General features: G+C 45.6%; 2 protein-coding genes across 3 annotated transcripts in view; both read left to right on the top strand.

The window, feature by feature from the left end:
* Positions 1-5454, top strand: part of Mrln (myoregulin) — a 14630-nt gene extending 9176 nt beyond the window's left edge. Inside the window, exons 1-3 of one of the 2 annotated variants that reach the window (XM_037199894.1) lie at positions 2757-2852; positions 3745-3857; positions 5220-5454. In XM_037199894.1, the coding sequence (XP_037055789.1) occupies positions 5239-5379 (141 nt within the window). In that variant the 5' untranslated portion in view covers positions 2757-2852; positions 3745-3857; positions 5220-5238 and the 3' untranslated portion in view covers positions 5380-5454. Of the gene's footprint in view, positions 1-2756; positions 2853-3744; positions 3858-5219 lie in introns of those variants that run through there. The other variant, XM_028877207.2, reaches the window with a different exon arrangement.
* Positions 5455-31407: 25953 nt separating this feature from the next.
* On the top strand, positions 31408-75855 carry Slc16a9 (solute carrier family 16 member 9). Its single transcript, XM_028877253.2, has 6 exons — positions 31408-31496; positions 48653-48885; positions 59233-59376; positions 65956-66051; positions 72712-73623; positions 74231-75855. Exons 2-6 carry the CDS (start codon positions 48690-48692, stop codon positions 74407-74409), a joined length of 1527 nt encoding a protein of 508 aa, XP_028733086.1. The 5' UTR covers positions 31408-31496; positions 48653-48689; the 3' UTR covers positions 74410-75855.
* Positions 75856-144179: the final 68324 nt, after the last annotated feature.

Genomic DNA, 144179 nt, shown 5'->3' with positions numbered 1-144179 from the left:
GTCACAGACTGAATTCAAAGGAGAAAATGAGTTGAGGACCAGTATACATGTCTCTTTGCTTCTTGACTTCAGTTACAGTATGACCAGCTATTTCATGCTCCTGCCTTACCATGATGGACTGTATCCCCTCCAACCATGAGTTCTAATAAAACCCACTCCCTTATGTTGCTTCTTGTCATGTATGTTTGTCGTTTATTTATACTCTTTTGGGGAACCCACTACACAGCTCCCAAATAAATCACACACAGAGGCTTATTCTTAATTATGAATGCCTGGCCTTAGCTTGGCTTGTTTCTAGCCAGCTTTTCTTAACTTTAAATTATCCCATCTACCTTTTGCCTCTGGGCTTTTCCTGTTCTCTTACTTCTGTAAACCTTACTCTTGCTCTGTGGCTTGCTGTGTAGCTGGGTGACTGTCCCCTGGAGTCCTCCTCTGGCTACTTCTTTTTCCTCCCAGATTTCTCCTTTTATATATTCTCTCTGCCTGCCAGCCCCGCCTATCCCTTCTCCTGCCTTGCTATTGGCCGTTCAGTTCTTTATTAGACCAATCAGGTGTTTTAGACAGGCAAAGTAAGACAGCTTCACAGAGTTAAACAAATGCAACATAGACAAAGGTAACTAACGCACCTTAGAATAATCTTCTACAACATACGTTGTTGCGGCAAGGAGAACATTAACTCAGGATCCATTCCTTTCTTCATATTTACCCTTTCAGCCATTATTGACCACACACATACTCCTCAACTGGGCATGGTGCCCAAACTCTCTACCTTGGGTAAAAGTGCTGACACTGAGTGTTTGCTCTTGTGCCTTGCTTTGTGAGGTCCGATTTTGTCTTTGAAGGTTCATCCTAGTCTTGTCTATCACTGTAGTTTAATTGTCATTGTGGTATGACATTCCATTTCATGTCTATGCCACCCACCATTTATCTCTGCCACCCTAGTTGTAGGGAGCACAGAAAGCCCTGAGTGAGTGAAGTCCTGAGGGAATGCATACTGTCAACATGGGCATAGCCATGTCAAGGACCTGAGAGCCTCAGACCCATGAGGAAAATAGCAAAGCCTTCTCCCCTGGAGTGAGGCTTAGGGGACAATGGTATGTGCTCTGTGTGTGGATGGTGATAGTGTGTGCAGACTGTTTGCTGCAGCTTTCTCTCCCTGGATGTTTAGAGCATGAAGACTGGTCCCCTACAGAGTGCCCTTACTGCAATTTGTTAAACCTGTCCCCTTGATTCAGCTGTATACCATAACCCTGCTTCCTTGTCTGTCTGTATGCAGTAACCCCTCCTCCTTGTCTATCTGTCTGTAATGACCCCACCTCTCTTCTCCACTCCATATAGATACCCTGAGTTTCTGGAATGCTGTGGTTTCTCCAGCAAAGAACCCAGACCACCTGATCACAGCTTGTCTGTGTTTGTGTCCGTATCTGTTTTCTCTTCATTCCCTTACTGCCCAGTCAGGTCCAAGGCCCTAGAAGCCATGCATGGACGTGGCACTTGTCCATGGACTAGGCATTTGTATTGTCTCCAAGTTAAAGGTGCTATGAAGATCATGTGGATACATGCTTTTCTGAAGGAAGCCATGTGGTTCTCTCAAAGAGTAGGATGCATAAGAGTATAAACATGGTATGTACTCACTCATAAGTGGATACTAGATATAAAGCAAAGAACAATCAGACTGCAACCCACAGAAACAGTGCTATGGGATGTTCTGTATGTCCTGTGGGAGCCCGTTCTTGGGTTCCTCGTGGCTTTACCCAGAAGGTCCGCATAGAGGATGATTAGGACCATGGGCCTGAGTGCAGGTGTCTGAGATGGTCTGCACTTGGCTGTGCTGTGGGATGGTCTGTTTGTCAAGTTGCTCTGATTGGTCAATAAATAAAACACTGATTGGCCCATGGCTAGGCAGGAAGTATAGGCGGGACTAACAGAGAGGAGAAATAAAAGAACAAGAAGACAGAAAGAGTCACTGCCAGCTGCCACCCTGACAAGCAGCATGAAAAGATGCCGGTAAGCCACGAGCCACGTGGCAAGGTATAGATTTATAGAAATGGATTAACTTAAGCTATAAGAACATTTAGCAAGAAGCCTGCCATGGCCATACAGTTTGTAAGCAAAATAAGTCTCTGTGTTTTCTTGGTTGGGTCTGAGTGGCTGAGGGACTGGTGGATGACAAAGATTTGTCCTGACTGTGGGCAAGGCAGGAAAATTCTAGCTACAAACCAGGAAGGCTATATAGCAGGGGGAACCCTAGGATGACTGTGGCTTATAAAAAGTTTTGGTTTTACTCAATCACTAGGCAAGCCTCAGTGAAACATTTCACTATTAGGATAAGAATTTGTGCTGAATCAAGCTGATAATAGATAAATAAATAAATAAATAAATAAATAAATAAATAAATAAATAAATAAATAAATATTAAAAAAACAAAAATCCACTCAGGTTGTCATCCCCCCACCCCCACCCCCCAAAAAAGAGTATACAGGGTATTGTGACCACTGTAAAATATTTAAGCATCATCGTCTAAGTGGTGTTTCTATGACTTCATGTGTATATTAACCATCATTTTAATGGATATATTATGCTCTATCCATGGCTGAATAATAGTTTAGTTACCATCTTATTTTCCAATTTATCTTATATAATTAAAATAATTTAAAATTCACCTGTATGTATTTGCTTATAAAACACATTAAAAATGTTAAATATGTGATTTATTTCTCTTGACCTTGACCTATTTGCCGGATGTGGAATCGAGATGGAGATCCTGCACCCCAAGCTCTCAAACTTCCTGTCAGGCCCCCAAACTGGAAGATTCCAAGTCTGATTCTGACGGGCTGGGTTGCAATAAAAGGGTGGGTATGCTAAGAGCACTGTTTATAGGTGCTATATATTGAAACATGAATGAACTTTGGGTGTAGACTCAGAGCCCACACCCAACATATATCGTGTCTATAAAAAGATTCAAAATCTGAAGAGAAAGAAATATGAGAATTCACTGGTCCCAATAACTTTTGAAAAGAGGTAACTCAACCTGTACAGAGAAATAGCTTATTGGAGAGCTGGGATATGATGATTGGGGCAGGACCCCCCCCCCCCCCCCGCCGCAGTGAGCAATGTTGAGTACAGTGTCTTAATATTCAAGACATAAAGTATGCAAAGGATAATTAAATGGTTGAAGGTGCAGTGGCCATATTTTACAGCCATTTGTTTGTTTGTTATAAGTCCACCTTCCTATTTTTTACTTTGTAAAATTTATAATATTTAAAAATCAACCCTGTAATCTTGTAAGCTATGGTCTCTTACATGGAGATTGTATTTGTTCAACTATAACTTCAAGGGATTTATTTCCTTAGAAAGTGTGGTGGATGTTTGCCCTACAAGGGAAATCCTTCAGTTTGGCTTAATATTTCTATTAAGTTTTCAGTTTCTAAGCCACCCAATTCTGTCTTAAAATATAATTAAGATGTCCTCTTCTCCCGTCTTCAACATCCTCCCTGTCTTCTTCTTCTTGAGACAGGGTTTCTTTGTGTAGCTTTGAAGCCTGTCCTGGATCTTACTCTGTAGACCAGGCTGGCCTTGAACTCACAGAGTTCTGCCCCTGGGATTAAAGGCGTGCACTACCACCGCCTGGACTCCTCCCTGTGTTCTTTAACATCCTATAGCAATTTCCAATGCAGGCGACTGCGACTCTGTTTGCCGAACCACTTTGGAGTCCAATTAAACCTTCCATGTGCTTTGACACAGGAACCGAGGTTGCTAGGAGATCACCTGTGCCCGCAGCACCCTGGTCCAGCGAGAGCAGGAGAGGAGAGTTGGAGGGTAGAGCTGAGCTGCCTGCCACTACCCGAGGATCTCAGGTGAGAAACGAGTCTCTCTCGCCATCCCTCTGTCTCTCAAGCACCCACCTATTACTCTTTCTTTTCTGATTTTGGGAAGAATGGAAAGGCCTCCAAGGGAGCCCTGACTGAGGACACCCAGGCTGAAGGCTCAGGCTATGGGAGGGAGGGGAAGGTTCCTCACCAACCTGTGCGTCATTCTTGCCCCTCCCCCGCTTTGGCTGAAACACAGGCAAAAGAAATTGTTGCGTGAAGAAAAGACTCCAGGTGCTTACTGTTGCCAGTGACGGCTGCCTAACTCTGATAAGATGTTCCCTTCTGTGAGAATGCAGAATGGAGCCAGTTGTAACAGAAATCAATGAAGATTCCTCAAAGTGGGAGGAGATTTGAGCTCAGCATTCATCTGTCTCCTTAGTCCTCACCTTGCCCTTTTTAGTTTTGAGTGAAAAAGTGACCGATGACATGGCTGACCATGCAAATCTTGCCACTCGGTTAAGGTATTTGTGGTCATTTGAGAGGGTGTACAGAAGTCTCAGTTTAAGGCTTGGAAACGGGTTCATTTGCCTGCTTGTTTTCTGGAAAGGAAGTTAAGAATGGTGTTAACCTCTCCACTAGATGCTCAGTTAAAACGTTCCTGCAGTGTGGAAAACCAATCACATGTAAGCACTGGTTGAGATTCCAGCTATACAAAACAAAACGAAACAGGCACAAGTTTCTATAACCCGGAGATGTGGAGGGAAAGAAACATGATGGTATTCTACTCGGTGGCCAGAACACACGAGAGAGGTCTGGAGGAAAGTTCCCGAAATCAGAAAGGCCCTGTGCCATTCATTTTTGAAGGATGTTTCCACTATTTGCATCTCCCATCTGCTTCTCTCGTGGGAATCCCAGTTAGCGAGTTAGATAGCATAAAAAGAGAATGCTCATTATGGAAGTCTCGCGACCCATTCCTTGCAGAGAGAAAGGCAAGTTTGGCATCCAGAAGAACAACTCATGGCTGGGGCTGGAGAGATGATGGATGCAGGGGTGCTCTTTCAGGGGACCCCAGTTCAGTACTCAGAACTAAATCAAATGGTCCCCAACTGTCTATAACCCCAGCTACAGGGGATCCAAATCCCCTTCCGGCCCTGAAGGGACTGCACTCACGTGCACATACCTAAACACAGACATGCATAAATTTTGAAAAGTTAAATCTTAAATCTTACAACAATAACAAAAACCAGTGGCTATGACATAAAGTCTCCAAAGTGAGTAGGAGAAAAAATATTTTAGTTCACTGGTTGACTACAGATAGGTAGAGCATCCGCTGTAAGGCTTCACTAAAGAAATAAGGCATGTACATATGTACTGCAGGATGCTGATTGTCCTCTTTCTATTTTTTAGGGAGCAAGAAGACCCAAAAATGAGTGGTAAAAACTGGATATTAATTTCTACTACTTCACCCCAAAGCCTGGAAGATGAAATTCTGGGGCGACTTCTGAAAATTCTATTTGTTTTGTTTGTTGACTTAATGTCCATTATATATGTCGTTATAACTTCCTAAAAACCCGACTTTCTTTACTCCATGTGTACGTTTCCAACGAAATCCCAGTGAATAAAGATCTACATTTTAATGTGATGAGTGGCATTAAGCTGGTGACATCACCAATTTATTCTAGAAACTAGACTTTAGATTGAACACAATATAATGAGTTTCTTAGTTCTTTATGGTTTACAAATAAGATTCACATAAATTGAAGTGGGATTTCTTTTTGTGGAACTTTCACACTATTAAGAATAAAACAGTGTCTAGGAATGGTAGCACATACCTTTAATCCCAGCACTCGGGAGGGAAAGGCAGGTGGATCTCTGTGAGTTCAAGGCCAGCCTGGTCTACAGAGTGAGTTCCAGGACAACCAAGGCTATAGAGAGAGACCTTGTCTCACCTCCCCCCAAAAAAGGAATACAACATTAATTTTTTTTTTCTTTGAATGTCATTGTTACTTAGAGTAAAGCTGGTAGAGAAGTTGACTTTTTAAGGGTGTATACCATCTATTTAGGGGGTTGTGCATGTGTGGGGGCAATGAGTGAATCCATGCTTGTGCCTAGAGCCGGAGGATGGCTTTGGGTGTGCTCCTCTAGGGCTCCCCATCTTGTGTTTTGAGACAGTGTCTCTCATTGATCCTAGGAACTCACTGTTTTTGCTAGACTGACTACTCGGGGAGCTGTCCACAATCCTCCTGTCCTCCAGTGCTAGGGTCACAGACATGTCTTCCCTGACAGCCCTAGTATCTTAACTTAGGATCCATGCTTGCATGTCAAGCACATTGAGTTTGCCCATCAAGTCATCTTTCTGGGCCCTGTGTAATAGTTTAAATGAGAAATGTCCTCATAGGATATTTGAGTACCTGGTCCCCAATTGGTGGCGCTCCTTTCAGATGTTTCAAAGGGGTGTGTCTCAAATATTTATATTCTCCCCCCCCCCAACTTCTTATTCACTCTCTGCTTCGTGGTTGGAGTTAAAGATTCGATCACTTGAAATCTTCCTCTTGCTACCATGCCTGCCTGCTGCCATGCCTCCGCCACTCATGATGGCATAAGCCTTTGAACCATGAGCCAAGTAAACGCCCCCTTCTATAAGTTGCCTTGGTCATGGAGTTTTATCACAGCAACACAGAAGTAACACGTTGTCATGTTTTTAACACAGCAAGCTTACACCTAACATCCCAGAAGCATTACCTATCTAAAGCATGCAATGTAACAACAGACTAGGTTCATTAAAAAATGCAAACATGTGCCGGGCGGTGGTGGCACACGCCTTTAATCCCAGCACTCGGGAGGCAGAGGCAGGCGGATCTCTGTGAGTTCGAGGCCAGCCTGGGCTACCAAGTAAGTTCCAGGAAAGGCGCAAAGCTACACAGAGAAACCCTGTCTCAAAAAACAAAAACAAACAAACAAAAAAAAATGCAAACATGCACACTTACACATGCTTACAAACTAATAGGAACATGTTTTTTTCTTAACACTGTACAATTAAATAAGAAATATTCCCACCAACACATACATAAGAGCTAGGAACAGAAATGCTTGAGAGAAGCTGGGCAGTGGTGGAACACACCTTTAATCCCAGCACTCAGAAGGCAGAGGCAGGTGGATCTCTGTGAGTTCAAGGCCAACCTGGTCTACAGAGTTAGTTCTAGGCAGCCAAGGCTACACAAAGAAGCTCTGTCCTGAAAAACAGACAAGCAAATGCTTGAAAGAGAGTCTGAGTAAAGAGGAACTCACGGGAAAAGAAGATAAACAGACTAAAGTCTGTGTTAAACAGCTGCTGAATGGTGTTTACCGTAGGCTTACAATCACTCAAGGAAACAGGTGTATTCTGTCTATGTTGAGCCAATGAAGAAACTGTATCTCAGAGGATGTGTGCCAGCTTGAGGCCAAAGTGAGGATGTGGCAAAGCAAGGCCTTGATCCACAATATCATATTCCCTCCAAAGGTAAATAAAAGTACATGAATAGGATAAGCTTATTAAAACCAAATCTGTGCTTGCCCTTTTCTTTTCCCCCACTCTGGTCTGTTGCTGTATTTTATGTGTCATTGTCCTGATTTATTGTCTCATTGCCCATTTGAAAATCTTTCATCAAGAAAAAAAGTTAAATTTACCCTTTACCCACAGCCCACCTGTCAGTGTACTCTTTCTTTGTTTTCTTAATTTCTGAATTTTCTAACAGTTGGTATTAAAATATACCCTTTGGATTATTTGTTTAAAGGCCTTTGAAAAACAAAGGTCTGTCCTTTAGACCCTGGTTTTTGTTTTGTTTTGTTTTGTTATTAGACACACACAGGCTTCACAAAACTGTGATTTCTTCCAAGGGATGGCTGTCTTCTCAGATTTGGTCTAGTCTTTAATGCAAGGTTTCATAAGAGGCCTAACGAAGTGTGAAAGGAATTGGACCTTTGAGACATCTTCCCCAGCTGTCTCTTACCTAACCTTTCTGAGATGTTGGATATTTAACCAGGGAACCAAGAGAGACAAACTGGGCATGACATGAAAACTAACAAGGTCCTACTCTTTTTCAACACTGTATTTTCAGACTCCTTCATATGAGTGTTCCTCCTGTATACGAGGGATATTTCTGCATGTTAGGGTCCTCTTCTGAATACAAGGGCTGCCTCTGCATGTAAAGGGTCTCCTGCATACAAGGGCTGCTTCTGCACATAAAGTCTCTTGTATAATAGGGTTCCTGCATACGAGGGCTTCTGAATATGAGGGTCCTCTCTTGGAGAAGTAATGTGTTTCTCATCAACCACCTAACTGGGTTTTCTCAGAGCCCATAACAGGTCACTGACAGCTAGGTAAAGTTGCCCTGCATTCAAGCACTTGTTTCCTGTCCCTGGGATCACCTTTCTGCTATAGACTATTCATCAGAAACATGGTATTGCCGGGCGGTGGTGGCGCACGCCTTTAATCCCAGCACTCGGGAGGCAGAGCCAGGCGGATCTCTGTGAGTTCGAGGCCAGCCTGGGCTACCAAGTGAGTTCCAGGAAAGGCGCAAAACTACATAGAGAAACCCTGTCTCGAAAAACCAAAAAAAAAAAAAAAAAAAAAAAAAAAAAGAAACATGGTATCTAGAGCTGGGTGGTGCAGGTATGAGTCCTGACTTGACTTCTTAGAGTTCAATTACCCCATGTCTTAGCTTCCTTTCATCTGGGATAAGTGTCTGTGTCCCAGGTTTGTAGAGAAAATAAAGGGAGATAGATGTCAGGCTCTGAGAGTTTCTCAGCACAGGGCCTGGCATAAGGCAAAAGGGTTTCTTCAGAGGTTGTCGTTATTGTCTTCTAGTTACTAGAGTCTAGTGGGAAAGTGACGTATCTTCCTGCAAGCCTCAGTCACCTCGCCTACTCTCCCTCCTCCCTACATGCAGAACGACCTCCCAGTCATAGGTTGGCGCTGATGGGTTCCTTCCTCTGCCGTTTCTGAACCTAGCAGTTACAAGTAGGCGTCACCATGGGCCTTCAGAGAAGGAAAGAGATAGGAGAGGCACTCTTTCCCGGCAAGCAAGTAGATCATAACCTGTCAAATGGAAGCTTTGTCACTGTGCATGGGTCGCCTCCCCCCACGCTTCAAACATACTCCAATTCTTTCTGCCGGGTGTGGGGCCGGGCAGCCAGGTCGAAGGAGCAAGACACATGCTCGCTCTCGTGGACTTCATAGTCTAGTGGGGCAGCTGAGTGAGGACTCAACAGAGCAATGCCTGGGGACTGTTAGGACACGCGTGAGAACATCGTGGGGGATGGTTCAAGGACTCAGCAGCAGCTTCTGGAAGCTTGTGAGTTACATCTCACCCTGGAGCCTCCGAACCCCCTTGGATCCTGAACCTGCACTGTAAAAGGATCCTCAGTGGTCCGTGTGTGGCATGAGTGGTGTGTGTGTGTGTGTGTGTGTGTGTGTGTGTGTGTGTGTGTGTGTGTGTCTAGCAAGTAGTTTAAGAGTCATTCCAGCTGCTGGACAGTGGTGCTGCCTCTGGGCAGGAGGCTTAGTCACCCTGAGTCTCATGGTGCTCTCATGTTGGACAAGGAAGGAAGGGAGGGGCAGAGGAAGGAAGCGGGGAGGGAAAGAGGGAGGAAGAAGAGCCATTAGTAACATCTGCTTTGTATATCATGTCTATACAATGGATATTAAATGATGTATATCATGCATGTACCATAGGTATTAAACATTGTATAAATCATGCACATACCATGAATATTAAATGGACTAGGCTGCAACTTACGTGAAACCAAGCAACAGACTGTAGTCATTGATAAAGAGCTGGAGATTGCTCACTGGTTGAATCGCATCCTAGGCAAGCATCCATCGAGACAGGAGTTGGGATCCCTGGAACCCACATAAATGCCAGGTGGGTGTGGCACCTGTAATTACAGCCTTAGAAAGTGGAGACGGGATCCCTAGAGTGAGCTGGTTAGCCAGACTAGCCGTATCAGTGAGCTCTGGTTTTGACTGAGAGACCCTGCCTCAATGAATAGGGTGAAGAGAGGCTGAGGACGGTTACCGATATCAACCTCAGACCACCCCGTGTGTGATAACACATATACGCGTGTGCATGCACACTTGCAGACATGCATAGGTGCACACACACACGGAGAAATAGACAAAAAGAGAAAAGAATAGCTGTGTGAGGTCAGGTGCCTTCAGCTCCCATCGGCGGTACTGGGAAAGGGCTGTCTTCAGGAATTACACCAGTAGCTACAGCCTAGACATGGGTGTGTGCAATCTAGATTGGGTAACATGGTTTTTTGTTTGTTTGTTTGTTTTTCTGGTGTGGATTGCTATGGCATTTCATAGAACTGAATGTCTGCCCATGTGGTTGTAATCAAGCCTGGGTTGAAGTAGACACTGTTCCTTGACTTGCCACCAGTAAGTATTAACTACTGTGACCAAGCATAGTTATCATCGTGCTGTTCATTGCATAATCTCTTGGTACCGGTTCAAGTGGCCTCATGGCCCTTCTCAGTTCTGCTTCCCTGGAAGGAACTGTCTTGCACTGGAGAAGAGTTCAGACATGTGCCTGAAAGAAACTTACTTTCTCTTTTTTTTTCTTTTCTTTTTTTTTTTTTTTTTTTTGAGACAGAGTTTCAGTATGCAGCTCTGGCTATCCTGGGACTTGATGTATAGACCAGGCTGGCTTTGAACTCACAGAAATCCACCTGCCTCTGCCTCTGCCTCCCGAGTGCCACCATGCCTGGCTTGCAGAAGCTTTCTTACTTACCAATGTCCAGAACTGGAGTGCCCTGTGCTGTGTGTTTTTACATAGTTTATGAAGTTTAATATGTACAAATCAGCTGGCTTGTACATATTTCCATTTATACAGAGATTTATACAGAATTTCCATTTCTTTTTTTAATGATTTATTTATTTTTACTTTATTGGTATTGGTGCATTAACTGCATGTATGTCTACGTGAAGGTGTCAGGTCTTGGAGTTACAGACAGTTGTTAGCTGCCATGTGGGTGCTGGGAGTTGAACCCAGGTCCTCTGGAAGAGCAGTCAGTGCTCTTAACCGCTGAGCCATCTCTCCAGCCCCTGAATTTCCATTTTGTAAGTGAGAAAACACAAGTCCAAAGGAATTAAGTCAAGAGCTGAAGCTCCCACAGGGATCCTGTCTGTGACAGTGAAGCCAGAAGATGACAAAACCAGGACCCCAGCTGTGGACCACCTGCCCTAGGACCCCGTTCTAACCACTCACCAGGACCCCAGCTCCGGACCACCTGCCCTAGGACCCCGCTAACCAGGACCCCAGCTGTGGACCACCTGCCCTAGGACCCCGCTCTAACCACTCACCAGGGCCCCAGCTCCAGACGACCTACCCTAAGACCCTGCTCTAACCACTCACCAGGACCCCAGCCGCGGACCACCTGCCCTAGGACCCCGCTCTAACCACTCACCAGGACCCCAGCTCCGGACCACCTGCCCTAGAACCCTGCTCTAACCATTCACCAGGACCCCAGCTCCGGACCACTTCCCCTGAGCCACATTCCTAACCACCATTACTCTGCCCTACATCAAGCCGGAGAAGTTCATGACCTTGCTGGTTCCTCATTTGGAAGACAAGGGCTTGGAGTGCTAACGAAGTGTCTCAATCGTAACCTCCAGGACCCCATGAGTAAAATGCAGTCGTGTGAAAACGTGCAGTGCGCTGACTGCCTGTTTCAGCCTCTCCTGAAGCTGAGGGTTCCGTCCATGACAAAACGACATGCACATTCTGCAACCATGAAGCCCCACTGCTTGGTTAGTCAGAATGCAGTGAGGCCTTGTACATAGAAGCCTCAGTTCTGCACTGAGTATGGAAACCCAAATATCCATAAAATAATTTTCAAAATACTTTTATTCTTTGATAATTTCACACATGCATATAATGTATTTTTATTATATTCACCCTACTCCTCCACCTAACTCCTCCCAGATCCACCCCCGTCCCTTCCCATTTCCTTGTCTTCTTAATAGCCCCCGGTTTCAATTTCTGCTATTAATATATTTATGAATATGGGGACATCCATACTCATGAATATATTATGATCTACCAGGGGTCTCACACTTGAAGAAAACTGACTATTGAATAGCAGCTTCCTCCAAATTTAAACATTCCCTCCGTGGCCTGGGGAAGCTCATGAGACTGGAGAGGGAAACAAATGGTCACTTGTCTGGGAAAGCAGAGACTTGGAAGATCCCCGAAAACTTGCCCAGTCTATAAAAGGATTTTATCAGAAGAGGCTTTGGTCAGCCTGGCTGCCGAAAGGGATTTCTCAGACTGGAGCTGTGTGCACGCCATGCAGAAAGCACCAGGATGCAGCTTTGGGGAGTCTCCACTCATGTTAGGGTGGTCTTTTGGTGATGAAGCTGTCTTTGTATCATCCCTGCCCCTCAATCATACTCCTGTGACTAACCTCAATAAAAATGTATTCATTCACCAAGTTGGACTTCTTTTTTTTTAAACTTTAGCCCATCATGGCCTCCCTTTCTGGGGTGAGAAGAAGGGTGTGTGTGTGTGTGTGTGTGTGTGTGTGTGTGTGTGTGTGTGTGTGTGTGTTACATCTCCTTAAGAAGAGTTTCTCACATAAAACTCTTTCTCCCCCAGAAACCATAAACTATCTATAGCTTGTGAACCATTTCCTGACCAGGCTAGCGTGTTGACTGGCTTGATCTTGTGCAGGCAACCACAGCTGCCGTAGAGTTCATGAACACAGCAGTCCTCTAGTGTCCGTGAGACACTGTTTCACTCTGTACATCCCAGACTTCTGACTTTTACCATCTTTCTTTTCCCTTCTGTGATGGTCTCTGAGCCTTGGGGCGTGGGTGTGACACAGATGTCCCATTTGTGGCACGGCACTCCACTGACACTTTCTGGACATTGACCAGTTACAGGTTTCTGTGTTAATGACCATCCAGTGCTGAGAGACTTCTACGATGAGGTCTGAGAGTTTTTCTAAGCTATGGCTATAGACATAGGAACCTAGGTGTGTAGCTAGAGTTTTCCTGCCTGGCCCACAGTCAGGACAAATCTTTGTCACATGCCAGTCCCACAGCTGCTCAGACCCAACCAAGTAAACACAGAGACTTATTTTGCTTACAAACTCTATGGCCGTGGCAGGCTTCTTGCTAACTGTTCTTATAGCTTAAATTAATCCATTTCTATAAATCTATACCTTGCCACGTGGCTTGTGGCTTACCGGTACTTTACATCTTCCTTGTCCTGGTGGCTCCAGGCAGTGACTCCTTCCTTCCTGTTCTTTCTCTTCTCCTCTCTGTTAGTCCCGCGCCTATACTTCCTGCCTAGCCACGGCCAATCAGGTTTTATTTATTGACCAATCAGAGCAACTTGACATACAGACCATCCCCCAGCACAGCCAAGTGCAGACCATCTCAGATACCTGCACTCAGGCCCGTGGTCCTAATCATCCTCTATGCGGACCTGCTGGGTAAAGCCACGAGGAACCTGAGAACGGGCTCCCACAGGACATACAGAATATCCTATAGCATAGGTGCTCTGTCCATTTAACAGAATAACCATGGTGGGTTCACCTCTGGGAACTGTGAGCTCCCAATCATGGATTCTTGGCCAGATTTGCAGTACCAGCCATGTGTTTCCTCCTGTGGAGCAATCCTTAAATCCGGTCAGAAAGTGGTTGGTAATCCCCATAACCATGCCATTACCACACCCATGGGCCTATCTTGCCACACCACATTCATGCCACGACCGCCTCCAGGAACATATCTTGCCAAACTGGTCATTATCATCACTCACAGGGTGCACGGCTGGTAAGACTGTTTATGACCTCTCCACCACCAGAAGCCTGGGCAGCACCTTCCTGTATTATGAAAACTAGCCAACACAGAGGAAGCTTCCCAATCAGTAAAACCAACTTGATTTCTCCATGTCCTGTGGCCAAAGGGTATGGTCTTCAGCAATTGAGTCGTTCCACCAAGTTCTGGTGGGCACCTGTTATTAGTCAGGGTTCTCTAAGTATTCATATTTAGAGTATATATTTAGTATATTTTCTATACTATATTTATATACTTATAGACTTTATTAGACTTGCTTATAGGATACAGTCTGGTTAGTTCAATGGTGGCTATCTCATACTGGAGAGTCCAAGAATCTGATAGTTGTTCAGTCCACAAGGCTGGGTATGTCAACAGCACGGATCTGGTCTGGATACATAAAGGACCCATGGAAAGCTGCTGCTCTTCAGTCTGTGTTGGAAGCCCAAAGAAGTTGGTTGTAATACCAGCGAAGGAATATCTCAGCAATAGGATGAATGAACTTGCCAGTGAGAGAGCGCACCAGCAGGCACAAATCCAAGTTTCCTTCTTCTATATTTATGTCCTTTATCTGGGGCTGTCACCAGAAGGGGTCACCACCTAAAAGGGGAGTGGGGGGGTTGTCTTCCTGTTTCAAATAATATGACCAAGAAAATCCCTCTGTTCTTGCTCTAGTTGGCAGTCTAAACCTGGGAGAGTGGAGTCTAAAAGTGAGGCAGACTAAAGTCTCATGCAACAGCCAGCTTTACTGAGGGCACGGGACAGTTTATATTCTGAGGGTTAGGCAGGGTCACAGGAGTTTAGACTGTATACAGTCACAAGGGCAACCCGCGCTTAGAAACATTTTTGTGTGACAAAAGTAAGCAGCCATGTGTCATCTGAAGCAAACCTGCTCTTAGTTACTACACCTGGGAGAGGCGCTAAAGCACATTCCAAGAACAAACGCGAGTTAGGGAAAAACTGAGGTTACAAAATACATGTCCTGTTTACTTGGAGTTTTCTCACAAGCTCTCAGAAATCTCCTCACATGGCCTCATTCACGGACAATGTTGCGACCCTTCTGTAATGATTTGAAGGAGAAGTGTTCCCCCATAGGCATGAGTATTTGAAGAAGTGGTCCCAGTTGGTGTACCCTTTGAGGAGGTTTAGGAGATGTATCTTTGCTGGTTGGAAGCACATCACTGGAGTGGGCTTCGAGAGTTTAAAGACGTGTACCACTTTTACTTTGCTGTCTGCGCCCTGGTTCCAGTGAAGGATGTGAGCTCCCAGCTTCCTATATGGCCACTGTGCCTACACAGCCTATACAGCCAACACCTTAGATTTTTATTTCTCTGGAACCATGAGCCAAAATACACTCCTTCCATAGTCCTGGTGTTTTATCACAGCAACAGAAAGCAAACTGGTCAGCCCTCACAGGCATGCCCAGCAGCCTGCACTTCAGTTGATTCCAGATGCAGTCACTTTGACAAGCAAGGTTAGTCACCACAGCAGCAAGGACAGTGGCGATGGCTTGTATTGTTTTTGGGGGAACCCCTGACCAAAAACTCAAGGCGAAGCGTCATCTTACACCTGGCACAGGGCTTTTTATTTGTCAACCTGTGGCTTTGTACGGTAACATTATCCCACTCCAAGTAAACACACACACACACACACACACACACACACGAAGCTTATAAAAAAACAGGTTTCCATATAGCTTCTTCAAACATCCTTAGTATTAGATATCCCTCTCCCCATCCCTCCTCTGCCCTGCCCTCCCCTCCCACTCCTCTCCCCATCCCTCCTCTGCTCTCCCCTCCCATCCCTCTCCCTGTCCCCTCCTCTGCCCTCCCCTCTCCTCCCTCTCCCCCTCCGCTCCTCTGCCCTCCCCTCCACTCCTTCTCCCCCTCCCCTCCCCTGCCCTCCCCTGCCCTCCCTCTCCCCCTCCCCTCCTCTGCCCTCCCCTCCCTCTCCCCATCCCCTCCTTTGCCCTCCCCTCCCTCTCCCCATCCCCTTCTCTGCCCTACCCTCCTCACTTAAACCTTCATCCTCGTTATTTATCTTCCTCCCTTCTTGTCCCCAGCATTCTACTATCCTCTGTTCCTTCACATAAAATCATTTTTCATGTGAAAATTTAAATACAAGTCACTGAGAAGTCTCCAATTTTATTCTGAGCAGTTTGTTCCAAAGACTCCAAAGATGCCCGTCTGGAACAAAGAAGCCACTTCCTTGAACTTAGGAATGCTTCTGGGGGGCCAGCACTATGAAACACTCAGTAACAAGGATGGTAGATGGTCTAACATTTGAACACCCTCTTGAAGAATCTCTAAGAATAATAAACCACAGAACCATTGCAGGAAGTGTGGACAATCCCTAGCCCCAGAGGTGTGCTTGGGAGAAACCACTTCTGTTGAGGCTGGGGACCGGGTTTGAGGAAAGGGCGTCAGTGAGTGATGTTCGTGTGATGGCTCGTACCCCGGTTATTGTTCTGGGTTATTGTTTGTGAGGCTGTTTGATGATCTTACCAGGAGCTGGCCTACCTACTGAACAGACTGTGGGCAAGATGCCATGTGGGCCAGTCCAAAACCAGCTGCAAGCCCAGACTTATTTATAAACCACAGGACAGGCCCCAAGCATGCTCTGCTGTGTGACCTGGGACGGAGGTTAGGGGAGATTAATGTCAGCGCACTAGAGGTCCTTGGTAGCCAACTGGGTTTCCAGTGTAAGTCACTTGTTCTTCCAGCCAGGAGGCGGCTACCACTGGAGCTCATATGTGTCGTTCCCTAGACTCCTGTAAAGGGGAGCTCTCCACACACACAGATTCACTTTTGCAGCCATGTTTATGAAACTATTTTTCTACATGGACATTATTTGCTCAATACATACCATCACACACCAGTTGCCTATCCAGTGGTGTGGTAGATACAGGCACAGATTGAAGAACAAAGTAAAAAGTGTTCCTGTCCCCCCATGGAGCTGGCTTTCTCATAAAGCAGGCAGACAACAAACTGATGAGCACATGAAGATTCTGAGCTGTGTGAGAATAAAACAGTGTGATATAGTAAAAAAAAAAAATTACATTGGAGTAGAGGTTTGACTGACGAGGGGCTAGCTATATAGAGACTTGGAGGAAGAATGAAAACTCAGAGAGAATAGCTGGTCCAAAGGCCCTGGGGCATGCAGAACCCATCAAAACACAGAAAGCCTAGTAAACATGGGGAGTTAATGCTTCTGGGTTGAGAAAGACCAGCTTCATCACTGCTACCTGTCCCACAACCATGGTAGATGTCTCCGTGGCAGAAGATAGAACATGAAGCTATGTGGGTGCTGGCGCATGCCCTTTCTGTCGGCTGGCACCACAGATGTATGCCTTACATGAAATTGAAAATGTATATCCCAATGATCGTATGCCAGCACAACTCATTTGGGAATGTTTTCATCACCCCAAATAGGAACTTTGCCGCCTTTCTACCCCTCCCAACTGTTAAGCCATCTTCCCATAGGGCAGCCTTGGTCTGGGCATTCAATATAAATGCAATGATGTCGTTTGTACTCTTTTTTTTTTTCTACCTGGCTTCTTTCATTTAACATAACTTTTCAAAGTTCGTCATGCTATAGTATGCATCAGCATTTTCTCATGGCAGAATAGTACTAACTGTATGGATATACTATGTTTATTTATTTATTTATTTATTAGTCAGTGGACATTTGGATTATTCCAATTTTTGGCTATTATAAACAATGCTTCTGTGAACATTTGCATACAAGTCTTGGTGTAAGTTTTCACTTCTCTTGGCTATGTCCTCCAGAGGGCAATTAATGCCTCTTATGCAAACCCTACCCTTAGCCTTTGTTTTTAATGTAATACCGACTAAATAATTGATCTCCCTTCATTTTTAAAATAGTCATAATTAATGCAGTAGTTACTGATAATTTAGATCCCCTTCTAAAACTACAGTCCTTCTCTAGGCTTTGAGGATGATAGAGTTGGTGGTGACCATTATCACATTACCTCTATTGGTATTTCCTCTTTGAAGGAATGTGTTGAGAGCATATTCACAAAGCAATGCATCCACAGTCACATCTCATAAGCATACCATTTATAGAATTCGGTATTACAACATCTCAAATTTATAATTATTTTGGAGAAACTTCACTACATCTTTTTTTCTCAAATTGCTTTATATCTCCCATAAATTTTACATGGAAATGTTAAAGATATACATGCTAATGTTCACTAAAATTTACCCTTTAAAAATGTTTTATTGATTTGAGATTTCACACATGCATACAATACATTTTTTATATTTACCACTTATAGTTCCACAAACCTTCCCAGAACTCCCTCTCACTTTGTGCGTTTTTAAAATGACTCTCTGAGTCTGCCTTTGACCAGCTGAAGAGGTGTTGGACTTTTAAAAAGTGCCTGTTCCACATTTATAGTTTTTGAAATGCTTTCTCCTGGTCTTTATGGAAAAGGAGACATTTTTGGCACACTGATATATCTTAGGACTTCAATGTTAGATTGTGATAATGAATCCTGACTGCCAACTTGACTACATCAACTAAAAGGCAAGATTCGGGGCACCCCTTTGAAAAATTTTTCTTAATCAGATTATTTGAAGTGGAAAGACGCACTCTAAATCTGGGCCTGGCCCGTTGGCGGCATCAAAGAAGAAAACTGCTTTCTACCTGCTTGCCCTCAATCTCGCTGGTGAGTTCACCTCTCCTGTTGCTGTGGCATCACTGATACTAGATAACCCCAATCTCTCTGGGATTCCAACATAGACTGAAGACCTGCAGCGCTTCAGGGGTCCTCCAGGCCTTCAGCACTGGAGTGGGACAGCTGAGACCTCCAGCCTTGTGGAATGAGCAACAACTGGATTCTCAGTCTCTCCAGTGTGAGGTAGATACTGATGGACTACCTGGACCACATCCTGTAAGCCAGTCTTCATATATACATATACATATATATATATATATATATATATATATATATATATATATATATTCATATATAATGTAAATATAATATCAATTCTGTTCTTTTGGTGAACCCTGGCTAACACATAGAAAGATCATGAAAAAGGGTGAAGACTTTCATCCTATTAATTTACTTTGAATTTTTTTTTAACTTTCATTGGTTTGCTTTAAATCCAGCAATCATAGCTGCTTGCCAAGGTTTTTTTTCCTATGTTTTGAAGTCCTATAAATCCTTCATGTCACCTCCAAGTGTCTTAGGCTGGTGATCGGCTAAGGCATGCTAAGAGATTTTTTTTTATAAGTGATAATTAGATTTCATCACCTAATTTGGAGCATACGGAGATTGTATTATCTGTAAGTTTCGCTTTATTAAAGCAAAGGGGAATTATGAAATATTCATACATAAGTTAATACTTTTACGTGTATTTGTATGAAATATAAAGTATATTACTCTGTAATTTATAATATCCATGTTTGTTGAGTACTGTATTGTACAATGTTATAATACAATTACAGATCACATGTCTCTACATTATAAATCGTATATGAGTTTCATATGTAATATACTGAAAGGAGCTCATTTGATTAGTTGAAAGTTAGGAAAATGTTGTTCCAATGGCTCATTTTTCATAAACAGAACCTTTGAGTATTGAGGGTTAGGCATTTGGTATTCGCTAGCTATGAAGTTCTTCTCACAAATTACATTGGGGCTACGCTATGTCAAACTGATTACAGATTACAGTTGCCAGTGCTGTTAGGTGTTTATTTTTCTACCCCATAGTAATGTTCATTTCTTGATTTATTAACAGCATAGTGGAACACTGTTGGCTGAAGAATCAGTGAAAAATCCTCTTGACCTGCCAAAGAAAAGTTGAACAACGGGGTGACCCAAGAATCACAGCTAAGTCAGAACCCCGCTCTCTAGATCATCCAGCGGACTGTTGACAGAAGATACACAGAGCTGGAGGAGATATTGGCGAGATGTGGAATGAGGGTGAGGCCTGAGGAGTGATGCAGGTCGACTTAAACCACTAATTTTAAGGCATTTTTGTTGTTGCTGCTCCTGTTTTTCAAGACAGGGTTTCACTAGGGAGCGCTGGCTGGCCTCAAACTCACAGAGATTCACCTGAGTCTGCCCTCTCAGTGCTGGGATTATAGGTGTGTGCCACCACCGCTGGTTTTTAATGTCAAATTTAAGACTCTATTGGTCTTTGGGCTTTGTTGATTATCCTAGCTGGTTGCCATGGCAGCTTGTTAATACAGAAACTTCGTGAGTGAATTTTGACAACTAACGTCGATGGCGTACCTGGAAGGATTTCATATGCAACATCTGTTCAGAGTCACTGTAACAGATGTGCCGTCTGTTGCACGGCACAGGCGGATCCAAATGGAAGTTGTGGCGGAGTTCTGGGGTAGGTACACTCATGTGAGTATGTACTCGATGCGTGTCTCAGTATTAGTCTGTAACAAGTATCTTTTCTGTTATGATTTACCGGTTTCCGTGCTTACATTGTAAGTTGCGTGTTCAAGATGAAGAAACAGGACACAGAACACAGAAAACCCAACAGAGGTAACAAAGCTAAGAGGCAGTCTTGGCTTTAGCACCCGCACTTTCGTCTGTCCTCTACGCCCTCTGCCTCTTCACTCAACTTCTCGGGACTTCCATCTCTTCACCTGAAATAATTGGCAGGTTAAATCCTGCGTGGGGTGGGGGTAATGTGTGTGCTGATGGAGCGTGTCAATCGCCAAGTGGGCCTCTGCTTCTACACTTCGGACTGAACTCAGTACTCTCAAATAACTCAATCCAGAAACTCATTTAAAGCCAGGTACGATGCCACCCACCTGCCGTGTCCACACTTGGGAAGCTGGAGCAGGTGGATCAAGAGTGGAAGGATAACCTGGGCTACAAAAGGAGGCCCTAGGGGAAAAAGAAGAGTAAGTCAAGGGAAAAAAAAATATTCCAAGAATGAAAACACTCAGAAGCAGACTCCTCAATCCCCCAAGGATATCCGGAGGGCCAAGTTCAATGGGAAGAAAGGCCTCCAATTATCACTGTATGTGAGGTTTATGGTTCCTTCAGCCTCACTCTGGTGGGTACCAGAGTTTGAGTGATAGATCCAAACAATTCTCCTGTGGTGACAATACTCTGCGGATTTGGAAATGCAATTTTTTGTTTGTTTCTCCATGTAGTTTTGGTGCCTTTCCTGGAACTCACTCTGTAGACCAGGCTGGCCTCGAACTCACAGAGATCCGCCTGCCTCTGCCTCCTGAGTGCTGGAATTAAAGGCGTGTGCCATCAGCGCCTGGCACAATGGTTTTTAATATTAGTACACAATGATGGATTTATTTGGAGGTAAAAGGCGTTGGCATGCTTCTATCTGAGCCAGCTATATGTCTGGGTTTGATTGATGGTTGTTTGGTTATTATTGCCAAAAACGTCACCCCATCCCTTCTTAAGGCTCCTTTAGGCTGATCATCAACTCTTGATTTCTCGTGAAACATTACCATCTGCCTTGACAGGTACCACTCTTCATCTCGTGTGATTGATGAGTAACTGCTACTTTGTGTTTCCGGTGCCTCTGCTGGCTCATCTATGATCTAGTGTTTGAAGCCACAGATCAGGAAACTGAATCTTAGAAGAGAATCTGTACTGTTTCCAGCTTGGAAAGAAATCTCGGAGGTCTTTCTTGATCCAGTAATGCTGAAGCTCCGTAGGCTGTTTTGTGAGCTGTTGGAACAATGGGATGCTGTGGGTTTGTAGTTGTGAGATATACCTCCACATTTTCCCAAAAGTCCTTAGTGAAGTCTTATCTCTAAGGCCCAACTTGGTGAATCAATGAGTTTCTTGGAGTTTCTTACAAGAGTGTGGCATTGTGGAAAGTCCATGCAAGCAGGGTGACAGCTCATGGCTGGAACCCTGGAGCTCTGCACAACTTACTAGCAAGTCTGCAGGTTGGAAAGTCTTCTCCTCAGTAAGCCTTTCTACTATGTCACCTTGGAGAGGGGGTCTTGGGAATCTGGTGCCAGAGACTTCCAAGTTGTTTATTTTCTGGGTCTTAAAGCCCCCTTCCAGGATGGAATGCTTTCAATTCAATATCTGCCCTTCTCTGTTTCTATGTTCCTGGGAGGTGGGCTCCTGTGGACAGCAGTTCCTTGACGCCCTCAGTGCCAGGCTTCTGCTTGGGTTTGTCCATTGCTGGGCACTTTCAAAAGACTGGAGAGCAGAGCCACATCCACCTCGACACTTTAGCTATGAAATGACATCTCTTTCTGATTTCAACTCTTTGTATTGGTCCTCTGTATTAGTCAGGGTTCTCTAGCTGAACAGAACTTATAGGATGAATATACATGGGATTTGCTAGAATGGCTTATTGGCTGTGGTCCAGCTAGTCCAACAATGGCTGTCTACTAACAAAAGATCCAAGACTCCGGTAGTCATTCAGACCTTGAGGCTGGATGTCTCAGCTGGTCTTCAGTATATACCGGAATCCTGAAGAAGCAGGCTCTAATGCCAGTGTTGGAATGGACTTGCTTTCAAGAGCAACAGTAAGCAAGCAAAGAGCAAAATCTTCCTTCTTCCACGCCATTTATAGAGACAACAGAAGGTGTGGCCCATATTAGAGGTGGATCTTCCCACCTCAAAGATCCAGATTAGAAGTGGGACTTCCCACTTCAAATGATTTAAGAAAAAAAAAATCCATCACAGGTGTGCCTGTCATTTGGGTTTTAGTTAATTCTAAATGTAGTCAAGCTGACAACTGAGAACAGCCATTATATCCTCCTTATAGATGCTCCCAGGCACTGGGAACACTAGACCTGACCTTTGCCATTTTAGACCCATTAGCAGTTTTATAGCTCTTGGTTGCCCTTTTGAACCTTCTCAGACTTCTATAAATAGTTTTTTTTTTCTTTCAATCACTTGGTTGTCTGCAATAAAACTTGTTTTCTGCCAGGATCCTAACACTATGACTAGTATTTGGTTAATAATGTAAACTATTGTTACAATATTATATCATTAGTAGTATTAATATGAATATTGAAATAGTTCAAGAAGTAAAACAAATAAATATTATTAATAGTAAATACCATAATATGGCAAATATGCATATTGAGTTGAAGGCGGGGTCGTCAGCATCTCCCAATTAAGGCAGAGGCCACTTTATGTCTACAGATGGCTATTTTGCCTACATCTTGGGATAAGTTTCAAGTACTGTCCTGGCTAGTTGTAAGTCAACTTGACACAAGCTAGAGTCATTTTGGAAGAAGGAACCTCATTAAGAAAATGCCCCCACTAGGCTGGCCTGTGGACAAGGCTATACTGAATTTTCTTGACTGATGATTGATGAGGGAGAACCCAGTTCACGGTGGCCGGTGCCACCCCTGGGCTGGTGGTCCAAAGAGCTAAAAGAAGGCAGGTTGAGCAAGCCGTGAGAAGCAAGCAGCATTTCCCCACCACTTCTGCATCAGCTCCTGCATCCAGGTTCCTGCCCTGCTTGAGTTCCTGGCCTGGTTGTCTTAGATGATGAACTGTGATGTGGAAGTAGAAGTGAAATAAACCCTCTCCTCCCCGAGCTGCTGTTGGTCATGGTGTTTCATCGTAGCCATAGTAACACTGACTAAAACATGTGACAGAAAAGAGTAAGACCTTATATAGCACCGGGGTTAGGAGTTTAGTTCAGTAGGAGAGCACTTACCTAGAAAGAGCAAGGCCTCCAGCATTGAGAAAAAAAAATGTCACAAGAATTTCTGCAACGCGGTAGGTCTTAGGGATAAAGATGATAAAATATTTTGATGTTTGTTGTTGGGGGTAGATGTGTTGTTCACCCTTGGGTCTGGTTCTCTCTACAACAACTCAGTCATAGTTACAGTATAGTTTAACTTTACATCTCCCCTCTGAAGTATAATTTTTTTTTCTCTTTAACTTTTCATCTCATGAGCAGGTGGCCACCATCTCAATCATACCCAAGAAGTTACAATGGTTACACTTTTAGTAATCCCTAGGCCTTTACCTGCTGAAATCCCTGAGTCAAGTCTTTGAACCGGCCACAAATGTGGGATTATCTGGACCCTGCCTGTGTATAGAGTACAGGTCATGTTCATTCTCTCTCTCTTGCTAAAACTTAGCACTTTGGGCTGAGAAAGTACTTGGCGATCTATTAACTTGTTATATAAGGCATGGAAGTCTCATTCTGAGCGGGAGACACATTTGAAGAAATTGGCACTGTTGAGGAGAAAAATCCACTTCACTGGTCTTATGTTTATTTTTAAATAATATCCATCTACTCCACCAGTATTTTCCCAAGAAGAAATTGGATCCTATGGTACATTTGAGCCCAGCAACTTGTCTCTGGGAGATAGGCCCTTTGTTCCTAGTCTGTTATCTAACAAAACTGTACTGTAGGGTTATGTCAGCTGAATGTATGCACTCCATGTGGGAAATGACCTTGAACTACCCTAGATACTTGAAGGAATTTTATATTCCCTTCTTTGGTATACTTAGGAGAATCTATTGTTCTCCTAATGGTTCCTGGAATTTTATATTGACTTTTCCTGGGCAGACATGGGCAAACTTGGACTTGCCCCAGATAAGGCACCAATGACAGGCCCAAGGAACGGTTCTCTTCAAGTCTAGTTTGGTGACTCAGTGAGGATTTGGGCTTACTTACAGAGGATGCATAACCCCAACACAACTGCATCACTGAGAAGTCTAGTCCCAGTATGATGACTTCCCATGTCTGCATAGATGGACATCCCTTCAGCTAACCTACCCTCTGGGTATGCTAGCACTTCCCAAGACCCACAGGCAGCTGGGACAGAACCCTATGCAGCCAGGAAGGAGTGGATGGGATCACAAATGAGGGTCTGATGGTCTCCTCTAATGCCTCTTCTATGAGGAAACATCAGTGGGTCCAGTCCTGAGGGTCACTTGCCCATAAGCACAGCTTCTCTAAGTGGCTATGGCTATGCTTACAGGACAGTGTCTTACTACATGGGGTGAGGTGTGAATGTATGCAACACGTGAACATGGAGGTCACAGGATATAAGTACCACTAGCCCTTTGTTGTTGTTGTTGTTGTTGTTGTTGTTATTTTTGCCTCTTGTCTTCGACACTTTGATGCCCTTTGACTCTGAGAAGTTCGTTCAACTATATGGTGCCTGATTTTCTGTCTTGGTTATTTCTGTGTCTGTGTAACCAGAATACTAATAGAAATCATCACTCAAAGTGTCATCGAGACTTTAGTCCATTGCTGCAGGGCAGAGTGGCTCCATCTGTGGCAGGAGGAACATCAGATAGTGGCTGGTTCATACAGAACAGACAAGAAGAGAAGGCCGGGTGGGACGAGGGGCTAGTGTAACCTCAAGCCCTCCTCCATGGGGCTGGAGAGATGGCTCAGTGGTGAAGAGCATGTGCTGCTCTTGCAGAGACCCCTAGTTCAGTTCCCAGAACCCATGCTCAAACCATCTGTAACTCCAGCTCCAGGACAGTTGATGTCCCTCTCTGGCCAATGTGGCACCTGCGCACACATGTTCATGCCTGCATGCACACGCGAGCACACTCACTCACACACACATACATAAAAATAAAATGTATTTTTTAAAAGAAACACCTAGAATAGATGGAATTTTCCATTTACACCACTGATCAGTTCTGTCCTGCCAGTGGTTCCCCACATAACCACACAGAGACTTATTATTAATTATAAATGCTCAGTTGATAGCTTAGGCTTGTTACTAACTAGCTTTAACAACCCATTACAACTTAAATTAACCCATATTTCTTATCTACCCTCTGCCATGTGGTGGTGCCTTCTTTTAGCATGGCATGTTTATCTCCTAATTCCTCTGCATGTCTCTGGAGTGCGACTCCTCAGACTCCTCCCTTCTTCTTCCCAGTGTCCTCCTTGTCTGGCTCTCCCACCCAATCTCTTTCTGCCCAGCTATTAGGCCAGTTAGCTCTTTATTAACCAATGAGAGTAATACATATTCACAGTGTACAAAGATTGTTCCGCAGTCACCTAGTGACTCCCTTCTCCTACCAAGACTCTATTTCCTAAAAGCCTCAAAGCCTTCTAAATAGTACCACAAGACCGGGGCCTGTTGGGGCCATTCCAGGTCCAAACCTTAATAGTTCCCCTTTTGTATAAAATGAATAAAAGTAAACAGAATTTGCTTTAGAGGATTAAATACTTAGAATAGAACTTGGCAGAGCACAGCCACCAAGGAATGCCAATCACCCATTGCAACAAGACAGTTACTAAGTTTGACTGTTCATTCATTTACTTGCTCACAAGATCATGCCTTCCTTTGTTCACACAACTAATGATCTCTAAGCACATTTCTGCTCTGTTCCAGCCACTGTGCGGTTGGGAACAGTGATGGACAGACTGCTTCATATTTGCTGTGAGAAGCATATCATTTTGCTGTGTAAAGAGATGATAAGCACATTTACGTGGGGACTAAGTGTGAGCTCTGTGGATCCTGGGTGTGGAACTGCATTGTTGTGTGCTTTGGACTAAAGCCTTTGAGGAGTGGGTTGTTTTGACTGGCTTTGAAACCATTCGCTGCAAGTCCAAGGGATCTGAGACAGAAAATGCACATTCCTGTATACAAGAGCAATGTACAACATTGTTCCTGACTTCAACTTTTATTATTATTATTTTTTGCTTTTTTATTATTTTATTTTACAATACTATTCAGTTCTACATAACAGCCACAGATTCCCTTGTTCTCCCCCTTCCTGCCCCCTTCCCCTTCCCCCCAGCCCACCCCCCATTCTCACCTCCTCCAGAGCAAGGCCTCCCCTGAGGACTGAGATGGACCTGATAGACTCAGTCCAGGCAGGTCCAGTCCCCTCCTCCCAGACTGAGCCAAGCGTCCCTGCATAAGTCCCAGGTTTCAAACAGCTAACTCATGCAATGAGCCCAGGACCTGGTACCACTGCCTAGATGCCTCCCAAACGTGGCACATATACACAATAGAACACTACTCAGCAGAGAAAAACAATGACATCATGAGGTTTGCAGACAAATGGATGGATCTAGAAAAAATCATCCTGAGCGAGGTAACCCAGACTCAGAAAGGCAAATATGGTATGTATTCACTCATAGGAGGATACTAGATGTGGAACAAGGATGACTGGACTGCTACTCACATCACCAGTGAGGCTACCTGGAAAACAGGACCCCAAGAAAGACACAAGGATCGCCCAATGATGGAGACATGGCTGAGATCTACATAATCAACTTTCATGATAACGGGGAGTGGAAGTGCAGAGTTTTCTCGTTCTCTGTACTCAAGCTACCATATGGAAACCCCAGCTCAACTCCCACTTAGTGTGACTGGGGCCAGTGATTTAGCCTCTTTTTAACTCATTTTCATTATCAGCAAAACATACTTGAGTTTCTTGGGAAGCTGCAGAGGAGTTGTATGAAGAGTGTTGGTCTCAGATGAGTTGGTTCAAATGAACTGTGGGTCCTCGGTGTTTTCAATCAGGGTTTAGGTCAGTCTCACATCATTTTTCCCCCTGAGGCTGTGGAAGGAATGTTGATCTGCTTCATCACAGACCCACAGAAGATTCAACCAGCCACAACCCCTCGAGACCCCCATTTCATCATCCGTAAGTAGAGATAGCAATGCTAGACCATAGGAGATTACCCTGAGGGTAAACGAGATGGCAGCCTTCTGGGCAGTCAACTGCCTTTCAAATTTATTTCTCTTCCCTCATTCCTTAAGCTTCAAAACCATTTGTGCAGATAGTATAAAAGATCAAGGCAGAAAAGGATGAAATATAAATCTGGAGAAATGAGTAAAATATGATGTAATGAATTCTCAAAGTTGCTTGTAACATTAAAAATTATTTTGGGGACCGGAGGGAAGGTTCAGCAGTTCAGAGCACTGGCTACTCTTCCAGGGGAACTGGGTTCCATTTCCAGCACCAACATGGCAGCTCACAACCATCAGTAAGCCCCTGGGGATCTGATGCCCTCTTCTGGCCTCCTCGGGCATCAGACATGCAAGTGGTACACAGACATACATGTAGGCAAAATATCCATACACGTAAAATAAAAATAAATAAATCTAAAAAATCCTTTATTTTTAGCCGGGCGGGCGGTGGTGGCACACGCCTTTAATCCCACCACTCGGGAGGCAGAGCCAGGCGGATCTCTGTGAGTTCGAGGCCAGCCTGGACTACCAAGTGAGTTCCAGGAAAAGGCACAAAGCTACACAGAGAAACCCTGTCTCGAAAAACAAAACAAACAAACAAAAAAAAATCCTTTATTTTTATATGCACAAGAGAGAATGACTTACCCACTTTCATTATTTCCTGTTGTTAATTGGCATACGAGAGAATGAAATGGAATTTACTAAATGATCCTATAGCTCTCTCAGGAACCCGAACAAAACCCCAAATTGGGTTTTCTTTAGTTATTCTTGTTTTAAAGTGCAGGGTCTTTGCACCTGTGCTGCCGTTCATAAACAGTGGAGAAACATGTCTCAAGAAATCCGGGCTCTCTTCCTAAGTTAGGAAGGAGACCTTTGCCAGCAGGGTGAGTGGAGGACCAGGGTGACTCCCGTGCTGGCCCGATGTATCCTCCCAACCCACAGACACTTTCTGTCCTTTTGGTTTCTGCTGTTTCACTGAGATGAGAACCAAGAAGGAGAAATGTCAGGCTAATGTCCCCATCCGATTCTCTCAATGACTGATTAGCATAATAGCTCAAAAGTGGGGCACCCGAGAATATTCATCAAGGTCTTCCTAAATGTTTGATCGTGTTAGGAACACTAGGCAAAGAGCAAACTCTTTAGTTTGGGGCATCACCCGTATACTGGAATGCCTTTAAAAACTGGACTTCAGCCGGGCAGTGGTGGCGCATGCTTTTAATCCCAGCACTCGGGGAGGCAGAGCCAGGTGGATCTCTGTGAGTTCGAGGCCAGTCTGGTCTACAGAGTGAGTTCCAGGACAGGCACCAAAACTACACAGAGAAACCCTGTCTGGAAAACAAAAACAAAAACAAAAAACAAGGGCTGGAGAGATGGCTTAGAGGTTAAGAGCACTGGCTGTTCTTCCAGAGGTCCTGAGTTCGATTCCCAGCAACCACATGGTGGCTCACAGCCATCTATAATGAGATCTGGTGCCCTCTTCTGGCCTGCAGTCATACATGCTGTATACATAATAAAAATAAGTAAATCTTTAAAAATAAATAAATGAAAAAAAAACTTTATTTAAAAAAAAAAACAAAAACAAAAAACAAAACAAAAAACAAACAAACAAAAAAAAAACCCTCGACTTCAAATTTCTTCTCTTGCCAAGGCAGGTTCTTTCTATTTATTTATTTATTTATTTATTTTTTAATTTTGGCAGGCTCTTTTAAATCCAGCTTCTTTACTGCCATTTTTCTTCCCTCTGACTGGTCAAAATTACATTGCCCTCTCTGCCAAGAGCTCCAGTTTTGTCTGCAGGCCCTGGCTCTTGGCGTCCCCAGGAGGGAAAACACAGAGGTATGAAGAGATGGTTTTCGTTTTCCCCTTCCTCCGGTCTCTCTGTGCTTCCAGACCCAGCGTGGTGGGGGAGGGACTCCTTGGGCTTCTCTGGGTCAAGTTCTATTTGTAGACACAAGGCAGGGGTGGCCTGGATCGCTGGTTTCTCTCGCTCGTCTCAATGTTCCGCCACAGTGGGACTGAACAGTTCAGAACCTCAAGGGACAGGGACAACTGTCACATTGCATCCCTTTCCTTCCAGAGCTGGCCTCCAAGCTCGGAAGCTGCCTTCTAGCCACCTCAGTCACTGACCAAGCCAGGCCTTGCAATTGTTTGAGACTAGCCCCTGGGGTCCAGCTTCCCTCTGCAGCAGGACCCTTGCCTTTATCTAAGGACCCTCTCTCAGTCTGCATGGACAGGTATGGACCGGCCTGAATAGACACAAGAGCGCCCCCCCTCCCCCCACTTATTCCTATCAGAAACATTTGCTGCTGGGGGGGAACAGGCTGGGCCTCAGCTATTCACACGCCTGAGGATGCAAATCTTTCTTCCTAGCAGGGTTTCCCAAAGGCAGTTTCACAGATGGTGTGTGATCCACAGTTGAGATCACTCTGATGGTTAAGGTCTGTGTAAATCAACGAACACTTTCTAAAATATCTTTTATTGAAGCATGGAGGGAACAATTTCATAGGTTAGCAGTCAGCTGTAAATACAGCGAGTAAACAGAAGCCATCCCAAATGAGACCACAGTAGGGAGTGAATACCAAGCCTCCACGTTCTTCACAAGTACATTTTTATGATGTTGACAGCCTGGTCTCCATTCTTTTTCCTCCCAGACTTTTTTTTTTTTTTTTTTTTTTTTGTACTCCCTCCCTCCCATTGTGACTATTTTGTTGTTGTTGTTTAAATTGGTAGTGTCTATTTTTAGACAAGGTCTTCATAGCCCAGGCTGGCCTAGAACTCACTGTGCAGTTCAGATCTGCCTTTTCAATTGGGTGTGGGTGCGAGTCACCACAGTGGGCTCTTGTTACTATGAGGTATTTTCCCTATTTTTCTCTCATGTAGAGATAAGCATCGTGTGTGTGTGTGTGTGTGTGTGTGTGTGTGTGTGTGTGTGTGTGTGTGTGTGTTATTTATAATTGGGTGCTGGGGATGGCAAGCTCTCTCTACAGGCTCAGGCGTAATATTTTTCAGGGGACTTCCCCATAACCTGAATAGAAAGGGGCGTGGGGGAGAAGGGCTGTAGCCTACCATCTTCTCATGGTGGTGGGTGTGGTTAGGTTCCGTACCTTTTCTGAATTCTCAACCCTCGCACACTCCTTGATGCAGGCAAGATTCTGAGAATCTCATTCTGATATGATAGATAAGGAAATAAGCTGGAAAAGGCTGGGCAGCTTAACCGCAGCCAACTTAGCTGACGGTAGTCCTTGTCTAAGTTAGAACGCAGGCATTGCTGGGTATAATGGGAATTCACAAGCTGTTAGACTTCGTCCTCTTCAAGAACTCAACGGACAAAATGTGCATGGGGCAGAGAACAAGTACAGACCACGGTGCAGGCACATCCCCCGAGCGAATGGTGTCCGCACATTCGTTAGCCACTGGAACCCCGGGATTGTCTGCAGTGGGCTTCTGTGACAGCGTGGAGGGCAGTGCTCGGTAGGTCCGGTGCGAGCTGTCTTGCACCCCAAGCTAGGGTTAGTTTGGTACAACTGCGGGACACCTGACCATCCTCACACAGCTTCTCCCTCCCTCTTCGTCCAGCCGGACGCCCTCATTTCCCGCGGAGTTGTCACAAAGGGAAGCCCTTGGCATCTTTACTCTCCATTGCCAAGGAGCACCGACTTGACAAAGTTTTAGGACGCGTTCCTCTGGGATAGCTGCCCAAGAATATAGCTTCGGCCAGGAGGCTCTCAAGTGGCCCCGGGAAGCCAGGGAGATCAAGCGACCCTTGCATTCATGTTCAGACCCGGCCTCGCCGCAAATGCACACGGTGCTGGGCGGGGACACACCGGGAGCCTTGTGGGGACCAAGAGGACTCGGGTCCGGCCCTCCCTCCTCCTAGCGGGGCCTGAAGCCACCGGAGTAGACGCAGCGCCCCTACAGCCAGCTTTTCCGCCTCCATCTCCTCCTCCTCCTCCACCTCCTCTTCCTTCCCCCAGCGGGCGTGCAGTCTCAACCGGTTCAGACTGGCCAGGGTGCCTCAGCAAAGAAGATCGGCGAGTGGGACCACCCCGGGAGTGACTTCCCGGGGTGGGGGCGGGAAGGTGGAGCCGGCGGGGAGGGCTGCACTCCATGTGTCCCCGGGGCAGAGGGCGGCGGCGGTGAAGTGCGCCCAGCGGGACCGGTCGCCCAGCGCACGGCCGGGATCAGCAGCCGCGGCCCAAGCTGTGTCCGCGGCCCCAGACGAGCCCGGGACTCAGGTAAAGGCCCCAGAAGCCGGGAAGGTCCAGGTCGGAGAGACCGGTCCCTCAGCAAACTGCAGCGAGAGAAGGCGGCGCTGTCACCCGCGGGCGCACAGCTGGTGGTCGGCTTCTGGTCCGGCTGTCTGCCCAGGACTGAGAGTGCCCTGTGAGCTCCGCAGCGCGCTCTGCACCCCCATTTTAAAAAAGAATGCTTGCCTTTGCATAACACTTCCAGGAATCCAAGGGCTGCATTTTGCATGGAGTAAGGGGAGCAAGGGAGATGAGATCCGGGAAGTAGGCGGGTGCCCCCTGATGAGTCTCCCGGGATACCTTCTGCCGGTGCCGGTGGCAGATCAGAAAGAGGCGTGCAACCCAGGTGGGTTCTTACTTCCCAGAAGGCCGTTCCAGGAAAAGTAGGCTCAGGTGCTGGGGTGAATCCGGGTTGGGGCTAGAGGTGCGTCTAACTACAAGGACAGCCGCGCAGGGTGCGGGCGGGTCCTGCCGGGTTCCAGGCAGTGCAGCGCCCGGGCTGCGCTCCAGAGTGGGAGAGCCCAGCTGCCAGGCAGCTCCTTGGCCACCTGGAAGCTCAGAGGAGCAAAACTTGGAAGGATTTTGGTGCGCATGCTTCAGCTCTGGTTCGCCTAGGTAACCTACTTTGGTTTTAGCAGGGCACGGAGGCTTTGGAGAGGGCGGCAAGCTAGCCATTGAACTTGACCCACCAAGTCGGGATAAAACCTCGTTCTTGGTATGTCAGGTGTATGCAGCCCAAACAATTCGGAAAGTTTAGGCAGCGTTTACACTACATATATTATTTACATATTATTACTTATGTTGATATCTTAATAACCTCATTGGACCCATCTCATGGGCTACAGTTCAGTTGGGATATCTAGACTTCTTGAATAGCCTAGATTGTCGTGTTCACCTAGAGCGGAGCAGAAACAGCTTAGATATTCTCAGGCTTTAACTCAGGTTTGAGTTAAAGAGGATGTAGAGGAAAGAGCGTGTTCATACTGGTTACAGCCTCCATTAAACCATACCCTCCCTGAACAAGCAAATAGAAATTAGACAATAAAATCGTTTCACCTGCCAACTGGCAAAATCTTGTATCAGCACCACTGATGCCCCAAGAACAGACTTCTTGGATAAGTGGAGAGGCAGGCACCCTTCGTCTCCAAGGAAGACTTTTATGGAAAAGTCAAGGGTGTGTGATAAGGTGATATGGAATGGCAAGCATCCTTCACATCTCTAAGGAAGACGGGAAGGGCAAGGAGTGCGACAAAATGGTGGAGAAGGACGCGAGGAACTCTTGCCTGGCTTCTTAATGTTTTCCTGGCGGCTCTGCAACACTAGCTAGCTATGATGGCGGGCACGGGCTGGTGTCTGAATGTCAGAAAAGGTGTAATTAGCTTCAGGTAGACCTGGCCACTGTCTAAACCAGTGGTTCTCAACCTTCCTAATGCTGCGACCCCTTTAATCCAGTTCCTCGTGCCTTGGTGACCCCCAATCATAAAATAATTTTCATTGCTACTTCATAACGGCCATTTTGCTATTGTTACGAATCATAACGTAAACATCGGATATACAGGGTATCTGATATGCGCCCCCTGTGAAAGGGTCTTTCAACTCCCCCTCCAGGGGGTCTCGACCCACAGGTTGAGAACTCCTGGAGCAGACCGAGAAGCTGCCGATTAGACAGATGAGGTCAGATTTCCCCATTATATTTCCTCCCCTGTTTTGAACCCTTCATTTTCTTGTGGTCCTTTTTCTACATTAAGATTTCCCCCCAAATTTTACTGATAGATTACAGTTGTGTGGGCCAAGGTGACAGGAATCAGTGTCTTGCTTGAGGGATTGTGGCCCTCGGGACAGGAATCATCTAGCGTTAAGTATCTTCAGTTGTAATTAAAAATTGTCAAAGAAGAAGAACATGAATTCTAAGCCAGCTAGTGTTTATGTTTAGTTTTTTTTTTTTGTACATACCAAATGGTTCTTTGAGGATGAAAGGGTTAAACTATAATTTATTATTGAGTCAAAAAAAAAAAAAAAAAAAAAAAAAAAAGGCGTGCTCTCTGTTGAGTTTAGTAGGAAAGACAGCATGCTCCTATGAATGTAAGATGCCGTGGAGGGAGGAGTCCAAAGGCAGCCGTACCATAGTGTACTATTAGCGAGTAACAAGAAAAGAGGGCTTTGCCGGGCGGTGGTGGCGCACGCCTTTAATCCCAGCACTCGGGAGGCAGAGCCAGGCGGATCTCTGTGAGTTCGAGGCCAGCCTGGGCTACCAAGTGAGTTCCAGGAAAGGCGCAAAGCTACACAGAGAAACCCTGTCTCGGAAAAAAAAAAAAGAGGGCTTCATCCAGGGTTATGGATGGAAGAGTTCTGTGGTGGGTGCAGGGTCTTAATTGAGAATGGAATGGAAAAGGATCTCCCTGATGGGAAGGAGTCCTCCTCAACCAGAGCTTATCACAGAGAGAGCCGAGTCTGGTGTGTTCAGAGGAGATATAGCCACTGGGAGTCGCTGGACCCTGGAATTTACACTAGATGATGCTGGGAGGCGAGATGGTGCGGAAACGCCATACCTGATGCTAAGACATCGAAGTGTGGCTGAATATTGCCTTTATGATGTGCCCCAACAATCTGGGTGTCCTTGACTACGTTTGTGGCTTTCCGTTTGGTTTTGTGAACTACCTCTAACTAGATAATTGATTAAAATCTCAGCGTTGGCTTCCCATTCACATTACTGGGAGGAAACAAAAAACAAACAAACAAAAAACCATAGCCGGGCGGTGGTGGTGCACGCCTTTAATCCCAGCACTTGGGAGGCAGAGCCAGGTGGATCTCTGTGAGTTAGGCCAGCCTGGACTACCAAGTGAGTTCCAGGAAAGGCGCAAAGCTACACAGAGAAACCCTGTCTCGAAAAACCAAAAAAAAAAAAAAAAACCAACTAGTGTGGTCGGCTCCAATAACTATTCACATCCAGTTGTGATTTTTCTATAGACCTGTGTTTTATGACTTTATGATGTAGCTGTGCTCAGCCTGAACATAGCTTTCCCTTCCTGAGCCAGCAGAGTCACAGCATTTTCTGTCCCGTCTTACTTGTTTGTAATTCTGGTAGCCATTAATGCTTGTTAAACCTGCAGTCAAGAGAGTCACACGACTCTGCATTGTTTTGATTTTAGACCGAGAATTTTGATAAGTTCGACTAAGAAAACAGTTGTCTTGGGGCTGGAGAGATGGCTCAGTAGTTAAGAGCGCGTACTGCTCTTGGGGAGGACCTACACTCTGTTCCCATCCCCCACGTCAGGTGACTCACAATTGCCTCTAACTCGAGCTCCAAGGGGATAGAGAGAAGTCTCTGACCTCCACTGGCACCAGCAGTCATGTATGCGGACACACACATACACACAATTAAAAATAATAAATCACGTTTAAAAAGAAGAGAAATTAGTCGATCCAACATTTTAACCCAAGCCTGTCCTTTGAGATATTGCTTTGCGTTGTGAGATTATTCATAAATGTTGACTCTTATTAATACTGTGAAGTGCTGAGCCTCCTTCCCGCAGACCTCACCCCCATTGTTCTGATTGATGTGTTCAGTTATGGGGCGTATTTCAGTGTCTTTATTCACCTTAAAGCTGTTACACTGAGGTAGGAGTGGTGACTCACACCCCTCATACCAGCATTCAGGGTGAGGAGGCAGGAGGATTGGACATGGAGACCAGCCTGTCTATACAGTAACAATCTCCCGTAAACAACCCAGCAAACCCTATCACGTGATGTGCCTTCAAAGAATTTCTGAAGTTTGAGCAGCAGTGGGATATGGAATAAGAAAGATGTTAGCAGACTCTGACAGTCTCACATATGAAGATGAGCGCAGCCAACGTCTGTGAGGGACTATTGATCTCCAGAGCGCTCATTATTCCCCCAGATCTCCCAGTTTCTCTCTCTTAGGTTATCTGTGCTATTCGGCCATTGTGGTGGGGAAAAAAATTACTATAGAACAGTAGATAGTCTTCCGAGTCATTCAGTTACTTCAAAAATACAGTAGAGGACAGTTTAAGTAGCTAGCGCAGTGTTGAGCTTTCAAAAGTACTATATTCCAAAGAGAAAACAATCATCATGCCTGTTAACCCCATCAGCAGATACTTTGAGGCCTTGTATGACTTAGCTTTTCTCACCACTGTGACAGCCTCTTGGTGGACTGGTGAAAGGGAGGAGGCCTTATTCTGGTACACAATTTGGGGTCATATCGAATGGAGTCTTCATCGATCAGATTGGATCCTGAATAATCACGTGGAAGTTGTATAAAACTATGAAACAGAAGGACACATCAGCAACTTTAGTGACATCATCATGGATACCTTCACCAGGACACTCCCGGCCCGAGCTTTCGGCTAGACTGTAAGGAATGGCCGTAGCAGGATCCCAGCAGCCAGAGCCCATGTGAGGGCAGGACACAGAGAGGCGATGTTGCCGATCTGTGTCTAGGTAAGAGCTGGGCGTGGTAGCTGTGTGTTTGTATAGGCTTGATGCTGTTACACCTTTTGACTCCAGATACTTGACGCATCCTGTTTGCCGTCTTCTCCGAGGTTGGACAGGACTTAGAATAGACGGCTACTCATTGGCTTGGTGAGTAAAGTCAGTGGCCGGTGAGACAGGCACGGAGTGAACAGAGAAGCCAGGGACTGTGCCCAGGACACCAGAGAAAGCAAGGTGAGACAATAAGTTCCCTGAGCCTTCATCTAGACTCCGGGACTTACTAGAGAGTCGACGAAACTGGAGAGATGTTCGTCCAACAAAAGTGACCTCACTGAGCACAACCAATCTTGGGACCAGATTTGGCCTCAGCATGGACAATGTGTGTGATTCAGTGAGTGGCCTTAGCCTGAATTGACTCGGCCAGCCTCTTCCTTCCTGGCTAGAATGTGTCACTCTGCTCCTTTGGTGGTGATCTGTGGCAAGTGTTAGGCTGCTGTCCTGGCTTCCTCTCTTGTGGCTGCCCACGAGCAACTTAGGGAGGAAAATGGTTTATTTGGCTTTCATTTTCAGGTTCCAGTCCATCACTGGGGGAAGTTAAGGCAGAGCTCAAGCAGGAATCTGAAGCAGAAACCATGGAGGAATGAAGCTTGCTGGCAGGAGCTTTCTTACTTGGCCCAGAACCACCTTCCCAAGGAGTAGTGGCCTGGACTAGCCTACAACAATCATTCACCAAGAAAATGTCCCCACAAAGGACATCCCCTCATGCCAGTTTGATCTGGCTAATTTCTCTCTGAGGTTCCTTTCTTGGGTGATTCCAGAATCCACTGTGCCAAATGGACAAGTCAAGCTGATAGGTCAACTGACATGTCAGTAGGTTCAACTGCAGACATCTACCAAGCCTTGGAGGTCAAAGGGCAATCTTTGCTCATGACCCTGCTGTTGGTCACAGAGACTTCAGCAGCTAATGACTCCTGTTAATTATTCCTTCCAGTGACACTTAGTGTGGCTGGATTCCAGGACCCAGAGGTTTTTCTCTGAACCTTTTCTCTGCTGTTCTTCTATACTCCATTCCAGTAAGACATAAGACTGTCTTCCCCTAGGACAAGGTGTATTCAGAGGCCAGCTCATGGTGCTCAGAACTCTCCATTGCCTTCATCCTGCAAGATTTGCCCATGCATTCTCTTCCTCCTCCTCCACTTCCTTCTCCTCTTCCTCCCCTTCTCTTCCTCCTCCTCCCGTTCCTCTTTTTTCCCCTTCTCCTTCTGTTCCTCCTCCTCCTCCTCTTCCTCCTCCTTCTCTTCCTCCTCCTCTTCTCCTCCCCCTTTTGAGATAAGACCTTATTATGTAGCTCTAGCTGGCCTGGGGCTCACAGAAATCTGCCTACTCCTTCCTCCTAAGGCATGCCGTCATGATGCCCAGCCCTCCTTAAACAGAACAATCTGTGGATCTTCTTGAATGTCAACTAAATGAGTTAAGTTCAGGATTTTGCTCTTGTAAGCTGAACTGTAATAACAGTTTTCATTGTTTTATAGTGCATTTATCTGAGTTCAAAAAGGGAAAAGAAAACAAAGTCATAGGTTTCTTTAATGATTCCCAGGGAAATTACGCAATGAACTTCTTTAACTGAACTGGATTTTTAAATTTTTATTTTATGTATGTATGCATGTGTTATGTATGTATGTATGTATGTATGTATGTATGTATGTATGTATGTATGTATTTTGGGGCAGAGTCTCACTGTGTAGCTTTGGCTAGCCTATCTACCTGTAGACCAGGCTGGCCTCGAACTCACAGAGCTCCACCTATCTCTGCCTCCCCAGTGCTGGGAAGAAAGGCCTTTGCCACCACACCCAGCTGCACTGTATTTTCAGAGATGGATTCTGGGATGTGACAAGCTTGTGTGGACCCCTTGATCCACGCCAATGAACTATTTTATAAACAAGTGGGCCTGGCTGTGGCTTGAACTTCAGAACAGCGGTTGATGAAGAGAAGAAGAACACATTTGAACAAACAAAATGAGAACAGTGCATTCAGAAAGGTCATGGACCTTATGTGCCTGAGCTGGCCTGGAGAGGGTTCACGGAGGGCTCAACATGACAGTTCACAGCCACAGTATGTTCTTATTCTGGGCTCATACACTGACAAGTCATGTGACAAATCAACCCTACACTTAATGACTATAGTAGCCATCTCTGAATGTTTAACTTAAAAAAAAAAAAGGATATGCTGTCTTTTAGCATTTGTTTGAGTCTTATTTTTAGTTGACATAGAATTTGTACATATTTGTGGAGTATGGTGTCATAGTTAAATACATGTGTGCAGGGTGTAACAGTCAAATTAGTGTAATAAACAATCTCTATTGCTTCAGATATTTATCACTTTATGTCTGTTTCATTTATCTTGAAATATGTGATGGAATGTTCCTAACTGTAGTTACCCTGCAATGCTAAGGACCGTTACGATGGATCCCGCTTTAACTGGGTTTGGGTAGTGGTTTTCCAGCCTGTTTCCCTTCTTGTCACTTGTATTAGCGTTGGGTGTCCTCTGTTCTACCGGATGCTCTGAAGAGATGAACTTTCTTAGCTTCTACGTGTGAATGAGAACACTCAGTATTTGTCTTTGAGGGCCTGACTTATTTCACTTTACAAAGTGTCCACTTCCATCTGTATTGTTGCAGTTCACAGGATTTTACTCTTTTTTTTTGGTGGTGGGAGGGGGGGAGGACGGGGGGGGGGACGAGGACTGAATGCTTACATATGAAAAGAGTCTGGTAATTATCTCTAGTTGTCAGAGACATATTATCTGACATTATAATTTAAGACTTCCTATCTATCTATCTATCTATCTATCTATCTATCTATCTATCTATCTATCTACCTATTTATTTATTTCTCCTGACAGTCTTACTATATAGCCCTGGCTGGCCTGGAACTTGCTATGCAGAACTGGGCTGGTCTCAAACTCACAGAGATCTATCTACCTGCATGGACATCTGTGGTTCTCAGGAGAAGTGTTGGTTGGTGTGTCAGAAATAGTGACTTTCTCCCACATCTTCCCAAGCATTTCAAAGACAATCGAGTCAGTAGCTTTGGCTGTGGTTACTATTTCTACAAGAATTTTCTTTTCATTTCTCCTTGAAAGTCTAGAAGGCTGTTGGATCAAGATTTTCAGACCTGGCTGTTGTGGGTGGGTGAGTGGTGGTGGTGTATTCTGTGGCCTAAATACTGTGTCCTCTCCTTGCCTAGAAGAAATATGGTTTATCATACTTAGATTCTAGCACGTCCAACAAGGCTGAGGCAAGAGGGGAAAGCTTTCTAGGCTAGCCTGTGCTACATCGGAAAACTTGTCACTGAAAATCCTCAATAACATCAAAATTGGGATCTCTAAAACAATGAGATTAGAAATGTTAGGCATGGGGCCCTTGGGAAGAGATTAGATCCTAAGATGTAGGGAGCTAAAAAACTCCACTCCCACCCACCCCAAACGTCATTGAGGACCCAGTAAGATGACAGTATTCACTTGAGTAGAAAGTGACCCTCACACACAGCAGAGCGGGCCTTGGACTTGGCCTAGAGGTTCTCAGGAACTGTATGATAAACTTCTATTGTTCGTAAGCCACACAGTTTATAGTGTTTTGTTATAGCTTCCTGAGGGTTCAGGGCTGACACTGGCCCTAGTCCCTCTGTTTGCCCAAAGCCTCTTCCTGTCTTCTTCCTAGCCTCTTCCTGTCTTCTTCCTATCCTCTTCCTGGCCTCTTCCTTCCCTCCAGTGTCTTTCCTCACTGAGGGAGCCATGGGACGCTTGGCCAGAATGTCTTCTTCCATTCCTTGGGACAGTGACTCTTGCTTCCACAGCATTAGAATCACCCAGGAAGCTAATTGGAAGGGGCAGGCATGCCGGTGGAGTAGTCTGGTAGTGAGCACTGGCATTGGTGTGTGAGCTTGCTCAATGACTTTCTCAGAGAGTGACTGCATGAGCTGGGTCAGAACCACCATGATTTGACTCACTAAGACATTGAGACCTTGAGCTAGAAACTCAAAAAGGAACTAAATCCTAATCCTGGTTGAAGATCCCTTACCCAAAATGCTCTAATCAGAAGTGGTGGAGATTTGTTTTTAGATTTTTGGATTGTTTTTCTCTTCTTTCTTTCTTTCTTTCTTTCTTTCTTTCTTTCTTTCTTTCTTTCTTTCTTCCTTTCTTCCTTTCTTCCTCTCTTTCTCTTTCCCTCCCTCCCTCCCTCCCTTCCTCCCTCTCTCTCTTTCTTTTTTTTTGAGACAGGGTTTCCCTGTGTAGCCCTGGCTGTCCTGGAACTCGCTCTGTAGGCCAGGCTGGCCTCGAACTCACAGAGATCCGCCTGGCTCTGCTTCCCGAGTGCTGGGATTAAAGGCGTGTGCCACCACTGCCAGGCTTAGATTGTGTTTCTTTGGGGGGCATTTCTAAGGATTTAACCCACAGCCTTGTGTATGTCGGCTGGGCATGCCTACCATGTGTAGTCGCCCCTGTCCTGGAATGTTTGCATATACAAAATGAAATGTGTTGGAGAGGAGACCCCGATTTAAGTATAAAACTCATTTAGGTTTTATGTAGACCTTATGTATCGAGTGCCTGCCTGGCTGTGATCAATCCCCCGGCAAAAATATACCAGGACCAGGAGTGGTGGTTCACGTCTGTAATCACAACACTGGGGGAGCGGGACAGGAGGATCAGAAGTGTAAGGCACCCCCAAACAGTAATTGGGGGGGCACCCTGCACTACATGAGACCCTCACTTAAAACAAAAACTGTTTTTTTTTTTTTTTTTTTATCAAAGTATAGTTTGCAATAAATAATAAAACCAAGCAAGGAAAAAAGCCGTACCATGAGTTTGAGCAAATGGGCCCAATTGGAGTGTATATTCATTAATAAATAAATAAATAAATAAATAAATAAATAAATAAATAAATAAATAAATAAATAAATAGCGGTTGTATTAAGTCCATTTCCCATACCATACCAATCACCTATGTAAAATTCGCTGTTTGGTGATAATTAACATCTCATGAGTAGAGCGGCCATCTTCACTTCCAACTGTCAGATGTTCTCACACCAGAGAAACCTCAAGATCATTCAGTCACTCCAAGTTCCTCCCCGAAGCCTCAACGTCCTTGGCTAGGGCCTTGCCTCCTGGGAGTGACCTTTCTCCCTGGACTTCTTGCTCTTAGCGTAAGACTTTTACAGGTTCACCCATTGATTTATCCCCTCTGGTCATTGCTAAATAATCCTCCACTGTGTGGCTGTGCCATAGCTGACTTCTGGACTCAGTGATGGACATTGGGTCCTTTATCTGTAAATATTCATTAACCCTATCACTCACATATAGAATATTCCATATATCCTGTCTGTATTCTATGTCAGTAATTATGTTTCAGGATCCCAGTATCTCTGTTCCCTACACTGAAGTGGTGGAGACTAAAGAATAATGTTCAGAGTGGGCAGCAGTCTCTGTTTAGGGGAGTGTGAAGTAGCGGCGGCGGCGGCGGCGGCGGCGGCATGTCTTCTGGAAGAGCAAAGCTAACTTTTAGTTTATGACACTTGTTACCTACATTGGGGTCAGGACTCAGACAAAATGTTCTGTTAGATTTCAAGTGCTTTTTATTAACTGCTTTATTGAGATATTCACATATGATAAAATAGACCCACGTGATATGTCCTAAAAAATTATTTTTCATGAATTCACAATGTTATGTTACCTTCGACACAATCTGCTTTTGGTACAGTTATTATTAGTTTGTGTGTGTGTGTGTGTGTGTGTGTGTGTGTGTGTGTGTGTGTGTAGGGTGGTTGGTGCACATGCCATGGCACGGATGTGGAAGTCAGGACGATGCTGTGGAATCCGTGGAGTCCATTCTCTCTTTTCACATGGGTTCAGGGTCGTGGAACTCAGGTCAGGAGGCTGGAACCGAAACGGCCTTTACCCACAGCGCCATCTCCCCAGCCCTGCCTTTATGCAGTGTTAGCCCCCAAAGGAACCCTGTACCCTTCAGGTTCCCTGCCCTCAAAATGCTTCCCAAAGTGGCTCTGCCTCTCTGTGTGCACCAGCAGAGGCGAGGGTTCAGTCTTTCACGTTCTTGCCCATGTTTTTCAGCTTTCCATACACCCAAAGTGGCATGCCTGGTAGCTGAGGGGAGTGTGGGGCCTCTCTTCCCCCTCCTCTCCTTCACTGTCTACTCTTCCTTCCTCCCTTTCTTCCCATTCTTTCTCTTTAGCACAGTCCCCCTGCCTCAGCCTCCTCAGTACCAGGATCCCAGGTACGAACCACCATGACAGTTTGAGTTACATTTGTAACGTGAATCTTAAAAGGTCTTATTAACAACACAAAGCCGGAGCCAGGTATTTGGGGTGAAGGCTGACATATCAGAAAAAAACAGAACCAGCCACAGCTAACCACGCCTTGCCAATTCCTCAGCTGATCCTGTTTCCTCGAAATGGAAGCCTCTATGTCCTCATCCAATGGATCTCAGCTGAACTGCTGCTAGAAGCCTAAAAGCTTAACCAGGCTCTAGTTCCTGGTCCTCACGCCTTATATACCTTTCTGCTTCCTGCCATCACTTCCTGGGATTAAAGGCGTGTGTCACCATGCCTGGCTTTTTCCAGTTGTGGCTTTGAACTCACAGAGATCCGAATGGATCTCTGCCTCCAGAATGCTAGGGTTAAAGGTGTGTGTGCCACCTTTTTCTGGCCTCTATATCTAGTGGCTGTCTGTTCTCTGACCCCAGATAAGTTTATTAGGGTGCACAGTATATTGGGGGGCACACTATCACCACATACATTTTTTTTTTAATTCACTTCCCAGGCGACTACACTAGACTAAATCAATCTGTAGTCAACCATTTCTCCAAAGCTCTTGAGATCAGTGGGTTAGCACGGGGCTATTTTGATTGTGATGGACGACGTTCAAACAAACAAACGAAAGTACTGTCTTCCACCTCTTTTCTTATTTCAAGTGGAAAAAAACTAATCTATGAATCTTTAGAGAGCAATTACAAATGATTTTCAGAAAGAGGCCATTAGAGATGGGCTATGGTGGGGAAGGCCATTGTGAATCGCTCTGTATTTGAAAAAGGAAATCAGCACAGCACATACGAGTGCATTTCAAGAAACTTCCATGTCCGTGCTAAATGTTAATCGAAATGTCAAATGCGCCATTTCTGACAGCTTCTCTCCCAGAAAACAAAACCAAAAAAATTTCTGCCAGTTGTTAAGTTTCAAACCCGGGACAAACGGCTGAGGTGCCTATTTAACGTGTCAAAGCTGGGCCTGACTGCCAGGTTCTCCCAGCATCCCTCAGTCCCTACCTGTTCCAGGCATGACTTGCACACCCCACCCTCTACCCTGAACTCTCCAGCTCAGGGGCTGGGCTGCCCTTCCCCCAGAGGCTCTTCCCTGTCAAATCCAGATAATTTGGTCACCTGCCCCTCCCCTTCTTGGCTGCTGCACCTGGTTCCCCTCTCTCCACTCGCCCGTCCCCTCCCGCCTCCCACATGACCCAGCTCAATCTGGTCATGTCCACTCTGGACTCTCCCAGATGTCCCTGCCTTTTCTATGCTCTGCCTTACAGCTACAATAAACTTCCTCCTCCACCATACCTAGGAGTGGTCATGTCCTTTACTTTTTATTTCTTTTCTTTTCTTTTTTTTTTATTCACCAGTGTAAAGAATTGAGGGAAGAAATGAGTGTGGAACAAGGTGTAATGAGAAGAAGGCACAGGGAACATGTTCACCAGGAACATGGACTTTCCTCAATGGGGCTTTTCACATTCTGGAGGAAGTGCTTGCAGCTCACTCCTAATAGAGCAAACCCCAGCTCAGTGGCAGAGACTGACCCTCTCCTGGGGTAACTAAGTTCATGCTTTCTCCTTCACGGGTGGTCCACAGTTCACACGGTTCATTATAAGTTAAGAAGAAACAGAGTGTCGTGCCCTGAAAGGGGTGTCTCCATCAAATTCCCTCCCTCTGGCTTCAGGGAACATGTGTGTTTGTGTGTGTGTGTGTGTATGTGTGTGTGTGTGTGTGTGTGTGTATGTGTGTGTGTGTGTAAGAGGAGGTAGAAAGAAGTGTAAGAGCCTGAGGGCATGGAGGACACCAGGAAAACAAGACCTCTGAATCAGCAAGACACATCTGAACTCCTAGAGACCGAGGCAGCATGCAGAGGCGCACGCATCTGCACCAGATGGGCTCCTAGAGCTGAAAGGAGAAGTGGACACATGCCCTCACGCCTAAACCAGAAGCTGTCTCCGGCCGATAACCACTCACAAATAAAATTCTAGTTTTCTTCAAGGGAGTCTCATTGGAGCCACACAGAATGCTTAAGGGCCGGACTCATGTCCAGTAGAAGATGGCCAACCGAAAACCTATTCAGTGGCATCTTTGGAAGTTTTTTGTCTCATAATGAAGGGTCAAGACTTTCTTTTTTTTTAATTTTATTTTATCTTATTTTTCATTTTTAATTTTATTATATATATTTCTCTCTCTCCCTTTTTACCCTGCAGGTCCTTTGCATACATACTATGGCTTCCAGTTTAGTGTTTTTATGGGATTCCTGAGTGTGCGAATCAGTGAGTCTCCGAATCTATACCTCTTTCTTGTGCCTTTTTTTGGGTTCTTTTTCTGTGTGTTTGTTTTGTCCTATTCCAATGTGTTAGTTTTTGTTTTATCTTATTTTATTATTATGCCTTAGATAATAATAGAAGCCTGTTTTCTAATAAGAGACAGAAAGGGTGTAGGGAGGGGAGGGAGGAGGATTGAAGGGAGGGGAAAGCATAATCAGGATATATTCTGTGAGTAACAAACCTATTTTCACTGAAAGGAAAAAAAGAAGAAGAAATAGAGTGTAAGCTAATGTCAATCTACAAATAGCCTAGTATGCCCTGTTGTTTGACAGAATTACACAAGTTTTAAGTGGCCTCTGAGTATGGTTCAGTCCTTGAGTGACAATTTAGTGAAAAGAGATTTGAAATTCTCAAAGAATTTACTAGAATGTACAACGTGTGCCTTTCCTGGATGCACATTTCCACACACTAGTACATGAATAAGATTCCTCAACGCTGCAAGTGCTTATGGGTCTTGATGCCCAACAGTACAGTGTCTTCTGGTACCAGGTGGGCCTTGTGATTGGGAGGGGGGATGAAAATCCATTACTTAGATATAACATGAGTGGCTTATTAATGTTAGGAGTTTTTGTGTGTGACGATTACTCTCCTGTGATCGTCAACTCGACTGGATTCAGAATCACCATGGAAACACATCTCTGTGTGGGTCGATGAGGGTGGTTTTAGGAAAGTCTGTCTGAGCAGGGAAGAGCCATCCTCAGTGGGAACTGCACCAGCCCATGGCCCGGGGTACAGGACTGAATATAAAGGAGGATGAGCCAAGCATCCGAGCCTGACTGCTCTCACTCCCACGGCTGTGCCTCTCAGCCGTGATGGACTGTGTCCCCTCAGTGAGTCAAAACAAACAAACCCTTTGTCAGGTTGCTTTTGGCCAGCTTGTCACAGAGACGAGAAAATGTCACCCGTGCGTTGTTAAAGCATAGAAGGAATCCTATGTTGGATGTAAGCATAAGGTACACGTCCTCACATGTCAGCAGAGTGCAGCGGGTCTCATCTTGTTTGCCTCTGTGAGCCCTGTGAGTGCGCCCCTCTTCACCCATCCCTCCCCGCTGCTTAGGTTCACATTGCTCCTCATGCCCCTGACACCCGTTCATGAATCCCGCTTTCTGTAAAGCCAGCCCCGTTGATAAGAAGGCATCTGCTCCGGCTCCTACCTTAACTGCTTTCACTTCCCCTCCGTGTTTGAATACTGAGTGTCCCTCTACCTCAGCAATCAAGAAAGCAGCTGGGCAGTGAAGGGAAGCACAGGGAATCCTTACACAGCATTGTTCGCTGCCTCAGGCTCCATTGTCAGATGGAATGACACTTGTGTGACCTGGGAGACGATGACACCAGGGATCAGGTGTCAGTCAACACCATGAAAACTTGTCTATCAAGTCCCAGGGGATAGCTTAAATAGGCACTTCCTTTCTCAAAGAGTTGCTGCCCTGAACACTTCCTGTGAGAAATTATTCTTGCCCTCTGTGTTGAAATATCACCCGGACTTGACCCGTGACAAGGTGGGACAAGGGTTGTCACTGAAGAAAGGAATTCTTTAGGTTTATGAGGGACATGGTGTTCACCCTCACCTTCCAGAAAATCCAGATTTCTCCATGGTCTGCCTCTGCCTGTCAGCCTGTACTTTCCCAGAGCATTATAATTTGGAATTTTCAATGGAGTCAGCTCTCAATCATCTTTACAGAGCCTGACCATCCTATTAAATGTTTGGTCGCTCCTGCCTTAGAGCATCTAATTTGGGATATTAAAACTCTATTTTCCTTAAAGGGGATTCTGAACAGGAGATATCAGTTCAAGCCCTTAGAGAGGCTGGGGAGGTAGCTCGGGTCAGTAACGTGTTTGCCAGAGAAGCACAAGGCTCTTAATTTGATCCCAGCACCCACATAATAAGCCAAGCTTTGTGGCACATGCTTGTAATACCAGGGCTGGGCCGGGGGGGGGGGGGGGGCGGGCGGGCAGGGAGCAGACGGACAGGTGAATCCGTGGGACCCACCAGCCAGCCAGCTTAGCCTAAGTGATAAGTTCAAGGCCAGTGGATGACCATGTCTCAAAAACTAAACTAGAGACCAGCAAGATGGCTCAGCAGGTAAGGGTTGCTTGTCGCCAAGCCTGATGACCTGAGTTCACCCCCCCTGAACACACATTGGAGGCAAAGAACTGACTTCCACAGGTGGTCCTCTGATATCCACACCTGTACTGTGGGTGTGCATGCTGGTGCACACCCAGAGACACAAGCGAAAAGAAAAAGCAATAAAATAAAAACAGAAACCATAGACATAAAAGAGATAGGACATCCAGGATTTTTTTCAATTTGGAGTCACTGTACTTTTTTTTCCCCCTAATCAATGTATAAACTAGTGCATAAGTGAGCAGACAGCCATATGGTAAGCTACTGTGTACTGATTTAAGACAATAAAAAAAGACTAGAATCACGTCAAATCTCACAGGATGCTCAACATGTGGAATAAATGTCCAAATGCTGGGTTTTGTCAAAAGACAAAATGTAAGCATGCTTGCTTGGCTTTGCTTACTTGTGTATGGGGTAGCCCTGGGAGAATGCTCAGGTTGGCTAAGGTTGGGATGTGCCATCAGCTCCCCTCCAGACTCCAGGAGTCAAAGCATCCTTGCTCCAGCTGCTGGAATCGTAGTTGGTCAAAGGCCTTCAGCCGACAGCCCTTGGGGACAAGAGTCCCTCACCCGAGCTCACCACAGCTTCTCACGGTCATCAGGAGTGGGCGGTCTTGATGGTGTGAAGACCAGCCCCAGGGCTGGACTGAAAAGACATCCCAAGGGCCCAAGCCCCTTCGTTTTTAAAAATTCCATTGTAGGGCTGGAGAAATGGCTCAGAGGTTAAGAGCATTGGCTGCTCATCCAGAGGACCCAGGTTCAATTCCCAGCACCCACATGGCAGCTCACAACTCTCTGTAACTCCAGGTCTAGGGAATCTGACACCTTCACACCAATGCACATAAAATAAAGGTAAATAAATTATATAAAACAATCCCATTGTATTTATTTATTGTGGGGGCTGCGCATGCTCATAGTACAGCGTGTGTCGGAGGTCAAACCACAACTTAAGTTGTCTGTTTTCATTTTCCACCATGTGGGTTCCAGGGAGATTGCGTTTAGGGAGATGACGGAGCAGGCTGGGGTACCTGCCTCCAAGCCTGATGACCTCATTCAAGCCTTTTCCGTTAACCTCTCCCTCTCCCTGCTTCATAGGTTCTGACCCAATGACACTCCTATTATGTCTCTTTCTTATTAACCCTCCACTTCCTGGGGAGTCTCAGAGATAAAAAGCTAGGAAGCTAAAATCACTGGTTTCTTATGATTGAAAAAAGAAGGGAGCCTGGTGAAGGAGGTCAAGGTTGGGAAAGACATTTCATGATCTGCCTTTTGATAATTAAAAGAAGTGTACCAGTGGTTGTATGATTTATATAAATTATAAATACAATGTAAACTTAACAGGGCAGCCATATTTTGTAATCATCCATGTATATGTTTAGATAATCTTTTTTTTTAATTTAGGAAAAGATATTTAATTTTTATTTATTTTGCTTTTAATTATTTGTGTGTGTGTGTGTGTGTGTGTGTGTGTGTGTGTGTGTGAGTGCAGTATCTGCAGAGTCCAGAAGATGGCAGTAGAGCTCTTTTTTTTTTCTTTTTTGAGATAGGGTTTCTCTGTGTAGTGTTTTTGTTTGTTTGTTTGTTTTGTTTTGTTTGTTTGTTTTGTTTTCTGTGCTTGTCTTGGATCTCGCTTTGTAGACCAGGCTGGCCTCAAACTCACAGAGATCTGCCTAGCTCTGCCTCTGATGTGCTGGGAATAAAGGCGTGTGCCACCACCGCCTGAGCTCTTAAGCAGTAAAAGTTACCATTAGTTGTTTGCCACTCAATATGGGTTCTAGGAACCAAACTTGGGTCTTCTGCAGTTAACAGCCAGTGCTCTTACCTGCTGGGCCATCTTTCCATGCCAGGAAGAGGTATTTTATTCCCAAACCCTGTGCCCATCACATTCTGAATGTTCTTTTCTCTTTTCTTGTTGTATTTTTTAGTACCTGCAGAGAAACACCACGTTGATTTCACCTCACAATGGAGTTTCAGAAGTCACCCGACGGAGGGTGGGGCTGGGTGATTGTGACCGTCTCCTTCTTCACTCAGTTCCTCTGTTACGGATCCCCGTTAGCTGTTGGGGTCTTGTACATAGAATGGCTGGATGCCTTCGGTGAAGGAAAAGGAAAAACAGCCTGGGTGGGATCCCTGGCAAGCGGAGTTGGCTTACTCGCAAGTAAGTGGATATGTTTGTGTGTTTTCTTACTCTCTAATCATTTAATGACGTTTGCTGTATCGTTAACATTGCACAGGGCCTGGAAGGCTTTTACACATTTGAAGTATAATGTGTATTTTCCTGCCCAGCATCGAGATATAGCACTGTTCCTTCACTGTAATGAATCTGTGTGAAAGTACAGGAATTCCACATGCCTACCTACAATCCATCTCGTCATCCTTGTTAAAGTGACAGGCAGCCTGCTAGGGGATGGACATCAAAAGATGAGGGGCTAGAGAGATGGTTCTGAGGTTAAGAAGGTATGCTGTTTTTTTCAACAGACCACAGCATCCACATCAGGCATCTTACAACCACTTGCTCCAGGGGACCAGACATCTCCTTCTGGCTTTTGTGGCACCCTCATACACATGTGAACAACACACACACACACACACACACACACACACACACACACACACACACACACACGGCTCACCATCTAACAAGGAACACACATATTCCCATGGATATAATAATTCATAGGATGTGTGCAGTGTGCAGGCATGTTCACAGTATGCAGGTGATCTCCATGTCTTCCAAGCTCTGATGCATCTCAGATTCAGCACTAGGTTCCATTCACATGTCCATCAATTACAGCAACCTCCTCAGAAAAGATCACACAGCAAGGGCAGTCTATCTCACGTGGTGATGTTCTTTAGACTTTTCCCAGGGGTTATAGGGGAGAACTATTTTGGTAAACAGTAGTTTGTGGTGTAATAGTGATTTCTGTGCTTAAAGCAAACAGGAAAGGATTTTTAAAAATTATCTTTTGACCATGAATATCATATACCACTTGAGTGTCTGAAGTCACAGTTTGAAGTCTGCAGCAATTCTTAATGGCTCTGTCTTTACCTTATCTGGCACTATTTCAATACCAAATGGGCTGAGACAGGCATAGATGGATGGGTACCCCGAAGCCTCTTCCTATGTGCTAAGACAGGAACAGGTGGGTGGGTTGGGTACCTGTGGAGTCTTGCTGTGTGCTGTGAACTTACCATGATTCTGGGAACAAAACCCAATCTCTAAACTGTGGAGAAACTAGGAACATTGGGTGTGGTGATTCATAAAGTGTTTTTGAGTTTTAAAATGAATTTATGGAGGTCTGCTTAAAACAAGCCTGCATTAGTCATCCCCCCCACCCCCCGCCTTTTTTTAAAAGATATGTTTGTCTCTTGGCTACTAAGGGGGTTGCTGTGGAAAAAAAAAAAAAAAGCAATGGTATCCAGTTGTTATATCCAAAACAAGATACATAGCCGTGGGGAAAACCTTGCAGGCTCCTCTGGCCTTCTCAGATAAGATAACTAAGCATGACTAAACAGATGAAGAAAATCGTGATGTTCCAGAATCAAGAGAAACAGGAAATTTGCCCAGGATTTGTTTGAAAGGGTTTTTTAAAAAATAAGGATTGTAAGGCTGGAGATGGCTCACTGGTTAAGAGCACGGGCTGTGCTGAGAGAGGACCTGGGTTGGCTTCTGTATCAGGTGGCTCACAACTGCCTGTAACATTAGTTCCAGGGGATCCAGTGTCCTCTGGGCCCCATGGGCACCTGCGCATACATAGTGCACACGCATACACTCAGGCACACACACAAACATGTGCAATTGTAAAATTAACAAGAAGACTGCTTGTAAAATTGTCAAAGTGGCTAGTCACTGATACATTCATAGAGTGATTCGAACACGTGGCTTTCTAGAAAACACCCTGGTGCGGCGAGGAGATTTTTACAGTGTTTTCTTGTATTTCATCATTTCTATTAGCAAATTCTTAAACAGAACTGTAATTATTGGGGCTCCCAGAAAAGAGTCAAAGGAGAATCGCAACGATGCTCCCTTTAGCACGTGGTAGGAGAACCAGGCTTGGAGAGCTGATTCAGGAGGGAGAAGAGAATTAATGGAATTGGGGAAGCAGAACGCATGCACTGGTGTAAAGGCTGAAGTTGATGGCGGCTGGGATATGGAACGTGGACACTGGTGTAGAAGCTGAAGTTGGTTTCCCTTAAAAACTTACCTGTACCTCCACAACATCTCCGTGTCCCTAGGTCAACATCTCCATGTCCCTAGGCCAACATCTCCATGTCTCTAGGTCATCATCTCCATGTCTCTAGGTCAACATCTCCATGTCCCTAGGCCAACATCTTCATGTCTCTAGCTCATCATCTCCATGTCTCTAGCTCATCATCTCCATGTCTCTAGGTCAACATCTCCATGTCCCTAGGCCAACATCTTCATGTCTCTAGCTCATCATCTCCATGTCTCCAGCTCATCATCTCCATGTCCCTAGGTCAACCACATTTGTCTCAAGGTCTGTCTACATAATTTATAAACCCCCGAGCGACATGAAAATACAGAATCCTTGCTTAAGTAATATTAAGAATTTCCTGATAGTGACAGCAGATCATGGCCCTAGAAGCTAGGCCCTGTCTAGTCTAAGAAGCCAGCCTGGTTCAGAAGAACTAGAAAGATGGAAGGTGGAATTCTGAAGGGCAGTTTGGAGGGTTGTTACTCAGGTAATTCATCTTAATGTCTCCCCCTTGGAGTCTTGGGGTTGCTTTGATACAGAACTAAGTCAGTCCTCTACTGTTACCCACTCCCGGGCCACTCGAGGGCCCAGCGGCCTCATGCTCTACCTTAGGGGTCCTTCTGGTCTAGGCCTCTGTGATGTTGGGCCTGCCCTTCCAAGTCTCTTAAGACCTTTAGGAATGCCAAGAATTCTGGCTGTGTTTTGAATGTAGCATTTGGTAATCTGTGTCTGTGCTCACATCTTACTAGAACAACACATGTGGGGTCCGGGGGCACGCAATAATGGGGGACAGACCACCAGAGTCTATTAAACCAGAAGCAAACTTGGTTCCAAAAGAAAAAAAGAAAAAAAAATAATCACTGTGGGGCACAAGAGCTTATCAGCTAGCTGAGACCACAGCCAGAATTGGATTTTGAGCCTGTGGCCATGGGGGTGGGTACTGGCCCCCTTTTTATAGTAAAGGGGAAAGCATCAGGCATGGGATGCATGCTAGGAGTGATGTAGAAACATCTATTAAAAGTTAACTTTGGTCCAGGCACTTGTTGGCTATCAGGGGCAAGGGGGGTTAAAAGTTAACCCTTGGCTGTTAACAGAGGAGCTGGCTATAAGCAGAGCTCCATTGTTAGAAGTTAACCTTTGGAGCTCATGCTGGTCAGCTTTTATTTTATTTTTTTTTTAAGATTTATAATTTTATATTTCTATATTCCTGGACCCTTCACACAGAGAAGGAAGAGGCATGGTAGGCCAGTCCTTTGGAAAAGTTAAGTTCTCAATCTAGTTGGGTATTAGCTACCTGATCCAATTTTTAATTTTTTTTTAAAAGAAAAAAATTGTATATCTCAAGCATGAGCTCATTTTAAAATACACAGAAACCATTATAAACTTAATTTTGTACAGGCAAATTTTTGGCTGCCAACTCTGCGTGCAGAATGAATCATATTCCACAGTGCATCCAGGAAAAGCCGAGTGTGTCGGGAAATCACTTGGGCAGTGTGAACTCATTTTCTCACACATCTCTCTGACCTCCTCTGATGGTTTCAAGAACGCCAATAACAAATGATCTCATTAATCTCTAAGTATAAGTCAGTGGGCTATTACTGTACATCCTTCTGATATCCTAAAAGTAAAAGTAAACATATTCTAAATGAGCCAGCTCCAAATTGCCGGCTTTTCAGCTAAATGAACTTTTCACTTTCTTCAAGCAAAAAGATTATATTCTAAGATAGATGGAATTGGAAACATTAACAAAATCAGGAAGAGAACCAGTACTCAAAGGGGCTTGGGGTAAAGGCAGAGTTGAACTCACGTCATGGCTCAACCACCTTTAGTCAGGTGACCTTGGGCAGGCCACTTACCTTCTTGGGACCTGACACCAGGTACTAGATGAGGAAGCGTTTGGATTCGCAGCTCAAAGTCTGCAGCTCAAAAAAAATTTGAAGATGAAAATAGAAAAGAGAAGCCCTGGGGCTGGAGAGATGGCTCAGCGGTTAAGAGCACTAACTGCTCTTCCAGAGGTCCTGAGTTCAATTCCCAGCAATCACATGGTGGCTCACAACCACCCATAATGAGATGTCATCTCCAAGGACACATGCAGGCAGAATACTATATACATAATAAATAAATATTTTTAAAAAAAAGAAAGAAAAAGAAAGGAAAAGAAAATCCCTGAGAGCTCAAGGGGAAACTTATTAAAAACAAATGGTGGAAGAGCAAACACTTGTGGAAGTGTGTGCTGTGCTGTGTGTGTGTGTGTGTGTGTGTGTGTATTCTTAAGTCTATTGGTACATGCATGTCTGGATGCATGTAGAGGTTAGAGATCAACCTTAAGTCCTTCCCCAGGTGTTACACGCCTTCAGCTCTCAGATTCATTGAGGCTGGGCAGCCAATGAGTCTTCAGGAACTTCCTGTCCCCCCTCTCCCAACACTAGGATTACAGCATAGACCACTAAACCCTTCTTTCTAGAAGGTTCTGGAGAGGAGCTCAGGTCTTCATGCACAGCAAACATCTTACCAGTCGAGTGACCTCTTTAATCCTCATTTCCATTCATATATTGCTTTTTGGGGATTTTTTTTTGTTTATTTATTTTATTTTATTTTTTCAGACAGGATTTTTCTGTGTAGCCCTGGCTGTCCTGGAACTTGCTCTCTAGACCAGGCTGGCCTTGAACTCACAGAGCCCTGTCTTGCCTCTGCCTCTCAAGTGCTGGGATTAAAAACATGAAGGCATGTACCACCACCTCCTGCCCTCCCCCTCACTTTTTTTTCTTGACTGGTTTTATTGAGATTGTCTGAGGTGGGCTGCCAGAAGGACAGATTGTCATGGGCAGCCCGTGAGGGAGCCTGCAGGCTTTGTCGAGTCCTTGGATGTTAAGACCCGGAGTCTACGCCGTTCATAACACGTTCTGGTGAGATGAATTTGACTGAAGGAGCGGGCTTTTGCTGGGAGATGAGAGTTTTCTCTGTCAGTTTGGCTAAGCTACCTCCATCCTCTGGTTACTCAAGTGTCCTAAAGTTGACATTGCTGGGAAGGTTTCTTTGTTTTTGTTTCGTTTTTTAAGGTGTAAGTATGCAATTGGCTTTCAGAGAAAGAGTTCATCCTAGATAACCTCTGGGTGGACTCCAGAAGAGAACGAAACTTTCCCAGAAAAAAAGCAGTCCTGCCTGCGGCCTGTCGCCAGAAGTCCCAGCTTGCCCATCCCCGTGGCTCGCCCCACGGATCATAATCTTAGACTTGCCTACCTAGGCAAGTATCGCCTGGCCCTCAGCCCGCAGATCCCTCACTATAGATCCCTTAATATGTGTTTCCTGTTGGCTTTGTTTCTGTGGCTGATCTAGACGGGCACGGAGTGGAAGGAAGGGTCACTGAGTCAGAGGGCTGTCTTGGCCTTGCAGAGTTCTGATGCCCTAAAGCACCCCCCCACCCCATACACACACACACACACACACACACACACACACACACACACACACACACACACACGTCATTCTCTCAGTTCAAGGAGCAGAGTGGAGCCAACCTCACTGCTGAAACAACGGAGGACTCTTTCTCGCCCTTTAGTTTGAGGAGGCTCCACAGATTTATTAGGCCCCCTTCCCCCACTTTGGGCTCTTCATTCCTCCAGCCTTCCACCTGCCAGGGTGAGTCAGTAGAAGACGAGGTCAGTGCAGGAAGGCCCACTGGCTCAAAGTGTTCCCAGCGCTGACAGGGCTGCTGCTCGTGAGCATGAGCCCTGAGCTGGGAAGTACCCTTCAAGGACTCCCTCAAGGACTGACTTCCGCCCTCTGTAGGAGTCTGTGGCATGGGGCCAGTCCCCAGGGACCAGGCCCCTCTGGGCTGATGGTTAAGTGAGGTTTTGTTGTTGCTGTTTTTTGTTTGTTTGTTTGTTTACCATTTTGTACAAATATCGGCAAACCCACCAGCCAACAGAGTCAGTCAATTTGTATGTGATCAAAGATGATCTGTCCAAGGGTGAATTTGAGATTCCAAGGGTGAATTTGAGATTCACGATGTCGGCTGGAGGGAAGAGCCAGCCACACTGGGCTCCTCGCTGTTGAGGATGACTAAGGCCCAGGATCATTCTGTTAGAAAAGTCCTTGTTGCACACCAGACCTGCCTCTGTTTGCCACTGTGGTTTTATTTCCCGTCGTATGCTGGCTAACTTACGGCTTCGATGCAGGCGTCCTGCCTGTCCTTTGACTCTTGGGTCCTCAGAAACTTTTTTAGGGGAGAGAAATGTAACGACTGTTTCTCCCCCAGAAGAGCATAATTTTTTTTCTTAGAGCTACATTTCCTGTTTTTTGTTTGTTTTCAGTTTGGGTTTTTTGAGATATGAGTCTCACTAGGTAGTCTTGGCTGGACTGGAACTTGTGAATGTAGACCAGGCTGGCCTAAGAACTCATCGTAATCTGCCTGCCTCGGCCTCCAGAGTGCTGTGATTAAAGGTGTGTGCCGCTGCACCCAGCTGATCTACCCTGGTTTGAATATGAAATGTCACAGCTCATGTCTTAAAGGATCGTTCCCCAGCTAATGGGTCTATGTTGGGGTACATATGGAGACCTGAAGTAGGTCACTGGAGTCGTGCCTTCAAGGGTATCTGTCCCTCTCCCCCCCCCTTCCTCTTCCTTCCCTTTTCCCTCCCTCTCCCACCTCCCCGCCCCCTCTCCCTTTCTGTTTCTTTTCTAGTTTTTTTTTTGGGGGGGGCGGGATTGTTTGAGACAGGGTTTCTCTGTGTAGCTTTGGAGCCTGTCCTGAAACTCACTCTGTAGCCCAGGCTGGTCTCGAACTCACAGAGATCCTCCTGCCTGTGCCTCCGGAGCGCTGGGATTAAAGGTGTGCGCCACCACCGCCGGCTCTTTTCTAGCCTTTGTGAAGTGATCAGCTCTGCCCTCCCAAGCTCCCTGGCATGATGCTGTGTCCCACTACAAGCGCAGAACTGGTAGAGCAGCCAGCCATGGACTGAAACCTGTTAGAACATGGGCCCACTCTAAAAGACAGTGACGACTTTAAAAAGGCCCGTTTCCCAGAGCTCGAAGACTTCAGCCCGTGCCTTCCTGCGGCCCTTCCCAGGACACGGAGTCAAGAAGAAGCTGTCTGTGTGGTAGTTTCACAGCAGATCCTGATTTATGGCCTCAGCCAGTACCTGGCTCCTCCAGGCTCCTGGTCACATAAGCTGTACTGAACTGAATCACATGATGTGAAACTTCCTGCCATCCCCGAAGTGGCCAGAAAAAGTCAGAGTTCTTTTTTCTGTTCGAAGACTCGGTCCTGCCTGGACTCCTCAGGAGGATTTGCTTAGGGAGCTGCTTGGAAGCTGCTTTCTGAAGGGGCTCCTCTGGTCTCTCTCTCTTGGCTGCTTGCACTCCCCTCCCCCTACCCTCCCCCTACCCCCCCCCCCCCCACACACACACCTCAGCTCCTGTGTGTGGCTCTCTCTCATTCCCAGTCTTTTCTGGTTTCTTTTTGAGACAGGGTTTCTCTGTGTAGCCCTGGCTGTCCTGGAACTCGCGTTGTAGACCAGGCTGGCCTCAAACTCACAAAGATCCACCTGCTCCTGCCTCCCGAGTGCTGGGATTAAAGGCGTGAGCCACCACCACCTGGCTTCATTCCCGATCTTAAGGAAACTTCTTTCCAGGTCGTAAAGGAAGGCCTCGCCTCCCCTTTAAGTCCCTATCACATTTAGATCTCCATTTATTGCCGTGGTTCTCAACTTCCTTACGTGGTGACCCCCAACCATAAGATTATGTTCGCTGCTACTTCATAACTGTAATTTTGCTACTGTTATGAGTCATAATGTAAGTATCTGCATTTTCTGATGGTCTTAGGCGACCCCTGTGAAAGGGTTCTTCAGCCCCAAAGGGTCTCGACCCACAGGTTGAGAACCACTGATTTATTGTATTATCTCTGTCTAATACTTCCCTCACACTTAATCATGACCTTGAGGTCCTCACGTAGAAACAAACCTCATTCCCGAAGGGAATGATGAGCTCTGCTGGCTTCCCTTTTCTTTTATCATTGTAACACAGCCTCTGAAACCCTGATCATCTTTCCCTCCTTTGTGTTTCTTGGGTATCTGTGGCAGCGAAAGAACACAAATGCTTTGCAATCATCGAGACCTGCTTGCTCCATTTGGAATGCTTTTGCATCCCCTTTGTGACTGGGATGATACTTCACTTTACTCAGGGCTCAGGTCCTGGGCCCTGGGTGACAATCCTCCTCTGAAATCCCCAAATCCCTTGTAACCTGCCTTTTTCAGGCAATGGAAATATTCTAAAGAGACACTCCTGTTTCAGAGGATCGAAACAATAAACTCTAAGAAATTGGAATTTCCTCAGGAATCTCCTACTGAGAGCCGACAAGGCTGAACCTGGGGGAAGCCAGAGGAGGAATTTGTCTGCAGAGCAACATTGACTCCTGTGAGATGACCCTTCAGAGAGACTTGGAGCTGAGGGGCAGAGATCATGCCTGCTGGACGCTTAGCTATGTAGCTCGGGCTTTGTATTTAACTCTCCACCCTCAGTCCCTGACGGGTTTGGGAGGGTCACTGGATCTCTTGGTCTTTCTTCCCACTGTGGCCACATTAATAAATCCCCCCCTTCACTCTTTTAATTGGCTTATTGAGGACAGGTGTCCAGAACAGGCTCCCTGGGGCTCAGCCTCTCCGTGCCTTCATACCGGCTTGCATTTTGAGGAGATATTCTCAGGACTGTTACTATTTCCTTATTAGGAGAGGCTTTTTCTCCAGTGGACTAGCCCTGACAGTCAGTTACTCTGTTTGACATATCTCAGGCTGAACACCAGCAAAGCTCTCTGTTCATCTTAATCATTTTCAATAGTTCATATTTGGGGCAAACTGCTTTCATTCCAAAGATCTTTTCTGCTAAGTGAAAGACTCCAAGCAACGTAAGCAACCTCCCTTGAGAACAGTCCTTTGATTGATTTGATTGCAATCTGGGACTTGGCTGGTGCTGAGGAACAAGGCTTAGTTATTGTATTAGAGACCTTGCTTCTTGAGACGGAGACCTGCCCCTACGAGTGTGTCCTGTCCTGGTCACACTTAGCTGGTTTGGGTACATTCTGTGAAGATTGTTACCCATCTTTCTTACCTTTGTACCTCACACCCTGTTTTCTTGTGACACTCGCTCACATGAATTAAAGAGCATAGATTTAAAGTCCCATTGAAAGGACACAAAATGAACCAACTAAAGACACCAGTTATGCTTGCTAGGTTTTTTTGGTTTTTGTTTTTTGTTTTGTCAACTGAACACCAGTTAGGGGCATCTGGGAAGAGGGAACTCAGACTGAGAAAATGCCTGCATCAGACTGGCCTGTAGGCCAGGCTATGGGCATTTTCTTGATTAATGATTGATGTGGTAGACTCCAGCCCACTGTGGATGGTGCCACATCTGAACAGGGCGTTCTGGGTGGTTCAAGAAAGCAGGCTGGGCCAGCCATGGGGAGCAAACCAGTGGGCAGCCTTTCTCCATAGCCTCTGCTTCGGTTGCTGTCTCCAGGTGCCTGCCTTGAGCTTCTGCCCAGACGTCCCTTCATGCTGGACTACAAGCTTTGAGGCTCTTTGTCCTGCCATGGGCAAGAAATGGTAGTTTCTTGGAATTTCTCTTTCCTTCCACGTGAAATGAACTTATTGGGCCGAGTAACCCAACACCCTGTATTTCCAATCTGCTCGGTGCTATGATTCTGAGCACTCCCCCTGGCGTGGCTCCCGGTGAGACACAATCGGTCTCAAGACCCAATTCCCACACAGTGGTTTTCTTACACGGAACAAATTCAGGCATGGCTCACTTCTGCCCACCGGTCAGCTGTGTACAGAACTCCCGGGAGGTGCCCACTGTGGATCTCCATTTTCAGATGAGGAACCTAAGCCTCGGGGAGTGCAAATAAGTTGCCTGAGATTCAACAACTTAACAAGAGAGAAAGCCAAACCCTGGGGCCGGTCTGACTCCAAATAATCACCTTTCTCCCCTCCTTTTATTTTCAAAAAACAAAACAAGACAACAACAACAAAAAATGGGAATAGCTACAGTATCTACTTCCCAGGGCTGCAGTGGACTGTGACCGTTTGACGGAGCACCTCCTGTCTAGCGTGGAGCACCTCCTGTTAGACAGCACCTCCTGTCTAGTGTGGAGCACTTCTAGAGTGCTCAGAGCTGTAGATGTTGCCTTTGTGTGTTGCACTGTGCTGGAATCCTTTTGAACTGATAATGGATGGATCATGTGATCATAAGGAAGGGGTCACTGCTACCTAAGTGAAGGTCTCAATTTCTTTTAGGTCCTGTCTGCAGCCTCTGTGTGTCATCTTTTGGAGCGAGACCCGTCACAATCTTCAGTGGCTTCCTGGTGGCTGGAGGCCTGATGCTGAGCAGTCTTGCCCCCAATATCTACTTTCTGTTTTTTTCCTATGGCATCATTGTAGGTAAGGAACCCCGTCCCCACAAATCTTCTAACTCCAGGTCCACATCATTTCACTGTTGTCTTGTTTTATGAAGTTAATCCGAGGAGTGAAAATGTCCAGCAATATCTTACTCTCTATGACTCTCTTAAAGTTCTTGCTTTAGGAAATGTCTGCCCATTGAATCAAAGCGCCGGAAGAGACAACCACATTAAATTTTGTTGGTGGTGGTCTTTTATGATTTTATGTGTATCGGTGTTTTGCCTTGCATGGGTGTCTGTGTACCATGCATGTCCCTGATGCTCATGAAGTCAGAAGAGAGCAAAGGACCACTTGGAACTGGAGTTACAGTCATGAGCTGCCATGTGGGTGCTGGGAAACGAACCCAGGACTTCTGGAAGAGCAGCCAGTGAGAGAGATGGCCCCTACTGCTGGACCATCTCTCTAGCCCTCGGATACACACCTTATGCGTCCTTGACCGTTCCCTTATGCCCCACTTCAAGGAACAGGAAGAGATTTCAGGCTTTCATCTCTATATCTCAGCAAGGAAAAGTGAGACGGGAGAGTGTAAGCTCGGATGTTCCTGACGCTGGTCACTTCTCTGTTGACTGCTGAGACTTTAGCAACAGTGGGCAGAGTTTCAGTTTATTGCCAGCACCCAACCCAGGAGTTCCGGTAGACATACAAATAAAGATGGTGTAGTGGGAATGCTTGATGATGATTTAGTAACAAATGAGTACAGAGAGCCTAGACCACTTAACATTTCATGAAAATCCCTTTGTAATATATTGTACTTAAAGGTGTTCGATGTTAAAAACCACTAGACTATGGTCATAGGAGTTTCTATCCCATTCTGCTACTTTAATTATGGAAATGAGATAATGGCCATTTCTTGTATCATAAACTTTTCCCCAAGTCTTCACTTAAAATAGTTTTATTATCAAAGATAGTTCTCACAACTGTGCAATTGTGTTGAGCAACTAAAATTTTCGGTGGGTTTTGTTGTTTTGTTTTGTTTTGAAGCAGAGTCTCCTTATGTGGCCCAGTCTGGCCCTGAACTCTAGATCTTCCTGGCTCAGTTTCCCTAGTTTTGAGATTACATGTGTGCACCACCATGTCTGGCTACTAACTATGATTTTGAGTGTTGTCTGAGGCTGCATCTGTAATGAACATGCCATAGACATGAGTGAAACGGAGGTGGCCGTTTTCAATACTACACTCCAGGTATAGATGGCGCATGTTTACATCTTCAATGTCTTTTATCCCAGTGTGATTGTGCTAAAGGTTGGAAGTGAGAATTCATGAGTCATGGAGCTCGTCCATCTAGGCAGAAGGACAGACTGACGTATGCGTAAGCAGAAGCAAGGGCAGTGGTCAAGTGAAACCAGTACCCGGTGCTGGTGTACTGTGTGTATGTGCAGAGAAGGGCAGCAGGAATCACAGTGTGACCCAAGGCTGTAAGGACAAGTAGGGTGTGGCCAATGGATGCAGACTGGAAGAGAGTTGAGGGTATTGGAAGCTACCCAGAGCCAAACACCCAGAATGGGATACGGTGGATAACAAATAGCAACCTTTGGAGATTCAGTGTGTGTGTGTGTGTGTGTGTGTGTGTGTGTGTGTGTGTGTGAATATGTATGTGTGCGTGCATGCCTGAGGAGCCAGAAGGGGCATCATATCCCCAGCAGCAGGAGTTACAGGTGGTTGTGAGATGCCTGGCATGGATGCTGGGAACCAAACTCAGGTTCCCTGGCAGAGCAGCAAGTGCTCTAACCTCTAACAGCAGCCTTTCTTACACACACACACACACACACACACACACACACACACACACACACACCACACACACACACACACACACACACACACACACACACACACTTTTTTTTAAGGAATGCATGTATGCATATGTCACATGGGAAGTTGCAAATATGTCATAGCATCTGATAGGATCCTGATGGGGAAATGTTGCATCTTCTGTCATTTTTATTGTCAAAACATGAAGTGATGCACACAGCAGCGTAGATGTAACATGAATCGCTAAATGGTCTTATCAATAGAAAATCCGGAGCCAGAAATTGGGGTGAAAGCTGAAAGATCAGAGAAGCAGAGCAAGTCAGTCACAAGTTCTTACCTCTACAAAATCCTCAGTCTAAAGAGAGAGAGAGTTCCTGTTTCCTCATGACTTATATACCTTTCTGTGTCCTGCCATATTACTTCCTGGGATTAAAGGCATGGGTCACCACTCCTTGGGTCTGTTTTTTTCATGTAGCCCAGTGTGACCTTGAACTCGCAGAGATCCAGACGGATCTCTGCCTCCTGAGTGATAGATAGGATTAAAGGTGTGTGCCACCACTGCCTGACCTTTATGTCTAATTTTGTGGCTGGCTCTGTCCTCTGATCCCCAGGCAAGCTTTATTGGGGTACACAATGTATCACCACACTTAGATAGGCAGAATTGTGCTGAAGGTTCAGGGAGCTGGGAGGAGGTCAGAGTTCAGATGAGAAATGCCGAGGAGATAAACTGGCAGCTGGAGGTGGGTCCTTCCAGCTGTGGGTGTGATAAAGAGCTTAGGGTCGCGTTATATGTCCTGCTGAATAACCGCGAGAGAGTCTTCAATGACGGTCTGTATTTATTGAACAAGTCAAGAGCGTAGCAGTGGGTTGCACACACCTTAGGAAAGGACGGGTGTGTGTAAGGAAGCCTGTGAAGGTGAGATAAAGAGAATTATATAAGCTGTTTTCAGGCAAAAATCCTTGACTATGCAAATCTATTCCAAGGTGGCCTGGGTCCAAAATGAAGCTGTCCCTGGGCAGAAGTCCTTGTTGGCCGTGCTTTTTGTGTGTGGTTGCAACGGCCTCTGTGCAGATTGTGGTTTGCAGAGTCATCTGTGAATGGCTTTTGACATTTCTCACTACCAGGGATATATGCCTGAGATCCCGTTCTTCATACCCTCCCGCTGTATCTATTTATTTCTGCTTTTGTTTATAGCTTGATAAAAACGGCTCCATTTTGATTCTATTTTCACGGAGTGGGGGGTGATACAGACAAAAAAGAAAGATTCTGGAGTCGGTGTCTCATCCAGACATAGATGAAAAAGCACACACGAGGTGAAAAAGAACCATTAGGTCACTAAATTACATTTCATGGTCCCCTGTATAAACAGAGAGAGCAGTGACGTGCCACTTGGGTTTGTGCCTTGAGTACTCAGCAGTATAGATGTAGCATGAATCTTCAAAGTTCTTATTAATAAAATCAAACCCGAGGCCAGTTATTGGGGTCAATGCTGGTAGATCAGAGAGACAGAACAAGCCACAGCTATCTCACCTTGCCAATTCCTCAGCTGGTCCTGTTTCCTCAGACTGGAAGCTTCTGTGTCCTCATCCCAATGGCTCTCAGCTGAACTGCTGCTGGAAAGCCTGAAGCTTAACCAGCCACATGCTTAACCAGCCAAATGCTGCTAGTTTCTGGTCCTCACGCCTTATATATCTTTCTGCCACCACTCCCTGGGATTAAAGGCTGGCTTTCTGGGATTAAAGGCCTGTGTCACCATGCTTGGCTGTTTCCAATGTGGCCTTGAACTCACAGAGATCCAGAGGGATTTCTGTCTCTGGAATGCTAGGATTAAAGGCGTGTGCTATCACTGCCTAACTAGTGGCTTTTCTGTTCTCTGACCCCAGATAAGTTTATTAAGGTACACGATATTTTGGGGAACACAATACCACCACATATAGACTTGAAAGAATTCAGTGTGTCTCTTCACTGTACATGGTACTGTGTTACGTAAGGACAAGTATACACTGTACTCACACATTCCCTTCAACCTCCCTCCCTCCCCCCTCTTCTCCCCCTCCCACTAGTCCCCTGGACAGTTGCACTAATTTGCCTAAATATGGCTATTTGATGTTAAAATTGCTATGCTCCTCAGAAGTTTTTTCACTGCTAGAATTTGATCAAAGCTGACTGGCCACCAGAGAGTGTTTTAAGCCAATAGTTTGGAAACTTTAACATCTTGGGACTTTTTATTTTCTTCCTTAGGACTCTAAGGAACTTCAGATGGTATGGAGTATATATTTACTTAGTGTATTACGTTTTAATATATTACATGTAAAAATATAATAAATTTGGGGCTGGAGAGATGTGTGGTGATATATTGTGTCCCCCAATATATTGTGCACCCTAATAAACTTACCTGAGGTCAGAGAACAGAACAGCCACTAGATAGACATAGAGGCCAGAAAATGGTGGCACACATGCCTTTAATCCTATCACTTGGGAGTCAGAGATCCACCGGATCTCTGTGAGTTCAAAGCCACACTAGAAACAGCTAGGCATGGTGACTCACGCTTTAATCCCAGGAAGTGATGGCAGGAAGCAGAAAGGTATATAAGGCGTGAGGACCAGGAACTAGAGCCTGGTTAAGCTTTTAGGCTTTTAGCAGCAGTTCAGCTGAGATCCAGATGAGGACTCAGAGGCTTCTAGTCTGAGGAAACAGGATTGACTGGGGAATTGGCGAGGTGAGGTTAGTTGTGGCTTATTCTGCTTCTCTGATCTTTCAGAATCCACCTCAATATCTGCCTCTGGTTAGATCATTTAGAAATTTGTGTTACAGAGATGTCTCAGCATTCAAGAGTACATACTACTCTTGCAAAGACCCACATTCAGTTCCCAGCACTGGGAGCAGGCAGCCCACAACTGCCTGTAACTCCACCTCTAAGGGGTTAGATCCCCTCTTCTGGTCTCCACAGGCAACTGGGTTCAACCAGTTATACAGACGTAGCACACCAGCAAATCCAGCATATAGCAACACACAGGCACATATAATACACATAAGTTATTAAAAAATCTTTAAAAAATAATAAATGCAGAATCTGATGCACATGGGCATTCTTCCACTCTTTGTGATACTGGATCCCTTTGTGCTTGGAGACGATCTATATTCAATCCCGATTATATTACACTATAAATTGCATGCCTGAAAAATATTGGTTCTCTGAGAAGTAAAAGAACCTTAAAATGCTAACACATTGTATTATAAAACACCAAAAGCCATTTTTGTTATTGTCCCCAACTCAGTGGGTGTGGTGGTACCTATCGGCTGCGCCAGTACTCAGGGGGCTCGTGCAGGAGGGTTGGAAGTTGGAGGCCAGCCTGGGCCTTACAATAAGCGGCTGAGCGCCGAGTTCCCGAAATGCTTACTCGTATGTTTGTTAATGGCATCTGTTTACTGAGCGCCTAGGTAGCTGTTGAAGTAATGAAAATGACCTCAGCGCACTTAATGAGGCAGGGGTGCCTTCTCAGGCAGTGGCTTGTGTGTTATTTTTAGAGTGGTCATCACGGCCAGATTAACACAGCAGGAAACGGTAAGAAGTAAATGCAGGGGAGCCACACGAGATGCTAAGGGAAAACAGCCGATCGTAGCAGAGTGTACCAGTATTCCCAGAGACCAAGAGATAAAGCCAACAAGCTAGACGCGGCCAGGAGACAAGTCTTACCCTGGGGACTCAAGAAGACACAGGTAGTTAGCTGTGAGACTGCTTCTGATTATGGAAAATTTCAAACCTACAGGAAAGTAGGGAATACCATTGCAAGCGACCACGTGCCTGCTTCTTTTACTGCTTGTGGCTATCTTATTGTATTTGTGTCCTTTTTTCCCTCCAGAGTTTCTTCAGCTGAAGCTAAATAGTCACTGTTTAGTTAAATAGGCTACAAAGCAGCCCTAAAGACGGGGACTTACAGACTCCAGCTTTAGGGTGGAGGGATGATTGAGAATCATTTTCAGATCCTTTGTTTTTGCTGACTGAGGTGTGAAAGATAAACTCCAGCAGAATAGCTTGGGGTGACCAAGGGGAGCTAGAGAGATGGCTCAGTGGTTAGGATCACTGGCTAGTCCTCCAGAGGACATGGGCTCAATTTCCAGCGCCCACTTTGGGTAACTCACAACCACCTGTGACTCCAGGGGATCAATCCTCTCTTTCAGCCTCCACGGGCACCTACACACGTGTCAAACCGATACACATACATATAAATAAGAGTAAAATGTATATATTTTTAAATTGTTTAGATCCCCTGGAGGAAGAGCGGAGTTTACTGTAAGGACTAGAAACACAGATCTGAGGTGCAGGCATGATTAAGTTTTGGTGTATGGTGTATGGCTTAGACTCATTCTAGTGTCTCCAATTACATGTGAACTATATATATTTTGGTTTTTCAAGACAGAGTTTCTCTGTGTAACCTTGGCTGCCCTGGAAATTACTCTGTAGACCAGGCTGGCCTCGAACTCACAGAGATCTGCCTTCCTCTGCCTCCTGAGTGCTGGGATTAAAGGTGTGCATCACCACTGCCCAGCAATATTTTTTTTTCTTTTTTGATTTTTTTTTATACTTCAGAAATTGGACTATTTTTATGTTTACTTGACTCTGATATTAAGGTGGGTGAGAAATGATGCTTCTCAGATGTCCATTGAGTCCACAATGCTGACAGAGGGGTCTCGGGACTCGTGTTTAGGCAGCTGGTTCCACAGCTTCCTAGTGGGGCCCTTCATTTTCTTCTTTTGCGTTGAAATTGTGCACCTGTCTGAATTCCTGCCGTCTTCTTATGTTCAGGTCTCGGATGCGGCTTATTATACACCGCGACAGTGACCATTACATGCCAGTATTTTGACAGCCGCCGAGGCCTCGCGCTTGGCCTGATTTCAACAGGTACCTTTTCAAAATTAAGTACAGTATTGTCACAAGTTAACGTTCTAAACAGAGCGAAGAGGTGTGAACCACATGTGTGCAATCAGCCTCTACCCAGCTGTCAATCAGAAAGCAAAGTGGTTTCTTCCAGCACTCCTAGAAGGCAAGTATATTTCCACCACAAATATGGGTCTGTAGAGCAAGTTCCAGGATAGCCAGGGATACACAAGGAAATCCTGTCTCTTAAAACAACAAAATAAACAACATGAAACTCAAACAAACAAACAAACAAACAAACACACCCCAAGCTCCCTAAATGACAAATCTGAGTACCAGACCTTAGCATGAGGGATGCCGAGGAAGCTTCCAGGCCCAGGGTGTTCACAACTATCTGGAGGAGAGAGCTTGGATGAAAAGCACAGACCCCTTCTAAAGCCAGTGCTCTGTGAGGAACCGGAAAAGAAACAAGAGGCCGCAGTCCCTGTCAGTCTGAGGTCAGCCTTACCACACACTGTGGAACATACAGCCTGCCCAAGGTCTTGATCTCTGAACATGGCTCAGTGACCTAGCTACACATCCCAGCAACACACACTCTCGTTATCCTGTAATAACTAACAGAAGGCCACTGAAGGTGTAAAATAGCGTACACACAATGTGGAGATTCAGCAAGGCAGCTCCCCATAGTTAAAAAGGAGGTTTATTTTGGGGTAACTTACAGCCAGTAAAGGGGTTGGTTACAGGATCTGGGAGAGGTGAGGTGCAGTCCAGCGGGGTTCTCTGGAGAACTCTGGCTGGGTCTGCCATCCAGCATCCAGGATCACCAGGAACCAAGAGGGTTGGCACGTCCAGATCTTGGGTCTTAAGGGCTTTCATCTCAGCCCTGCCCCAGGGGCAGGTCATAGGTAGGCATGGCAGTTACGGGAAGCCTCACTTAGGGGTAGTACTTCCAGGTCAAAGCTGGAACAGCTACCCACTACATAAACATTTTAAGCCATGTGTGGTGGTAGCATATGTCTTTAATTTCATACTTAGGTCAGTGACAGAAGACATGTGACCATGAAGCTAGCTGGGGCTATATGTATTGAGAACCTGTCTCAGACAAACAAACAAACAAACAAGCAAACAAATATATATATATATATATATATATATTCAATATAATTTCTGGCCTCCTCCAGGTATTTTGGGGTGATAGTTTATGTGTTAGATGAATTTAAAAAACTGCTTAAGGTAGTATCAATTTCTGTGGCCGATAGTTTATCAGTCTATTTAGGGCAATGGTTCTCAACCTGTGGGTCTTGATCCTTTTGAGGGGGGAGGTCGAATGACCCTTTCATAGGAGTCACTTATCAGACATCCTGCATATCAGATATTTGCATTATGATTCATAACAGTTGCAAATCATAGTTATGAAGTAGCAATGAAAGTGATTTTGTGGTTGGGGGTTAGTACAGCATGAGGAACTGTATTCTGCAGGAGCAGGAAGTGTTTAATTTTCAACTGAAAATGGATTTTTTTTCATACAATATATTCTGATTATGGTTCTCCCTCCTGTGGGCATCCTAGATCCTTCCCACCCACCCGGGTCCACATCCTTTCTTGTTCTCTCTCATTAAAAAACAACCAGGCGGGCTGGAGAGATGGCTCAGCGGTTAAGAACACTGGCTGTTCTTCCAGAGGTCCTGAGTTCAATTCCCAGCAACCACATGGTGGCTCACAACCATCTGTAAGGAGATCTGGTGCCCTCTTCTGGCCTGCAAGGGTACATGCAGACATTACACTGTATAATAAATAAATAAATAAATCTTTAAAAAAAAACAAAAAACCAAAAAAACAACCAGGCACCCAAGAAAAAAACATTTAAAAAAATCATAAAATGAAATTCAATGAAAATAAGTCAACCTGAATAAGACAATACAAACAGAAAGAAAAAGATCCAAACAAAAGCACAAGAAACACATATAGACACAGAGACACACACATTTGTGTGCACAGAAATTCCCTAAAAACACAAAATCAGAAATCGTATTATATAAGCAAGAGATCTACCTGTAGGGTAAGAAGAAGAAAAAAAAGCAAACAAACAAACAAACAAGCCAGACAAAGCATTATGAGACAAATAAGCATAAAAACAAAAACAAACAAACAAACAAAAAAACACCTCCAAAAATATCATTGAGTTTGTTTTGTGTTGGCCATCTACAAGAGAAAACCCATTTTTCATGTGTGAGTGGTTATCCATGGGAGATAGCCTCTGGGTTAGGGAGGGGGCTCGTGTCCACTCTCTCCTCCTTGGAGAAAGTGTTCTTAATGGCCATCTCTCCAGCATCCTGGAGCTGGACTTCTGGCATTCCCTTGTTGGAAAAGATACTTCACTGCTTGGTGTCTGTTTCCTGAACTGTAAAATAGGAACAGGAATATCAGACATGACATTGGGTTATTGGACTGTAAAGGCACACATGGACTGTAGGACGGCTAGTGATTGTCATTGTGACCAAAATATCCTGTCGTGTCCACATTTACTGATGTTGAAGACACGGGAAATATTCTGCTGTTGCGTGGCTCTTGCTTAACACCCAGCCTGGAGGGCGGGGCAGAGGGGCTGAGTGCGCTGTAGCACAGCAAATCGAAAATGCGCCACCCACGGGCAGTCGAGATTTGAAAGGGTTAGTATCAACCCACGGGAGCTAGGTGAGTTAAAAGGAGAGCCAGGCATGGATCCTCCTTCATCTAGGGAGATCATAGCAAAACAGAGTCACGGTAGCTTTTCCAAAAGAAACCACAAGTCAACGACTTGAAACATGACCACCTAGTTGAAAGGGGTGAGATGTAGAGATATAAGCATATTACAAAGCTTTGAGCCTGATGTGATGGTACACATCCGCCACTCCAGCACTTAGGAGGATGAGGCAGGGGAATGTGAGTTCAAGGTCAGCTCTGGGTCCGTTGCAGGGACCTGTATCCAAACAGCAACAAAACCCTGAAGGCTGTGGGCTGTGATCTTCCTCGATAGTGAACAGGGGTTAGGAAAGTAGTCTCTGCTCCAATCTGCTTCTCTCAGTTTTTGTACATTGCACAAGCATGTTTTTTTTTTCTATTTTTAACCTATTTTTGAAAGTGAAAAGAACATTTCATAATGTGTGAACATTTGGGGAAACTGAGTGTCCATAAACAGCCATACTGTCTGCTGTCTGGTGTTTCTGTTTCCCTGGGAGAGTTGAGTACTGGGGACAGACAGGTATTGTATGGCTCACAGGGTCTTAAATGTTTGTCCTCTGACCTGTTCCAGAAAAGCTCGAAAGAATTGGTATTGATGAGCTAATTAATGCATGTGTGTGTCTCTTCCAGTTTGAGCTGAGGTTCCCTAAACACCAATTATTTTTCCTCTCTGTAGCAGTGTGAAATCTAGACTCGGATGAAAACATAATTAGTGTTTTTTCTCACTTTGTGCTTTACGTTGACTATTTTTCAATTAAGATGTTCTTGTAGATGGTTAAAAATTAGAGCTTTGCATTTTCCAAAGCGCCACGAGGAAACTCTTGATATTGGTTCCTATTGCATTGAAGAATCACTGCATCTTTCTAAGTCACGGCCGTGTTCTCATGGGATACAGGCCAAGGTATAGAATTTGGCCTGCCCTGTCACATAGCATATGGTAGCTGTTAGTAATATCTACTGAAATGATTTGATATATTTCATGAGTTTGACAGATGGACTCTGTTGGTCAGCAATGGCAATTCGTTCTCAACTTAAGATCAAAGCGGAACCTAAAACTTTAAGTTACATTTCCTTATTTGTGTGTGTGTGTGCGCGCGCGCGTGTAAATGTGAATGTGAGCATGCACACCTACTTGCCATAGCTCATACAGAGTTCATGAGAAAACTTGCTGAAGTTGGCTCTCCTTAACCAGCAAGTAAGTCCCAGGCATTGAACTCAGGCCCTTGGGTGTGGTGGCAGGGGCCTTTCTCTGCTGATCCATCTTTCTGCCACAAAAACAGAACTTTAAAAATATCAGGAACATGTTTAAGGGTCTAGAGAGCTGGCCTAGTGGTTAAAGAACATGGCCATTCTTCCAGAGAACTGGGGTTCTGTTCCCAGCCTCTACATGGCAGAATACGACCATCTGTTACTGCAGTTCCAGGGGATCCAATGCCCTCTCTGACGTCTCCGAGCATCAGGCACACACATAGTGTACAGGTGTGTATTCAAGCAAAACATCCATACACAATACATTTAAATATTTTGAGAAGAACATGTTTAGTGTCTAATGGTGTGGCATCTTACTAGAGTCTGTATATCGTGTTAGACAAAAGTCACCAACAGTCCATGGGTGAAGACACAGAACAGCTGTCTTGAAGTTCCCCATTCTTTGTTTTCTGAACTGTTTTTAGCTGTGGAAGCACGTACCGAGGTTCAAAGATAGGGAAGGGATTTTGAATTTGTCTATTATTTTTATTTTATGCGCATGGGTGTTTTGCCTGCCTGTATGTCTGTGCACCACATTCACACAGTGCCCGAGGGGACCAGCAGGAGGCGTTGGATTCCCCCTGGAACTGGAGTTACAGATGGTTGTGAGCTGTCACGTGGGCGCTGGGACCTGAACCTGGGTCCTCTGCCAGAGCAGCCAGTGTTCTGAACCGCTGCACCCTCTCTGGGCTCCTGGTTATAATATTGCATGATGAGATGAGTTTTTAGGGTATGGATGCTGTGATCATCTGACTAGGAATTTTAAAAATTAACCTGTTTACGTTTTCCTGCTGTTTGATATGGCATTTCCCAGGGATATTTAAATTTTTTAAATACTCAATTAAAAAAAAACAAACCCAAAAACTGTGTTTAGGGAGATGGATGCTGAAGAGGAGACGTTTTTGTTCCCGTGTGATGTATAAGCCAGCGTACTGTAATTGAAATACTCCATCAAATCCCACTTCAGCCTCTTCTCATACTTCCATTAACGCGCTAAGAATACAAATCGCTCATTCTGGTGATTCAGCAATGAATGTAAATGATCAAGCCATTATTAATATCCTAAAACTAATCTATAGCAGTCGTCTTAAAAGTGAAATGTAAAAATTTGCTTTTCCAAAGGCAATAAAACATAGCATGGAGCCCAGTACATAGTAAATGTAAAAGGTAGTCAGAGACAGTGTTTGTTAAGACTATAAGGGCCAGCAAGATGACTCAGTGGATAAAGGCGTGTGTGGCCAAGCCAGATGACCTGAGTTCAAGTCCTGAGACCCACATTTTAGAGGGAGAGAACTTACTCCTGAAGGTTGTCCTCTGACCTACACACACACACACACACACACACACACACACACACACACACGTGCACTCTGTGGAAAGTGCATGGCTATATAAAAATATACACTAAACAAACAGAAAATGTAATTTAAAAAATTTAAAATAACTAAATTCCATGGGTTCCTGGAGTCAGGCTGACTGAATTATGTTGTTTTATATCCCTGAGCTCTGTGGTAAATGTCTCAAGCTCTCTAGCCCTTGTTTATTTCATCTGTAGATTGGGGGGTTATAGTAGGATGTACTCAATAGGTCCATTAAAAGCAATGAATGCGATCATGTATCCAAAGCACACTACAGGGAGTTGGAGGGATGGCTCGGAGATTAAAAGCACTATGGCTCTCACAGAGGACCTGAGTTCAGTTCCCTGCACCCACATCAGGCAGCTCACAGCCTCTGTAATTCCAGCTACAGGGGATCTGATGCCTTCGTCTGGACTTTGTGGGCACCCACTCCACACAGGCGCGCGCACGCACACACACACACATACACACACACACACACACACACACACACACACACACACACAGCCCATAGGCGTGGGCTAATTTGTCAATCCCTACAGTCTTTGTGGTCACATTCGGGAAGATGGACCAATTACCAGTAAGAACACTCAAGATCCCAGAAAGTATCGCCAGGGTGATGTAGCTCTCGGCAAGGGGGATTGCACACAAGGCCAGACCCGTGATGATCAGGGTAGCTACGTAGAGATACAAGGTGTTGATCCACTTGAAGTCAGCCTGTGTGTGTGTGTATGTGTGTGTGTGTGTGTGTTGACCCACTGGAAGTCAGCCTATAGATACGTGTGTGTGTGTATATATGTGAAGTCACACACATATGTGTATGTGTATGTATGTATGTGAAGTCATACATATGTGTGTGCGTGTGAGCATGCGCATGTGTATATAGTTAAAAAATGAGATAAATCCTGGTAGGACTGAAGGGATGGCTCCATAGTTAAGAGCACTGGCTGTTCTTGCAGAGGACGGGACTTTGGTTCCCAGCACCCACATAGAGTCTAACAACTGTCTGTAACTCTGGCTCCAGGGGATCGATGCCCTCTGCTGGCCTCCATGGGTACTGTGCATATGTGGAGCACATATAACCATGAAAACTAAAACACTCATACACATAAAATAAAAAATTTAAAATCCTTTAAAAAAAATCCTAAATACAAACAGGGTCTTCGGATAATGATTCTGAAGATGGGTGTTCCATCAATACCGCCGTCCTGACATCTCAGTGTTCTCATGGCTTTAATACAAAGGCCCCATGAATATCAGTGTTAATGATAAGTGTTGCTGTGATGCCACTGGTGCATGTTCTAAAAGGCTATAAAAGCCATCAGACTAAGACTGAGAGGTTCTTGCTCTCTTGCAGGTTCAAGCGTGGGCCTATTCATCTATGCGGCTCTGCAGAGGGTGCTGATAGAGTTCTATGGCCTGGATGGGTGCCTACTTATTGTGGGCGCTTTGGCTTTAAATATACTAGCCTGTGGCAGCCTGATGAGACCCTTGCAGTCTTCCGACTCTCCTTTTCCTGAAAAAATAGCTCCGGAGAATGTTCTAGATAGATACTCCACGTACAATGAGAAAGAGAAGAGCCTGGAAGAAAATATGAACATCTTGGACAAGAGCAACCGCAGTGAAGATAAATGTAACAGCACCTTGCCCCGTGGTGACTGGGGACAGGAGACTCCTAAAAATCCTACAGCTGCAGCACACGCCAAGGAGCCTGAGCCTTACAGAAAGAAGGTCGTGGAGCAGACTTACTTTTGCAAGCAGCTTGCCAAGAGGAAATGGCAATTATATAGGAACTACTGTGGTGAGACTGTGTCTCTTTTTAAAAACAAAGTCTTCTCCGCCCTTTTCATCGCCATCTTGCTTTTTGACATCGGAGGGTTCCCACCCTCCCTGCTCATGGAGGACGTAGCGAGAAGCTCCAACGTGAGGGAAGAGGACTTCACCATACCACTCATCTCCATTATTGGCATCATGACAGCCGTGGGCAAGCTTCTTTTAGGCATCATGGCTGACTTCAAGTGGATCAACACCTTGTATCTCTATGTAGCTACCCTGATCATCACGGGTCTGGCCTTGTGTGCAATCCCCCTTGCCAAGAGCTACGTCACCCTGGCGATACTTTCTGGGATCTTGGGTTTTCTTACAGGCAATTGGTCCATCTTCCCATATGTGACCACCAAGACTGTGGGGATTGACAAATTAGCCCACGCCTATGGGATACTCATGTTCTTCGCAGGACTTGGGAATAGCCTCGGGCCACCGATTGTTGGTAAGATACTCATGTTGAAGTCAGCTCAGTTTCTTGTTCCTCACGGTGACGTTTCCAGATAGAGAAGTTCTCAGCAATAGCATAGATTTGCACAAAGTCAAATGGATTATTTCATGGTAGCTTATTTAAGATTATTTTACTAGGGCTAGAGTGTAGTTAGGGTGGAAGAGTGTTTGCCTAGCGTGTAGGAAGCCCTAGGTTTATTCTCCAGCTCTGACTAAAACCAGGTGTGGTAGCCCACACCTGTAATCCTAGCACTTGGGAGGATCTGAAGTATGAAGTTCGAGCTCATCTTTGGTATGTGGTGAGTTTTGGGCTAGCCTGGGCTACATGAGCCCCTGACCCAGTACACACACACACACACACACACACACACACACACACCCCTGTGATATAATTACAATTAAGCTGATATACTTCCTCTGGCTTTGTACCCATTCTTTATTTGGAAGAAACGAAAAACAACCCACCTCAAGTATTTAAAAGACCCCTCGCTGGTAAAGCACAGTCAGCCACGTTGGCAGCAGGTGGGCGCACGCACACCCATAACCCCACGTGAACACCACTTCTGTGAAACTTACTTCGGTTGTTCTCACTGTTTTCTCAGGTTGGTTCTATGACTGGACGCAGACCTACGACATCGCCTTTTATTTCAGCGGCTGCTGCGTCCTGCTGGGCGGCTTCATCCTGCTGCTCGCCGCCTTGCCCTGTTGGGACACGTGCAACAAAAAACCCTCTAAGCCAGCGCCAACAACCTTTTTCTACAAAGTTGCCTCTAACGTTTAGGGGGATATTAAAAGGCATTATTTTCTCTATTTTTCTACTTTTAACTATATATATATATATATATATATATAGTTATATATATATATAACTATATATATATATATATATATATATAGTTAAACGGGTTCCCTAGAGTCAAGACCTTGTTGTAGCAAAACTCCGGCTGACTCTGAAGGAGAACATACTTTCACATACCCTGTTTTTTTTTTATGTACTGTGGGCATAACCTCTGTCCCTTGTATTCCCCTCCCCCAAGAAATGGTCCTGTTCTGTTTCACCTTTGCTAGTCAGTTCTGGATGTAAAACTGTTGACTAGCCTCACCGAGTTTTCTCTGGGTCAAGAAGCAGAGTCTCCGCTTTCCCCCACGAGTTCTACCGCCAGGTACTCAGGGGGTCCCGTCTTAAGCCACGCACTCCTCCTGTCAGGATATTTGTGAAGACGCCTAAGGAATAATTGCTGTCTCCTCTATGCCAGACCTGCAAGTCCAGAGAAGACGCTAAGCCATTTCCTTTCCAGAAGTGAAAGCGATGGTTATAATGTCACTAAGACTTTGAAGACTTTAGACAAAATATTTTAAATCGCAGCTGTCCGTCTTATCCGTTTTTCTATTGTGTTGTCCTTGTTGAAGCACTGTTGGGCATTTGGTGTCCACTGTGTGTGAACTCGTTCAATTCCTCCAGCCCCCTGCGTGGCTGGCTCCTAGGACCTCGCTCCCTGGTGCTAGTCAGCATCCACTCTGCTGGGGTCTCCTAAGAGCTACTGATTTGCCGGTTTCCAGCTTGGAAATACACCTCTGAACCATTCCGTCTGGCCAGTGGGAAGCATCCATTTGCTTTGAGCACCGTGGGAATGAGTTGCAAGGCCTTGCCTGTCTTCCAAATGAAGCCCATGGTGGTTTCTCTTGGGCTTTTCCACTACTGCATTTTAATTCATGGACAGGGCTAAAAAAAGAAAGAAAAAAAGATGCTCTGTGTGTCCATTAGACGTGGGAAAGGCTAGGGTGAAGAGAAACCGATACTCTCACCCAACCTTATGTAATCCCAAGAACATTGGAGGGCAGAAATAATGTTTAATAAATAGAAATGGGTTCAACTTTGGGTTCATTCAACCAATGGGTTTCCTCTATAGAAATGGGTTTCAACTTCGCCAGGCTTCAGAATCCCCTACAGACCCTCCAGAAACTTAAAGTGCTTGATACTATGCTTTTAATTGTAATTCTGCCTGTTGGCCCACGCATCTGCATTTTAACGAACTCTGCAGGGATTCTGGTGACAGGACCCCAGGACAGCTGTAGACAGGTGTGGTGGGGCTGTGCTTCCTGAAGCTCAGGGGAACAGTGAGGGCATGGCAGGTGGGGGAAACCCTGAGTTCGCTGATCACTAGCACCACCAGGGGAAAAAAAATAAACAAAACACATTGGCAATAGACAAACATTTTCTTTTCTTTTTTTTTTCTTTTTGTTTTTTTTTGAGACAGGGTTTCTCTGTGTAGCTTTGCACCTTTCCTGGAACTCACTTGGTAGCCCAGGCCTCGAATTCACAGAGATCCACCTGGCTCTGCCTCCCGAGTGCTGGGATTAAAGGCGTGCGTCACCACCGCCTGGCTAATGTGTTCTTTTCTTAAATAAAAGAAAAAAAAGATAAGCCATAAAGTTAGGTATTTTAAAACCAACCCTCAAGGGTTCTTTAAGTAAGGGCTCCCTTCCTGTGGTGCCAAAATTGTCTTTTAATTTTCTTAAAAGATATGGGAGATTATTTGGTGCATTACATTGCCTTCTCTCCAGGCACCTGAAGCACTGTATTACACAAGCCCCCAGAGCGCCCCCCTGAGGTCAGGAACCAGCTGTGTCCTGTGTCATGAAACAAGCATATGATTTCGTTGGCAGTCCTGCTCAGTAACGTAACAATGGGGCTCAAAGCACATTAGACTTGTGCACCACACTCAGACTTCTGGAAAGTTCTCTGTACCTCATTCTTCTGTCTCTCAAAGTTAGTAAATAAAACATCACTCCAGCTCTAGGGGATCCGACACCCTCTTCTGTCTCCCATACACCCCTGTGTACTGGTGACACACACACACACACACACACTAAAAAAGAAATCTTTAAAATTTATAGCTATGATCTTTTAAGCAATAAATAAATAAAGTTTACCTTATATGTGTTTGATTTCAAGGTCCTGTTTTGGTTAACATTATGTTCAAGATATCCAGTGACGGGGAAGGGTTGACTTTGCTGACATGTCTGCATCCATCAATGGTGACAACTGCCCTGATGTGTCCCACCCCATCAATACCACCCTGTGTATGCACTAGCCACTGTCTAGAGGATGAATTTTAAGTTCTGATGAAATATTTTGGTTAGTTTTTTTTCCCCCCCTCGGCACATTGTTTTCCTTCCCGGATGCCGTGACACTCCTCGGGAATGTAAGTATATACGTTACTGGATATAGTTTAGCTCTAGACTGGACCAGAGCAGACTCAAAAGCCAATGGACTAAACTACTTTGACTCCTGGGTTGGAAGAGCTAGTGTGTCAGAACTTCAGGATCCTGGCCTGGAGGAGAAGTCTTATTCCAGAGCTTGCTTTATGAGTCAGGGTCTCCCTGCATTGCTCAGGCTGGCCCGGACTCCAAGGCTCCAATGCAGTCTTGTCCCAGTCTCTCCAATACCCGAGATGATAGGCAGGCAGGTACCAGCATGTCCAGCTTCATCACTTCCTCAGTGTGTTCCAGATTCCTACGGTCTCTCTCTCACAACAACCCTGTGATGTGGTAACTGTGGCCTTCACTTTATAATACAAAATGGAACTGTCCTGATACAATCACTCTACTATGAAAGCACAGGAAAATAATTTCCAAGAGCAAAATGAGCCGGTCTCTCTTTGTAGAGTTAGAGTTCTCTCTTGGGTTCCTAAAGTAGGTGGGAAACCGTGCCCAGCCTGGGAGTTTCGGTCAGACATGTTTCAGCAGAGAAATTATATAAAGACTAATGCCAGGGCTGCCCATTTTCCAAGAACGAGCCTTTAAAATGAGCCTGATGCATTTATATCGACCCGAAGCGAGTCTTCTGTGAATAGAGGGAGGTTTCCGGACACTGGAAATGCTGTGGGCTGAGTGTGGGCAGGGTGCGGACTCGGGGAATGTATCTGCAATGCCCTGCCTAGAAGTAAGTGTTTAGCATTTCCTCACCGGGCTTTTCTCTGAGGAGCCAGGGGCCCAGGAGGGAAGTTTCTACCACTGGTGTTTAAAGTCCCCCGGAGGAACAATCTCCAAGGATCGGTGCTGGGAGGTCATGACTCCAGTGTGTGTGTGTGTGTGTGTGTGTGTGTGTGTGTGTGTGTGTGTGTGTGCTTGTGTGCATAATGTGTTGATGGTGAAGGTCTGTGGCTGCCCCCAGTCAGCACAGGATTATTCTTACTCTGGAGACTCCAAGAATGAAGGAGAGACCCATTTTGAAGAAGAGAATGCCTCCCTTTTGCTTCGGAGCATTGCCCCGAGTGTGTGAAACACACGGTTAGCGTTACAGTACATTTTCTCCTTCTTAAATACGGTCTTGGTACCCTTGTTATATGTTCAGTTGTGTCTGAAGGATGCCAGCGATGAGATCCCTCTTTGAGGAAGCAGTGAACCACCGCCAGGGATCAGAGGTCTGTAAGGATACAGCCCCCCCCCCCAAGGCCTTGGCGGGTTGGGCCAAGGTGCCCTGGTGGGTGAGGGAGACTCACAATGGCTTGGCATAGTGGAAAGTCATTCATACCATGCAGACACAGCATCCACATCAAGAGTTTATTATAATAGAGAGAAGGAGGGAGGGAGAGAGAGAGAGAGAGAGACAGAGAGAGAGAGAGACAGAGAGAGAGAGAGAGAGAGAGAGAGAGAGAGAGAGAGAGAGAGAGAGAGAGAGAGAGAGAAAGGAGGTGTGTACCCGACACGGCCAGAAAGGGAGGAAGGAGAAGAGGAAGAAGGGGGACCTTTTCCTTAAAGGAGGCCCATGCTCAGTCTAGCTCAGTCCCTGTGCCTGGGTGACCATCGCCCACCATGAGCACATTATCGGCTTCTCAAGATGCCGTTTTCCTCTTTTATAAATGACACCACCGGGCTATCTTGAGAATTAAGTAAGAGGACGCGTGGAGGTGACTGGAAAGCCGCCGCTGACCCCCACGAATGCTCACTATTTTTTATTATTCTGACTTTATTCTCAAGAGCGCGGCTTCTCCTGTGGGAGGCAGCGTGTGCCCCTGGGCACGGGGGTGGGGGGGGGAGTGGGGAGGGTAATGTTTGCCCTGCAGAGTTTCACTTAGAAAAAAAGGAGTAAGGGACCTTCTATTATCCCCTGCTTGTGGGACCGCCTCAGCTCTTGGCCTCGCCCAAGCGGGCGCTTGTCAAAATCCCGGGGAGAAGGAAATCATGACTCGGCACATTTTCCTGGCTTGGCCATCCCGAAGCTCTGCCCACAGAACAAAGCAAACAGAAGCAAACACAGGCTGTTCCTCCGCAAATCAAATGGGATCCGCTGTGTAAATTGAATGGCTAGGGGAGCGTGGACTCCTGTTTGTTTTTCTTCAAAAGCCTTCACGCCAGCTGCTCGGAAGGTGGGCCGGGAACCGGGCAGAGAGCAAACCAATCTGCCCTGTTTACTGAGCACTAATTGCCTGCGGCGGCGGCGCCGAGTCCCCGCCCCGCCCCTGGCCAGGACGCCGTTGTGATTTACTGGTGAGGGCACGGACTTCTGGGAGCTGGCTCCTCGCAGAACTCTCAGCTGCCTGAGTTTGCTTCCTACCACAGACGGTGGTTGTCAGAGTCGTTTATCTTATGCTTTCTCCTTTTAAGAAGATAAAGGGGGTGGGGTGGGGTGGGGTGAGTGGAGAGAAGTCTTAGCTGTCAGGAGCTCTTGCTGTTCTTGCAGAGGACAAGGATTTGGTTCCCCGTACAACGGCCTATAACTCCAGTTCCAGGGGATGGAATACCCTTTTTCTGGCTAGAAAGACTCCTCCTGTGAGTATTTTTGATATAATAAGACTGGTTATTTTCATGGTTGAGCTCAGAAAAGCCCTGAAGATCTCCAGCTTTAACAGGACACCGCCCACAGGTGGCTCTGGGACTCTAGCAATAAAGGAGAGAGGCACTTTGCTGTGTGCAAGCTTCCTGTGCGCAAACTCGGTTTCATGGTTTGTTCCTCACCAGAAAACCTCACTAAAGACGACAGATGCAGTCCAGTGCAGGGCCTTAGTATGGAAACAGGGTCACCAGAACACAGTGGTAGGGTGAGTCTGTGGCTGCCCTCCTTCAGAAGGACCGAGGTATTTCACAACTGATAGCTTGTCCTGATTAAGCTCCAAAGGCATTCACAAGTCTGGAGGCTATCAAGATGTCTCCAAGGACATTTGGGGTATGGCTCTCTCCTGGCCAGTCTGGCGGGGTTCACTCTGGATTCATCCACCTGGTACATGGGCAGGCTCTTTCCCAGGCACAAAGATGAAACTGTGAGCTCGGCAAAGCTCCGGAGGATGGAAAAACAAAACAACAAACGAACAAAAACCACAAAAGACAGCATGTGGTCTTCTCCAGAAATCCGGTTGTCTCTGACAGTGATGTAAGTGTTTGCTTGTTCTATTACTACGTGTGTAGCATTTGAAAATAGTGTTACCATTAGGACGGGCAGCATGATTACCAAAGTTCTTAGTGGCACGTGTGTGCTTTGCACGACCTGCTCATATTTGTTCTGCTTTGTTGAATATAGGCCCTGTCTGAGTGACAAAGGCACCCGCCGCCACCGCCGCCTGCCACTTAGGTTTATTTGTTCATTGTAGTCTCTTATATGACATTCCTAATATTACAATTGGGTCCTGGACATCTTTTTTTCTTGTACGTATTTAGGGATAATTGAATTGATGTTTTTTAAGTTATTTACTTATTATTGTGTATATGCATGGTGTGTGTGTGTGTGTGTGTGTGTGTGTGTGTGTGTGTAGCATGAATCTTAAAAGGTCTTACTAATAAAAACAAATCTGGAGCCAGGTATTGGGGTCAACGCTGGAAGATCAGAGAAGCAGAACAAGCCACAGCTACCTCACCTCGCCAATTCCTCAGCTGATCCTGTTTCCTCAGACTGGAAGCCTCTGAGTCCTCATCCAGAATGGGTCTCAGCTGAACTGCTCCTCGAAAGCCTGAAGCTTAAACAGGCTAAAAGCTTCTAGTTCCTGTTCCTCATGCCTTATATATCTTTCTGCTTTCTGCCATCACTTTCTGGGATTAAAGGTGTGTGTCACCATGCCTGGCTGTTTCCAATGTGGCCTTGAACTCACAGAAATCCAGATGGATTTCTGCCTCTGGAATGCTAGGATTAAAGGCGTGTGTGCCACCATTTTCTGGCCTCTGTATCTAGTGGCTGTTCTGTTCTCTGACCCCAGATAAGTTTATTAGGGTGCACAGTATTTGGGGGAACACAATACCACCACGTGTGCACGAATATATGCACATATGTACGTGCCATAAAACACTTTTAGGAACTAGTTCTCCCCTTCTGCTGTGGGCTGTGGGAATTGAACTCGGGTCGGCCAGGCTTCCATGGTAGAGGCTTTTACTTTCTAACCCCTTTGATCCCTTTAAAAATTTTATTTATTTATTTAATATTTACGGGTGTCTCATCTTCCTATGTCAATGTGTGCATGCCTGGTGCCCACAGAAGCCAGGAGAGGGTGTCTAATCCCCTAGGACTGGAGTTAAAGATGAGTTTAAGCGTGTGAGTGCTGGGGATTGAACCCGGGTCCTCTTGAGAACAGTCAGTGCTCTTAACTGCCAAGCCATCTCTCGGGCCCCCTGATGTCTATTCTCAGGGACACTTTATGTTAGTGACATTCATCCTTTGACATGTAAGACCAAAGTGATTTCCCCCCTACGTTTTCATTTATCTTTTTATTTTGTTTATGATCTTTGACCTTGTTAAAGCTTTATAAATTTTTTATATCCAAATCATTTTCATCATATATTTTTCCAAACAGATTTTGTATGCTTATAAGCATGTTTTTAAATTTTACTCATCCACTCATTTTCAAAGTTGCTTTTTTTTTTTATGGATAAAGACTTTATTTCAAACAAAAATTTTTAAAAAAATTGAGCCTTTGTGTGAGCATGTACCTTCTGCACACACGTATACACATATAAATACAAAAAAAAATTAAATCTGAATTAAGTGCAATTGGGCATTAGAGTTTGGAGTTGGGAGATGGTGTCATGAATAAAGTGTGCTTGGTATGAAAGCATGAGAACCGGAGGTCAGATCCCCAGCACCCACACAAAAGCAGACAGGTGTGGTGGCCATGTAACCCCAGCACTTGGGAGGCAGAGACAGGGGATCCCTGTGGCAAGTTGACTTAGCTAGACGAGGTGGGATCGCTAAGCTCCAACCCAGCAAGAGATCCTGCTTCAATAAATAAGGAAAGAGGAGAGTGACTGAGGGAGACACCCAATGTCAACTTTGGGCCTCAGTGCACATGCTCACCTGAGTACATGCACATTTGCAACATACCAGCATACCAATCATGTGCACCTACACATATGCAAACATGAAAACACATAAGCACATATAACACACACACACACACACACACACACACACACACACACACACACACAAGAAAAAAAGCTATTTCTCTAGGTGTGAGGAAGGGATGGGAAAAGGAATCCATGCCTAGGCCAATACCCTTCAGTACTCAAGGGATGGAGATAATTCTCTGCCTCACCCTCAGGTGCAGGAACCTTCAGCAGAGCACACCAGTCAAGGGGAACTTGGGTTAGGGACCTGTAGCTAGAGTTTTCCTGCCTTGCCCACAGTCAGGACAAATCTCTGTCACCCACCAATCCCACAGCCGCTCAGACCCAACCAAGTAAACATAGAGACTTATATTGCTTACAAACTGTATGGCCGGGGCAGGCTTCTTACTAACTGTTCTTATAGCTTAAATTAATCCATTTCCATAAATCTATACCTTGCCACGTGGCTCGTGGCTTACCGACATCTTCACATGCTGCTTGTCCTGGTGGCGGCTGGCAGTGACTCCTTCTGCCTTCCTGTTCTTTCTTTTCTCCTCTCTGGTGCCCACAGAAGCCAGAAGAGGGTGTCAAATCCCACCTATACTTCCTGCCTAGCCACGGGCCAATCAGTGTTTTATTTACTAACCAATCAGAGCAACACATTTGCCATACAGAACATCCCACAGCAGGGGCCAGTCTCTGGAAGAGAATGAATAGAGAGTCCTACATACTAGGAACCCACTCTCATCCCCTGCTGGGACCCTGAAAGGGTTAAGGAAGGCCTGTGGGAAGCACCTCTCAGGTCCCATAGAGGCTAAGCAGCCCTGGTCCCCTACTTCTTCCCGGTGGTTATCTGGAGGCACTGAGCCCTCCATGGTAATTGGGATGCAGTAGGGGTCATGGAATCCTCAGCAAGTGTCCTTCCCGTGGGCTGGCTCTCTCTCCTACTGTTCAACTTTCCTTTCTGTTTTTGCAGCAAGCCTCAGGACCGAAGCAACTTGGAAAAGAAAGGGTTTATTTGGTTTATAGTTTCAGGTCACGATCCGTCACTGAGGGAGGTCAGGGCAAGAGCTCAAGCAGGGACTCAAGCAGACCCATGCCCATGTTCAGCTAGCTTTCTGATACAGCCCAGATCTACCTGCCTAGGGACTGCGCCACCCACAGTGGGCTGGCCCCTCTCACAGCAATCATCCATCAAGACAGTCTCTCACAGAAATGGCCACAGACCAGTCTGATCTTGGAGTGCGCACAGGATTCTGGGACTCCACACAGTGCCGCCCCCCCCCCCCCCATCCCCAGCCTCCACCTGGCACCCTTGGACTCCTGGGCTCTGCATGCTCTCACATTCAGAAAGAACAGTGACTCCCCCCCCCCCCCAAGAAATACCCTCTTCCCAAGATGACGTTGTGTTGTTGAAAATAAAATCTGACCAATACACCTACCTCCTTGGGGTTACGCCACAATTCTGTGTCTTTTCCTGCATCCATTTTCCTTGGGTGGTGCCATGATTTGGTAATCCTAAATGCGGCCACCCTCCTCTAAAAGTGATGTGTGTGGGTATCCATTGCAGAAGTTCTCACTGTCCACGCCATTGCCCTTGACCACCAGGTAGGGGCCTGTGGGCAAGGTCCTGCCTGCAGCACCTCCTGGCAATCCTTCTGAGTTTGTGAAGCACCAACTTGCTGGTCCTTTACCTTCCTCCATGCTGGGACAAAGCGCCCCAGTCATTCGACGATGGATCAGGAGCAGGCTCCAAGGTTGGCTTTGTGTGACCAGGTTTCACCATACAGTTTCCTATGGTAAATACTCTCCCTGCTGAGAAATCTGGAGATTTAAATACGGGGCCAATTTGCCTGTTTGACTTCTGCCAAAAGTGAACGCCCGACATGGACCATCCATGATACCCACCACTCCGGTTGGACTGGGAGAGTGTAGACTGATGATCTCAAACTTAATCACAGTTAGGACTGACTAGTTCGGGGGTCGCTGGCCTTTTTATCCCCTGGGGCATGGAGTCAGATGGGGCGCGGCATTACAGATGGACCTGTTCGGTGACCGAGGCACAGAGGAGGCTGCAGTATAATAGCCCCTTTGATTCTGCAGGACTGTCTGGTTTGGAAAGAACTTTCTTATCCATTTTCTCATCTGGTCCCCATAGCAACCATGACAGAGGCTAAGCAAATGATGCTATCACCCCCTTGACACAGAAGGAAACTAAAGATTCCTGTGGCTCTGGAACTGCCTCTGGCCTCTTGTCTCCTGTGGAGCACACTGGCCAGATCTGAGGCTGGAGTGGTAAGTGGTGGTGGCTGGAGCCTGCTTTGTTGAGGGAAAAGATCACCATGGTAGTCAATAGCCTGGAGCAGCTTCACCCTGCCCCTGGGTGGGGCAGACATCTGCTCTGGCCTGAGCTCTCTCTCCCTTTTGATCTCCTCAGAATGTCTGTTTTCCACAGGCTACACCTCAGATTTGCCTATGAGTTAACTGGAACTCTTTTTTTTTTTTTTTTTTTTTTTTTAAGATTTATTTATTTATTATGTATACAGCACGTATGACTGCAGGCCAGAAGAGGGCGCCAGATCTCATTACAGATGGTTGTGAGCTACCATGTGGTTGCTGGGAATTGAACTCAGGACCTCTGGGAGAGCAGTCAGTGCTCTTAACCTCTGAGCCATCTCTCCAGCCCGTTAACTGGAACTCTTAGGGAATGGCACTAGACCCCATCTGGGTTTATTGAAATCAAATGTACTTCTTTTAAAATCAAGAGGTCAAAGCATTAGATGGAATGATGTAGTATTCCAACGGATGAAATTTCAGTTCGTGCTCATCTTAGGCGTGAATGAAAATTCCTGAAAAGTAGCTGTGTCTGGCTGTGAACCGAAACCCCAAACCAAAACCAACAAGTAAACAAAAGAAAACAAAAAGACCTTTGTAAGGAGTTTCTGAGTTTGCAGAGACTGCTGGGTTGACCCTAATCTCAGTACTGTGGAGAGACTGGAATTTTGTAGGTTCAGAGGCTGATTACTTTATCTTGACTAGTTTTAGCCCTTGGGAGCGGCCTTTCCTTGCTCCACTCTACATCTGAGCTAATACTTTGTGGTAACAAAGACCTCTTAGAAGCCGGCTGGTGGTGGTGCACGCCTTCAATCCCAGCATTCAGTAAGCAGAGTCAGGTGGATATCTATGAATCTGAGGCCAGCCTGGTCTACAGAGTGAGTTCCAGGACAGCCAGGGCTACACAGAGTAACCCTGTCTCAAGAAACCCAAACAAACCAAAGCCAACCAACCAACCAAACATTCAAAACCCCCAAACCTCTTCGAAGCTATCACCTTGGCAGAGCGTGAGCTTCCACCAACCCCAGACCTAAGGACGTCAGAGAGAGACGCCAGGTGGTGATGGGGTGCACATCGGAGGTGGTGACGGGGTGCACATCGGAGGTGCCGAGCAAACTGAGGAAAAGAGAAATTGGGATGTGCTGATTACAGACTGTGCTTAAGATAGAGTAAGGGAAATGTGTGTGTGTGTGTGTGTGTGTGTGTGTGTGTGTGTAAGAGAGACAGAGACAGAGAGATAGAGAGACGGAGACAGATAGACAGAGATTGGTGTATGAGAGTGCATGGAAGGGTGGATGTGTACGTGTGAGTCAGGATCCCATCTAGGAACAGAATTTCCCCGCTGCTCACGCAGAGACCATGACTTCCGTGGTGAACTGTGACTACAGGGTGGGCAGGACAGGTTATACACGTGGACACCAGCAGCAGCGGCGGGAAGTCATTACAGCCGTGGGTTTGTTCTGCTGCGGGGCTTCTCTTCAGGGGCTGGGAATTCCAGCTGTGCCCTCCCTCCCACTGGGAATTGCCTCAGCTTACCTCAGGGCCAGCACATTCAGGCTCAGAACCATTGGGACCCTGAGGTGCCATGGGGGGACCTCAGTGAACTGCTCCTCGGGCCAGCTTCTCCTGAGCGAACTGATCTGCATGTACTTCTGGTCTCCCCCTGTTTCCTAGAACTCTAATGGCAGGCCTGTGGTGCAGGAACCAAGGGCCTGAGGGTGTTGGCGTCGTCGGGAGAAAGAGGCTGCACCCGGAGATCAGCTGAGGACGCCTCCAACTCCCACAAGGACTCACGGCCAATACTGAAAAATAGGAGGTCACCAAATCTCTCTCCTGTCCCTTTCCATGGTCTGCCACATAAAAGCAGCCAGCATGGCATTCTGGGTAATGAGGTATGCAGGGGCGACTTCTAGGAGGAAAAAATAAAACATAGATGGGGAGGGGCAGAGGACGAAGGGACAGTGTTTCCTGTTGACATAAACGGGAAGACTATATATAGACACATAGGCAGATGCACACGCGTTGTTGTACAGGACAGTCCTCCAAACCAAAGGCCACCATCTTCAGGAGTTCAGCTGGGCCTGCTGGGAAAAGATCGTCCCTGATGGGCTTGCTGACTCTCTACCTCCCCTCCCCCACCTTCTGAATGTAGCTGGCGGGACCCCAAGGGGCTGGGCAGGGCCGGAAAAATCTTCAGCTACAGCGGTAGAAGGTGGGGGTGGGAGAGGTCACGGGACCCTCACTCACCTGAGTGGTCAGCCCTGCCTCTCAACCAGCTGTATCCAGTTCTGCCCTAACTGCACAGGTCTTGGGAGACAGGGTGGAGAACATAGGTGGGCAAGGTCTCATCTCTGCAGCCTCCTGGAGGTCATCATCCCTGCTGGGTACCGTATGGCTAATTTCGGGTAGGTCACCTATGATCATGCCTGCAACCTCTTACCCCATTGCTTTGTGGGGTGGTTTGAAAGAAAACGGCCCCCAAGAGGCTCATAGCAAGCAGCACCATTCTCCAATTTTGTTAGGTACATATGTGCTTTTGGGTATGTATTAGTTTTTCCTGCTCATTAGCGTCATAGGGACAGAGTTGTCCCGCATGTGCTTTAAAAAAAAAAAATAGTCTGACTTAATTTGCTTAGTATGTTTCTGAAGCATGTTTTTATGTTGTTTGCCAGACACAATTTAGGATGCTCAACTCAAATTTAAATTTCAGATAAGAAGTTCATTTTTTTTGTCCAAGTGTGTTTCAGGATGCTGATTGTTCCTGCTTCCTTAGCCTAATCTGAAGGTGGTGATGCTGTCGATGGGGAACGTGAGAACAGGGCACTGACCTCGGTATTTCTTGGGGGGGGGGGAGTCACTGTTCTTTCTGAATGTGAGAGCATGCAGAGCCCAGGGGTCCAAGGGTGCCAGGTGGAGGCTGGGGATGGGGAAGAAGGCGGCACTGTGTGGAGTCCCAGAATCCTGTGCGCACTCCAAGGGTGCCATGGGAAGTCAGAGGGAGGGTGCTAAGGCTGCTGGAATGGTCAGCCTTTCAAATCCTTTCTCTCAGGAATCTCCTCGCAGCAATGCAAAGCCAACCAACACCCACGTGTCAGGAAGAAGGAACAATAGCATGACATTTGTCTTCAGGGGTCCGTGGCTACCACCAAGAACACCCACCTCTTTGAGGCCCAGGGCATTGTGGGCAGCCTTGGAATGGGCACAGGGAACCAAGGGTACCCCCAACCTGTCTGGCTAGGGCTTCAGCAGGCAGTCAGGACACAGGGAGGAGCCAGGAGACTAAGGACTATAATTTTCCCTCCCGGGACCAGAAGCACTTCAGTATTTCTCCAGTTGACACCGAATGGCAATATCCAAAGAGGGTAACTGTGCCAAATACATGACAAAACAATTTTTTTTTCCCCCGAGACAGGGTTTCTCTGTGTAGCTTTGCGCCTTTTCCTGGAACTCACTTGGTAGCCCAGGCTGGCCTCGAACTCACAGAGATCTGCCTGGCTCTGCCTCCCGAGGGCTGGGATTAAAGGTGTGTGCCACCACTGCCCGGCCAAAACACTTTTTTTAGAAGCCAGAAAAGAAAAACAAGAAACATTAATTTTACTATTTCATTTTGCTGAGATCCGAAACGTTAAACATGTAATCCATATGCATTGTGATTAATGAGAGATTGAGCCTATCTCAATCGACCCAGAGGCCACGTGGTGTGGTAACCCCTCCCCACAGGTATGTGGGGAAGGCTCTTGATTTATTTATTTATTTTCCCTCGGCTTTCTGAATTTTGGGAGCAGCAACCACCCTCTTTTCTGGAAACTTCCTGTAGGATCTACCCCCAGGCCCCACTCACCTGCCAACACTCCCAGCCCTTAACAGGTGTAGAGTTTGTGACTAAAGTCACATTGACAGGTTCATCTCTGGGTGCAATTCTATTCGTTACCTGGGCCTATGACATTGCCCTGCCTTGGCCATGAAAGCTGAGCCTTGCCGTCTTTAAAGCATCCCTGAGGTCTCAGGCATAGCTTACTTGCACCCCGAGCTGCTGAACGGGGATAAGTGGGGGTCTGTTGTGGGCTGAGGCCTCACCCAGGCCCCTCTCCTCCTTTAAGCCGAGCCACCTGAGATGAGGGGGTCTTTTCCTTCTGTCTTCTCCGGGGAGGGGAGGCCCGCCCGCCTAAGAGCTATTGCCTGTACTTTAGCGCCGCCCAGTGGTGCAGGAGGAAAGTCCGGCTGCGGCCTCCTCCATCCCTGACTCACTCAGACTCAGCCTGGAAGGACCAGCTGGCTTTTGTTATCACCTTTAGTCTGGGAGGAAAGGAGATGTGTGACTGAATAGGCAATGTCTCCTGACGGGCCGGCCGAGCGGCCTGCTGAGAATTCAGATGCTCCGGTGGCTGCGGTGTGTACTCCGAGGAAGCACAGATCCAGGCCGCCCCTTCTCTGCTGTCTCCACTTCCCAGAAGACGGAGCCTGCAGGCGGCTTCTGTAAAAGGCTGAGTTAATGTTGTCTGTTGCTCACAGTTAGCTCTGGCCATGACCTCAGGTGGCCCAAGTTAAAAACAAACAATAGCAAACGAATAAAAAAAAATCCAGAAAAGGGCTGATTAGTTTGCTTGACTAATGAGTGGAAATCCCAGATACCGAGGCTGGTGTGTGAGGGCTGGGGTGTACTTTCCTGGCAGTTGGGGGGAATCTGAGTTTGAACCCCAGAACCCACCACACTGGGGATGGTGATGTTCTTGTAATCCCATCTCTGGATTGGTTTAGACAAGTGGATCCCACTGGCTGGCTAGCCAGTCTAGCTTATTTGGTGAGTTTCAGGCCAGCGAGAGACCATCTCTGAGAACAAGGTGGATGAATGCAGCCTGAGTAATGGTGCCCAAAGTTGTCTTCTGCCTCTTACATGTGTATGCACACACATGAACACACAGGAAGGCACATGAGCCAGCAGGCTCTTCAGATGTATTCCAATGAAAGAAAGGAACAGCGGTTTTAATCAGGAGGGCCAAACAATGTATGCCCGTCCCTCTCCCTCCATAATCATTGTCTGTTTGCCATAGTTCCCTCCCCACACCCCAGTCACAAGTCACCTGCAATTTCAGACTGGAAATAAAACCAGCTCCAGACCCCGACTTTGTAGGGTCTTGGAGGGGAGACGACTCCGTGAAGTTGATTCTGCTCCTTGCTTCAAGTTTTTGCTGAGGCTTATGGCTGCCAGAGCATACCCCCTCCCCCTGGCCACTGTGGCTTTGGGAGGGAGGGAAGTGGCCTTGCAAAAGGACCTCAGAAATAAAAAGTCCTTCCCACCAGGTGGCCCCAGCACTTAGAGTTCTTGAGTGCATCTCTCATTTCAGTTAAGGCATTGAAGGCCTTAAAAGTGCAATTTTGCTAGGAAAATTATCTGACGTCCTAACTTTAGCATAAAAGTACACATTATGTGGGTTCTGTGGTAATGGAAGTGAGTGATGAGATTTGGTCATTTTCCCACAAGGGTATACCAGCACGAGGCACTTCAGGAGGTTGGATATCTCTGAGCCGTCTCTAGCTTTATGCATCTGTATGTCTACACACCTGTGTCTGAGGGACAGTGGATGGAGGCCTCTGGGCAGCAAGCATTGCTGCATGAACGCCGTAATGAAGACCTGGGAACTTACTCAGCCTTGATACTTTCTTTAGCTTGGCCTTTTGGACAGTATGCAAGGTCTTCTGTTAGTCCTAGAATCAGGGGAGGAGTTGGTGCCTGAGATGTCTAACACAGGACTGGGTCTTAAGTACAGGTCCAAATCTTGATGCAGGAGCAGACTTGGAGACAGCATCAGCCAGTGAGTCACAGACCAGAGCACTGGAAAATAAGACCTACTGAGGGAGGGAGCTGGGACATGTGGAGATGGGGCTGGGTGGATGGCTCAGCAGTTAAGGGCACTTGCTGCTCTTCCAGAGGACCCTAGGCTTGAGTCCCAACACCAACATGACAGCTCACAACCCATCTGTAACTCCAACTCCAGGGGATCTGATACCCTCTTCTGACCTCTGAGGGCACTGGTATGCACTTAGTGTATCAGGAAAGTAGGTATTCATGTGTGTGTGTGTGTGTGTGTGTAATAAAAATCAATAAATCTTAGAAAGACAGACAGGAAGGAAAGAAAGAAAGAGAGAGAGAGAGAGAGAGAGAGAGAGAGAGAGAGAGAGAGAGAGAGAAGAGCTGAGTACCAGGCACATGGTTGCGGCAGCTGAGGAGGACCTGGGCTTGAGATCCCGTGACTCTGAATATTCAGTCTGTAAATAAGAGAATGAGGCACTTGAAGCTCATGACTTCACAGAAGACAGAGAGTGGGATCCGAACCCTTATCCCTTGCTTTCTTCCCTAGGTTTATTGGTCAGGGTGTATGGATGATGTTTTACTGTTTCCTATGGCAGTAGGTAGGACTTGGGACAGTTCCAAGGATGGTCGGTCAAGGATGCTATCAGCTCTTCAAGCTCTGTCTCTATCTACTGTACCATTAAAATGCTGGCTTCTGTCCTTTAAAAAGAAGTCTCATGGTGAGAAGGTGACTGAGGTGCAGGGGACATATTCCCACAAAATCACAGTAACGAGGAGGAGAGGAGGGGACCAGAGAGGAGGAGAAAGATGAGAAGAAAGTCAGAAGTGGCATTTAAAAGTCAGGCATACTCCTGTATGAAGAAAGGGAATGCATCTCTGAAGGCCCCGGGAGGCATCTCCAATGGCCTGGGGGGACACCTGCTCATTGACACTTCTAGAGTGTAGGAGAATGGGGTAGCATGTCAGAAAGCCCGGCATGAGCGTTAACATACCCATCCCCACTCTTTAGTCAGTTGGGTTTTCAGAACTAATTTCTGACAGAATGCCTGGTGCACAACACAGGCTCTCTGAAAGTGGATCCTTTCATTTATAGCCCCCGCAAATCAAGAATCCAGGAGCTTGACACCCCCCCCCACACACACACACACATCACAGTCTCAGATTCTTAGGACATGAGGCCCACACAGCATGAATGATGGGAGTAACCAGTCTTGACCTAGGTTGGGTGGTCTCTGTCCTACCGGACCCCAGGACAGGGTGGAGGTGTGGCTGTAATGAGGACGGGGGTAGGGGAAGCAGATCTGCTTTGAATTGCTTCCTCTTAGCCTTTAAAGTCCTACTAAGATCTATTTCATGAGCCTGCTTAGAAAGGTACTCCTCCACCATCTGCCTTTTCATGTGGTGCCGTTTCAAAGAGTGTCACCATGAAACACACAGACACAGAGGTGATAGTTCATGGAGAGGTGGCCGGATCCTGCTCCCTCCACGCTGGCCAGCACAATGTGGAAGGCCATGAAGTCTTATGTAGCCATCCTAGGCAGAGGGTTAAAAGAACCAAGAGCCCAGGATCAGTTTTGAGGTTCAAAGGGGGGTGGAGACATTTCAGAAAGAAATAGGAAAACATGGCTTTGGGAACCATCACAACAGTGTTGATCCAGTCCTGCATGGGCCAATTCATGGTTAAAAATCTTTTGCTGTATGGGGGAATCAGACTCCCACAAGGAATAGTAACAGGATGTGGACATGTCACCCATGATGGTTAAAAAATGCTACCCATCCCTTGATGTGGTACAACTTGAACCCATGAAGTACAGAGCTTGAACTTTTCATTTCCTTTGAGATAGAATTTTTCTGTGTTGCTGTCCAGTCTGGCCTTGAACTCTCATTCCTCCTGCCTCAGTTTTCTGAGTGCTAGGATTACATGATCCACCACATCTGGATGGATTGAACATCTGCTGTACCCAGAATGACTAAAAATGGTATACAACAGAGCAGCCAGACAATTCCAGCAAAGGGTAATGTCCCCCAGGATCACGAAAGCTGTCAACTTCACACACCCCGGGGGCTGAGCTAGATTTAAAAAGGAAAAGAAAACTGACAGAAAGATAGCACCATCTTCTGTGGTGAGATGTTGCTTCAAACAGACCAGCTCAAGGACATTTTGAGGTCACGTGGGAAATCTGGGCTGTTGTCTGGAAGTTGCTTGAAATAACGATGTGAAGACCATTGACTGAAAAAAAAAAAAAAAAGGAACAACATTGTATGTGTGCTCATTGTGTTGATGCAGATAGAAAAGGATGTAGGAGAGTGTGCTGAGGTGCTGGGCGATCTCTCCAGGGCAGAACACAAGAATGTTTATTTCCAAGTTTCACTTATTTGCGTTTTGCAGTTTTTCTGTGGTGACTCTGTTCTGTTTCTATGACACCAGTTTGCTTTAAAAGTTAGAAACTGTTAAACTGAACACACAGAACGGGGAGAGAGCGGGAAGGCACAGACGGGTTAATTGTCCACTTTGCTGCAGTCTGGCTCAAAGGACACAGCCTTGAAGGGCAGCCGCATTGTTTATGCCCTCCCTTTCTATTGCTGGAGCCGTACTGCAGGCTGCTCCAAAGGATGGGATCAGTGTCCTCTGTGACTGTCACATAGCCTTATTCTATCCGGCCTCTCCCACCCAGCGGGACCATTTTCTTGGTCGGTTTCTTAGTTACTTATCTTTTTTTTTAAGAAGATTTATTTATTTCTTATGTATAGTGTTCTGTCTAGAAGCATGCCTGCACACCAGAAGAGGGCACCAGATCTCATTATAGATGGTTGTGAGCCACCATGCGGTTGCTGGGAATTGAACTCAGGGCCTCTGGAAGAGCAGCCAGTGCTCTTAACCTCTGAGCCATCTCTCCAGCCCTTAGTTACTTATCTTTTGTTATGACAGAGCACCATGACCAAGGCAACTTATAAAACAAAGCATTTAATTTGGGGTGCAGAGTTCCAGACGGGGTGTCCATGGCCATCATGGTTGAAGGGCATGGCATCAAGCAGGCAGGTATGGCTCTGGATCCATAACTGCGAGCTCACATCTGACCCACAGTAGCAGGAGACAGAGAGAACTAACCAGGGATGGCATGGACTTCTGAAACCTCAAAGCCTACCCCTAGTGACATGCCTCCTTCATCAAGACCACACCTCTTAATCCTTCCCAAACAGTTCCAACGGGAGACCAAGCATTCAAACATTTGAGTCTATGGGGGCCATTCTCTTTTAAACCATCATCGTAGGTTCTAGAAACATAGGAGCGTCTGTTCAAAGCATATGGGTTGTGTTGCTTTTAGGAGTTGGAAGGAAGAGCCTCCCTCATTCCTTCCAAGTAATATGGAAGGCAAGAGTTGTGATGTATTTAAGGACAGAGAGCTAGGCAGTGGACAAGGGACAAGGGCCTCTGGGTGCATAGTTGAGTGTTTTTCTTTTAATGAATTCATTGAGTCTTGAACTCGGTCCATGTTTAATTCTCATCTGTAATGCCAGGCAGGGGAAGGGCAGTGTGGCCCTCACCATCCCGGCTTAGGATGCTTATGCCCCTCTTGGAGTGGTTTGTGTCCCTGCAGATGTCATTTTCTGGATTCGAAAGACTCTTACATTTTGGAATAATGAATTAAAAGTCTAAAATGTGCTTTTATGCATTTTTACGGAATTCTGTTAGTTCAAAAATCAAGTCCTGCTGTAGGGGTGAAAGTGGCTTCTTTCTCTTTTTTGGGAAAGGCAGTGACCTAATGACCACTTGCTTGGGGGAATGAAAGAGACACAGTTGTGCACAAGGTCAGGGCTTCCCTCTGAACCAGGTGCACCTTAGGGAAAATGCTTTCTTATTTATTACTGTTATTATTTCAGACAGGATCTCACTATGTAGTCTTGACTGGTCTAGAGCTTACTATGTGGAGCAGGCTGGCCTTGAACTCAGAGATCATCCCACCTCTGCCTTCAAACGCTGGGATTAAAGGTGTGTGCCCACATACCCTTCCAAGATTTATTAGTTTTAAATGATATGTGTATGTGTGTGTGTTTCTAACTTCTCTACCCACCCAGTGTGTTACAGGGTGTGTGTAAAAGACTCCTCCAGTGACTGTCTATGTTACCCCATTTGACCTTCTAGTCCCATGAGGGGGTGCCCTTCTTTCTAGTTTACAGAGAAAATCGAGAAGCAAAGAACACACAACTAGTACAATTTCATGCCTGAGTTTGAAATTAGGCTTCAAAACCTGTACCCTCTCTATTCACCACAGACAAGAAAGCTTTATAAATCTGTGTGTCTATGATTCTAGGATAACAGGAGACATGGGCTTCCTTCTAGAACTATACACAATCATTTAGGCCCAGTCTCTCATTTCTGGGTAGAATAGATAAGACAATAGAACAAAACCAATTTTAACATGACATTTATTTTCTCTTCTGCAGTGTGTGTGTGTGTGTGTGTGTGTGTGTGTGTGTGTGTGTGTGTGTGTATGCATGCACTTTGTGAGAGGTAAACTCCCTTGGACACTGGAGATAAGAGTTTGATTCTCCATTACATAGATATCAGCAACATGTTTCTGTGAGATAGCCACGTGAGGTAAAAATACTCCTGAAAGGGAAAGTTCCGGAAGCAAATTAGCTGCATACAAAAATGAATAAGAAAATTTAATAGTGGGTTCCCTCCACCTGCCGGAAGCTCCAGGTTCTGTGTGGTGTTTGTGGGAGGTGGTTGTGAGGTAGTTTTGCTTCTCTGAGGGTCCTGATTCATTGCTGGGTCACTTTCAACCTCATTTAGAGAAAGTATTGGCATGGTGTCTGACATGCTGAGAGCTGAAAATCACTGTGTTTCAGGAACACATTAGTCTTCATTTGCCCGTTTCTTTGAAGTGTTTCAGATGGCAAGGCATTTTTACGGCGTCCATATATTGCTAGGGTTGGGCAAAAGTCACGTCACACTCTGAAGCAAAGATGGGCGACAGAGAGGGAGTTTGTCGCCTTCTGTTCCCCGAGGAAATGGATTGTAGAGTGTGGACTTCCTAAGATAATGTGAGCCTGCCACTGAAGTGAGAAAAGAAGCAGTTGAGCAATAATCCGAATATGAAGGGGTAACCAAGAGGCACGGCTGTGTCCCTAATATTCTTAGTGTAACCTTGAACATGTTGGCACTATTTTTTTTTAAAAATCAAATAATAACAAAATTTACATCTTACCCACCTCATGATGATGCTATATGCGTTGAGTTCACACACAGCAGACTCAAGATCACTGCCTGTTCCATCTCCAACTCATTCATCAAGAGCATACATTTTTCTTTTATATTCATTGTATGTGTATGAGTGTTGCCTGCATGTATGTATATATGCCATGTGCATGCAGTACCCTCGGAGCCCAGAAGGGAGTGTTGGAAACTTCTTCCTCACAGTAAGTCTAAATATATTTTTCTAGTTTCTAATCATTGGCTCTTAGGAAGACTTCAGACATTCTAGTCTTTAGATTAGACACCTACAGACAATGCAATCTTTCTTTTAAGTTGGGTCCCTGTATGCTGTGGTTTCTCTTCACAATGCCATTAGCGACTAGAGGAGGCTCCTAACAGTATCTCAGCCTTGTGTTGTATCTTCTTACTCAAGGCAGAGTTCCTTCTGTCCCTTGAACAGGGTGTTCCCTTTTTTGCCTCTGGTACTTGAAATATTTTCCTTCTAGGTTAAATTCTCCTTCTACAGCTCTCCCATCCATTCATGAACATCATTTAACCTCAGTGTGCCCTGTCCCAGGGAGGTCATATGATTTCCATGTACCAGGTTGGGTCTCTCTGTGTTGAGTTTTTGAGCACCTTGTACCTTTTACTTCCCAGTGCTCTCTGATGCTGTTAGAACATCTTCATTTGAATGAATTTTTAAATTAAGATGTATTTATTTAATAAAATTTTAATTTCTATTAAATTTTACCCAATAAAAACTTTTAATTTTTATTTAAATTTTATTTAACACAACTTTTAATTTTTGTTAATATTTATTTAATTTAAAAAGATTACTATTTTAAAGTTTAAAGTTTGTTAATATTTATTTAATACTATTTTATTACATTTTTATCTAGTTAATGGAAATTTTACTTTTATTATTAAACTTATTTCTTTTTTTTTTTTTTTTTTTTTTTTTTTTTTGGTTTTTCAAGACAGGGTTTCTCTGTGTAGCTTTGCGCCTTTCCTGGAGCTCACTTGGTAGCCCAGGCTGGCCTCGAACTCACAGAGATCCGCCTGGCTCTGCCTCCTGAGTGCTGGGATTAAAGGCATGCGCCACCAACGCCCGGCTAAACTTATTTCTTATTTAATTAAATAATTTTGTTAAATTGTATTTAATAGAATTTTAATTTTTGTTAAAATTACTTGATAAAAATTTTACTTCAAATGCAGACATTATAATAGCAGCACAGGATATCAAGGAGTTAAACAGCACCAGGTACCCTTCTCCCTGTAGTTTCAGGAGTGATCACGACCCACACTGCTGTTGTCTCTTCCACTCCCTCAGATTATTTTGAAGCAAAGTCCTGAAACCACATCACCTTATCCAAAAACTCAGTGTGCATTTCTAAAAAAAAAAATAAATAAAAACTTTTTTATTTTTCCCAGGGACGGGGGACACACTGAGGCTAAATGACGTCAACAAAATGGATGGGAGAGCGGTAGGACGGTGTTACCTGAAGGAACGACCTACCAGTTAAAACACCCTACTTTTGTGTTTTAAGCAACTCAGTTCATCTATTTTGCTGGAATTCTGTTGGGGTTTAGCTAGACCAGTGTCTTAATCAGTCCAGGCCACTAGAAGAATATCACAAAGTCCGTGGCTTCACCAACAGGAAGTTATTTCTTACAGATCTAGAGGCTGAAAATTTGAATTTAGGAAAGGCAGTGTGATCAGGTTATGGGGAGGTTTGCCTCTTAGTTATACACACTGGGGAGAGAAGGGAGGGAGAGAGGGAGACAGTTTATTCAAACACATATAAACCCTCCCTTTTTTGTAGATAGGGACTTATTATGTTGCCCTTGCTGGCCTATAACTCACTATATAGACCAGATTGTCCCTGGAACTCAAAGAGATCCAACTGCCTCTATCTCCTGAGTGTTGGAATCTAAGGCAGGAGCCACCACACCCCACTCTATTTTTTGTTTGTTTTTTGAGACAGGTTTCCTCTGTGTAACGGCCCTGACTGTCCTTGAACTCACAGAGATCCACCTGCCTCTGCCTCCCAAGTGCTGCGATTAAAGGTGTGGGCCACCACGCCCAGCCTCACTCTAGTTTTAACCAAAACATTAATCCTGCCTTTAGGGCCCTACGTCATGACATAATGATGTAAGAATGGATCGAAGGTGGGCACAAATGAGGCTATGTCAAAGCCTGTCTTCAAGTGTCGGGGAAGCAGTGGCCACTGTGGGGCCACACGGAACAGAGCCTGACTGACATTAACTGGTTGTATTTTGTGGACCAGGTGGCCAACAGTTCAGCTTCTTTGTTTGTAAACTGAAAGTTTAATGAAGATCGTATCAGACACAGCACTTGGCACACACTACATCAGTGGTTCTCAACCTGTGGGTCACGACCATTGGAAAACACATATTTCCGATGGTCTTAGGAACTGAGCACGGCTCAGTAGCAAAAAATACAGTTGTGAAGTAGCAACAAAAATTAATTTATGGTTGGGGGTTGCTAAGACCATCCGAAATATGTGTTTTGCGATGGTTACGACCCGTAGGTTGAGAACCGCTGCACTAGATGCTCAGTATTAGGGAACAGGTGATTTTCTTCTACACTCAGGATTTTGTAGGGCTGGGTCCATAGTCTTTGCTGATGTGTCTGGAGATGTACCATGTTGCTGCTGATGATTTGGAGAACATCTGTACTGCAGGCCGCCAATCCTCCCCTAGCGTAGTGTGCGGTCCCTGCCACAGCTGCCTCCCACTCCAGTCTCTCTACCTCTGTGTCTGGGGCGGGACTGGGACTCTCACCTCCTTTATTCCTGTCTGAGAATAGGCTCGCCCTTCTCCCTTTCAGTTAGCCTGAGTTCGCTCGCAGGACACGCTTTCCTCAGAGGCTGCATCTTCTTTCAAACACAAGGCAAAGCGTCTTTTGCCTCATCATTTTTTAATTTAATTTTTTTTTTTAAAGGAGGGAGGTGACATTCACTGGATGAAGGGAAACTGGCTCATTTCCTGTGCTGCCTCCCAGGCAGCCGCACCATCAGTACCATCTCTAGACTGCATTAGGCATTCCTCAGCATTTCTCTTGGTTCATTTGAACTTCAGGCATCTCAGCAGATGTGGTCCTTCTTTTACACTGTGAGGGTGAGGACTGTAATTATGCTCTGCTATCCCTCAAAGATTGCCTTCAGCAGCTCTTTCTGCATCCTCTGAATTTGTTCTTTGTCCAGCCTGAAACTCATTTGAAAACAGCCAGGCTCCCGTTCACAATCTCTTTATCTATTTGTGATTTCAATTCTCTCTTCCCACCTTTCCCAGCAGCGTAGCAACGATGCTTTGAGACAGGGCAGGCAGAAGCAAAACAGCAGCCGCAGGAACACATCTGTTCTGGTGGTCCCTTGGCATGGCATCTTGGTCTCTAGAAGATGCAAGACAATGCTTATTCTGACCTGGGACCAACAAGGAGCAAATAATAAAATGTTATCTTCCCTTCTGTCCACAAGCTTCCGATTTTAAAAATGTCACTTCATTGTGGTTCTTTTCTGGTTTGTGAGCTGCAGCTATTTATTTACAAGCCACCCCAAATGGCAATTTATTCTTACCATTTTACCGAAGAGCACTGTGCCATCTTTATTTTAAAGCATTTTCAAGGTCAGCCATCGGCCCAATTATTTTGAAAGGTGATTGGTGAATTGAAATTACGAAATGATTATGACTTTGTCACTTTAAACATGGGCTTTAGAATCTAGAGACTTCCTCTTTTGTATTCAGACACTTGGGTAGCCGTCACCAAGGAGAGTGATGTCTTTGAGCTTTGGCATGGTCCTCAGGGTATCAGGACTAACAAAATACCATGTGTGAAAAGCTCTGAAGACAGTCCCTGACCAGAAGTCTGTATAGCTTCACACATCAATTCCCTTGAATGACTTCTGATTGGATTAAAGCAATTAATTAACTTCACAGGAAGTTAATTTTTACAGATTTATTTGTAAAATTATGACAACGAAAGGTAAATTTGTTAATTGGGTTAGTAAATATTTTACATATATGTTGTATGAATACACATGTATGTATTTCCTGATCATTTCCTGACAAAGCTCATTTTTTCAGTTATAATTTTTTTTCAAGACAGGGTTTCTCTGTGTAGCCCTGACTGTCCTGAAACTTGCTCTACAGACCAGGCTGGGATCGGACTCAGAGATCCACCTGGCTCTGCCTTCTGAGTGCTGGGATTCAAGGTGTGCGCCACCACTGCTCAACTTTCTTTTTAAGATTTATTTTATTTTATGTGCTTGAGTGGTTTGCCTGCATGTATGTCTGTGTACCACATGTCTGAGGAAGTGGTGAGCTGCCATGTAGGTACTGGGGATTGAACCCAGGTCCTCTGCAAGAACAACAAATGCTTTTAACCACTGAGCCAACTTTCCAGCTTCCACTTAAACATTTTCTAAAAAAATTATTTATTATTTATTTACTTATTTTTAAAAGGAATGTGTCTTTTAAAAAAAAGATTATTTATTTATTATGTATACAGTGTCATGCCTGTACACCAGAAGAGGGCACCAGATCTCATTACAGATGGTTGTGAGCCACCAGGTAGTTGCTGGGAATTGAACTCAGGACCTCTGCAAGAACAGCCAGTGCTTTTAACAGCTGAGCCATCTCTGTAGTATCCCCGCTTAAATTTTTTAAATTTAAATTATTATTTTATATGTATGAGTGTTTCTGCATGTATGTCTGTGCAGAGGATAGAAGAGGGCATCAGATCCCAGGGACTGGGATTAGAAATGGTTGTGAGCTGCCATTTAGGTTCTGGGGATCAACCTAGGTCCTCTGGAAGAACAGCCAGCGCTCCTAACCACTGAGCCATCTCTGCAGCCTTCAGTGGTTATACTTTTTGAACATTCCTTCTGGACTATTCGCCTGAGAACTGTTCAATCAACATGTCCTTTGTTGTAACCAACTGTGGTGGTTTGAATGTAAAATGACCACTTGCTATTACCACACGACATCACCTCTGACCAGGGAACCCACTTCACAAACTCCCAAATAAAGCAGGAACCCTAAAGAAAGATGATTGCTAGCTGGCGTGTAGGCCAACTTATATTCAGGTAGCTCTCAGAGCCACCTGTCTATGGATGGTGCCACACACAGTGGGTGGGGTACCCTACTTCAGTTAACAACTGAAACTCTACCTCACTGACATGCCTACAGACCAATCTGACCTAGACGACTCCTCAATCGAGCAGGCTGTCCCCTCAGAACTGTAGGCTGTGTCAAATGAATAGTTACAGCTACCAACCAGGGTGGAAAATACGATGGGAGGTCTCTGGTAAGGACTTCGGGTTTCCCCCACTCATATGGACTTGGCTTAGCGGAGAGGGCTTTGAACAGAAGAGTTCCCTGTCCTGTGAACAGTTAAAGGGTTCCCCTGGTTTCTTGGAGGAGCCAAAGATGGGCAGAGGTAGCCAGTCAGGTAGTTGCAGAAAAGCTGGCTAGAGACAATTGTGCTAGTGAGAAGTGGTTCAGGCTATTTGGGTGTCTTGCAAACAGCGCCAACAAAGACTGCTCTGGGCAGTGCTCACTAGGCAGTGTCTGTGAGATTCAAGCTCCAGGGCTAGGGATGGAGGAAGGTCACGGGAGACCAGGAGGTTTAGAATTCGAAGAGTCATAGGCACATAAGACATATTTAATTCACAGGGACAGCGGCCACTAAGCAGGTAGATGCAGTAGGCATCCAGACACCCCCTGGCACACACAGGACACACATGCCAAGAGCACCCGGCTGCGCAGGCAGAGACACTCATATCTGACCTCAAGGCCGTGTTTCTGGAGAACCACAGGAAAGTATCATTCTACCAGGAATAGTTATGAACAGATTACATCTCTCTTTACTTTTGGGCCCCCTAGATGTCTGGTATCAACCATTTTCTCAGAGGCCCAGCAGTCGCCATTGTTACCCATTTAGGAGGTCCATACCACCTCTATGATGTCTGAAAACAGCCTTGCTGCTATGGTCTTCTATTCTCTCATTTCTGGTTGTGAACCCAGCCCTTAATGCTGAGCCATCCCTCCAGCTCTTGGCCTTCTCTTCTCTACAGGATCTTTCTTCACAAAAACCCAAACACTTGACTGGTGTCTCCAACACCACCAAGTTCGTCTTGTTGAACAACACCACAGAGTTTCTTGAAGATGTCTTGTTGAAATGGGAGCTTCCAAAAACTCCTGATTCACAAACATGGCAAACTGGAAAAGAGTTAACCAACTGTCCAGGTTAGAAAAGCAAACATACAAACAAAACAACCACCACCACCACCACAACAGAAACCAAAGGACAGTCATTGTTGAGGAGTCGTGAAGGACAGGTGGAGTGTTCCCTCCTGACCTGTCGCTGGATGATGGTTACAAGTAGGAAGAAAAGCAGCAGGTTGCAGAGGACTAGAGGCATGTGGAGGGAAACTGGGTATCTCATTTGTTCTGCTGTTGTCTACAGTGACCCTGACTTCATAACCTCGAAGGTCAAGCCTGGCACTGTGCCTGCCTTATACCACGGGGACCAATTCCAAGGGAGTCCCTGTCTTCATGCGGTCCTGTCTTCTACTGCCTGTGCCCACAGGGGTCTTCCTAGATGTTCTGCAAGTCACCCCCTCACTTCAGAACCTTTGATGACACCCTAGTGCCAGCAGGTAAGACAACAGCCCACTGGCACCCACTCTTTCAGAGCTGTATGTGTCCTATCTCTGGAGTTTTCTTCCTTAATGTTGTCCTCTCTAAACAGTGGTCCCCATACCTGTCCAGTGTCGTCCCCTCTTCCTGCCTTTTCCCTCTGGAGAGGGAAGAAGAGCCCAGGTCTCTCTGCCTTGCCAACATCTGGTGTCCTAGATACCCCGAAAACATTTGTTGATGATGATGATGGGTGGGTTCTCCAAGTTCTTGTTATGATTAGATTTTGAATGAATTTCAGGTTTATTACAGCCATAAAAACAAAATTGCTCCCCACCTTGGAAAGCAGAGTTATGATTCAGATGAGTAACCCTCAGAGAAATCCTAACTGGCTCCCTTTCTTTCCTGGCTTCCTGAGATTTTTGAGTAAATACATACCTAGTATCAGAAGCCTGCGAACACCATGCTTACTGCTCCATGCTTCCAGCAGGCCGCCAAACACTGAACATATATTTTCTTAAGTTCTCTCGTGGGTTCTGGTTTTCTCCTTTCCCCCCACTTAAAGGACACAGGATTTAATGCCCCCCCCATCTCTCCCTGATTTTTAAGTATAAACACTGAGAAAGAGGCTGGCAGCGGTGGATTTCTACACCCATCCAAGGCGTGTTATTAAAAGTTAATGTATTTCCCTCGCCAGGTTTGGGACTAATGTAGCAATAAATTGAATGAAGATGCCCAGACGGTCTATGTAATGAGAAACCAGCCAACAAGGAACTAGAAGACTTCTGGGTTTTCTCGGGGGAAGGATGGTGACTTGGTAAGTCTTGATGTCAGTGTTTAATACACGAATCCAGGGGGGAATTGGGAATGCCACCTTCTGGGTCAAGTCACCCCAGGTTCTCGGCTTGCAGTCTCTCTCAGTTGCTGTGTCCTGGTTTGGGGGTCAGCACCCTCATGAGAAAGCTGAGACTCCTGGGTGCCCATGGAGGTGAGAGAGAAAGCAAACAGCTCCTGGGGCATGGGGGTGTGTGGTGTGTGTGAAATGGAGTCCTCGGGGAGGGTTAGAATGCTCGATGTCACTTGCTTGTTTTTTTTTTTTTTATCTGTTGTCTCATGACCTTTCCAGGGGTCAATAGTTACCTGAATCAGAGTTTCAAGGACCAACTAACAAGTTCCTGCTGAATTGGTGAAAATGAATAAAAAAAATACTTGGTATCTTTTTCTTCATCTTTCCATCTGTTCCTCTATCCACTGTCTTCCCGTCGAGCTCCAGCTTTTAGAGCAAAGGGACACACTGGAAACAATAAATCGATCCTAATGACAGTGTCACAGGACATCAAAGGATGGGATAAAATTCGGTTGTAGGAGACTTCAAATGACTGCCTCCAAGTTCTTCTAGTGCTGATGAAAAGGAAAATGGACTTCCTCCCATGATGCCTTGCCAAATGACAGATTGAACGAGAATGGCCGTGAATGCGTTTTGAACACACTGGGACCTGGAGCAGATCAGGTGTCCCGATGTTCTGCTGGGTTGGTGGATTGTCTGCATCAGCAGCTTAAGGGCACCCTGCGTTCTCAGCAGGGCTGAGAAGTGAGAGGTCCACTTGTAGGACGTTTGCAAGTGAGGCTCGGCTGAATCTGCAGAGGGACAGGTATCAGGGGTCACGCTGCTGGCCAGCTGAGCAACTAGCTGCTGCCTGAGGTCCAAAGAGCCCGGGCTTCACAGGATGGGCTCAGGCAGGCAAGGAGCTGAGCAATAAGAAGGGCCGGTTTGGGGCTGATTAAAAGGAAGTCAGGGGCCCAGTGGCCCACACCTTTAATCTCAGGAAGCAAGTAGATCTCTGAGTTTGAGGCCAGCCTGGTCTACAGAGTGAGTTCCAGGACAGCGAGGGCTACACAGGAAAACCCTGTCTCAAAAAACCAAAATCAGGGTTGGGGATTTAGCTCAGTGGTAGAACATTTGCCTAGCAAGCTCAAGGCCCTGGGTTCTGTCCTCAGCTCTGGAAAAGAAAAAACAAAAACAAAAACAAACCAAAATCAATCAATCAGAGGGCCATAGGCGATTTACATGTATGCAGTATGCAGAAGATTAAGCATTTAATCAGGACAGTTGTTGGCAAGCAGATGAATGATCTAAGATGAACTGGGAGCCAGGGTGGAGAGACCAGCTTCCACTGCATGAGCTTGCATCCCATTCTGAAGCTGCTTTCTGACTTTGCAAATGTGCTTCGGTGCTGGGAGCAGGGGGGTGCTGGGGGCAGGGGGGTGCTGGGGGGAGGGGAGGCTTGACCTTCTGATTGGCAAAATGGAAATCCTAGGCCCAGCCTCTCAGAGGATTTGAGGCAGCGTGGGTGGAGCTGTATGTAGGTCAACAGGCAGGAGTGATCGTGATCGTTGTCACTCAAAAAAAAAAAAAAAAAAAAAAAAAAAAAAGCTGACTCAGCTGTCAATTCAGGAGCCGGCTCTTGCTCCTCAGATGCCAGTGCAGCCAACAGTTGTCACCTGGAGAGCCCGTTAAAGGGCTGGATCTAGTTTCCTGGGTTGGCGCGTAGGGGAGCTGAGGCCATGCGGCGCTGACGGACTACCAGCTCAACTTGCTGGACAAGTTGAGTAGCAAGGACCTACACAGTTAAAACAACCAGACTATGGTGACATTAAACACATGAGGGATGGTGAAATGACAGAGTGATCACGGTAAGCTTCCAGCCAGCTGTAGCTGCTGAGATCGTGTTCCAGCCTCCAGGCTGGTTTGCCTCCTTCACATCTAACGGGGGTCCTCACATCTGTGAGCGGTCCTAACGGGGGTCCTTCACATCTGTGGGCAGTCCTAACGGGGGTCCTTCACATCTGTGGGCGGTCCTAACGGGGGTCCTCACATCTGTGAGCGGTCCTAACGGGGGTCCTCACATCTGTGGGCGATCCTAATGGGGATCGTTCACATCTGTGGGCCGTCCTAAAGCCAGCTTCCCAAGGAGGCGAGCTCTTTAGACAGAGCGACTGTGGAGCTGTGTCGCTTTAAATTGTGCAGGATGGAGGAGACCCTCCCAGGCGGGTACCAGGGGCTGCTGTCACATTTTAGTTACCAGGGGTGTGGCCAGTTAGTGTGTGGACCTGTGGGGGCTTCAGTTATCAGGGACTGAAGGGGTTAAGAGACAGTACCCCCTGAAAGCAGCTCAGAAAGGCCATTGTGGAAAAGCCCAGCCAGAAAGGTGGCCCTCCCTAGTGTTCCCTAAGGAGAGCAGATAGTCCAAACACGTACAGCGTGTTCTCTGTGGGCCCAGGAAGCGCATCTTCAAGTTTTATGAGAACATTCCGGTACTTCCACGGATATTAAAAATTTACTGCCCATGCCTCGCTCAGCTCAGTGTATTCTTTTAGAAATGGATACCACCTCATCCTTCCTGGGCATCAGCCTGTCCAGAGCCCTGGCAGCCAATGCCCTTCCTCCTTGCCCTGAGCTTGTCTCTGGCTCCTGAGGTGGATGCTCATCTGATACTTTGGTCACATGACTTCACTTGTGGCAGGACACTAGGAAGTTCTTTTCAAAGGTCAACTGTGGGGTCAGTTCTTGGTCCTTCTCGGTGTCTTAATGAAGTTGCCAGTCTGTGGCTGTAATTTCTACTAGTCACAGCGTGACTGGGCGAAGATAATGGCCTTCACATAAGTAAGATCGGGTGAGACAAGAAGGGGGGAGGTCCGCTGCTTGCCCACCTGTCTGCCCTTCCTTCATGCTCCCTCACAGCCCACAAGCTTCAAGACTCCTTCAAGCTCATAGCTCTCTTGAGGCTTCTAAGTCTTTCTCTAAGTATTGAACAGGTGCAGCCTCTGGTGCTATTGAAACTATACTACCATTTTTTTTTTAAATTGTGTGTTGTGGTGTGTGTGTGTGTGTGTGTGTGTGTGTGTGTGTGTGTGTGTGCATGTGGAGGTCAGGGGCACATCAGTGTCTTTCTCCGTCACTCTCACCCTTCTTTTCTTTTGAGACAAGATCTCTCACTGAACCTCAGGTTTGCCCATTTGTCTAGGCTCGCTGTCCTAGCTTCAGGGATCTTTCAGTTTTCTTACATGGCGGAAGGTTAAAAGTCAAGGAAGTTGGCTGACTTCATCAACAGGCCATTGTTTAATGGTATTAATCCAGTGATAATGCAAACATCCCCCAGAGGGCTCACCTTCCAACACTACTACAGAGGGATTAAGTTCCCCAACATTTGAATTTAGAGGAACACCATTCTGAAAGCCTCCACATAGGTCCCCATCTCAAATACTCCCAAAATATATCCCAAATACTTTTCGGAGCCGATCTGTTCCCCAAATAAGAGGCATTCACTTTGAATTGAGTAGCAAGGACCTACACAGTTAAAACAACTAGACTATGGTGACATTAAACACATGAGTGATGGTTAAATGTAGCCACTGAGCTCATGTTCCTGCCTCCAGTCCAGTGTTGCCTCCTTCACATCTGTGGGCGGTCCTAACAGGGGGTCCTTCACATCTGTGGGCAGTCCACACTTCAATCCTAAAGTCAATGGCAGGCAGCACCATGCTGTTACTAGTGATGTTGGGTGGGGTCAGAGCTGGGTCCTGACAGGTCTAATGATGTCATGGATTCCAGAATGACGGTCTCCAACATATATGCCCTGGCTATGACAGGGTAGATGAGGTCACAGCTGTGGCTAAGAGTGTGAAGAAGGTCCTCCTTACTTGTCACTGGCCTGGATTCAGGCTACTGTCCTACAGCATAAGTTATCACTTTAATAACCAAAGGGACTTTGAGATGGTAATGAGAATATTGTGGCTTTCTAAATGAAAAGCCATGATGTAATACATTTCCCCTTGAGAACGTTAATTCGAAAATCAAGTCCTAGTTAATCTAAATGGAGTTAAGTACAAGGAGCAATGAAAAATCAGTAGCAAAGACTGCTTTTCTATGGATGTGAACATCTACATAGCCCATAATTTATTTCCTAGGAAACCAGGGATGGTTGGCAAGAGATCTGGTGCAAATGAATACTTTCTAGTGATTATAAAATGCACCCAAATAGAAAGAGATAAGAGTATTTAAGTAAGAATGTTGATAATAGGCAAGATTATCCCGGGGAGGGGGCGCAGACCAGAATTGGGTTTCAAGATGATCTGAGAACTGGGGACAGTGGGGGGACCTTTCAAAGGTCCTGACATCTGCCCCTGCTGATAACTCTCTGTCCTTCACATCCACTCTGTGCCACTGGCTTGGTAACAGACTCAGTTTCCCTACCTGTCATCCTCTACTTCAAAGCCTTGGTCTCCGTGTTATAATGTGTAGCTATTTCCTACATAATCGCGCACGCGCTGTCCAGTAGTCAGGCAAAATGCTTAGTCACCCCAGGGCCTTGTGTCCTACGTAATCCGAGCAACCATAATCTATGCATATGTGTTATGTGTGTGGGTGAACTATAAAAGCAGATGCCACCCGCTCCCCGCTCCCTCTCCAACACTATTCATTTCCAGTAGGCCGCCTATTTACGTTCTTATACTTTCCCCTCCCTTATAGTGGGTTCCATCGTACCTCGTGTTCTCTCCCGTCCCGTCAATAGTGCCGCAAATAAATAACACTCAGAGGATAGGGATTCTGTGATGCAGTATGGCCTCATAGGTAGGTACTCTGCAGCATCCCCACATAATGCATTTCCCCCACTTCCGCGCTGACTCTGAGGTGATGCTGCATTCTGCATGGCTTCCTGTATCCTGAAAACACACCAGCCACACAATACGTGAACATATTCAGATGCCCAAGAAGTGATGCGAGGCACCTTAGGAAGGGCTTGAGCCTTCCTTCGGGATGTGTGTTATATCCTAGGGATATGGTTCCACCCGCCTTTTCAGCATCTAAACCCAGAAATGAGTTTCAAAATTTTGAGTCAAAATTACAAAACTCACTTCAGAATATTTTGGCAAACACGTCTAGGGTGTAGATCACCTCTATTAAGTAAAAAACAAAAAAAAATGATGAATCTCACTCACGTGCTTTGATCATGAGACATACTGTGGTGGCCCCTGTGGGATGTTGGGGTGAAAGCAGACATCCACGTTTGTAAGCTCTGTCTGCATCAGGCTCATGGAAGACAGTGAAGTAAACAGACTTTTTCTCTCTTCAGAGCCCTGAAGCTTTGTTCCCACAGCCCGTGGGACTTTCACCTCTTTGGGGAAACACAGACTATAAAATTACATTTCCTGCCACTTGGGGTCAGTGTTGTGTTCCTGATTACTGCTGGCAATCTAGGTTTTGTTTTTTTTTTTAAAGACTGTAAAAATGTTAATTCAGGATTGGGTGGAAATACCTGTATTGTGATAACAATCAGGATCTTGAGTGAACCTGGTGATTTCTCTCCCCAGTTGCCAGCTGCAAACTCACTTGGTAGCGGACTTGTTGGCCAATCCATTATGGCTCCCTTGAACACCTTCTGGACCTTTTCTTCCTCATCAATGCCTCGGGGGAACATAACCAGCACAGGCAGCTTAGTACGCACTCAACAGGGACTGAGGTTTCGCTCGCTATAAAGGAGAGGGACAGTGTCACCCCCAGTGATTTCTCCTCATCATGAGCAGCAGAAGTCACTGAAATTTGGTTATAACTAATTCTTTAATGCAGAAGAGGATAAAAACAGGGGTTGCTATCCTTGGCAGCACATCAGAGTCTCCTGGGGAGACCCAGTGAAATCTTGCCATTTGGGTCTTAGCAAGAGAAGAGAGGAGAGCAGGGACCTCAGGTGTGAGCACTTCTTACACTTTTTTATCTTTGAGTTGAGTCGGCTTGAGAGGCCCTGGTGTCAAACACTCAACCTGCCAGAGTCTATAATACAGAATGATTCTAGAAGGATTGTAGGCTGAAATGAGCCGGTCATCAGAAGAGTTGTGCTCTAGTTCCTTTTCCGCTGGCCATTAGTGTGACGTTGAACAAGGTACGTCCCTATTTAGGGTTCCTTCCCTGTTAATGCTATAAAGGCCAAAGGTCATGGGATATAACACTTAATTAACATTGGATATTTATTATTACATTTGCCTCTGTGACCACAGTATTAAGTTTCATTGTATTTATGGGGCTTGAGTACCATCGTCTTCAAGTTTTTTGTTTGTTTGTTTTTGTTTTTGGATTTATCTTACATGTTTGAGCATTTGCTTGCGTGCTTGCGTGCGTGCGTGCGTGCGTGCGTGCGTGTGTGTGTGTGTGTGTGTATGTGTGTATTTTATGTGTTATGTGTGTACAGTACCAGTGGAGGCCAGAAGAGGGTGCTGAATCCCTTGAAACTGGAGTTAGACAGTTGTGAGTCACCATGTGGGTATTGGGAATTGTACCTGGGTCTTTTGCAAAAGCAGCCAATGTTCTTCACCACTGAGCCATCTCTCCAGACCAGCATTCTTTTCTTTTTTCTTTCTGGGTTTGACACCTGCTGTTAACTACTGCTGTTAACTCCATGCTGAAGTCAAGCCAGACAGTTTGAAAAGGACGTCATCCCTCAGGCATTTGAATACTGGTTCCCCAATTGGTAATACTGTTTGGGGAGGCTTAGGAGGTGTGGCCTTGTTGGAGGAAAGATGTCATTCGAGGTGGTAGGCTGTGAAAGTTTAAAGAGTCATGGCATTTTGAGTTTGCTCTCTTTACTTTATGCTTGTGGTTCAAGGTGTGAGCCCTTGGCTCTCTGCTCCCACCCCCATGCCTTCCCTCCACCATCACAGACCTAACCCTCTGGAAATGGATGCCCATATAAACTCCTTCTATAAATTGCCTTGGTCATAGTGTTTTATCACAACAATAGAGAATTAGCTAATTTACCATGGCAGCAGAATTACCTAGAAGGGTGGAGGGTAGAATCTGCATTTAAACAATGAACCATGACATCTTCTGTCTTGGCATGGGGTGAGTGCATGTTCCTCATCTTGCTATTAAATGCATCCCAGACCCTGGGCATTGTATATAAGATCAACAGAGCAGTTTCTGAAGTGTGGGAAGAAGAAGGTGGCCCTGTAAGGGACTAACCCTTACGTACAGTTAAACCTCGACATAATGGCTGACCCATTACAGTAAAGCTTTCTGATAATCAAGACCCTATTCCTGAAAAACACAGGCTGGGGTGGGAAGGAACCAAAGTACACTTTTATACTACTAAAAATGAAAACAGGAAGCCTAGACTTCCTTCCGCCTTGGCTGAAGATAATAAGGCCCTCCTTCCCCTCCTGTGGAGGGTGAGTGGCATTTCTCTCTCTTCCCATGTTGAAGGGCTGTCACTCCTTGGAGCGTGAATGTTGACTACAATGACTTGGTGCTCATGAAGCAGACTGCTGAATCTGGAGCCAGGACCCCTGCACTCTCCTGGTGGTGAAGTGTTGATGATGTCAGTGCTCATCTTTCACCATGAGCCCAGCGTCACACACTGAAATAAAAGATGCAAATCACATCTGGCGTCTCCTCGGACCTAAAGCATTGAGAAGTCAATGAAGAATCCCTTATGCCATGAAGAGAGATGATCCCCAGCGAAATGGGAGATACCTGAAGGCCAGGGTATTGTGTCTAGAGTCAACGGTGCTAGATTGGCCAGGTGGCTCAGTGGGTAAGAGCTCATACTACTGTTGCAGAGGACCCGAGTTCAGGTCTTAGCACCCATGCTGGTTGCCTTGTCACTCCAATTCCATGGGATCTGACACCCTCTTCTGGCTTCCACAGGCACCTGCACACACACACACACACACACACACACACACACACACACACACACACGGGGAAAAAGAGGAACCCCCTGGAAGGACCTGTAAAGCAGGTATCTTTTAAAAGGCTTCAGCAAGTATTGATGAACCTTTCTGAACGCAAGTTCCTTCCGGTGATTTGGATGCCCATAGAGTCACCTCTGGCAGTTTTCAAGGTCACATAGCTGGCCATCTGGGTCTTTGTTTCTTAAATGCTACAAGTTTCTAAGAGGGTCTGAGGCTGCTTAGAGTTAAACACACCCTCTGTGTGTCCAACTTATTTCTTGGCAATTTCACTCTGAAGCAAAGCAGGCTGAATCAGGAGCCATGGAATAACTTCTTTTGTCTTTGCAGCTGAAGGTTTGAGGCACCAAGAGGCAGCCCTGCTTTGTATCCTCAGATCTGATGTCATTGTCTATGATGAGCCCCTGGCTTCAGCTTCCCCTTGGTGTCTCTTTGTGCTTCTGGAACACCCCTCCCCTGCCCCCAACTTCCCTACTCAGTCTTGGCTTAGGCAGTGGTTCTCCACCTTTCCGACGTTGCAACCCTTTAATACAGTTCCTCATGTTGTGGTGATTCTCAAACATAAACTTATTTTCATTGCTACTTCATAACTGTAATTTTCTTACTGTTGTGAACCATAATGTAAATATCTGGTATGCAGGGCTTAGGCAACCCCTGTTGTGGCAGGGTTCTGTGCTGTTGTTCCCTTTGGGGGAGGGGGCCGAGTAGGCACAGAGTCAACAACACAGACTCTGGGAGAATGTTGAAGCAATAAGTTCAGTTTATTCAGGAAGAGGCAAGCCTTATATACCTTCCACCTCACCCCAGGGGAAGGTCTGATGAATATGCATCTGCTGGTGTGACATGACTGCCTTTCATTGGCCCAGGTCATCTCCAGGCCATGTCTCAGCTGGTGTTGCTAAGGCCCTTAGGCAGACCCAGGTTGGCTCTCAGAAAGTATCTTGTTACTGGTTTGGGCCAGCTGGTCCTAGAGCCTGTTCGGGATGAGTCATCCCACATCCTGTGAAAGGATCATTTGACTACCCCACAGGGGTCTTGACCCACAAGTTAAGAACCACTGGCTTAGGGGCCTGTGGTGGGTAAGTCAGTGACTTCCATGGGAATAATGAGATGCAGAGGGAGGGGAAACAGTGCTCATCCTCTTCTTGGGGCTACTCTTGGTTATGGGAGTCCCAACATAACAGACCTGGAAGGTTCCCTAGCCTCGCCTTCCCTGTGCTCACCAGAACTCTAGGTCCATTCATGCTGTTCCTTCATAGACCCCAAACTACCCCAAGAAAATGTTCAGGAGAGCTGCAGGGTGGGTTTTCATACCCAGATGTTCTTAACCCATATAGTTATAAGCAGGAGCCATCTGAATGGAAGGAACACAGCTGCCATCTGGCTTTCTTCCTCTTTAGGATGTGGAAGAAAAGAGCAAAAAGACATTCTTACATTCAGAGGCTTATAGAACCCTGAAAAGACTCTGACCTCAGGGGCAAAGAAAAATTCCATCACCATGCCTTATAAAATCCCTCTTCCTGGTGAGGGCAGGCCAAAGTCATTATTCTCTGTCTTCTCAGAAGTACCTGAAAATGGAAAAGGTTCTTCCTGCCCAACTTGTCCTGTTAATCAAGAGAACAAGGTCACCTCAAAGCCACACCTAGATAGCCTGAATACTCAACTTCTAGATCTCCTGCCTGGCCAGATTTCTGGGCTTCTGGGGAGTTGTCCTGACAGACAAGGTTATGCTCCAAGCCCTAGCCTTAGCAGCTACCCTGAGTCCACCAGGGTCCCCACAAGAGGGACAAGGGCAGTTGACCATGAGGTTCCATCCCACTGGAAAACAGACATGTGGTTTTTCGGTCTCTCTTCCCCATCTCCTTTCTGGGTGTGTGTGTGTGGAAGGGGGGGAGCAGAGAATCACCTGGGAATGCTTTTTCCATTAAACCACACTTTTTCTAATTCGGTCTAATTTGGTCTGATTTGGACTGCTGAGTCTGCAGAGAGTCTTATGAGGTACAAAAACTTTTCAGTCAGAGCTTCTGTGACACCCTCAGGTGGGTCTTGAAGACAAGCAGGCCACAGGAGGATGTTCGTGGTGAGCATTTAGAATAGCATCCGTTGCTACTGAGATGGGATGGTAATGAGTTAGGGGATGTAATGATCCAGGACTTGGTAGGAAATGAGATCATGTTGAGATGTGAGGATACTGTTGGTGCTGTGGTCATAGAAGATGAGGGCCTGGATATTGAGCCACATGCATAAATAAGACTGTGTAATAATAGATTGTTTAAGGAAACGACCTCCACAGTAGAGAGCTTTGAGGTACAGGATGTGGAGGTGACCTGGGGATGCCTAGGATATGCCCTAATGAAGCATGATCCTAATTAGTCTTAACAATAAAAACCCCAAGTCAGATACCCAGGGTTTTTATTGAAATCTGAAGATCAGAGAAGCAGATCAGCAGCCACTGACTTCCTACCTCTATGAAATCTCAGACCAAATAGGGCATCCTGTCTCTACGAATCCTCAGACTGAATGGGAGGCCAAGGTTCTGCCTCCACCCACCTTGTTTTCCTGTCTCCATCTCCCTAGTGCTCAGATTAAAGGTGTGAGCTTCCCATGTGCTGGGATCAAAGGTGTGTACCACTACTGCCTGACTCTGTTTCTCTTTTAGACTGGATCAATCTTGTATAGCCCAGGGTGGTCTTGAACTCTTGATCTTCCTGCTTCCTCCTCCTAAGTATGTTCCACCACTGTCTGACTTCTATGGTTAATTAGTGACTAGCTCCACACTCTGATCTCCAAGCAAGCTTTATTTGTCAGAACATAAACAGTGTATCAAACAACACCCTAATTTTTAGGTTACGACAGAATCCTCAGAAAATGTGGCTGAAATCTCAAGTCCCCGTGTCCACCCAGCACCACTTTGACCAATGAGAAAATGTCCCCAATCACAGAAATGCAGCGCCCTCTACCTGTCCACTCCACCCTCAGTGCAAGAAATGATTTCTGGTCAGAAACGGTGATTAGATCAATCAGCAAATGGACTTAGGGTATCTTGGGTTGGTGGGGTGAGCGTTGTGAGAAGTTAAGGGGTCTGCCTCAGCCAGTACAATTTCTAAATTAAAAAAACCCACAAAGTTGGTTGGGGCTCTTGGCTAACGTGGCAAAGATGTCAGCTCCCTAGACCATCAGACTGCGGCTGTGAAGACATGAAGTTGGAAGGAAGGCGGAACCATGCTGTCTATCCCTCCACTCCAACAGAGCCAGGTGCTTCGGGTCAAAACGACCGTCCTAGCCCAGGAAATCACTGCTTCTATGCTTCTCTTACTCTATCGTTCTGCGTTCATGAAGATCAGTTTCTCGTTCAGGATTATGGAGAGCTACAGAGATGGAAGGAATGCGGGAGAACCTTTCAATCCTCCATGACTCAGAGCGACAAAACTTAGACCCACAACAACCAGTTTTTTTTTTTTTTTTTTTTTTACCCCAGATAACACAGTTGGGTCCAAAAGCTGACCCTGGGGACCAAGAAACCAGGCTTTCAGTTGGAGGTCCTCAGGAAGACTAGGCATTGGAGTTTTGTGGGCATGGTGGTTTGAATGAAAATGGCCTCCATAGACTTGTAAGGAGTGGCGCTATTTGAAAGGATTAGGAGGTGTGGCCTTGTTGGAGGAAGTGTGTATGGGGGTGGGCTTTGGAGTTTCAAATGCTTAAGCCAGGCCCAGTGTCTCTTTTCCTGTTGTCTGCCAATCCAGATGTAGAATTCTCAGCTCCTTCTCCTGCACCATGTCTGCCTGCTCGCTGCCATGCTTTCCGCCATGCTGACGATAGACTAAACCTCTGAACTTGTAAGCAAGCCCCAATTACATGCTTTCCTTTATAAGAGTTGATGTGGTCATGGTGTCTCTTCAGAGCAATAAAAACCCTAAGACACTGGGTATGGATGCTGGTTTGTTGGTTGTCAACCTGATACAAGCTAGAGTCACCTGAGAAGAGGGAACCTCAATTGAGGGGAAAAAAAGTCTCCATCAGATTGACCCATGAGTAAGTCTGTGGAGGCATTTTCTTGATTGATGATTGATGTAGGAGGGCCCAGCCCACGATAGGTGGAGTTACCTCTAGGTAGGTGGTCTTGGGAGGAAGAGAAGTAACTGCATGTGAGCCTGGGGAGCAAGACAGTAAGCAGTGTAGCAGTGTTCCTCCATGGCCTCTGCTTCAGTTCCTGCCTCAAGTTTCAGCATTGAGTGCTCACCCCGACTTCCCTTCATGATGGACTATAAGCTGTAAGATGAAATCAACCCTTTCCTCCCTAATTTGCTTATGGTCATGGGGCTTACCACAGCAATAGAAAGCATATTGGACACTGGGACTTTGCCTTCCATCAACTACCAACTTCTTCGGATACAGGCTCTGGAGGCTTCGCAGCCATGGCACTTAATGAACACAGCGTGCTCAGCACTGAGGCATTTGATGCACAGTTTTGCAAAGTTGACTCCAGTTTTTCAGGAGACTTCTGAGATGTGATTGAGTAATAAATACCAAGGGCTCATGAAGGGCCACCAGGAAGAGTCTCAGTCTGGAAACACTGCAGTTTACTCCATGATTACCACCATCAGGAGACTCACCCTAGACAGTTTATCCACCATAATTATTATCATGATGCTGTCATAACTCAGAGTTGGAAGATTTACACTTAAAAATCATTAGGGGGCTGCAGAGGCATGAGATTTTAATCTTAGCTCATGGGAGGCAGAGGCAGGTGGGTCTATTTGAGTTTGAGCCCAGGCTGACTTACAAGGCAGAGTCTCAGGCCAGTTAAGGCTACATAGTAAGACTGTGTCTCAAAAAAAAAAAAAAAAAATCTTTTGGGGAGTAGGGAGTGCAAGGAACAATGTGAATTATTAGTTAGCTGTGTGACTCACACAGAGCCACCTGGAAAATATTCTGCAATTGTTAAGACATTTTTTAGGGGTCCAATTATTGCAGACACCTGTGAGCACAGAGCAACACAAGAGTGTCGGTCTGTGTGATGTTGTATGAGTGACAGAGAAGTTATGGGTATAGGAGCTTCATGGAAGAGACTCACCATCCTGTATGCATGGCAAGGAGAAAGAACAGAAAACCAGGAGCCATTAGCGCATGAGCAGAGATTTTAATCAGACCAGGGGCAAGTTTATGGACTCATCTCTCTGGCTACAAATACCGTGTGACAGAAGTAGCTCTGACCACTGGAAACAAATGGCCCAATTTCATGCACTGACCTTTATGTAGGGGTAACCAGGAGTCAGCCCTAAGCTTGTCCCTGAGGATCACCCACATGGCGGCCCCAGTCATAAGAGGGCAGGCTGGGAGATGTGGCTTTGGAGAACCCCTCCCTCTGTGAGATGCGATTAAGTGTCTCTCAAGCCGAGCTGCTGAGCATCCCTGGGATCATGCAGGTGATGTGAGCACAGGTCAGCAAGCTTTGTTTCTAAGATGTTGACTCTGGGGTTTTTGTTTTGTTGTTGTTGTTGTTGTTGTTGGTGGTGGTGGTGGTGGTGGTGGTGTGTGTGTGTGTGTGTTGCTTGGAAGGAAGAGCACATGTTCTTAGGTTGACCCATGTGTGCACAGGTGCCTGTAGAGGCCAGCAGAGGGAGTCTGATGCCCTGGAGCTGGACTAACAGGCAGTTGTAAGGCACTGGATGTGGGAGCTGGGGACCGATCTCACGCCTTCTAGAAGAGGAAGTGCCTTAACCGTGGAGCCCCTAGTTCTCTTAGCCCCTAGTTCTCTATTATAACCAACATGCTGTGACTCCCATGTCAGTTTCGTTGGCTTCTTCTCTCTTTAAAGGCTCTCAGTACACAGACCAGGTGGATGCATGCTGTTGTGAGTGACCGCAGAGCCACTGGGCTGACAGCTCCCAACACGGGGACATCCCAGACCCCACATAAGCTGGGCATGGCAGACCTGACGCTGCTTGGTAAATGCAAAACAAGTTAAGAACTCGGCAGAGTGTGCCAAGATACGATAGGCTAGATTTGGCTTTAAAATTCGAGTCAGAAAGTCTGCAGTCACCTGATGATTAGGAAATCTAGTAGGGAAAATGGTTAAGAATATTTCTGAATTCTGCAATTAAGTGAAGAAAGAGGCACACGCAGTGTAGAGCAACCTGTGGTCTCAAGCCCCCCTTTTCCGGCGCTGGTTTGGGTTTTGATGATGTAGTCAAAGTTTTTGGTGATAGCTAATGTCTTCTTTAATTCACTGCTGCTGTGTGATTAGTGACAGGAAAGCCAGTTCTGATTACGGCCACACTTTCTCTCATTGTCTTGACTGCAGTTTCTGAGATCACGAGCAAGACCTCATTAGCTGGTGTTGAGAAGGTGATTCACAATACCCACTAATCAGCCTCAGCACCCATTCTGTTCCTTTAATCTCCCTGGAGAGTCTCATCCGACACACTGGAATATCGGCTATGCAGAAAATCACCTTTAAACACATGGGAAAATGTATTTAATTCTAGGAAAACAACCTGATTTAGTCTCTCTCCTTTGCATAATAGTTCAAATGCAGTCGGCATTGCTTATTGTCACTCATGAGAGAAGATGTATTTATGTGCTCACCTAGCCTTCAAATCAACCCCCCTCCCCACACTATTCCAGAGCCTTTGGGTTGCCATAGAAACCGCATGGCCTCTAGCTGAGATTCCTCCGAGACTTAATTGCATTTGGAATTTCATAAACTCTCTATTAACCTTTGCCTGGCAGGGATGGGTGTGAGGCAAAATGAGTTAGATTAATAGCTTAAAGTGATGCGTGTACCCTGGTCCCGTGTGCCTAATGCTCTCTTTCAGTCAATTAAGCATGCGTGTGACTGGTCATTAGAGTGTTACTGTTGACGTGTTTCCTTCTCCTTGGGAATGCAGCCAGATGCAAAGACACGAAGCTAAAAGATGTGCCATTTTAAAGGAGGATTTGGAAGGGAGTTCTGTCTGTCTCTCTACCTTACATGTTTTGAATGCATCAGTATGTTTGGATGATTCATCTCGACTGGGTTCAAATCACCTAGGGGACACACAGCTGGGCGTGCCTGTGAGGGAGTTACCAGAGAGGGTTTAACTGAGAAGAGAAGACCAACCCTGACCATGGGCACCAAGCCTTGCATCCTCCGCAAGAGCACTACACATCTTAACCCCTGAGCCATCTCCCCAGCCCTGGCCTTTCCCTTTTCAATAGCCTTATTTTCATCTGTTAGTCTTCTTCCGTTTATCTATTTTGTGTTTGAGCCTCTTTATCCTTTGGAATTCTCTTGTTGCTTTTTCCTTTTCAACCTCTCATTTCTCTTCCTCTCCATACTTTCTCTCCCCCACCTCATTCCTCATCTCATCCATTTAACACTGCTTGCTCACCTATCGGCTCACACTTTAATAAGACTGGAAGGCAATAGCAAGAAAAGCTACAGAAACTGCACAAGTGCGTGGAGATTGAACAATACACCCCTGAATGACCAGTGGGCCACCGCAGAAATCATGGAGGAAAATAAAAGTTCCTAAAATCAATGACGGGGATACTTATTATTAACTATGAAAGTTCGACCTTAGCTTAGGCTTGTTCCTAACTAGTTTTTATAACTTATAACATATCTTTTAATCTGTGTTCTTTTATATGACTCAGTTACCTTCACTCTGTACTGCCCATCCTGCTTCCTTTGCATCTGGCTGGTGACTCCGTCTTTCTTCTTCCCAGAGTTCTCTCTGTCTTGCCTAACCTCTTCCTGCCTAACTATTGGCCATTCAGCTCGTTATTAAACCAATCAGAAGACGCCTGAGCAAAGACACATCTTCACAGTGTAAACAAATATCCCACAACAATGTAGCTTTGACTTGTAGCCTTCCCATGTAGAACAGGCTGACCTTGAAGTCATAGAGATCTGCCTACCTTGCTTGTTCTTTGTGGTACCACCTGGCCTACAGCCCTGTTTTATGCTCCTATAACTAGAGTAAAATCTGGAAATCACTGTTAATCTTCTTCTTCATTTTTTATCAGGTCTTCTTGTTGGAGTGACACCTAATTGATTAACTACATGAAAACCCTAACTTACTAGGGAAGCAGTTATCAATTCTAAAGCTTCCAAGAGACACAGTGAAACCCGAAGAGCTGCCAAGACTCAATGTTCTGTCCTGTTCTTGGATCATTTCCTCCTGTCTACCTCAAAAGCCAAGTGAAAGCCATTATCATCATCCATTTCTGCTCCCGCAAACATTTCTTGACCTCTGGGTACATGGAGGGACACACAGTAATATTTGATAGGATTGTACATGTATACTGTATAATTCTACTTATACAAAGATATAGAATAAACAAAACTAATTTCTGCTAGAAATGATCAAAAAATAATTTCACACTTTAGTTGTGGAGATAATTGTACCAGGCCAGATAGTGTTCCCACAAATTCATGTCCTTCTTGGAAATTCAGAATATAAGCATACTAGGAAACAAAGCCGTCATAGCTGCAATTGGATAAGAGGCTGTATACACTAAGCGGATCACCCTTAATTCCATAGGACTGGTGTTCTTCCTTATGGGAAAAGGAGAGAAGATACAGGGCAGGAACCATGAGAAGACCATGCAGAGATGGAGGCAGAGGTAGGTACAGAACCCCAGAGTTGGTTGGATGTGCAATTGTGTTTGGGAGAGAAGTACAGGATTTCCTCAGAGCCTGGACAGAACACGATCCACCCATCCATGCCCCGATTTCAGACTGTGGGCTCAGAACTGTGAGGAAATAAATTTTTCTTGCCTTAAGCCTCTCTAGATCAAGTACTTTATTATCCTAGCTCCAGGGAAGAGATGCCATACTTAGAATAAAATGACCTATAACATGACCTTCGAGATCAGCCATGGTCTAGGTCCCTGTCTCTGTGTTATCACTCTTATCCCCAAAGGAATAATCTAAAATCAGAGACTCCTGATGACGTCCTCAGTGTCACTTGGCAAGCTGCTCCCACCCTTGGCAGTCTGATTCCACTGGCCGACACCATCACCGTGGTAGGAAGAGCATGCAAGTGACCATCTTGAACAGGCAAGACAGGACCTGCCCTTCCCCCAGCTGGACAGCAGGATGGAGAAACAATTTGCAGTGTTTCCAGAGAGGGCGCCATGCAGCAGCCCAAATGAATAAATTATTAAAATACATAACATCTCAGTAAGGTTCAGATGTGCCATGATGGGCGTGAAAGAAGCCAGCCCCACCACAAGAACATGCGCAGAAGGATTCCATTCATACCAAGTTGCAGAGTAGGCCCAACTGATCTAGGGATTAAGACCAAAACAAAACAAAAATCCAGAATTTTCCTGCAGTGTGGTAGATGCCCTCCTGCAAACTGGGTGCAGAGGAAGACTGCTGACCTTTGCTGGTGAGATCTGGTGTGGCAGATGCCAGGGCAGCTTCCTGGACAAGCCCATCTGAGGCCCAAGGTCAGGGGTCAGCGAAGGAACCAGTCTTCCTGTTGTTTAACCTGCTCAATAAACATGTAAAACTGGAGAATCTACTCACAAGCCCAGCGTATCTACGTGTTTATATTCATTATCTCTAAATTCCTGCAATTTGTGCCACATAGTTTGGCACCTGATTATATGCCATATGGTAATGTGGTCTAATGGGTGCCATCTTATCACTCCAATCACACACGAGAACACAGCAAGCAAGTGACCAAGAGAGTGGGAGAGTGGATGGATGTGAGACTTGAGAGCCTTGGAATGATTTCGGAAATCCGGCAGTAGACAAGTACCCGGGGTCTGCAAATTTTGCAGCCATGGTTCCAAACGGCAGGAGGTTAGTGATAATAGTTAAGACAGGTAAACAAATGCACCCAACAGCATGCTGGGCTCTGGGGAGGACACAGTTCACTGGGCTACATGGGTCACCCTCATCTGAGGACACATGTTCTGAGTCCTGATGATGGTGTGAAAGCGTGGATAGTCTGATTCTTACACATGTCACGTTCTTTCCTGTACACATATGCACCTATGATAGAGTTTAGTACAGAAAGCGAGCCCACTAGAGGTTGACAACTAGGAATAAAATAGGACAACCATAATAATATATGCACTATAATAAAAATCACATGGAAATGGTCTCTCTTTTAATGTTATACCACACTGACCTTTTCTGTGACACTGTGAGTTCTAAAGCCTGTGTTAGGTGATGGAGGCAGGTGAATGATCCGTTCCTGGGAATAACACCCAAGGAGACGTGAACTAACACTGTCCACACTGTTACAGAGTTCGACACACTGTGGCCTTGTCGGGCACCAGCAACAGACCAATGGGATGACTGCACCCAAATCTAGCAGGGTGAGGCTGCCAGCTGGATTTCCTTACAGGAGCACAGGTGATTCAATGTCAGCTGCATCATTGCAAAACTCACCCCAGCTCAGGTGATGACTCACAAAAGCCTGCACATAGCTCCTGAACAGGACTGCAGGCAGGTCAGCTGGCTGGAGAGTCTCCTCCCCAAAGCATTTCTTCCTGCTTGTGTTGCCTTGGGGGAGGGGCCTTGGGACTCCTCTGTTTCGGGAGTTTCCTGAGACTTGTGAGTTTTACTCAGTTTCTGAACCTTGAGGAGACTCCCTCCAGGAGAGAATGCTTCAGTTAGGAGGGAATCACTACCAAGATGTGGGCACCATGGGAAGGATTATGTAATGTTACTGTGGAAGGATTTCCCAATAATGGTGGGGCTACGGCATTTGAACTTACCACTCAAGGCAGTCATTCTCAACTTGTGGGTCACAACTCCAAACAATCCTTTCACAGGGGTTGCCTAAGACAATCAGGAAGCACAGATATTTATATTACAATTCCTAACAGTAGCAAAACTACAGTTATGAAGTAGCAGTGAAAATAATCTTATGGTTGGGGGGTCACCACAACATGAAGAACTGTATTAAAGGGTCACAGTTAATATTAGGAAGGTTGAGAACCACTGATCCAGAGGGTGACCAGGTGACTGTGATCTGGGTGCTACATACAACAAGCAGTGACCTGGATAAAGGATAGTTTGTGGTGATGGGGTGGTGGCTCCTGGTGGGATGGAGCAGGATGGTATGAGATGCCTTCAAGCTGCTCAAAACAATGCATAGTTTAAAAGGGATGAATTGCTTCTTTCTGGAATTTTTCCATTAATATTGTCAGATAGTGCTTGGCCTGGACAATGGAAACTGCCACTCAGGGAGTGCCACGGACTTTGGGCTGAAGGAGTTCATTTCCCCACTGAGAAGAAAAGACAGTGTAACCAGAACATTGCCAGGAGACAAGGCTGGATCATCGTTGTTTTGGTTCGTTGTGGGGGAAAGCTGAGGCCAAGGCTTTGAGGGGGGTTAACTGTTTTTATCAGGCCAGAGCTATACGGTTTGTATTTTTGTTTATTTGTTTGTTTTTGTTTTTACAAGACATGATTTCTCTTTGTAGCTTTGAGCCTGTACTAGAACTTGCTCTATAGACCAGGCTGACCAACTCACAGACATCTGCCTACTCTGCCTCCTGAGTGTTGGGATCATAGGTTTGCACCACCACTGCCCAGCTGAACCATACAGTTTTAATAAAGAATTAGTGATGTGAGCAGAGACAGAATGGACAACATCTCAGGGAAAGAGTGTGATGGGGCTGGACGGTGCGGACCCTCCTCCATCTTGTGTTCCTGCAGAGGCCATTTCCAGGTTACCTAGAATTCTGATCTCCTTGATGGAGAATCCCATGGCAAACTACCCAACTCTCCTAGGAACCAAAGGTCAGGATGTTCTAGCTAACCAATCTTAGCCTTTATTAAAACTGCTTGCTTGTGTGGTATCTCCTCCAACTAACCGTCCATCTTAGCTGCCTGTTTGTACAGAGCCTCCTCCAGCTGGCTAACATTTACCTTAGCTTCCATTAAACCTGCTTGCTTCAAACTGCTTACTCAGCAAAGTCCCCCACCCCAACCCTCAGCTGCTGAACAAGATGCCTTGACAAGTTCTCTGCCTTTAAAAACTCTATGTTTAGCCGGGCGGTGGTGGCGCACACCTTTAATCCCAGCACTCGGGAGGCAGAGCCAGGCGGATCTCTGTGAGTTCGAGGCCAGCCTGGGCTACCAAGTGAGTCCCAGGAAAGGCGCAAAGCTACACAGAGAAACCCTGTCTCGAAAAACCAAAAAAAAAAAAAAAAAAAAAAAAAAACAAACAAACAAACAAACAAAAAAAACCTCTATGTTCTAGACACTTGGGTCCGCACCTAGGTCCCGAATACTTGGATATGGTCCCAAACTGGCTGGAATAAAGACTTTCAAGAGGCTATAAACTGAATGTTCATTTCCAGTGGGCTACCTGTAACAAAAGGAAGAGAAAAGTGTCCCTGGGAGGGAATGGGGTCCTTTGTGGCACCCAGGAAAAGTTACCTGGCCCTACTACCCTGGGCCACTCAAGTGGGGTCATATCTGCAGAGGTCAAGAGGTCAGCTCATGACTTCCTTGTCCTCCCAGAGACCAGCTATTAGCAGCCAGGTTTTCATTGCTGGTTAAAGGCATCCCCAGTCACCAGGGCAAACTCTAAGCAGTTAGAATCTGTCTGCTGGGGGGGGGGGCGCTTGTCTATCTTTTGGTGTTTTCTTCAGCTTCCTGTATGCAGGGCATGCATCGCTGGTCCATGGTGGTGTCGTGACACCATGGCACTCCCTCTTATGAAGTACCAACTACCTCATGATGTTGTCCCCTGCTCCTCCAGACTGCCACCAGCCAATAGTCTCCACCTGGCTCTGAGGGTAAGACCTCAAGCCCTTCACAGAATGAAGGATGTCTGAACAACTAAAAGACTTGATCCCACTCTCTGTCTACTGGGTTTGAACAGTGGTGACAGTACCTGTGGTGTCCCAATCTCACAGACTGCTAGGGCGACGATGAGGAGTCACCTTGACTTGGCTTCTGAGATGGCCATCTTCACTCCCTTCTACATGGGGCAGTATTTTGTACTGAAAAAAAAAAAATTCCATCCATTCTCTGCAGTAAAGCTTCCCACAACTTCTTTCCTGACTTAATGGGTTTTTCCAGAACGAAAGACAGATGACGCCAGAGAACAGTCTGCCCACGAAGGATATATTGATTGCATCAAATTTGCCAGGACAAAGTGCCACGGAAAGTTTTTGAAAAGTGATAAAAAGAATTCAAGATTTGGCCAAAGTAATTGCTTGGCCAGCCATCTCTCGGCTGCTTGATTTCAATTCTTTCCTTTTGCATTTTAGTAAGCGACTCTCAAATGCAAAAAGATAGATGGTGTTTTCTATGAATTCTGATTTTATTTTTTAATCTCCAGTGAGGGATCACAGCCAGTTTCATACATGACAGTAATTTATGTACCAAAGAGATGCAGATTGGATCAGGTCAGAGAGGCAAATTGAAGTAAAGAAAAAGACCTTAGAAAGTACCTAGTTAAACCCTTCCCTTCAAGGACCAGAAAGGGTGCACTTCTTGCCTGATAGCACACAGCAGGGTGAGTGTGCAGAGAGGATCACCAGCTACATTCCCAACCTCTGCGAGTGCTTCTTCCCAGGTCTCTCTACTGGCCCCTCTGCCATTATTCACTCAGAAATGCAGCATGGATATTTCATTCCTAGAACTGAGAACAAAACCAATAATATTAATTATTATTATTGAATAATCCTCTACATGTGTGTCACAAGCAGGGAGGAGGGACTCTGCTGAAACTCGAAGGCTAGAGAAGGATTTAAAGCCTCTTCCTGGTGTCTCCAGTGGTTGTACATTTGGAAAAATGATTTTTTTGACTTTTGCATGGCATGGGAAACCTAAATGAACAGGCACAAGCGATGATCCTAGAGGACGTCTCTCTCAGAAGAAAGCATGCTGCCAGGGTTTGAATGTGGAACAACCCTCTCAGGCTCGTGAGTGGGAACACCCTATATCCAGCAGGCGGCGCCCGTTCGAGAAGGTCGTGGAGCCCCTGGGAATTGGAGACTCGATGGAGGAAGTGGGCTGTTGGGAACAGACATTCAGGTTTCCTAGCAGGGCCCCACTTCCTGTTTACTTTCTGCTTCTGGACCTTGAACACAATGTGACCAGCTGCTTCATCTCACCTTCCCTCTGTGATGGACAGATCCCTCAAACCATGAGCCAGAGCCACCCCTTTCTCTCTTACGGCGCTTCCTAGGTGTGTAGCAGCAAGAGAAGTAACTCATTCACGTGGTTATGGTTTTGATATCATATCGACAAACCCAAGAAGTAAGCCTTCCAAACTGGGGTGATGTGAAGTGACCTTAGTAGGGTGTGTGCCAGAGTCCTGCATTGAACTGAGTTTCTCTGAGGCCACCAGCTGCAACTTGTTCCTACCCTGTCACCTGGGAAGGACGGACAGAATCAGGACACAACCAGTGATCTTCCTTCTGGACTGGTCTGCCGTTCAGCATAGAAATCTAGCCAAGGCAGGGACTAGAATGTTGCAAGCCACACAGTCCCACTCTCATTTGCATTGGGGTAGGAGAGATTGCCTCCTAAGCGTTATGCTAGAACATACCTGCTGTTTCACTGTTTATCGTTAAGGCTCGCACTGGAACAAGTCGAAAGCTCAGACTTCCTTGTCCATCACCCAGGGAGTCACCCAGCTGGACAGAAACCCAGATCTGCTTCCACATGACTCACTGATGTCACCTGTTGTCAGGGAAGCTGAACCTCGTCCAGCCTGTTGATATGTCTCAGTGGCCAATGTTGGTTACCATATCCCACTGGGGGAAAAAAAAAAAAAAAGAGTTGGCGTCTTCTCCTGAGGCCCTTGACATTTAACAAAGAAGATAGGTCATTGCTGTGGGATACAAATTCTCAATGTTTTTGAAAAGGTTAAAGGCTGGTGATGGATTGTTCTCTTGCTAACACCATTACGTTGCATTGGGAGGGGCTTCAGGTCTTCAAAATACTTGACAGATTTCACAAAGATCATTTCATGGTGGCCCCTAAGTCCCAACCTCCAAGTCAGACTGAGGTTTCCATTTTATATATTGAGTGAATCTTTTTTTATAAAATTGTTTATTATTATTATTATTAATTGTTTTATTATTATTATTATTATTATTATTATTATTATTATTATTATTTACAGCCCAAGCACAGTTTCCCCTCCCTCCTCTCTTTCAAGTCCTTTTCCAACCTCTCCTCTGCCCCCATCCACTCCTCCTCTGTGTCTATTCAGGAAAGGGCCGGCCTCCTATGGTTATCAACCAAACTTGGCATATCAAGTTGCAGTAAGACTAGGTACCTCCTTTCATATTAAGGCTTGGCAAGGTAACTCAGTATGAGAAGTAGATTCCCAAAAGCAGGCAACAGAGTCAAAGACGGCCCTGCTCCTGCTGTTAGGACCCACAAGAAGACCATGCTACATAACTATAACATCTATGAAGAGAGAGTGCCTAGGTCAGACCCACGCAGGCTCCCTGATTGTCGGTTCAGTCTCTGTGATCCCCTATGAGCCCATTAGTTGATTCTGTGAGTTTTCCTGTGGGGTCCTTCACCCCCATTGAATGATTTTTTTCATCTAAAAGAGTATCAGCACAGTTTCATCAAGGCATAATTCAATATCTTAAAATATCTTCATTTATGTGTACCACGAATGGTACACTTACAGAGTTGCTCATCAACATGCTGAATACTAGCAATCAGCATCCCTTCACTTCCTCACCGGATCCAGCCCTGGGTGATCCTTAGCCCCATCTCTGTCTTTGTGGCTCTGCCTGGTCTGAGCTCTACATACATTATGCAACGTGACCCTTTGTGACCAGCTCTTTTCACTTAGCACACATAGGTTCTGGATTTCTTCATGTCACAGTGCTACATTTGTTTTGAGAGCTCGATGTTATCCCCCTGTACAGGCGTAGCACATTTTGTTTACAGATCCTCTATTAATGCCATGCACCGTTCATGCACAAGTCTTTGCATGGAGAGATGCTTATGCCTGGGAGTACAGTGGCTGAGTCATAACATTGTGGAATGCTATCGTCTGGGCTGTTACCATCTTGTTAAGAGAAGCTGGGGTGAGTCATGAGACCCTCAAATGATGGGGCTTGTTGATGTTCCCTCACTGGGGAGTGTCACTGCACTTTCACTTGAGACAGAGCCGTTCCCTCTCTCCTGTTCCCACACCTCCATTCCCAGCAGTGTGTAGTAACTCTGCCCAGCTTCACCTGGTCTCAGGTGGTGCTAGAGTATGTAAGAAGTGGAAGGTTAACTGAAGAGGGGACTCCATCTGTACAGCTGTGGGGAAGTCATCATCCATGCTAGGTGTGTGGTGGTTTGAATAAAAAATGGCCCCCAGGGACTCATAGGGAGTGGCATTATTGGAGATGTGGCCTTGTTGGAGGAAGCATGTCACTGGGGGGTGGGCTTTGGGGTTTCAGAAGCTCAAGCCAGGCCGAGTGGCTCACCGTCTCTTCCTGCTGCCTGTGGATCCAGCTGTAACACTGTCAGCTACCTTTCCAGCACCATGCCTGCCTGCATGCCACCATGTTTCCTGCCATGACTATAATGGACTAAACCTCTGAATTGTAAGCCAGCCCCAGTTAAATGCTTTTCTTTATAAGAGTTGCTTTGGTTATGGTGTCTCATCATAGCAATAAAACCCTAAGACACTAGGACAGGACGTTTTGGTAGTTCAGCTGTTTTGGGGTGGGGTCACTCATGCTCCTATAAGAAAGCCCAATAAATAAGCTCACTGGTTCACTGAGATGGACTTGGGGTTAGGCGGAAGCACTACTGTGGTCAGTTGGAGTCCTGTCGAAGGAGAGGGGATGCTTGCAAACATCTCCCCAGGGAAGCTTGGACAGCATGCAAATCCTTGGGAACTCCACATTTAAGCTTTTGAGAAGTGGGCCAACTATTTTCCAAATGAGACCTCCTAGGGGACGTTCTCAGCTGCAGTGTGCGAAGATTCTAGTTTCGTCTTTTCATACTTTTCAATAGTTTTAAAGTCTGTCTTGATCGGTGCCCTCCTCTGGGGGGGTGCAATGGTCAAAGCTTCTTCAATCTGTATTTGACGGGCTGTCATTAAGTGGTTGTAATGTTCTTGAGTCCAGATGGAGTCTATGTCAGGGGTAAAGGGAAGCAGGATGCTGCAGGCTGGCACAGGATTCCACTGAAGGTGTAGGAAACAGAGCTTCCTCGTTGCTCTGTCTTTGGTACTCAGGATTAGACCAAGCACATAGTAGGCATGTCAGATACTTGAAGAAAAAAAAATGGCTAAGTTAATTCATGGAAAACCTACTGTGTACCTGCATGGATGTCAATGTGGAGGTAGCAAAGACATTGCAGCCTGTGCCCAAGACACAAGTCTAGACACACCTAGGAGCTCTCAGGTAAGGAACTGCCTCCATCAGATTGTCCTGTGGGCATGTCTTTAGGGACATTTTCTTGATTTTTGATTGATGTAGGAGGGCCCACCCCACTGTAGGTGGGACATCCCTGGGCATGTGGTCCTGGCTATTTAAGAAAACTAGTTGAGCAAGCCAGTACGCAGGGCTCCTCCATGGTCTCTGCTTCAGTGCCTGCTACCGGGTTCCCGCCCTGCTTGCATTCCTGCTTTTGACTTTCCTCAGTGATGGAATGTGATCAGATGTGCAAGCCAAATAAACCCTTTACTCTCCTCCTCCCCCACAGTTGTTTTGGGTCGTTGTTTTATTGAGGCAACAGCTGTCTACCTAGGACACTAATGAAGACTAGAAAATGGCACTCCTGACGGAAGAGAGGTCACTGATGGAGAGGGACACACAGTTGAGCCCAGTGCTCACATTCCTCAGACACTGAGGTGTGGGATGTGGGACTTCATTCTCGGCAGGGTCTGACTTTAAAGAAATGGTGGGGATAAAACCACTAGTCTCCCCAACTCCAAGAGACGGAAAGCCTGCCTCATAATGGCTATGCTAGTTACCTTTCTGTTATTGTGATAAAAATACTGTGACCAAAAGCAACTCAAGGAAGAAGGAACTTACTTGGTTTATGGTTGTAGAGAACTAGAATCCATATGGTGAGGAAAGCCTGGCGGCAATTGGTAGGGGCCAAAAGCTGGCTGATCACACTTATCCTCACACCAGGAATCAAAGAAAGCGGGGAGACTGGGGCCAGGCTATAAAACCCCAAAGCCCACCTCCAGGGATGTACTTCCTCTCTACCCTTCTCAAACAACGCCATCAACTGGGGATCAAGTGCAACACACCGGCCTATGTGGATATTTCCCATCCAGAACACCACAGAGCTGTAGTGGTGTTTTCCCAGGTTCTGTGAGCACTTAATCCCTTGCTCTATGTGTGTGTGTGTGTGTGTGTGTGTGTGTGTGTGTGTGTGTGTGTGTGTGGTAAATGCATGTGTATATGTGCATATGTGCATGCATGTGCCCATGTTGCAGAGTATGTGATTCTTTTCTGAAGTTCATCTGCTAATAGTCCATCCTATGCATGCAGGCAGGCGTCCCTCCTCCTCCCAATCTGTCTACCTGTCTATCCCCACCACCTCTCCAACAACAATCTCTCCAGCTTCGAGACATGTTTTCCTGAACATATTCTTGAACATGGCACTGTGTGACAGAAGGACATTTCATACAGGCATGTATTGAATGAAATGTATTGTATGTATGTATTCCCCCTGTGCCCTCTCCTCTGTTCTCGTCCCTCTCTCTCCTGTTGGTCCTCTGGGGACTTCTATTTCATGTTACGTGAATAAAGCCCGTAACAGAAAGATAAATAGCATGTTTTTTTCCACATGTGGCTCATAGACTTTTAAATAGATACATGAAATATTTTATGTCTATATGACTTGAAAGTAGAAGCCAAATTTTTATTTTTTTGAAAAATGCTTTTTCATTTATTTATTGTGTGTAAACGTATGGGTGCACACACATGCCATAGTGTGTGCGTGTGCATGTGCGTGTGCGTGTGCGTGTGTGTGTGTGTGTGTGTGTGTGTGTGTGTGTGTGTGTGTGTGTGTGTAGGCTGGGGGCAGTTTTCAGCAGTGAGTTCTCTTCTTCCACTAGGTGGGTTCTTGGGATCAGACTCAGGTCCTCAGGGTTTCAGGTACGCATGCTCAGAATGGTCTGTAAGATCCCTTACCAGCTGAGTCATTTTGCTGGCCCCGAGTCTGTATTTTTAGAAGTTAACAATTCTGAGTTCTCAGACCTTGGGGTTTTCCTCTCTAGTGAGTGTCCAAACCAAGACCCTTCCCTCTGTGGGTTTCTTCCCTATGGTGGACTTTGCTTCCAGCAGACAGAAGGGGACTGGACTGAGCATTTTGCTCATTTGCCATGTTGTCTGGATGTGGCAGACACTCTGCTGGGTGCTGGGAGGAGTCTCTTCTGGTTAACATGTGATTGATGGGAACTTGTCATGTGGCCCCACATGGATGGGAGAGTCAGCAACACCTGCAAATAAGCCCCAAAGGGGACCATGAATTCTGGGAGAATGATGAATCCTCACTATAGTAGAATCCCTAGCAATTTTGATGATAATTAATTATGCCTAATACCCCTCACCCCAATTGAAATAATTTCATTTTATTTATGATTATGAAAGAAGAGAGATATTCAGTCCTTATCAGTCAACTTCTATAATTCTTTTTAATATGTTTTGTCTACTCTATGTAGAACCAATGTGGCTATTATTTGAAGTTTATTTTCCTTGGGTGAATCCTACTTATAACTTTTTGGTTTAATGCTTATTAAGACCCTGGTTTTGACTTCCGTGGAGACTTTATCACTTGTGGCAAGTGAAATAGCAAGGCGAGTTTGTTTCCATTGGTTTTGAAAAGATTAAAAGGCAGCTGATAACTAAAGAAATTGGTTTTCTTCCAAAGAAACTGCAGAACTTCAAAGACATCTCAGCTCAACCAAAGAGTCTCATTCAAAGTAAAACCCGACTTAGTGTTATCTGCAAATATGTTCTTTTGTCTTTTCTTCTTATTCCTAAGCTTATCTTTTTTTAATTTCTGTTGTTGTGTCAAAGATAGTTAGAATCAAGATTGCATTCTTTCTAGAATAACTTTGGAGCTTTTTTTTAAAGTTTCTGAGATAAGCATTGATGTAAAATACTTACCTCCATCTCTGCCACCCTCCTCTCAAATCTGAACAACAACATACGATCCCACACAAGGGTTTAGAAATGTTAATGATACTGTCATCAGGCTTTTAAGAAATAGGAAACATTTGCTCAGACAAAATGAGTCTCAATTTCAGTTGACCCAATCTTTATTATTTTCCCTTGGGAAATTAAAGTGAATAATAAAGCTTAATAAATAATGAAGACATTTTGAGTCAACCATAGACACATAATTGTAATATCCCCTAAGTGACTGACTGGGAAGTTTTATGGTTTTTGTTTGTTTGTTTTTGTTTTTGTTTTCTCAAGACAGGGTTTCTCTGTGTAGCTTTGGTGCCTGTCTTGGATCTTGCTTTGTAGGTCAGGCTGGCCTTGAACTCACAGAGATCTGCCTGGGATTAAAGGTGTGTACCTCCACTGCCCGGCCTTTGGTATTAACAAGAGAAATTGATGAAGCCAAGTTAGAAACCAGGCAAGGCTAACCATTTGTTCACCGTGTCCATTTGATAAATGTTGAGTCACTCACCATGTGCGCAACACTGTTCTAAGTGGGGTCTAGCTGGATGTATTTAGGATTTATAAGCCTTTGCTTTGGGATGCACCAAGGCCATGCAAAGCTGCCTGCCTTTGCAAGATCAACATCATGATGGACTGTGTCAGTAAGAGTCATAGGTAAATTGCATAGTAATTTGAAGTGCAATAAATATGAAGAGGGTATTGTTAGCGTGCGCTTATTTTACAATGGGTCATGTCTGTGAAGACAGGCTGAGACACTGAAATGTTAAAGGATGTAGTGAAGGTAGGCTTGAGAAGGGATATTGAAACTTCGAAGGACAGGAATAAGCCAGGCACAAACCTGAGAACATTGATAAAGGAGTCACTGCAAAGGACTTGAGGCTGGGTGTATCCATGACCCACAGAAGAGCAAGAAGGTGAACTCCTGGAGGCAGACTTAGGGCTTGAACTGAAATGCCCCCAAGACACATGTTTTGAAAGCTGGCTCCTCAGTTGGTGGTGCTGTTTGTAAGTCTGTGGAACCCTGAGGAGGTGGGATCTGGCTGGAGAGAGTCGGTCACTATCTTCGGGTTTCTATTGCTGCGACAGAACACCATGACCAGAGAGCAACTCGGGGAGGAAAAGGTTTATTTGGCTCACAATTCCATGTCACAACTCATCATTGAAGAAAGTCAGGACAGGAACTCAAACAGGACAGGAACCTGGAGGCAGGAGCTGATGCAGAAGCCATGAAGGGGTGCTAATCACTGGCTTGCTATGGCTTGCTTACTCAGCCTGCTTTCTTATAGAACTCAGGACCATCAGCCCAGGGATGGCCCCACCCACTGTAAACTGGGCCCTTCCCCATCAAAACCTAATTAAGAAAATGCCTAACAGGTCTGCCTGCAACCCAGTCTTACAGAGGCATTTTCTCAATTGAGGTTCCCTCCTCTCAGATGACTTTAGCTTTTGTCAAGTTGACTTAAAACTACCCAGCACAGTCACTCAGGGTAGAGCTTTGGAGATTTTAGCCTTGCATCCTTGATGTAAGCCTCTGGGATCTTGGGGGATTTTTATTGTAGCACAATTCAGTGAAAACCCAGGGATATAGATAGATACCCTCGAGAACTTTGTCTTCAGTAACTGGAAGAATGGAGTTTTGAAAACAGCAGGAGAAGCAGGCTCCAGAGGGAAGATATGAAGAGTTCAGTTGTGAATGTGTTAAGTTGAAATGTCCATCGGGTCCATCGAGGCAGGAATACCGAGCAGGCAATCTTAAGTAAGCATCTAACGTCAGAAGGAAAGGCTCAGCTGGAGACAAACCTAAGTGCCAGCAGTGAGGAGCTGATCACTTCAGAGGCCAAAGATCCCAGGCTAGGGACAAAAAGGCTTCTATCAGTTCTCTTCTAGCGGGGCAGGGGCAGGGGAGGGAGCTCATTGCATTAAACTTGAGAACAGATATCGGGAGAGAAGCTGACTTCAACCAGGATAACTAACTCTTTGCCTCTTTGCTCTAAGGCAGTGGTTCTCAACCTTCCTAACGCTGCGGCCCTTTCATACAGTTCCTCATGTTGTGGTGACCACCCCCGACCATAACATTATTTTCATTGCCACTTCATAACTGTAATTTTGCTACCGTTATGAATCATAGTGTAAATATCTGAAATTTCCGATGGTCTCAGGAGACCCTGTAAAAGGGTTGTTTGCCCCAAAGGGGTTGCAACCCACAGGTTGAGGACCACTGCTCCAAGCGGATGCTAACAAATGCGGAGTGAGCAGGCACTCCTTCCACAGTGTGGGTCTGGGGATGGAGCTCAGGTTGTAACTCCCCAGCAAGTGCCTTTGCCCACCGAGCCATCTCAATGGCTCTAATTTTAGGGTAAGTTTAAAACTTTCTAACGAATCCCACTTCGGTGCAGATAGACTCCTCTAGGCTCCTCGACTTTGCTCGTGTTCACATCCTCTTCGGCCTCATGATGAGGATATTATTAATAATTTCTTGCCCCATTATAAATGTGTTGTCTGCAAGGTCAGGTTTGATGGATGCGCTCTCTCAAGGTTAAGGTCCTGCCAGCTGGCTTCTCGCTTGAGCAAAGGAATGCGTGATGTGGAATGTCATTTAAAATTGGCTGCGACTTTCTGGCTTTAAGTTAAAAAAAGAGAGAGACAGAGAGAGAGAAAGGCAACTGAAGTGTCCAAGTGTTTTGAAAACAATCAATAATAGACGACATCATACTCCAAACAAACTTAAAAAGGTGTAATCTCCGTTGACGAATGAAAGGACAGAAGAAAGAATAAAGACAGTGTGATGGTTTGAACGAGAGTGTCTTCCATGTTCTCAGTCATTTGAACACTTGGCTCATAGTTGCCGGCACTCTTTGGGAAGGTTAAGGAGGAACCTTCCCAAAGCCTTGCCGGAGGAAATATGTCACTCGGGGCGGGCTGAGAGATTAAAATGCCTCTACCATTTCCAATTGCTCTCTCTGCTTTATGACTGTGGTTCAAGAGGTGAGTTCTCAGCTCTCTGCTCTGTGATGAGCTCTCATCCCTCTGAAACTGGGAACCCACATAAACCTTTCCTTCTGTAAGTTGCCATGACTGTGGTGTTTTGTCAAAGCAGCAGAAAAGTAACTAATACAGATGGTTTTCTCGGTTTAGGGAGCTCTTAGTAGGATCTGTGTTCCTTTCCCAAGACAGAATGGTGTGGGATGATGCATCAGGCTAACTTGTCATCTCCTTTCTCACAGAGATGAAGTGAAGTAAGCTGCTTTCCAGTGAACTGTCAAACTAACAACCCAAGTATCACAGAGAGGGAGGAAGGTGAGGTGTATTCCCAAGGAGGAGGAGGGGGAGGAGGTGCAGGCCAGGGGCACACAATGCTGGACACATGGGGATTTCTTTCCAGTTACTTCTGCTCTCAAATGAGGCCACATGCCCAAAGCTTAATGAGGATGGTATCTTCTGTCTTGAGCTGCCATAGCAGAGTATCAGAGATTAGATGGTTTATGAGGAAATATATTTATTTCTCATTGGTCTAGAGGTCAGGAAGTCTAACATCAAAGTCCAGGCAGATGATGGCTTGCACCCTTTAAGATCAGATTCTCACTTTGACCTAGAATGAGACCTCACACCACAGTGGTAGGGCATTCTGGGAGAAACCCACTCATACCGCAAGCCAGGTTGCAAAGAAGACGAGGCCAGAGTCCCACAGTGCCCTAAAAACATGCCCTTAATGACCTAAGGACTGCTATTAGGTCCCACTTGTACAGTTCTTACTACAATAGGGACCAAACCCTTTACACATGGCCCTTTGGGGACACTTGTCCAAACTACAGCAATGGCCAAACTTGCTAATCTATCTATCTATCTATCTATCTATCTATCTATCTATCTATCTATCTATCTATCATGTAACTATCATCTGTCAATCATCTATCTATTTATTTATATGAGACAGGGTCTCATTCTATAGCCCAGGCTGTCCTTGAACTCTGAACAATCCTCCTGCCTCTGGCTCTAGAGTGCTGGGATTCCAGACATGAGCCACCACGCCTGGCCAGATCGCTTTTTACAAGAAATTCGCTTTTGTGAAAATGAACCGAGCCCTGAGATAGTAATATTGCTCATTTATGAATGGAGGACCCTGGTGACCTGGTGACCTCTGAGAGGCCCTGCCTCTCATGTGAACTTTTTAGTGCTCCCTCTACTCACACAAAGTGGCATCATGGGAAAAGCATTTTCACTTCACTTGGAGAAGCTGGAAATTCCAGTTCTTACACTTGAAGTGATGGGAATTTTGCAAGTCCCCATTCCCTTGAGACTCTGTTTTTTTATTGTTTTTTTTTTTTTAAATTTTTTTTTCCGAGACAGGGTTTGTCTGAGTAGCTTTGCGCCTTTCCTGGAACTCACTCTGTACCCCAGGCTGGCCTCGAACTCACAGAGATCCACCTGCCTCTGCCTCCCGAGTGCTGGGATTAAAGGGATGCGCCACCACTGCTCAGCAAGCCTCTGTTTTTATAGAAAGGAGAATGTGTTTTCTGCCTAAGCCTGGCAGATGTGAACAGATGTAAGTTGCTCAAGGGAATGTGGACTTGCAATTATATTTTAATCTGAAAAATAAAATAAAGAAGGAAGATGGAAATAGTCTTCATTTATATCAACAGATGAATGGATAAACAAAATGTGGTATGCCCATACAATGGAATATTGTTAACCTATAGAAAAGAGCTGGGTTCATGATACAATTTAAAGGAACCTTGAAAATATTATACAAAGGGCCATTTATTATATGATTCAATTTGCATAAATGGCCCAGAAAGCTCAATAGAGACTGCAGTTGCCTATGGTGAGGGAAGTATGGAAGTAAGGTTTCTAGTTTCTTTTTCATGTATTAGATGAAAATAGTTATACTTGTCCAACTTTGTGAATACTATGTATTAGAAAACCATTGAATTGTGTACTTTAAAACGATCAGTCTTATGGTATGCAAACTATAGTTTAATGTTGTTTTTAAATTTAAAATTACATTTCTTTATTCATGTGGGGGTGAAGTATGCTTGCCTTAGCATGTGAGGAGATCAGAGGACAACTAGTGGGAATCTCTTCCCTCCTACCATGTGAGGCCTAGGGATTGAACTCAGGTCAACAGGCTTAGTGGCAAGCACCTTTATCCATTCAGTCATCTTCCTGGCTCTTGCCTCTTACTAATACTCCATCAGCAAAGAAGCCGACCACATCATTCCCAGACTTCTGACCTGCAGAACTATGAGATCATAAATGGACATTAAGCTTTGGAATTGGTAGTAATTTGTTATGTAGTAATGAATACAAATATATTTGAATATTAGTTGTTTAATTACAAATAACTTGATGCTACCATAATAATTGCAGTTAAATTACACCCAGGGGCTCTCTGAGTCAGTTAGAAGCACTTACAACAGCACTCTTGGGAGCTGTGCACTACTTAACCATAGAAAAGTGTTGGTGAAATGTTTCCAGTGAAGATCTGAATAAATGCCTATTTACCCCAGCTGCAACTCAAGACAGATCAAGGAGTTATCCACCAAAATCCAGCTTCGTGAACTGATGAGTTTTGGGGATTTACCTACAAGAGTATGGTGGGTGGGAAGACTGCTTAGACAGGTAGAGAGATGATCAAGGGAGCCCCATCACTGAGGAGCCCACTTAAGCCTGGATGATGAGCCACAAAACCTGCATCCCTGAAGGTCCCTGAAAAACTCACAGGCAGTCAAACTTGTCCCTGGTCTCCTCACCTCAGCAGTTGTTTTCATTTGTGTAACCTTGGGGAGGGGCTTTGTGAGTCTTCTAAGTTTCCCCTTTCCCCTTCGGTTTGGTTTGGTTTTTTAGTCTCTTGAGCACCTCTTTTTCCGGGAGTGTGTATAATGAGCACCCTTCTTTCTGGGGGGGGGGGGTGTATTTCAATTTGGAAGAAATTGATACACAACAAAGAGTAGAGGGTCTATGCTTAGATCAGTTTGTATACCCGATATTGGAAAGACTCTCCCAGGCTCCACTGACTGGAGAGAGGATCAGTACTTTTGTGGAGTTCTGGTCTACCTCCTCCAGAGGCTGGTACTTACTTCTAAGTGGTAGTCTGGCTGTCCTGGGCATCTTGATTGCTGATTGTACTCTCTGGCACAGGGGACCCCATCCCATTTCAACTTCAGTTGTTGTGACATTCCTTCCTAGAATTTGTCTTCTTGCTACACTTGCTTTGGGCCGCTGCCTGTCCTGGGACCACATGAGTGTTTCTCAGTGATGGCCGTTCAGTCTTCGTTCTTGTCTCCTATAGTTCTAGTTCTGAGTGGTTTCATAGGGCATCTTTAGGCAGAGATTAGTTCCAAGTGTCAGTCTGATTGAATTAAAAAACCTATGGTGTTTATGAAGCACACCTTGGGGCGGGTCTGTGAGGGTTTCCCCAGAAACAATGAACTGAATAGTACTCTGAAGGTGAGTGGCGCCATCCCTTTACTGAATAAAAAGGGTAAAAGAAGAAAGCCAGTTGAGTCCTCAGATTCTCTTTGCTTTCTGAGATGTGAGCAAGCAGCTTCATCCCCCGCCCTCTCAGACTCTCCAACAGCCAAGCCTTCCCTACCGTGATGGACTCAAATGGTGAGCCACAAGCAGCTTTAACTCATATTGACTACTTCTTGCCAGGCATTTTCTCACAGCAATGGAAAAATAATGACTTTATTATCTCTCAGTGTAAGTAACACACCAGCAACCTCACTTCCATGGAGCTTAGACATGGAATGTTAATTTTTCAGAATCATTCTCCAGTGGAGGCACAAGCTCTTCAGTGGGGGACCCAAGCATCAAAATAATGTGGCCCCAGGATCTATGAATCATTGATGTCCACTTTTGGTGCTAACGGGGACAGGGTTTGTCTGATGTAAGAGCACAGCGTTTCTGTTTCCACTCTAGTTAGCAAATGTTTCATATCTGACTGCTTACACGATGATTTTGTGATCACTGATGTGGTTTTTCATATTTTAGAAATGAGAGAAAGTAGAGGCTTCCATAACCCAATTATCTTGCAGGTATTAATTATTGTTTATTAATTCATGCCCAGGCTAACCTTGACTCACTCTGTAGCCATGGATGACCCTTGGTATTCCCATCTCTCCTCTCTCTCTCCTCAGTACCGAGATTATAGGAATGTGGCACCTCAGCTAGTTTATACTGTGCTAGGCATTGAACCCAGGGCTTTGTGCATGTCAGACGGGCTCTAGAGAACTCACTCCTTGATGAGTTGGCCAGGTCAATTGTTTTATTTTTCTTTAGTTTTTAATTTGACAGAAATCCTGCATAGTTACTGTATGAAATCTAATGCTTTAGATATGTCTGTGTGGTGGACTAGTTAAATCAAGCTAGTTAGCATGTGCATTAGCTCACATACTTCTTTGTGATGAGAATACATAAAACATTTATATTCTTTGATTAAAATCTGTTTTCTCCCCTCCTTTTCATTCCCTCCCTCAGTCTCTGGTAACTACTATTCCATTCTTTTTTCCTTAGGGACTCAAATTTTCTTGATTGTGCATATGAGATAATGAAGTATTTGCCTTTCTGTTTCTGTTCAGCTTACTTTACTTAACATAGTGTCTCTCAGGTTCATCAATATTGTTACAGCTGACAGGATCTCCCCTTTGAAAGCTGAATCATGTTTCATTGTGTATCATTAAGTATATGTGTGACCCCTTCCCTTACCTCAATGTTGGGGGTAGAATCCAGGACCTTGGGCCTGCTAAGCAATCTGTCTACCATTGAGCTCTGTGCTGTTTTGTAAAAAAAATATTCATTTAATGATGGACACTTACCATCGTGGTCTACGTTAAAATTTTCTTTCTCATACTTAGCAATGTCCCTTTTAAAAATTGAGATCTGTGTTGTTTTAACTTTTAAAAAATTTATGATCTCGCCAGGCGGTGGTGGCACACGCCTTTAATCCCAGCACTTAAGAGGCAGAGGCAGGCGGATTTCTGTGAGTTCGAGGCCAGCCTGGGCTACCAAGTGAGTTCCAGGAAAAGGCGCAAAGCTACACAGAGAAACCCTGTCTTGAAAAACCAAAACAAAAAACAAACAAACAAACAATTTATGATCTCTCTCTGTCCTCTAAGTCTAAACATAGATGTGTCTAATTATTTCCTATTCAGGTATTAAAGCCGATTGTCTACTTAGGTCTTCAGCTAAATGAAGCGTTTGGGTTCAAGGGAGGACACTGAGGTAGACTGGTATTTGAGGAAGAAATTTATTAGAAGATATATGAACACCATAGGCAGATAGCAGCATGGCCAAGTGGGGACCTTCCCCATGGTATTCACAGGAAGTGGGGTGGATGGAGATGGAAAAGTCTCCTTCATTGGTTAAGATTGGTCATTACCGCAGGTGACCTGTGAGTGGCCAGTTGAAGAATGTCATGTAGCCATTATTGAGGTAAGAAGTCAAGAACCTAGCTAGAGCAATGGTTCTCAACCTTCCTAATACTGTGACCCTTTAATATAATTCCTCACATTGTGGTGACTCCCAATCATAAAATTATTTGATTGCTACTTTTTAACTGTAATTTTGCTACTGTTATAAATTGTGATGTAAATATCTGAAATGCAGGATATCTGATATGCGACCCCCAAAGGGGTCTTGACTCACAGGTTGAGAATCACTGATCTGGAGGCCTGGGTTACTTGACTTCCAGGAACCAAATTTCTGTAGTTTCTACAATTGTTGTTTATCCAAAATGGAGGCACTTTTCACATGGTGAGTTTTCACATGGCGTGGCCACTGCTCACATAATACATCTCTTTGTTTTTGCATTGGCTTAGAGAAGTGAAAGGCACAGGAGGAGGGTAGGATGTATTTGCCTTGTCTCCTGCTGAACTCAGAGGACTCTGGTCTTTCTCATCTAAGCTGTTAAAGAGACATCCAATCTTCCTCCTTCCTGTTTGCAGCAAACGACCAAGAAGAAATGCCAGATGCATGGTGAGCATGATTCATCATCAACAGGAAGACATCTCAACAGTAGTCCTTTAATTTTCTTCTCACCCCCTGCATGCCTTGATTCTACATTACCTGACCTCTAGAGCCCATTAGAGGAACCCAATCATGGTCTATTCTCTGGTGCAAAACTTGAGCTACCAAACTGCACAAAAGACTCAGAACTGAAGTGGTTCAAAAGAACAATGACAAACAGCACTCTGTTCCAGTTCCCAAGCACCCAGCTTAACTCACAGGAAAACATTTCATTCCCATTAATGTTTTATCCAGACTTCTTCCTTCTTCATATTTAGTAACTTCCTAGGCATTACACATCAGTACATACATAACATATATTTCAATATAGACCACAGGACAAGAGACGCATTGCTTTGCAACTTGATTTACTTTTTTTCACATAACTGAGCCTGCGCAACATCATTGTGTGCCTAAGACTGCCTATCATGCACTCAGTTACAGGTACCCCATAGACCCCTGAATCCACAGAAAGGTGAAGCACCCCACTATCCCAAATAAGCCCATCCTTTACCCATTCCTGTCAAAGCCTGGGATAGGTGCCTGAAGCCACTTAGGCTATTATAAACCCAGCTTATGAAGCGTCAGAGGGCCCGTCCAGCTAAGCCTGTCAGGGCACAGAACCGTGAGCTGCTGTAAGAGCAATCTGTAAGCTGGGACAGAAATTTGTGAGTCAAGTGCTTCAGACCTTGTTGCTGGTTAGGGGTTCCAACAAATAGGGAAAAGGAAGAACTTTTTTTTTGAAGCTCAGCTCAAAGGCAAAGGAATCACTTGATGGTCAAGGGGGAGCAGCCATAATTGTTTTGGTGCACTCAAAGTCAATGGGTCTCCCAATGGTCAAGACTGTTTGTACTGAGGATTGAAAATGGTTTGCTTAGGTAGGATCGTGGGTATCAGGGACACCTTAATCTAATGCCCTCAATTAATTATTTTAGTAATACATCGTGTGCCAGTAGAGAAGAGAATGATAACACAGTGGTCATCTTTGAGACAGCCGTGGACAGAGAGAAGGAAAACATTGACCCCGCCTTTCCCTTCCACATGGGTTTCATGGGTTTCTGCTTTCCTCCCCCAGTCCCCCAGATGGAGGAAGCTGGCTAGAGGCTACACGAGACTCTTACTGTTTTTGTTACTTCCTGTGAGTATTTATTTCAAAACAGAACATTCATCTTGAGGATAAAAAGATGGAATGGCCCCGGAGCATGTTAGCACTCACAGATGTTATTTCCTACCCCTCTCTTGCCCTCTGTGGGCAGATTCAATGCGAGTCAAGCTTGTCAGGCAAATGAGGACTGTGAACCGGGCCTGTCTCTTCACTGCGCCATGATGGTTAACGAGGAGAAGACCTAATAATGGGGAGTGCTCGACTCGGACCTCTGCAGTCACAAATGGCTATGAGCTGCCTTGGGGTACTGAGGATTAGATCTCTGTCTTCTGGAAGTGCAGCAAGTGCATCAATTGCTGGGCCATCTCTCTAGTTCTGAGAAGTGCATTTTAATAGAGTTATCAGTAAACTACAAATAAAGTAAGAGAAATGGTCTTCCTTCCTTCCTTCCTTCCTTCCTTCCTTTCTTTCTATCTTTCTTTCTTTCTTTCTTTTTTGAGACAGGGGTTCTCTGTGTAGCCCTGGCTCTCCTGGAACTCACTCTGTAGACCAGGCTGGCCTATACTTACAGAGATCTACCTGCCTCTGCTTCCCTAGTGCTGGGATTAAAGGTGTGTGCCATCCCCAACTGTCGAAATAAAGTATTTAAAAAACCAAACCAAAAATGAAAGGAGATGAGAAGGTGCATGTTTTAGGCTCTGCCCTGTGAGTGGGTGCAGCCAAGTAGTGTTTTACTGATGGTCACGTGTCTTAATGACCTGTAAAAACATGGAGGGACTCAAAATGCAACAAGCACCCAGCCGTTGCCAGCCCAGCATGGATGGTCTGAAGATGAAGCAGCATGCCAGATGTAACTTGACTCTCATTCGAAGAATAAGCCAGCATCAGGACCAGTTTGGTGAGTGAGAACTCAAGGTCTAGGCAGATGGGTTCTGCTGAGCGGCTTCTCACCCCAGGTAAATGTAGGTCCCCTGATCTGTAGAGATAACCCTGAGGGGCACAGGGAGAGCTGGCCCTGGAGAAGCATCGCCATGCCTCTGAAGGATCCCTGTGGATTAGAAGACAAATGGAGAGATTGGCAAGAAAGAAATAGACAGGGGTCGAGGTGAGAGCTCAGTGGGCCTTGCAATCATGAAGGACCTGAGTTCAATCCTCAGAATCTATGAAAAAAAAATACTGAGTATGGTAGAGACAGGCGGATCCTTATAGTTCTTAGGCCAATCAACCTAGCCTAATTGGTGAGTTCCATACCAGTGAGAGACTCTGTCTCAAAAGTAAATAAATACAAATGGTGTCTCAGGAATGGCATCCAAGGTTTCCTTCTGGACTCTGAGTACACACACACACACACACACACACACACACACACACACACACACAAAGAAACAGATTAAATTTTTTTAGAAGGAAAGTGACATTTCTATTTGGCAAGTTTGCAGGGGCCCCAAAGCAAGATTCTAGTATATTTATATTTATTAAGAAATAATGACCATTTAGTGTTGATACAAACTCACCAAGAGGGAAATGTGCACCATAAACCTGAATCCCTTTCTGATAAGCTTGCCAGAACACTCGATTCAGATTTATGTAGCGTGTCTGGCCGTTGCTAAGGTGACTAATGATTTCCTCTCTGCTCTCATAGATTAGAGGAATAAACAGGGACTGTTATGATGTGAGAGCCGATACTATGCTGGATCAAGAGTGATGAAGTTGGACATAAATCCCTGATGATTTACCATGGATCCCATCCTTCTGCCTGCTTGCCGGATGCATCATCGTATTAATGATTTAGCAAATTACCTGAATGGGAAGCCAGCCAGGTTTCAATGAGAGGAGAGACTAGAAGATTGAAGAGAGGCCGAGACAGATGAGTATCCTAAAGTTCTTGGCTGACTTACATGACAAGAAAAATCGCAGAGAAATAAGGGAGCAGCCTTACGCTCAGTGTAACAAATCCAGGGGGGGGGAGACACATGACAAGGAGGGGCTGGACTGTAGACTCATCACCTGCCGGCTCTGTGTCCTTGGACTGAACTCTTCTGTGCCTTGTTTCCACAGCTGTAAATGAGTGATTAGGAAAGAAAGTCATTTGGATGCTCTGGGAAGATGAAATGAGTTAATATTTAGAGAGTAGATACACTAACCTACTTTCTAACAAGCCCGGTACATGCCAGTTATTCTTTCCTTATTGTTCTGGTAAGAAACCAGTGTCAGAGTTTCATGCATGCGACCTTTCAGTTGGAGAGTACCCGTATTGCAACTGAACTGCTAAGAAAGCGCGTGATGAAGCCATGTTCATACTGTGAATGCTTTAGTGCACACACTCATATATAAGTCCATTTTATCAGGGTGGTGGGTGTGGCGGGAGGGCAGAGTGAGTCTGGGAAGGGAGGAGAGTCCCCAGGAAGATGCTCCATAAGCCTCCCCAGTGAGTATCAGCCCAGGTGACTCAAGCAATGTCATCCAATTAGCCAATAGGCCACGGCCCACCCCAAATCAAGAGTCTTAGGACTTGGACTCAAATGGCCTCCACGGGCTCATGTGTTTGAATGCTTGGTTCCAAGCTGGGGGTGCTGTTGGTGGAGGTGGCAGAACTTTTGGGAGGTAAGATTTAGCTGAAGGAGCAGGACTTGAAGTTGGAGTGGGACACCGATAGCCCAGTCCTACCTCTTGTCCTCTCTGTCTGCTTCCTGGTCCAGTAAGATGTGGGCAAGCAGCCTTGTTCTCCTCCTGCCACAGCCACGAACCTCTCATGCCTCGATGACTTCCCCTCCAAGATGGGCTGTCCCCTCAATGCGCCAAAGTGAGTCTTCCCTACCGGACGCTGCTCCTTACCAGGGACCTGCTAATTATAAACTCATAAAGGAAGTTTAATTGTGAGCCACGGTCTTAGATTGGTCAGAGGTTTGCTACGTGAGTCTCTCAGGATGGGAGGGGAGCAGGAGTGCAAACCCCCCGACTCTCAGTACCACGGCGTGTTGTAGATATATTGGTGGGGCACGAGGAGCAAGCAGCCGGGGGCACCTGAGTGAAACCTGGCCAGAGCTCGCTAAATGCTGGATATAGTCACTGAGGGCTTTGGTGACAGGGGAAGCCGGGATAATCTAAAGAGGCTTGGAGGTGATTTCTGTTTTCACTAAGGCATGGTAGTCAACCTTGCCAATGCGGCGACTCTTTAGTACAGTTCCTCATGTTGTGGTGACCGCCCCCCCCAAGCATAAAATTATTTTTGTTGCTACTTCACAACAGTAATTTTGCTACCGTTATGAAGTGTAATGGAAATATCTGTGT

This window comes from Peromyscus leucopus, chromosome 16_21, assembly GCF_004664715.2.
Source record: "Peromyscus leucopus breed LL Stock chromosome 16_21, UCI_PerLeu_2.1, whole genome shotgun sequence".
NCBI classification, from domain to species: Eukaryota; Metazoa; Chordata; class Mammalia; order Rodentia; family Cricetidae; genus Peromyscus; species Peromyscus leucopus.
The sequence above is the reverse complement of the archived record's forward strand: the minus strand, read 5'-3'. Positions and strand labels throughout refer to the sequence as shown.

What these genes read in the sequence shown, in the direction of transcription:
- Slc16a9 (XM_028877253.2), top strand. Translation starts at nt 48,690, where the DNA reads ATGGAGTTTCAGAAGTCACCCGACGGAGGGTGGGGCTGGGTGATTGTG. An exon ending in TTCCTATGGCATCATTGTAG is followed by an intron (nt 59,377 to 65,955) that starts GTAAGGAACCCC and finishes TCTTATGTTCAG; the next exon opens with GTCTCGGATGCGGCTTATTA. An exon ending in CCTCGGGCCACCGATTGTTG is followed by an intron (nt 73,624 to 74,230) that starts GTAAGATACTCA and finishes CTGTTTTCTCAG; the next exon opens with GTTGGTTCTATGACTGGACG.